This window comes from Rhipicephalus sanguineus, chromosome 11 (genome assembly GCF_013339695.2).
Source record: "Rhipicephalus sanguineus isolate Rsan-2018 chromosome 11, BIME_Rsan_1.4, whole genome shotgun sequence".
In the NCBI taxonomy this organism is placed as follows: Eukaryota; Metazoa; Arthropoda; class Arachnida; order Ixodida; family Ixodidae; genus Rhipicephalus; species Rhipicephalus sanguineus.
In genome coordinates this window covers 49,829,441-49,973,619 of record NC_051186.1, presented here as the reverse complement: position 1 = coordinate 49,973,619, position 144,179 = coordinate 49,829,441, and the positions used below count along the sequence as shown (strand labels likewise).

The 144,179-nt window shown below is 46.7% G+C and overlaps 2 protein-coding genes and 1 long non-coding RNA gene across 3 annotated transcripts in view; all 3 read right to left on the bottom strand.

Annotated features, from left to right (window-relative positions):
• LOC119375558 (uncharacterized) overlaps positions 1–28,791 on the bottom strand; it is a 166,941-nt gene extending 138,150 nt beyond the window's left edge. Inside the window, exon 1 of the long non-coding RNA XR_005180385.2 lies at positions 28,654–28,791. This is a non-coding gene — a long non-coding RNA (uncharacterized LOC119375558). The remainder of the gene's footprint in view (positions 1–28,653) is intronic.
• Positions 28,792–32,082: 3,291 nt separating this feature from the next.
• On the bottom strand, positions 32,083–77,976 carry LOC119373985 (uncharacterized). Its single transcript, XM_049411126.1, has 11 exons — positions 77,969–77,976; positions 76,458–76,603; positions 73,237–73,339; positions 51,899–52,014; positions 51,327–51,482; positions 48,910–49,151; positions 42,475–42,578; positions 41,007–41,085; positions 39,550–39,717; positions 38,199–38,318; positions 32,083–32,305 (listed from the first exon to the last, which is right to left on the bottom strand). The coding sequence occupies exons 1-11, from the start codon at positions 77,974–77,976 to the stop codon at positions 32,174–32,176; spliced, it is 1,374 nt and encodes a 457-aa protein (XP_049267083.1). The 3' UTR covers positions 32,083–32,173.
• Positions 77,977–88,892: 10,916 nt separating this feature from the next.
• LOC119375018 (methionine synthase-like) lies at positions 88,893–140,280 on the bottom strand. Its single transcript, XM_037645218.2, has 32 exons — positions 140,058–140,280; positions 139,396–139,485; positions 137,761–137,830; positions 136,163–136,255; positions 134,871–134,977; positions 133,386–133,445; positions 127,556–127,650; positions 120,819–120,919; positions 120,629–120,690; positions 118,495–118,642; positions 116,249–116,361; positions 114,136–114,276; positions 112,827–113,012; positions 111,917–112,096; positions 107,288–107,404; positions 105,117–105,257; positions 103,907–103,996; positions 103,262–103,360; positions 101,923–102,087; positions 100,560–100,660; positions 100,424–100,491; positions 99,113–99,233; positions 98,945–99,026; positions 98,418–98,516; positions 97,640–97,715; positions 96,558–96,713; positions 95,740–95,933; positions 95,078–95,208; positions 94,085–94,151; positions 92,343–92,444; positions 91,332–91,535; positions 88,893–89,319 (listed from the first exon to the last, which is right to left on the bottom strand). The coding sequence occupies exons 1-32, from the start codon at positions 140,244–140,246 to the stop codon at positions 89,239–89,241; spliced, it is 3,729 nt and encodes a 1,242-aa protein (XP_037501146.2). The 5' UTR covers positions 140,247–140,280; the 3' UTR covers positions 88,893–89,238.
• Between the last annotated feature and the right edge of the window lie 3,899 nt (positions 140,281–144,179).

Sequence of the window (144,179 nt, the reverse complement as noted above, 5' to 3'; positions counted from 1 at the left end):
TGTATACAACACGAGCAAATCTGGAAGAAACAACAACATCAACATCAACGACAAAATAACAACAACAAACAACGACTACAAATCGTATCTGCGGCCGTAAACACCCCCCGCGAAAGGGCTACGGCAAACGATGTGGAACGAAGCGGGTGAGGTTGAAATCTAAAACCCCTGAATTTTATTTTTGAAGCTTTTTTGTACTTTTGATTTTTAGCCTTTGGCTTACGCCTCAGGCCAGTGTGCGTACCCCACTTTGTGGGAGGCAAGCAGATGTTTCTTGTTTACATGTTTATCGAAGCAGACGAAAAAAAAAAAAGCAGCAGACGTACAAAAATAATGAACCAGAGTACACGTGCATATATGTATAACGCTGCAGCAAAGTTGAAGGTGGCCGGGGGCTACACGCAGGAACGTCAACAATATGGCCGCAAGGCTAGAGTTAAGTAGAAGGGTAAAATATCTCTGACTGCGTGAAGCATGAGCGGAAAGAAATATTGAAAAAGTGAAAAAAAAAGTAAGACGAACCCATTGAACTAGCCCAGGCCTACAGCGAGCTGAGCCAGAGCCGCTTGTTTCCTTGTAACACTTCCGTGCAGCGTAGCGATGGTGTCACGTTTTATTTACTGCTCATTCATACTAATTCATACTCACCGTCATATTCATAATAATATTCATATTCCCACCCTAATTAAAGTTAAATTTAACTCATTGCTGTAAAAGCGGCGTTGTCTGAGATCACCGCTGCAACCACGACAGAGCGCTTCAATCAATACAAACCTTAGTTCAATAAGTCTTTGTGAACGAATTTCGTATTGCAATTTCAGTGGACGTACGTGTGCGGGTGTTTGTGCACGTGTGCTTCTCGCTCAGCCTAACCCCTCTAGATGTCAACAACATTTATCTATCGCTCATTTACTCACAACAAATTAAAGCTTTGCACTTAATACGCATCGTAGGCGCGATGGCCCGCGAGATTATCGCAAAGACAAATCACGGAGCTTTTGACTGAAGTAGACATCTGAATGTATAATTATCTCATGAGCAAGTTTACATACGTCCGTCGGCAATGAAATAACGCGTTTTTAGGAACAACTAGAAAAATACAGAGGTAGGAGAATTAATACGTACAAGTTACCCCACAAAACTACAACCAATACTAAATATAGCATGGAATATCAAATAATGTGGAAAAAAACATATCATTTGTATTAGGCCTACCGTATCTATATTCGCATAACGCAATCACAAGCAAATGTTGGCCATCTGTTGGATAAAGTTGGCCACCATTGGACAATATTATGTATTGCGTGATACCTTTCTTCATTTGTTTGTTTGCACTGTTATTGCATGTTATAACACTCATATGTACCTACTAATGGCAGGAGGTTCCGGTGACATTTTCTAGCTTTTGTGCCTCCCGATTCTGTATATAATATGTAAACCCATTTCCTAGACCACGCAATCAATAAAATCGAAGTTCAGCTGTTGGATAACGGTGGCTATGCTATGGCTTAATCTTGGCTATAGTATACGCCGTTACTACAACGTAATGATGTAATTAATCTATACTTCTGCACATCTGCCTCCCTGCACTACGTATTTCTCGGGAATACTGCTACTGGTTCCTTTAAAGAAAACTTACGGCATTTTTTTTTCTTGTTCAGTTTTGTTGCCGTAGCGCACGCGGAACAACACCCCTATATACGTCGATACGAAACTGTCAATACGAGGGACTACATTTTCTCTCGCAAGAATAAGCACGCATAAACGTGTCTTCTTGCGGATGCACTCGCGTAATGCTGCGCGGTACTGCAGAAACACGCGCTCGCAGCTATAAGAAAGAAAAAGAAAGAACAGAAAAAGAGGGTGTGCAGCAAGGAAAGACACCGTGCTGCAGATAGGAGCAACGTTACTAGAACAAACTCAGTTTAAAAGCTCCGCCGGAGAGGCGGTCCACGTGGCGGTCGTGAGAACTAGTGGCGCTGCAGTCACGTCTAGCTCCCGCGGCTGGCGCTTGTTGTGATCGGCGCCGCCGATGTACGAGCGCACGTGGGTTACAGCGTCGTCTGCGCTTTGTTAGCTCGTCATTTTTGCGACTGTTCTTGACCAGGCTTAGCGTCTTGTACGAAGACACATGCATGATGTACGAAGCGTAACGAGGGCGACCAGATTCACAGTGCGGTATGCCGACTTGCTTTGCGCCGGGCTGCAAGAGCGGCTACCGCAACGACGACTCCGCTTCACGACACTTCTTCGGACCTCCAAAAGACCCTACGCCATTCAAGCTTTGGATCGCAAAGATAGAAAGTTTACTGCGAAATGCAAGGTCTGTGACGTTCATTTTGAGAGTGACGACATTAATTGTAAAGCACTATCGTCGTGTCGTTGCGGGACAAGAAGTTTTGATCCCACGTGGAAAGTCGGAACGCGCGCCCGTTGTCGTGCCGCGCTTAATCCCAGCACTTCCACCCCACATTTCAAAGCCAAAATGTTCGGGGTTTAGGCCAAATCCCCCCCCCCCCCCCCCAAAACGCATGGCGTCCCGCGAAAGCCCAGTGCCCAGTTTTGAGGAGCCGCCAGAAATAGAACAGCAAAACGAAAGGCAGGCGATTACCTATATACGCTACCGAGACTGAGAGTTGCATCACAGTGACATTCGATCAGTTGTCAGCTGTCGCTATGCCTTCAAAGCAGTGGATTTTCGAGAGATTTTACGACGAGGTATCGAACAAGATGTGCGGAATATTTTACACTCGCAGGCTCCGGAACGGCTGCTCAGCGCAAACATTTTGGCACGGTACACATAGAAAAGACGACGAGCGCTGGTCCTCGTCTTTTCTATGTGTACCGTGTAAAATTTATTGCGCTGCAGCAGTTTAATAATTTAATACCAACTAGCCCAATCCCACACTTTGCTTCGGGAACGGAGACTTACTTGTGCAAAAGATAATTGTACTTGGCGAGCAGTTTAACTGCGTAGTGAACGGCTACAGCACGAAACGCAAACAGCTGTCGTACAGTGTAAGAAGTGCTGCGGGAATGGAATATCTGCTCGGTGAAGTTGGAAAACTGAAGTTGAATACTGACGACTCTTCTAGCGACAGAGTACGCACGAATAACTGCTCGGTGCTCACATCACGGCCGATCTGTTCGAATTGTTTAAGGCACCGTAGAAGGATGCGACGTAGAAAGATGAGACACCGAAAATACAACTATCCGCTGAAAAAATTGCTCAGAGGCGACATCTATTCGACGTAATCGCACACCGAGATTTCATTTACCGAGTTCTCGTAAAATTTTCCGATTTTGGGTCATTATCTCTTTAACCGTCGCGAAAACGTGTCTTGTAAACATTGCAAAGCATTGGTGATGTTTTTCGAGAAAGTTTTTTTCAACAAATTGTAGACAACGTGAGTACTGTTTTTCTAGAACGTTTTTGTATCTCGAGTAAGTACGCTTCTTTGTACACTATAAAGGCTTTTACAAACGTGTTGGGTTGTTCTCGGTCTAGATAAGACGGCAGCGGCTAAAATTGTGGTGGTAGTTATAAAAATTACGCTGAAAACCCTCATTGGCTTAGAAACTCCTATGCTTGGAAGTTAAGCGCAATGTAGACAGCTCAAATATTGTCACTGGGTCATGACGTCGACGAAGGCAGCAGTCAGCAGGTCCGAGATGAAACTCTTCATTTGGCCGAACTTGTGACCGGGAAACTGAAAGTCAAACTACAGCAATACACTGATAGCGGTGAACAGAGCGTCTACCGTCGATCAGCTGACAAGCGGTCAAGCGCGTCGGCTTTTATACAGGCGCTATCGAACTTTCCAGCGATATCGCTGTTGGCGGCGTTATCTCTCGACAAAGCTGGAATATTCACGTGCGGCGCGCAATCTTACCAAAACGATCTACTACAATCGCGAAGCTTCTCGAACACTGCTTCGCGGGCAGCGTCGAGCGTTGATAATCGTCCTTGCTGGTCAAACCCGAATACATCAAAATAAAACAAGAAGTCGGCGTGGCAATATAGACCGAACATCGATTCTTAGCCAATAAATGAACAACGCACGCGGGCCAATGCATACAGACGACCTTATGCATATCCACCTAACTAGCACAATAAGAAAGTTGCCGCGCAGTTGCTCGCGGCAACTGCGCGGCGGACCGCAGCGTTATGCTGTGGCAGCAGACGACGCGCCGATAGTGGCGCAAGACGGAACTGCAGCGCCGCTAGTTCTCGCGACCGCCGTTCGGACCACCCTCCTCCGCTGGCGGAGATACGGAGCTTTGAAACTGAGTTTGTTCTAGTAACGTTGGATAGGAGCTCGTGTCAAGTCGAAGCCTTCTACAGCGTAAGCATACACGGCGCGTATCTCTCTGCGTGCTGGAAGGAGTATATGGAAGCGTAAACAACACTCCGTACACCCATAAAGGAGTTCGGTACACACACGCGCTGATGCGTTCGAGCAACATTTGGTTCTGACTTGTTTACCGACTCTCACAAAAAAGAAAGAAAAAACGTACGCGGTTACATAACACTATTCGCAAACAGCCCGATATGCCGCGGCTTGGAATACCGCGAGTCATTGTGAATTACCGCTTCCTTCTTTTTTTAGTTTTTTTTTTTTCATTTATTTTTCATCCTATTCGGCTAGTGGCTTGATAAGCCATTGTATCTTTATCCTGCTTCTTTTAGTGGTCTTCTTTTTCTTCTCTTAACTTATTCACCTGCAAAGTTAGCTGAAAAACGCAAAATAACAAAAAGGTGGAGACGTGTGTGCGGTATTCTTTAGTAAGGCACTACAACTTATATTGGGAAGCAGCTTATAGTAAACACAGGCGTTGCTGTCAGATAAACACACCGGGAAGAATCGTTTCTGGATGTATGCTTACATTGCTAGACACGCGGGCGCTACCCCGAACCATCCGGGTTTCAAACCGGGTTCCGAAATGCATTTCGTGGCCAAACAACTCGGCATCTGGGGTCCCCCACACGCTGTCACACAGCATATGTCGAGAAGCTCTGCTTTACGCTGTGACATCACCGCCGGCCGTACCAGGTAGCGGAAGGCGTTTTGCATATCGATACCACGATTTTTTCCTTTTTTTCTTTTTTTTTCTTCGTCGTACGCGATAGCCCGTTAGTCACGGTGAAGCCGATCGCGTTCCCAGCCACAAAGAACACGTCATGTGATCGGTAAATAGCGATAATAAAGGTGCCTTAGTTGGTACTGATCAACCTTCTTTTGAATGATTCAATGACGGACGAATTGATTGATTGATTCGTTGGTTCATTCACTGATTGATTGATTGATTCGTTGGTTCATTGATTGATTGATTGATTGATTGATTCATTCATTCATTCATTCATTCAGACTAAATGAATGATTTACTGGATGATTTATTATGCGTGGTTAATTTATTATGCATGGTTAATTGATTTCATGACTAATTTACTGATTGATTGATTGATTGATTGATTGATTGATTGATTGATTGATTGATTGATTGATTGATTGATTGATTGATTGATTGATTGATTGATTGATTGATTGATTGATTGATTCGCTCATCCATTCATTAGTTCAGTGAATATGACGCCACAGTATTGTTAAGGAGACAACTGCTACCCAATTTGCCGGGTTTTTCTTCGGTCACACCTACAACGCCAACGACACATGTGAGGGAACACAAGCTTCGCTTCAATAATTATCGCCATAATAATTGTGTTAACTATAATTATAATAATCTCATTTTCCATAATTAAGTAAACGAGACGAGCTGCTTGCCATTTCATGCCCCGTCGAAAAGCGACCGCCGTAACAATGAATCGAACGCACGACCTCCAGTTAAGAGACGGGAACACTTCCTAGCCACAAGCCCATATTGTGGTACGTAGTACGTGCATTGAAAAGAAGTAGTCCCTTCAAAGTGCTTCGCTCGGCATAGACGTGCGGAACTCCCATTAGCAGCGCGGTCGGCGGCGGTCTTTGACGACGCGAAGCCCGAAGTCTGTTATTGCGGAACGCGCGCCGCCCTTAGGGTGTTTCTCAGTGAGCAAAGATCGAACACGGAAAGTCAATTAGAACAGGCAGTGCACGGAGTGTCACGTGACGCGGGAGTCCGAAACTGGGGTTACCAATCCGAGGCTTGCCGGTATGGTCAGTCTGGTGCCGCCTGTGCTACAAGACGCATACTATATCTATATGCCACTCGAGATTTTGGGAAAAAAAAGGAAAAAAAATTGTTAAGGGGTAGATGAGGAGTGAAGCTGCGTAGCACACGGTATAGATGTGGCACAGAATTTTGATGAAAGGTAAAGAAAAGTACACAGGGTCTCTTATGAATATAGGGTAAGCTCCTTTAAAGTTATTTGTTATTGTTCGGATTTTACGTCCCAAAACCATGACATGATTAAAACAGAGACGTCGTAGCGGAGGACCCCGAAACTTTCAACCACCTGGGGTTCTTTAACGTGCACCTACATCTATATAACCACACGGACCTCTAGCATTTAGCCTCCATCGAAATTCGGCCGCCACGGCCGGTATTCGATCCCGCGACCTTCGCGCCAGCAGTCGAGCGCCATAACCACTATACCACCGCGGCCAAAGTGCTCCGTTAAAGTTTTCAGCTTGAACGGTATACGCGTCTTTTTACAGCATCTTCCATTCCTCGACATTCGAGGTGACCGGTGGTGAGTGGTAGAGTTTCCACAATTTGAGTGCCACGTACGTTCGCGTTTGGCGCCAGTGTTTATCTATCTATCTATCTATCTATCTATCTATCTATCTATCTATCTATCTATCTATCTATCTATCTATCTATCTATCTATCTATCTATCTATCTATCTATCTATCTATCTATCTATCTATCTATCTATCTATCTATCTATCTATCTATCTATCTATCTATCTATCTATCTATCTATCTATCTATCTATCTATCTATCTCCCTGTTTCCTGGCTTCGGCATTGAGGTCACGCGCAGCGACACGTCTATATCGTCGTACATAGAGAATTGCAAAAAGGGGTTCGCAGCAAATGCAATTGACATGTCATCCGCTAGGTGGTGAGACGTATCCTCCCACCTCCCACTTTGCACCCCACGCTTGTCCTCCAAGCTCATGCAGGCTCTATATACATATTTTTGTCGACGCGAGCAGACGAGTAGTAGAACAAGTAGCAGACGACGAGGCGTTCCAGCCGTGAAATTCAATATCGTCTGCATGACCGAGGTGACACGTGCGCTATTGGGACTAGCTCGGGCGTTCGCGAAAAAGTTTCCCTCACTTGTTTGTTTCTTTTGCTGATATCAGCGCGAATATTTTTCGGCATATTGTACGCGTTCTCTATTAGTTCTTTTGTCTTCTATACGCTGCTGACGCAAGCAAGCACGCGCACGCATTTCGCTGTGAATCGACAAAAAGGATTGCGGAGCCCCGATAACAAGTGCATTGAACCGTAGAAATATCGCATCCCGAAAAAGCAGACTTAAATTTGATTTTTCTTTCATGACACTATACAATATCGAGAGATTCCCGCAGCACAGTAGAGTGGGCGAAAATGTTCATTTTTACATTTCAAGAGAGTATAATGCATTGAGCTGCGCTAGTTGGCACTGACTGAATGCTTCCATGATACTAGCCAACACGCACAAAACTACACCTGTGTCTTTCCGTGTCCCGCCTCTTTCTGCGTAGTCTTCCTGCGTGTTCGATAGCATTACGGAAGCATTTAAAGAGGTCCTGAACCATTTTTTCAAGTGGTCATCCAATGATCTCAGTATAGCGCGAATCTATTGCAGCAAAAATTTCTCGAATCCGTCAAGAACCAGCGGAGTTACAGGGGTTTAATTGTCGCACGCTTTCAGCGCTTTCTCCCTTTTCTCGCCCCGACGAGCGCGCTGGAATCCACGCAGGTAGTGATGGCACGGGGGAAAAAAGTTATGACAACGCGCGTGATGAAACGCGATCCCTGTTTCCCGCTGCTATTCCTGTGCGCGCAACTGTGGCCAGTGTGTATAATGCTAGCAGACTATGGAGCACGGCACCGGCATGTGGCGGTACCCCGCGGCAAGAAGCGGCACTCCCGTGGCAAGACACCCCGTGGCAAGAAGACTTCTGAAATGTCTTTCTCTGCCATATTTTATACTGCATATTTTTATTTTTTTTTCTTGAATCCGTTTGCATAGTTGCAGCGCTGGAAATGCCTCGTTCGATTTGTGCTCACAGCCATCTTCGGGAGACAAGAACATTCGTCGTGACGCCATCTTTCTAAGAATTCTGCTGCATTTATAATAGCAAGCTAGAGCTAAACATACGTCATTCTTGAACTGCGAGACACCGAACTCAACGTGGAGCCTGGTTAGCTGATACGTATAATAAACAAGCTTGCTTAAAACGAATATCTGCCCCCCCCCCCTTTTTTTTTCTTTTGTGATGTGATGTTGATGAGACGTTCGCTCCTTTATTGATGGCGCCAATTAGTCTTCTTTAGAGGAGGTGAAAAATAATGAAGGCCGAATTCATGAAAACAAAATCACAGGAAACTGCACTCAAACTCGAAGTCTCCGAGTACAAATCACTCAACCACTCAGTTTTAAAGTCCTTCGAAACCTTCATCCGCGCGCATATATATATATATATTTTTAATGGCGCAACTGCACTCGTTAAATCACAGGAATCATAAATCAAACGAGATAGTCCTCACGCCAAAAACGATTGTAAATGCAAGAAATACGGGCACGCAAATTGCAAGTGAAGGCAGTTCCAAAAAACATCAAATGCTAACATACACTGAAATAAAAAAATGTGAAACAGAACGACATACAAACACGCATGGGCGAATTAAACGAACTCTCAATCGATTACTGCAATTGCACTCATGCGAGCAGAAGGCATATTCGTGAAATAATAGCAGACGACAGAATGACGTCAGATATTTCCGTCTGTTGTTCTTTTTTCCTCCACCAATCCAACTTAGACGTGTACAAAGTGGGCAAATGGTTTCGGCAACAGCAAAAAAAACAAAAACATAGGAATAGCTAAAACAATTTAAATTATGACTGCAGCTAGATCAAAAGTGAAACGTACGGTAGCTCCGTCTGTATTCTCTTTTTCTTTTTTTTTCTCCAGTCCAACTTCTTAGGTGCATACAAAGTAGGCAAATGATGTCGACTGCAACAAAACGAAACATAAAAAAAGCTGAAGCGAATTTAAATCATAAATGCAGCTACTTCAAAACAACGGTAGCTACTGCCATAACCCCCTACTCAGTACCCCGGTGTTCTTTAATCGCATTACCGTCGAGAACAATTCAAACACGTTAACACAGTCCCGCGTTTTGTTCTTTTTTGTTTTTTCAATCTTCTAATCTGTTCCGCACTAATCTCGATACACTTTTTACGCTCTTTCAGTTGACAAATGTACGCGCCTTCAATTCGTGTAGATAAAAATCTCCGGCACCGATTATCTGGTCGTTAGATTACTTTGTAATCTTTGTTTCTTTTTCCAAATCTGAGCGCCAGTCAAGACCTCAGTCTAACACTAAAAAGAAGATGAACACACAAAAGGATTAGGAAGGAGAGATCAGGGGGGCACCGACTGCGGGTTTTGAATTATAACGAGCCAATTAAAGAACAAATATATTCACCCTCCTTACCCGGTCTGCACAAGCCTTGCAAGGAAACAATGTCAAAAGGACAGGCTTAAAGTAAGATCAAACGAATGACGTGTCCCCAAGGCGGCAGTGAAGCCACTTACGGAACAATTTAGAACAGAGCTAGACACTAGTACGAAAAAAATGGCCACCAGAGGGGGCGGATTTCCCTATTGTTTTAAAGCTAAGCCTTTTCTGTCGTCTGTTTTCTTCGCTATACATTTTTTTTTCTAGTCTGCTACGGAGTCTGAGCTTTTTTTAAAACACACTGGACCGTCTATGTTCTTCTAGTTCCCTTGCACGCTAAAAAAGTTAACAGAAATGAAAGAACTGGAGAGAACAAAATGGTCACTAAAATGGCGGGCAGTCGAAAGATTACAGTTTTAAAAAATTAAAACGAAAAAAAAATTGGAGAAAGAATAACAGCTCGGAGAAATTTGTACAAGGCCCCGTAATCGCATTAAAAACTTCAGCCTGCGCCGTCGAGACAGTGCTATCGAAAGGTTTTTCATTATGGCGACGCAATGAATTGTTCCCCATTCGCTATTTAGAGAGCATGTCAGGCACTTGCTTGATAGCCTCGTAGCTTTTCGCTTACAACTTCCGAGTCCGACATGTCCAATTTCCATTTGTTTCAAACTGTCTCTGCAGCGTTTGAATTAAAAAAAGAAAAGAAAGAAAGAAAACACGACCGAAGCTGTGCCGGCGATTATTCACCGTAAGCGCGCCGCTTCGTCATTTTTTTATAGCCTCGTCTGAGCGTTAAGTACCTCGAAGTGAAACAAGAAAAAAAAAACTAAAAAAGAACAGGAAGTAATATGGAATAACGGATGGTGCAGTACATACAACAGTATACGTTTGATTCGTGGTGCTCATACCGTACCAATATGCGCACATTTAGTACGCGCGCGCGCGCGCAAGCATACGCATGCACAGACAAAAATAATAAATAAATAAAAGGCAGACGCAACCGCGCACATCCACAAGCTTTGCGAAAAATTTTGCATTATTCAAAGCACGCTGTGCTAAAGGACTCATTTCGAAATGTCAGCTCTAATAACTCATATTGGAAGCATATTGGAAGTTTTCACAGTAAGATTAGATAAAGGCATAAGCGTGCGGGTGGGGGGGGGGTAAAGGGGGGGGGCTGCTCTGCCTACAAATATCTAAAGAGGGCGCCAAGTCTGCACCATACCTTTGCTCAGTCGTACCTGTATCATCATGGTTTAAAGTGCGGGGTTGTGCATGTTTTTTGACTACACTGGAGGCCGAAGACCCCTATATGTTGCATTCCATGAACTGTTTGCTTTGTATCTTTACCCCTCTAAAACGAAGGACCAAAGGCAGACCGTTTTGAGCAGCGCGTGATCGCTTCAATTTCATGTTTGAATCCATCGAGAAGCTTCTTTTCTTTTGCATTCGACCAATCGGGGGAGGGGAGGGAGGACACCCCCCTCCCCCCGCACACACTTACACATTATTCAACACCGACCTCTGGTAAACAGGGAAGACGTCGAACTCTTCGTGTTATACGAAATATGGAGCCTCTAGAGGATGACGTAGATATGGCTTTCTTCCGAATGAGGCCCAATTAATCGGGATACCTTTAGCATGCTGTCGGTGCATTCTTATATTAACGTGGCTATCTACTGTCTGCTTAGCAGTCTATTTAGCCGTCTACGGCCAGTATGAAAGCATAGCCTACGGGGCCAGAGGCGAAGTCCGAGGTGATACAGTTGCCGGCAGCTCAAGTCAAAACCAACGAAGTCGAAGGCAAGGGGTCGTAGACTAATATCACTGCTACTCGGCCACCGCTCGATGCCAATCCAACATTCCCCGTCAAAGCCAAGCCTGGCCAAGTCAAGCCAATACGCTACCCGTTGCCGATCAATAGCTCGAGACACTTTTTTTTAATGAAAGACACCAAGAAGCGAATGTGAACGTCGAACGGCTAGGGCGAGCTATGACGGAATGGCTGTCTACAAAAAATATAATAAAAGAGTTAGCGGCCAAAATCTAAAGACACAAGAAGGAAAGAACTAGAGGCTCCTTTATGCTTTAAAAAAACAAAACTCGTGAGGATAGCTCGGCGTTAGCGCCGGGGCTCCAACAGCGGTGGCGTTGTGTCGGATACCTCGTGACATCAGCCCTCGTTTCGAACGACAGAAAGGGTTTTCCTTTTTTTCCTGTCTTTCCCTCTCTAACTTGCTACCCACTCGCAACGAACAGCCACCACGGAGCAGTGGATGCATTTCTCTACAGCACATATCGTAGCGTCCCTTCTTTCCCGATCAGTTCTTCCCTCCTTTACTTCCCCACCCACCTTTATCAATCCAGTCGGGAAGCAGAAGAATTTGGGGACCTTCCCGACTCGCACTGCTCCCCCCTTTCTTTCCTTCGATGCGCGAAATAAGTATGTATATAAATTTTAAAAAGACAAGATGGAGATGCCAGGCAGAGAAAAGAAAAAAGTCCGGCCGGGCCGGCGGGTCCCCGAACATGCAAATTCCATCAACGATGCGTCCGTTCATGTCTCCATTTTCGTTGTTACCCTTCCCTTTTTCTTGTCGTCTGCTTTCGTGACCCTTTCTTTTTCGTCTGCTTCCCCATATTTTTTCCATGGCCATAGCGTGTTGGAGCAAGAAGACGCCGCGTTACATCCAGAAAGGGAAGCGTTGGGGACGGTAAGTTGGAATGGAGCTGTAGGGAAGGAAACGAAACGGTGAGGAATAAAGGGGAAGAACGCTCTCTTTTATTTTCGTTTTGTCGTCTGCTCTCGCGGCGTCGTCGTCTGCTGTTGTCGCTAGCGAACGCAGCGCCACCAGCCTGCGTGTAGACGAACTACGCTAGCATTTTTTTTTTCTTTTACCCCGTTCACTTCAACGCGCCGCTGCTCCCTTCGCGTCCCGGCTTGGCCGTTATAAAGGAGTTGGCGCACGAAAGGAAGAAAAAGAAAAAAAAAAGGGTTGAGCAGCGGAAGAAGGCGAGCCGACGCATAACCTCGTATAACGAAGCTCGCCTGGCCCACGCTCGCTGTCGTCTTGTGGTGCCCCCTTTTATATTTCCTATATACCATCGCCACGCTCCTCATACCCTCCGAACCTATCTCTTTCCCTCTTTCTTCACCGCATTTAGAGATGCGAGCTAGCCCCCCCCCCCTTCTTATAGACGTTTTCCCTATATTGCGTCCCCTTTTGAGAAGAGGTCTTCAGGAGACCGTGTAGCAGATGCTACCCACGACACTGGGCGCAGGACGGCTTCGAGTTGCCCCCCCCCCCCTCCCTTTAGTTCTCCGTTTCCGCATGTTTCCACGCATCCGGTCCTTTTTTTTCTTTCTTTTAGTTGTTCTTCTGGATTGGCTCGAAAAGAAAGGGTTCAATCCGAACAGCCTTACACTCAACCGCTGCTGGGGCCGCAGCCGTACCCTTCGGGAGTGTGAAACAAGACATATGGAAGAGCCAGCCTCGAAACGATGCGAAGGTGCACCGGACGTTATGCCAGCTCGCCAGCTCTCTCAACATTTTTCTCATATCTTTCGCAAGCCACGTCAGAACGCCGAGTGTCTCTACTACGACACTGCTGGCTTCTTCAACTTTCGGCCGGGCTTGGCTGCAGTCGGCTTCCCCTTCCACCTGCCGTGCCTTTTTTTTTGTTTTGGTAACATCACCAGAGCCGCTGTCGTCTGCTGGTTTCAGTCGCGCGTCGTCTGCTCGAAGGCGATATTGGACTCAGCACACTTTCCTTTTCTCGTTAGGCTTAGCAGCGAACACGAGCAGACGCGTACCACGCATGGACGGGAGGCGTTCGAAGCGACCGGGAAAGAAAGGCGACGGTGGGCCGTTTTTAGGGACACCGCGGCAACTGCTACTGCGAATGCTATATGTATACATAAAGGGGTAGAGTGAAGAAGGGGGTTGAGGCAACCGCGAGGCTTAGCAGAAAGTGTGGGCACGCGTCACACCACTGTCGCAGCCGATTGGTCCTTTCCTTTCGGCGATGTCTCTTGTTTTCGTTATTGCCGGTGTTGTATTTTCGTCTAGCATCCGGATTCCTTTCCTTAGGAAGCGAGATGGAGCTTTGTATTTGCTACCATAAAAACCACCAACGATAAAAGGTAAAAAGAAAATGTCGCTAGGAAGGACGAAAATCAGGCCCCCCTAGACCAACCACCCAACACCACGCCTACCGAGTCGCACGTTTTGGGGGAGCTAGCGCATACGGGAATACGGGAGAGGCGAACCCTTCTATCCCCTAGCTGCGCCGCATCGTAAGTTGTGGACCGTGCCGTGCCTTCCTAAACAGGTCTACGGCGCTTGTTTATTTTGACTCCCGAGGCAGGCCGAAAGGAGTTACCCTACTTCTCTTGCAATTCTTCCGTTTCTTCCTGTTTTTTTTTTTTTCTTCTTCAATGCCTTCACAACGGCTCCGTTACCCCTATACCACGGCAGTCGCCGATTTCATTCCTTGGGACTTCCCTGTTTGTTTGTGTTTCTTTTCTCGCGCATGCGCAAAACTGTCTTTGGCGGGACGGGCTCATTCCTCCATCCCCTCTATAGCGAAAAAGATGCGTGCGTGGCGAGACACTGATAGCATGGTTCGGAAAAACGACGTATGAGCAATGCGTGCGGCGCCGGCGGCTGTGTCGTTGATGTGCGGCGAGTCACCCCTTTTGTGACCGCGTCCTTTTTTATTTATTTGCTGTACCGCTCCCTCTATTCCGTCGCCAATACTTTGTGCTTCGCATTAGGAGGGAACCGAAGCGCTCGCTTCGAGAAATACAGAACACATAATGAAACAAAACAAAAAACGAAACGCTAAAAGCGGTTTGGGGTGGTATAGGGTTGCCGTACCTAGCTGTGCCGGCCCGCGTATGCTCCCTGTTTTGCAAGTCATGGGGTTTGATTCGTATTCGTGGGAGATCTGAGATCACGAGCAGGTTTATGTTGCGGCTGCGCCTGCAAGTCTCCAGGACAGACAGCAAAAAAAAAAAAAATAGTGCAAGAGGAACCAAATTCAATTCGGGGTATCCTCGTAGCACAAATAAAAGACAGGACATGTGTGGGCACACATGGATGCACATAGCGCCATGTACGTGTGTCCGTGTGTGCTTACATTTGTCCTGTCTTATTTGCGCTACAAGGTAACCTATTGGAGATGTGTTACCAGCAAGCCCGCGTCGCATCCCTCTGGGCTTTTTTACGTGCCCAAACCATGACACGAATATGAAGAGCGTCGTATAGTGAACTAATTCTGACCTCCTCGCATTATCTTAAAGGGGCCCCGGAACACTTTGCTAATGTTGCCACAAAACACTGCCGATTGACAGTCGAGGATCCTTTGAACACGCGCATCAATTATTATAGCACTGCACGCGGCATGCAATTTACAATTAGATATTTACGATTTCCGATCACAAAAAACAAGGGACAAACAGCGACTCAATGACTTGTCCCTGAGTTTCTCTTCTTTGTCCCCGTGTTTTTGGGCCCAAGAAAAGTAAAGATGAACTTAGTCCAACTAGACAGACTCGTAGTAATGTTTCAGTTTACAATTGCATTTCAAGGTCGCGTAGGAATCAATCGCTCTTCTCTCGGCGAATTACTACTTAATCGGCGGGCTCAACTATGTCAACCGAGGGCAGGGGGATACGGGCTTATGCGATGATAGCGAGAACGCTTTCAAGGTCCTGACGCTCGTTACGGCAGCACGCCATATAGCGAGCAGCGTAATGACCTCAGCTACGGCAGCGTCAAGACCTTGAACGCGCCGCTTCTCACCCCTTTTGTCAACACCCCCTGTGTAGCCTCTACTTCCAGTGCTCTCGTGCGAACTAAAGAGAGCTTAAAGCGTGCGAACGAATCACGTTAACTCCGCTCGCACGCCACGGAATAACCCTGTAGTGTCCTAACAGAGTTCTTCGTCAAGAACATTTGAAATGTTCCCCTTGTCCTCTCCCGGAGAACCCTCCATGCGCCTTAGTTCGCGCGACGGAGACGACCGACGCGTTTCCTCTCCGCCTGAGCCACGAGTGAAAGCGTCCGGCAGTTCTCGGACGCTTCCACTCGCACCTACCACAGGCGAGGTCATGCTATAAATTCGGACTTTATACAGAAGATCACTTCAGTGCCGATAAAAACGCCCTCGAAGTGCCCGCATAATTGCTATCGCAAAAGTCACACGATCCCTTATTTAGGCATTAGCCTAAGACAACCCCAAGTACTAAGTCACCTTCTGTTTCTTCGGAGTCGATTGTAGTCATCCCCCTCTCCTCCCCTTCCTCCTGAAAGCTTTCAGCACCCAACGTGGTTTTGAACTGCCTCTGGTATCGGAAGCATTGGAAGCTTCCTCCACCTCGCGTCGTTTTGTAGTGCCTCCGGGATCCTCCCCCCTTTTACCAACGACGACATGTCGTGTAATTACGTCATCATGTGACGTCATAATGCCATCATGATGATGTCACACATTTTGGTGACCTGCGACGTCTTGAAAACGTCGTAGGTTGACGTCATCGCGTGAGGTTTTAGAGCGAAGCTCTTAGGCGCCCGTTCCTGCGTCAAGCGGCGTCGCTGTTGTCGGCATATTCGATAGAGTGAACGAGGACGAAAGAGAGAGAAAGAGAGACTTCCCCAAAGAGTTTTCCACCACGAGATACAGCGAGTCGCTGTGTTAGCGTCTGCAATGCCTCGTGCGTGCTCGCGCTTCTTGTTACAGCGCAACGCATGCCTCTCGCGCAGGGGCGCGAGAAAGTGGGCTGACCTGCGAGGCTTGGGAAAAGAAGACGTTCGTTGGTCGAAGGAACACTTTGTGTGGGGAACGCTCTGGCTGACTCTTAAGGGTCCTTTATAGCAAGGATGACAACTGGGTTAGTTGGTAAGGTTCCATTATGGTTAAAGCAGCGCTAACAACACGGACTAAGCGCTCATTGTGTATCCTTAGTCCGCGTTGTTAGCGCTCTTTTAACCACAATGGCCCTTTGTAGTCCGTCGCAGCATTCGCGTCAGCCATCGGCGGCGGAAGTTGGCGACGCCAGGTTCACCACGTTGCGTTGACGCGAAAACCGAGCATTCTATACTCCCTCTCGCGACGCGCCGCGTGGCGTCGCTTTCGCGCATGCGCATTTGCTCAATTTATCGCCAAATCAAAACACCTAAGCAGCTGCGCTCAGAATTTGCATTAGGAAGTATCGTAATTGTCGGTGAATTTTCGCATCACTCGTGTTGACGCCGACGGTCTCATTTCGCGTTTGATGAGGCATCTAAAACCTTAATAAATCTTTGTTGCTATGAATTTCCAAGGAAGACGGCTCCGTGTCCACCACTATAGCGCGTTGCCGCTTCGTTGTAAAGGAGTTCGCAGCGTAGCACAGAAATCGCCGAAAAGCCCACCGAATTTCTTTTTTTTTTTTTTTGCGGACGCTCATCAATCACTGCACGCAACCTATATGAGGATAAGCTGCCCTTGTAAGGCAAACAAATGTCCCCTGGCGGTACAAGTTTTCTCTTTTCTCCAGAACGTCAACGTCGTCCCTGCTTTTCCTTATACAAGGCAGCTTCTGGCTACACACCGTCGTCGCTATACAGGCCACGCCGAAACACTTCCTGTTATGCCCCTTGGATCTCACCGTCAACGCGTCATTTTTCTTTTATCACCTCCTCTCTCTCTCTACTTCTCCTCCTCGCCCTCCGAGTTTGCAACTGCAAGCTGCTGTCTCCAAAGCCGAAGTCAAAAATAGAGAAATAAAGGCTGACTTGACCGAACCAACAATGGCTTCTGAGCGGAGATCGCGCACAAGAATCAAGATATGTATATACATAAAAAAATACGTGTCGTACCCTGTACATAGAGATATCGGTCGCTCTACGCAGGAAGGAACGCGTGCGTTATACGCAAAATAGGGGGGGGGGGGGGACAGACACGAGCTATTTTGCATGGCCCGGAATGGCGCGCCAAGGAAAGAAAGGAACAAAGGGAAGAAGAAGAATTGGGGAGAGCCGCTGGCCGTTCCGAACAGTTGCGTGCAGTGGATTCTGACTAGATTTATGCGTGAATAATGTCGTCATTCCTGTATTGAACGGTGAGCTGAGGGAATGGAAGCCGGCACTAGAAATAGCACGTAACTCATTCGCTTGATGACGATAGTTATTTAATAAGGATGATGACGACGATGGTGGTGGCGACTTGGTGCTCTTGGCACAAGAGCCACATGTCAGCAGAAAACGAAAGAATGGGAATTTAAGGGCTCGTTTTTCTTTGTCAGACACAACCTTATCGAGAACCGACAGACAATCAAGCCAGGGAAAGTATAGGGAACGCTATGTGTAGTAATTATATCATATAAATGTGAAGAAATTAAAGTGGACTAAAAGAGAACTTGTCACCGGCAGGGACCGAACCTACAACCTACGAAATAGGCGTCCTATGCTCTACCACTTGAGCTACGGTGGCTTTCGTCCTCCCGTCCACTTTATCGGGTCAATGTGTGTGTTTGAAACTGGGAGGGCTAGTCAGCGTCACTCGTAGCCATGACGGCGTGCGAAACACTTTTTTTTTTGCCTGCTGAGCCTCACGTAACACGTGATCGTTTTGCGAGTTGGCAGCTGACAAATAATCCCTCGTATCCTACCTGTGGACATCGATGTGACAGCGGTGGTGAGTTTTCAATGAAGCTGTCCTTCGTTTAGCACGACTTTTGACGTTTGTATGCGTCGCTTCTATATGTTTGGTATCAGTGGACAGGCGTTTGGAGCAATTAATGATGCGTATTAAAATAAAATCTCTGACGTCATGATGACTCATCGCGTGATGTTTCTTTTTTTTTTTATCGCTCGTGTTGACACCGATGGTCAATTTTTCTCGTTTGACGAGCCTCACCCAAGGCTTTCGCCTTATAGAGATTATGCCGCTGCCAACTCTTTACACTGGTAGCTAAGTGTATTAAGTGTGTTTTAGCAGCGAAGGTCATTTTCGATTACTGCCATATGCGATTTATATTATTCACCTCTGGACCGCCAGATGTCACTAATGTCGTTCAATGCTATGGAACACACACGGAATGAAAAGACTTCAACGTAACAGCGAAAATTAGGAGGATCGGGAACAAGCCCGACCTCGCTCATCGTCTTGCTACTAATGCGGCCCTTCTCATGTTTCAGCTCTTTCACTGCACCGAATTAAACGCGGTGAAACCCGGGCTACATAGCGCGGTCACACAGTCAAGCAGCGACCGTGAGTCCGCGTGCGCCGTCAGCGCACTCTACCGGAGGCTGTTTTACTTTTCGGACAGCGAGGGAAGTGGGGAGGGTGGGGGGAGTAGGGGGAAGGACGCTATCATTATTTATCCAATGACATGCCTCCCTTGGAATCGACGACGCTGAGCTATGTGCGTACGCGCAGAAGCATACAGAAGAGGGTCGCTCGCTCGCTTGTATACTCGCGAGTGCACGAGCTTGCATAATCTCGAAGGGGCATCAACGAGTATAAGGAACGGGGAGCCTGCCTCCCGACGTAGGCATAGGAAAAGAAAATGGGGGTAAAAAAATGAAAAGACGCGATCTAACTTTCTGGCCGCTGAAGCGGTCACCACCGCCGTTGTATATGCATGCATGAATGAGGATATTGTAGAAAAATACGCGTTGGCAAAGAAGCACGGGAAGAGGACAGGAGGAGCTCGTTTCGGAGGAGCAGCTCCTGAAAATGGTATAGAATGGGGAAGGAGGGAAAATTGGGTTTACAACTTGCGATAAGAACGAGAAGCGATTTAGCAGTGGACTTAGGTGTTTTGGCGAGCAGGGAATGGTGACCTGCCTCTCGTCGTGGGCATAGGGGAAAAAAAAGGGAAAATCGGGGAGAATGTTTAAAAAAAGAGGACAAGACGCGATCAAGCTTGCCGGCCGCTTGAGCGGTCACCGCCGGTGTCGTGTATGCACGCATGGCTGAAAACGTTGAAGAAAAAAATGCGGGGTGGGAGAGAGAAAATGGGAAGAGGAGGTGTTCTATTAGCTCGTTTCGGAGAAGCTCCTCAAAAAGGAATGGTCTATAAGTGGGAGAGGACGGAAAACACTGGGAGATAAGATGAGCGAGTAGCGATTGAGCGGTGGACGTCGATGTATAGACGATGGGGCGTATAGCTTGTTGTGGGTCGGTCTGCGGAACTACTATATATAACTTAGCGTTACTTGTAGCTGGGCTTGTCGGCGCGTATTCACAGAAGATAAAGCAACGCGAATTGAAAATTGAACGCAGAAATGGGACCGGGCGAGCTCAGCTGAGTCGAGCTCTTACTATCCTCTTTCTAAGTCTGTGTCTCCCAGTTTGGTCTTCTTTATATATTTGCTGTATATTAGAGACTATCTCACAGGAGCTTTGCAGCGGATTCGGTTGTCATGGGCTTGAAGGCAACGTTGGCATTATCTTAGAGTATAGCAAGCAATTCACGGTACGATAAGTGCTCTATTTTTCTAGTCAAAATGCGACAGTATAGCTGCGTTCGATGGCTAACTTTTCTATACTGTACAATAAGCTGAAAAAGAAAAAAATTCGGGAGCCTTTGCATCCAGCTTTGCGTGTGCGTGCTTGACGTACCATTTCTTTTTTTTTTTTTCTCTTTCTTTCTCTCTCTCTTTTTCTCCTTTCTTTCTTTCTTTCTTTCTTTCTTTTTTCAATCGCATTCGCCATACTCCCTCCAAACTGTTTGATTTCTGCCAAGGACACACGAGAAGAAGCGAAGTTTCGCACGCCGGCACGAGCGCTCCCGCTAGTTATGGTGGCGCCATCGATCGGCTACCCCTGGCAACTAGCGCATGGGAAAGGCAATGCCGCGTCCGCAAAGTTCGCCCGTGTGGCAAGCACGCCTTGTAACTGTACATTAAGGGAGACGCACAAAATAAATCCGGCGGTGCAGCGGTCAACATGTGAATGTCTATTCAGGCGACTTTCATTCAAACAGCAAATCATATGTCTGGAACAAATTGCAGCCTGACAATATATGACACACGTAGGCGCATAGGCGTCACTTCTTTCTTTCTCGTGTAATTTTTTCGTTCTTTTAAAACCATTTTTTTTTTTTCAAGCGATTGTGTTCAGAAAAAAAAATCTGGAGCGCTTCCGCTACCGGGAAAATGGGAGCAAGAGAAGCTTGGCGTGTGCGTGCCGGACGTACTTCTATCTATCTATCTATCTATCTATCTATCTATCTATCTATCTATCTATCTATCTATCTATCTATCTATCTATCTATCTATCTATCTATCTATCTATCTATCTATCTATCTATCTATCTATCTATCTATCTATCTATCTATCTATCTATCTATCTATCTATCACATTGCGCAATGTTCCCTCCTAACTGAAGCATTCGATTTTATTGAATACGTAGCGGCCATCTCAGTAACGCTGTTCTCGGGCTGAATCGGCATGGCGTCTTTCATGTTCTTTTCAGCGTTCGTCAGCCTGTAGAACGACCCAACGACTGGACCATCGCGCGATCACGGAAACGCGGATTGGGAATTCAATTTTCTCAAATTCGGAATTTTAAAGGAATGTGCAATTCCTGATATCGACCTTAAGCGTTGTCCAGCAGATGCACCTGTATGATTCGGTTTTAGTTCAAATTGGGCAAGCATGGGCACGTGGCCTGTTGTTTAAGGAGCTCGCTTTCGAACAGTGGGAGGCAAAACTCGCCAGCTCGGACACGAAAGTGCTAATTGCAGTTCTGAGTCACATTAGGCGAACGGCGGAAGCCACTGGGGCCCTGCGCTTGGGGCCCCATCCAACATGCTCACGAATGCCCTATTTTCTACCCCTTCCCTTAAGATAAAGTTTTGTTCTTCTTCAGACGAGGGGGACCCGTGTACAAACCCCAGCTCTGGAAAGAAAATTTATTTAATTTTAGATGCGAAGTATCTTAAGGCGGAGCTCAATCCGGTGGTGGTGGTGGTGGTGGTGTGCGGCGTGACCACCCTTAGTGCGCATGAGCATACCCTCTCCACACAACTCCTCTCCACTCCCCCTCACCATTCCCCATGTCCTCTACCCCTCTCCCCTCTCCACTTTCCCTCTCCCTTTCCTCTCTCCCCTCTCCACTTTCCCTCTCCCTTTCCCCTCTCCCCTCTCCCCTTTCCCTCTCCCCTTCCCCTCTCCACTTTCCCTCTCCCCTCCCCCTTTCCACTCTTCCTCTGAAACGCGGGCTAGACGTGCCGAAATTCTCTCCTGCGCAACGCCGCGATGCGCTCGAGCGCATGCGCGTCCCCTCCCCTTCTCTCTCCTCTCCTACGCTGCCCCCCTCTCGCCCGCCTGTCGACCGCGTTCCCCGCTCGCCTTGTGAGAATTAACGGCCAGGCTAGATGGAAGATACGACGCGCGTAGCGTCCCACTTCGCGTTCCACGACGCGAGGGCGGTAGCTTGCCCAACGAACGCCAACGGAACGCGATCGTGCAAGTTCTCTGGCTTCGCATCGCCTCATGGTCCCCTTTAGCGGGAGATGGTGTAATTTATTATTTCTTTGGTGTGCTACAGCATTGGGTGAGGAGGGACTTTTGTGCGTGAGGAGGGTTTTTTGGAACACCATCACCAGAGACACAGGTCAGTCAATACAAGCTCCGCGTGACAAAAAAAAAAATGTGGTAGCTACGCACCAGTGGTGCGAAGACTGAGGAAACGGTCGAGCTGGTGACGTTGCCCTCCTCCTTTCCCGTCTCCTCACTCTCACTTACCCTTGACACACCTCGCTATAATATAGATGCCTATGCTTGCTCTCGCTTTTTTCGATCTTTTTTTTTGTGTCTGTTTCTTTTAACCCTTTCTCTCTGTGTATATTTCTTTCTCCGTCTTTCTATCTTTTTCTCTCTCTTTCCTTTCTATTTCTCTCTCTCTCTTCCTGTACTCGTTCTCTCGCCTATCAGAATTAATGAACCCGACGCCGGACAAATCGGCGCACGTGTTCTGGGAGAGAAGGAAGACGAAAAAAGAGGACGAAGAGAGGGCGTGTCAAATCACGGTGGCGATAGTCTTCTGGTGTCGCGCGCATGGCGTAACGAAGAGCTTAACACCTGCGCTGAAAATTTCAGGATAAAAGTTTCAATCACAACAAAGGCGATGAGTAGCGCAGCGAGTCCCACATTTCTCGCCACGCGTGCGGTACAAGTTGCTGACGTCAGCGACGACGCTGTCTTTTCGTCCCGCAGCGCCATTCTCGCCCCACGCACGCACCATACAGAAACGTTAGACGGCGCGCGCCGATTTGTATACACAAAACCGTACTCTACCTTCGCCTCTTCCTGTAACCTTTCTCAAACATACCCTGCAACTCACGAAGAGCGCGCGATAGAAGAAGGTTGGACGATATGCACGACGAACACGAAAATCCTTTCAACCAGAACATCATCGTCCGACTTCATACGCGCTTCGTCATTCCGAACGCGTCTGCGGGTTATGTTCTTGTTGTTCCAGCCTTTTCTCTCTCCATGCTTCCCCTTCTCCACCTCCTTTTTTAAGGCGAAATCCTTAGGTGTCCCGATTATACGTCGTTTTTAGTGGCGCAGAGTCCAGGTGCGGTCAAAGAGCTCCGTGACGAATGGTGCGGTAAAGACGAAGAACGAAAACAGCGCTAAACACGGGACGAGAAGATGACACAAACACGGCGCTGAACTGACAACCCAGCGCCGTGTTTGTGTCCTGTTCTCGTCCCGTGTTTAGCGCTGTTTTCGTTCTTCGTCTGCCATGCATCACCCACCAGCCCAATCAAGCACTTTGTTAATGGTGCGGTGATTGCGGTGACCGATGATTTACAATGATAGAATGTAATAAAGCTGTAAAGTGGCCCAAAAACACGCGCTGTAAAGAAGCGTAAAAGACATATATACTGTAGAATAAAGGCGGTGGCTTAAAACGTACTTGTGGGCTAGTTGGTTGGTCATATTCACGATAAACGGCAGCGCACACCGGGTTAAGACAGAAACACAAAACACGAGAAAAAGGACGACACAAGCGCTGAACTTCAACTGGAACTGCATCTGGAATGGACAATGGGTGAGAAAGGAGAAGTAAATGTGATACCAAAATGCCACAAAGTAAAAAGAGCACATATGCCTCCTCCAGGCCATTGAGCCCAAAAGCCGGGAGGCAAGCGCTTTCAACTGGAACTGCCGCCGTGGCAGCCTCTGTTGAAAGGTGGTGCTATGGATTGCCTGGAAATATAACATGGAAACTATGTCCAGCCTCCAGCATTTTTAACTATATCGCGCGAGCGTCGATCGCACCCACTATCAGCGCCTTACAACGGTGATAATCTGCGAGACCGGCAGTATATAGTACGCGCACAAAGCAGCACTATAGCGCAAGCGTCGTCTGCCACGCTGTTCTTTTCAGGACGATGCCCGCCCTACCATAATGACTGTGTTAGTCTCCTCAGGTAAAAAAAAAGAAAGGGAGAGAAGGAAAACGAAACCATGCGCGCGACTTACAACCGCGATCTACCGATGCATGTTCTCTTGATCTTTCCTGTTACTGCAGCCAAAGAAACTGCTCAAAGTTGATGCGCAGGAAAATTTGAATAAAAAAGGTAATACCCAAGAACGATGAGTTTATTCCACCTAAAGCAGGTGCTAGCATTCGCAGCAGCGCATGCTGTTGAACGCATGCGTGGAAATAAAAAAAGAAGCAAAATGCTCGTGACGTTTCTATCTGCGATTGTGCGCATTGCGGGCACCTTTAAAAAAGAAAGGGAGTGTTTCCTCCTGAAAGGAACAGCGTGGCAGAAGATGCTTGCGCTAGTGCTGCTTTGTGCGCCTGCGCGTACTACTGCCGGTCTCGCAGATTACCGCCGTTGTAAGGCGCTGATACTGCGTGCGGTCGAAGCTCGCGCGATATATATAGTTAAAATGCTTGAGGCTGTGCATCCTTTAGCCTTAGATGCCTCTTCAAGCGGGAAAGTTGACTGTTGGTGTCTTCGAGATTTGACGAGACCTGGCGATACTTCGCGAGACAGGCACTGGTGTCAACAGGAGTGATGCAAGAAAATCATGACGCGATCACGTGACAACATGACGTCATCATGACGTCACAGATTGGCCAAATTTGTGACGTCGTATAATGCGACGTCGCATGATGACGTCATCACATGGCATCGTCGCTTGCTCATTATGTAGGCCGAACCCAGAGGCACGTGTGGTGCATAAAGCTTGCAACACCTCCGATCCCGGAGGCAGTGCAAAACCACGCTAGGTGCAGAGAGCTTTCGGGAGTGGAGGGTTCAATGCAATTGACTAAGAAGAAAAAGATGGCTTTCAACTTCGAGTTATCTTAGGAGAGTGTAAAGGATGATTCTTTTGGAACTGACCTATTTCATTTGGCTGTAGTTTTGTTACAAAGTATTTGATTTTAGTGCGGTTGGCGCAAAACGTTCTGGAAGAACGAAAAATTGACCACGGTTTTGTCCACATGCATGGATCTGGCGCTCAGCAGCGTCGTTTTAACTTCATGCATTGTGCGCACACTGTCTCAAAACTGAAACATGGCGAAAGCTATTGAAGATGAAGAGCTTTCCGCCACGGTCCGCATGCTGACATAAAACTCGCTTGCTACATTGCTATAGATGGACGATCAAGGCCTGTAGCTACAGCGTGCTCGCGCTCTATGCAGCGGAATCTCTGAATGCACGAGTAATCCTTTTGACGCGACCTTAATTAACTCTGAGTTATACATTTAATGATCCTAAATGATTTATTAATTCGTCTTAATGTGGCATGATCAGTCGTATCAAGAAGTCTTTATATTGAGTAGTCTCGATTAGGGCTCGCAACACTTATTTATAGCTAATTGCGTTCATTTAAATAGTAATACACTTTATTACGCTTTAATAAAGGTGTCGGCTGATGTCCGCGTTTTTGTCTTGTTAATGACTAATTTTTTTAAGTAGTCTTGGGACTATTGAATTACTGAGTTACTTGGTGCTTAATTAACTTCTACAGGCTTTATCGAACTGTAGGTGTGGTATGCCGCTTTCAGATTTTTGCCACTGCATGTTAATTCGGAGACGGGAGAACAGACGGTGACACTCCGCGGCTAATGCACCAGTTAATCATTTCACTTTCAAAGGCGCTGACTTCGATTAATGCGCATGCACGGGCGCGCATGCTCCAGCGCGTGCACACAGCGTATTAGAGAATGCATCCGCACATCCCCCCTGTGAAACGCTAAAAGGCACCCAACTTTATTCTTTTAAAGCAAGGCAACGCCTATCTAGATCCACTGGGGAGCGAGGCGGGCTTGCTAGGGATATCGAGCATGCGCAGACCCTGGCAGTACTATTTCACCGGCGCGCTTCGCCGACGAGCGATGACCGCTCCGGTGCTCCGAATTATTTTGTGGGCACCGGTACGTTAATGTCGTCAGTAGATAGAATGAAGATTCTTTCCTTACGCATGTACGGAGGCCAGTAACGTTGTGACCGCGTTGTCATCACATTGAAGCGGTGAACCTCCACGTGGTCATGCCGCCTTGACGTCATCATCGTCGCCAATATTGCAGCACCACGACGTTACGAACCCGCGTCTACGACGTCACGCTCAAGCTATCAATACTACGCATTGATGTGGTTCAGACGCGTTCATAATCTGTAAACGAGTGTAGCCCAGTGGTTAAGGAAAGCTGAAGGGGTTTTAGAATTCGGAAAAACTTTGTTGTTAACAAGGACCAATATTATTGTCGACGATGGCGTAATTTTTTCCGCTGTTTTGGCAGCAGGACCTTTAAAATACGCGAAATAAAAGTTCGTCTTGCTCCGCCCATGCGAACGCGCCGAAAGACTGGGCATGGAAACGATCTAACCGGAACTAATTCACGGTCGGGGAGCCGCGCAGCACTGTCGTATCTCCAACCGTGGCATCCGTGACTAGTTCCGGCTGTGCCCGTTGGGGAAACTGATCGTGAAGGCCGTGCTTTGATGTTGCTGATGACGACGCGTACATCGAAAATGACGTCATCGTGTTCGCTCAGCATTACAAGAAGCCCTGCGACTGCAGCCGCTGTGTTTTGCCAAGAAATGCTATTTGCGTTCACTTCTGTGAACTCTTACGTTGGTTTTCCAATTCAGCAGGGATCAAACTATGATTACACACTCCAAAGTCTTTTTTTTTTAAGTGCTTCAGTGTTGCGATCTTGTAAGCATTCCAAATGAGCACGGAGGCGTGGCGTTACATGCAGCCGCACGCGGATGGCCAATGTGAACCGCGAAAGACGTCACGGCCCTGCATTGACCAATCGCGTGCGGCTGGATGTAAAGCCACGCATCCGTGCTTATTTTGGAACGCGTACAAGATCGCACCAAAGCTACCGTTTAAAACACTCGCCTTCGGAGCATGGCTCGATCAGTAGCTTGGCTTCGCACGCACTTCGAAACAAAGCAGTTTGGCTACTCATCGTACACCAACACGTCCAATTAGTACACTCTTTTGACTAACCAAGACGGCTGTGACTGACGTCACAGAAGCCACCATGTTGTTGTGCAGTCTGAACAACACTTGTCTAGAACGGTCGGGTGCATGGCTGTGGACGCTGGCGCCGTCCGCATCTGCCACCCCACGTCAGCTACAAGTTTCTGTTCGTGCTTGAATTATATCACAAGGACCTCGTATGCGACATGACTGTGCTTGGTATCATTACGGCGACGGTTTCTGCATATCATCTCAAAGAAAAAATAACGCAGGTTGAAGCGGCCGACTGGCCTCTCTAGACGAGCGTGATTCACACTTACCAGCTTAGTGGGAAGTTGCTGAATTCGTTACGACACGCAAATGTTCTCACTACGTCGTACGCGGGTTCTGTGGTTATTTAGGCACATAGTAGGTCAAAAGCAATTTTCGCTCTTAAAGGGGTCATGAACTACTTTTCCAAGTAATGATCTAATGACCTCCGTATCGGAGTTTACTGCCTCCCGAATCGATTGCCGCAAAAATTTCTCGAATCCGTCAAGAATGAGCGGAGTTACGGGGTTTTGGCGCACGCTCTCAGCGCTTTCTCTCTTTTCTCGTGCCGACGAGCGCACTGGAAGCTACATAGGGAGGGATGGCACGGGGGGGGAAGAAGTTACGTCAGCGCGCATTATGAAACGCGATCCCTCTCTCGTTGTGATTCGCGTGCGGGAGTGCGGCTACCGTGTACTGAGGAGTGCGGCACCGGCAAGTGGCGGCACCCCATGGCAAGAAGCGCATCTGATCCGAACGCCGCTCTCCATTTATGTCGGCTATCGGCCATTGAGGATGCTATGTCTTTTGCGACGTGAACAGGCAGATCGCGACGTCAACGGGCAGACGCCCCGCCCACTGACGAGAGTGAGAACCGGCCTCTGTTTGAAGAGAGGGCGCCTGAGAAAACAGCAACTTCGCGTTCCGCTTGTAGCCTTTACGCGGCGCGCACGACAGCAATATTTGGCAGAGCAGTTCATAGCCGTGTCAGCTTTCCGCAGGATGTGTTTTTTCACCAAGCCCAAGGGGTGCTTCATGACCCCTTTAAGCAAAACTCACAAGTGTCGCTTATGCATGCGCCTAAGACGATTCGAAGGCGAAATCCATCTTTTCTTCACAGTCGATGCATTGGCCGTCGCCGCGGGAAGCTGGCGCCATCGTTATTCAATTTTCGCGTTTATTAGGCATCTAAGGCTTTCGCTTAAACGTCCTGGCCATGTTTTTACCGCACTGACGTATAGTGAGTGCCGTAGCAGTTAATACGCCACGCTAACGTCGTCATAGCTGGCACGCTGTAGTGCCCGTACGTTATGTAGCCGAGCCCGTGACGTCACTACGAAGTGACGTCGTTGCGTCATCGGCGTCGTTGCGTCACCTTGAAACGGTTTCAACTGCGCTAGGAACGCGGACAACAGAAGACGAGAAGCCAACACGTGCGTAGTATTCTAGTCTTCTGTTGTCCGTGTTTCTAGCGCAGTTAAGACGACTTTTAAGACAAACTTACAACTTAATGTTCTTACTACCGTTGCATCACTCACCGTGGGTATTTCCATATTGTTCGTGTCCTGGCCCGGTGTCGAGGCGTGGGCTTCCTGTTGCGGTATGTTGCCTTCCGCGTTCCACAATCACTGCCAGTCAAATGCGTAACTGTCGGTGTTTTAGGAAACGAGCGGTACCACGGTGTAAGACATACACTTTTTTTCGGTAGCGAAATGTGACGCCTTGCTTGCAAGGCGCTATCACCGAGATATACTAGCAACGGCGTGCGCCAAATCGATCCTGTGGCGACAGCGGATATCTATAGCGGCGGAACTTCCGAGATAGAAAAAGTTCTTATCTTGCGTATCTTAACAAACGCAAAGCAACAATCACAGAAGGAATACGCACGTAAACAGCACGGCTGTAGAGATGAACTGTCTAGTGCCCGTGCTGTTTACGTGTCTACGCATATCCGATACGACGCAGTACCATATGCTGCGCATATGCGTTGCCCGTCGTGCCTCTTCCTTCCGTGATTGTTGTTTTGCGCTTTTTAAGATTCACAAGTTCATTTACCACCAGCCAGCCTAGTTTCCTGCGTTGAAACGGTTCTTATCCCCGTTGCTATAGCAACCGGCGCTTCGCGAGGAAAGACGCAATGATTGTGCCACGCGGAGAAAGTAGGTCAGTGGTGGACACATGAAGGCGCACGGTCACTCGCGTCGACAGCTCTGGTCCGACCCGCCGAAATTTGACACGAGACCGCCTGTCAGTGAATGCGGTTTTGCCGCGAAGCGCTGGTTGCCATACAAACGCGACGTGCATTCTTCACGGTCTCGATGTCCGAGGCCGCTGAAGAGGCGCTAACGTCACCGCCATGGAGTTTCCCACAATATCTCTAAGAGGGCACCATAGCGCTGCGATCATTCAGCCCCCGTGGAAATAATGGCTTCTACATCGATTTGCCTAGTCTTCGTGCTTGCGGCTTCGAACGGGCTTTGTTCAATGTTGCGTTTTGGCTTTTGTTTCGAATAAAAGAAGGGCTCGTTGTGAATCCTGTGAGCCGGTTTGAATTCGCCAAACTTATAGGGTCAAGGTGGTGGAGTGGCACTGTTGAACTTCTGCTGAACTTCGTCTGGCGAAACAGCGGCTGCAGGCCACACGGAACCGAAAGAACGACGTTTATGCCAATCCATGTCCTACCCATGATTAGCATGCTGGCTCATCGCCATGTGTTGCAGCGTCCACAGACACTAGCGCCAGATTTCCCTCTAGTGTAGTATTATGAAACCCTATCGTAAAGGGGACTGATGTGCATATCAGGGTTTCGGGACGTTAAACCCCAACAATTACTATTACAAGTTTGTGCGACTATACTGTACGTACATATTCCTCCCATTTCCTCATGTATAAGTTGGGCGCCTCTTAACCACTGCATGCAGGTCTATGAGTACGAAAGTACGTAAATATGCTTCAGGTCGCTGTCAGACGAGCATACAATAGTCCCAAATCTGACATTTACCAGCTGTGGTAACTTAGAACGTCAAGGTGCCCGCGCTGCTTTGCTCGAGGGCGCAGGTTCGGCTCCTGGCCACTGCGGCCGCATTCCGGTGGGCGCGAAATGCAAATAACACCCTCGTGCTTAGATTTAGGTGCACGTTAAAAAAAAACCCTGGTGGTTCAAATTAATCCCGTGTCCTCCCCTATGGCGTCCCTCATAATCATATCGTGGTTTTGGCACGTAAAACCTCGGGAATTATTCGATAAATCTGCGCAATCTGCCCTTGCAGTCGGAAAAAGACCTTTTTCGTAATCCGCAAGTGCGATTCCTTGCGCTGCACATTCGCCCGAGTAATGGCGGCACTTGTCGAGCTTCAAGTGAAGAGTCGGTCCTAGTTGCACGCGCTGGGGCTGGTCTATTACGCGTGCTTATACCAAGAGAGCCGAGTCTACATTTTCCGCGTCATAACGCAAGCAAACTGCGCTTGAACACGCTGTTTGCAGAAGTAGTAGTAATAATAATAATAATAATATCTGGGGTCTTACGTCCCAAAACCAGGATATGATTATGAGGGACGGCGTAGTGGAGGGCTCCGGAAATTCCGACCATCTGGTCTTCTTTAACGTGCGTTGACATCGCACAGCACAAGGGCCTCTAGCATGTTGCCTTAATCCAAATGCGACCGCTGCGGCTGGTTTGCAGAAGAGACTAGCCGCCATTAGCTGGACAAACTGCACCGCAGGAAAGCTAGCTTTACAAGTATGAAGATGGTCTGCACCAGGCTGCGGGATGTCAAATTTAGGAGCCCCCCATTACGGCCCGCCTCGTAAACGCACCATGTACCTTGGCGCGTGAATCGTCACAGTCAGTTTTGTTTGAGTTTATGCTATACTATGACTGGTGTCTTGGCCACTGTAACCATGTTTATTCCCACGAAATAGGCCGCGCTGCAAGATAGCCCCGAGTCGACTTTGAAGATCGACTCCGGCTTTTCCAGAATTCGTTTCTTGTCTGGATTCCTCCCCAATAATTTTTTTTTCACTGGAACGAACAACGAGTGACACTTGTTTCTCTTCGAAGGACTTCCGGTCGAGCTCCTACTTCCGGTTTGCCGAAGATTCAGGGAAAAGTCTTCCAAAAACTAAAACTAGTACAAAATCGATGTTCCTCGTTCATGTTACGAGATATATTGGATGTGTATTATATAGGGGCATAAGTTCACTTAGGATAAGGGTCAATTAGCTCTCACTGTAATTAATGAAACCTAATTCAGTTAGTAACTTGAATTAACAGACGGTTTTCATTTGAGCAGCTGGGATGGTTTGGGCACCCGCCGAATCGGATATAAACCACGCTTCTTTCCACGTGGCCTCAGGGATCTGCTGTGGCAGTCTGACTCTAAGTTGACTCAAGAAAGACACCAACTACGGCACACGAATGCCGAAGTGCTTGAGCCACTACCAGATACCTAAGAGACGATTAGGGTCGCCTCTTTGTTCTAGAACGTAGCCCTTTAGGGGCCCGGCTTGTCGTCCACCCACCGTCTCATGTCGCGTGGTCACGCAGTGGTCAATACCGGCCTAAAACAAGCCTAACAATGTTCGAAATCAGTGCAAATTAAACTAACATGGTCTAAAATAATATAAACTACAGAAATAACCAATAATTATTCGCATTAATGTACCTGAAACGTGAAAAACGCTTCTGAAACATCTCGTTGATACCCGCGCCGTGCAAGAGAGGGCGCTACCGCCTGGGCAAGCGCGAGATTGCCGAGGTAATCGCTGGGTTGCCCGTGCTACGCACTTCCTCAAGTTCCAGCTGCATTAAGCGCACAATTTAGAACTACACTGAATACCTACACCAGAACAACATTAGCCCAGGATTTAGCCCAGGATTTAACACGAGAACTACGCTAGCGCTACATTAACCGTTGAATTAGCGCCGAGTTATTTTTTCTGTCTTTTGTTTTATTTTAGCCCGCAGCCACGGCTGCTCTCCTCAGTGAGGTACTTGAGGAAACAACTCCGAGCTTTGTCGCGTTCAGCGTGAAAGCCGCGACGGAGTTTCACGAAGTTTCACGACGCATCGACGATGTTGTAGAGCGCGTTGAAGAGCCGGTGACGCTCGCCGCAGACGCCCAGGTAGTCGTCGAAGTTGAGGTCGACAACGGCCAGGCCGTTCTGGAAGTGTCGATTCACCACGTTGCCCTGCGTCATAAGGCGCGAAAGCCGTAACGCTCAAGTCAGTTCCCTCTGTAGACTGTTTTACGGATGGGTATCTGTGCCGCCATACTGGGCTGTTACCCTTGTCGTTTTGTATCTATAACAACTAAACAAACATTTCTGCTCAGGACGTATACGCATGAAAATGGCTCGCTGGTGCAGTTCGATGTTTGATGACTTCGTTAATTTCACGTCACGACATACAAAAAACAAGAAAACAATATAATGGACCTAAGATATTGGCGCCCATGTGTTCTCATATCGTGCAGGGGGCCGCATAAAACTGCCCCTCGGGCCGCAGGTTGCCGACCCCTGGTCTATAGGTTCTCTCTTCATGAAGGTGAAGCGCTAAAAGGAACGGGGACTCTGAAGAGCACAGAAGAAGGCGCTGCTAGAAACTGAAAGCTTTATTTTGAAACAACGCCCCCATATGCACTAAAATGTACGTCATCGTTAAAAACGAGAATTACACGCGTGATCACAAAAGAAACAAAAAAGCACAAGAGATAAAAACCGTGCATGCATTCACACCAAGGGAATAAACACACTTCTTTTTAACTTCTCTCTAAAAAAGCAACTTCACATTCAGAGAGCAAATCGGACGGTTGGCCAACGCAACCACTGCCACTTTTCCAGATACGGTAGCCGTCAACGATTTCTCTGACCGAACAATCGGTGTGCTTGTCAAGCTACAGACTCAGGTTGGCACGTGCACTATTTACAGTGTATTGCAAGATGCGAATGCGGTGCCCCTTTTAAAGAGCTTTCGTGTTCGCGAAGGCGTACATTTAGGCATCGGCCCGTTTGACCGATGTAATGTTTTCCACGTGCAACCATCACCCCATGTTCACCATCATGAGCGTATACGAACACGCCCAACTGGCAGATATTCTAAACGTTCTCTCTTGGTATACGGTGATTCAATTAACAAAGTCATCGCCATTAACAGCATACCTTAATACATGCCCCAGGACGAAGGCCTTTGCAAACGATACGGTTTCATCTGGCGCAGTCTTACGCAAGCTGATTCCATTTTAAGGCTACAAATTTCCTCATTTCAATTTCGGCCAGATGCGGAAAAACGCAAACGGCTATCCCATAAGTCCTGCTTGGACTTCAATACGATTATTATCCGGGGTTTTACGTGCCAAAACAACGATATGATTACGAGGCACGTCGTACGGGTGGGCTGCTGAAATTTCGGCCATCTGGTGTTCCTCAATGTGCACTGACATCGCACAGTAAACGGCCGGGCCCTTAGCGCTTCGCCTCCATCAAAATGCAACCGCCGCAGCCGCGATCGAACACGCGACATTCGTGTCCACTAGCAGGGAACTTTTCTTGGCAATGAAGGGAAAAGCTACGGGGGCGGAAGCGTCTGCACATGTACTGCTACGCGTAGTAGTACGGTTTGGCGCGGGTCTCGTAACGCCGTGGAAAGTGATGGCTAGCGTTGCATTTTAGGGGCGAAGCTCCTTAAGGCGGCACCCGTTCGTCCCTCGTAGTCGTAGTAGTCGTAGTGCGTAACCAGTCGTAACGCTAGTACCAGATATTGACCTCCAAGGTGGTGCCGGTGGGAGATTTTTCCTGTGCGTTGTTCAACAATAAAAAAATCACAGCATATCCACGGGGTGAATGATGATGAGTGGGGCGAAGCTACGGAGGGAATCATCTGTAAACCGTGAAACTCTTCCGTGAAATGCGCCCAGTACATAATATAAAGAGTGTGAAACATCGTGTATATATTAAACATCAAACTTTTATTGTACTGTTGGTTTACGTGGTCCCTTCATTATCACTTGTGATAGGTGAAATGCAAGGAAGAAGTCCGCTCCCGAGCGAAAGAGCGCCAAGAGCGACCGCATTCCCCGCTCGCCCTGTACGAATTAAAGGCAAGGCTAGAGGGAAGACAGGACGCGCGTTCCACGACGCGAGGTCGGTAGCATGCCCAACGAAAGCCAACGGAACGCGATCGTGCAAGTGCTCCGGCTTCGCATCGCCTCATGGTTCCATTTAGCGTCCCAAAACCAAATATATTGCTCAAGGTGTGCCTTGCGTTTTTCGTAGAAATAATTTCTTTATCATGTACATTAAGACGGAAAGTTGAAAGCTCACTAGAGTGTATCGCCCGCAAAGTATGTCTTTTAGTGTGACTTAACTCTCGTACGGCAGGGTCCTCGCGCCGTTGCCGGTCCACCTCGCCCGTTGACGATCGGGAGAGGTGGCTACATACAACTACTACTACTACACTTTAAGAAAAACATCTGGCGTTCTTTCGTTCTGCTTTTACAAAACATCTGGCGTCTTTCGTTGGTTTATTTCATCAATCAACGGCGTTTTGAACAAAATTTTTATTGTTTAATCACGCACAGGAGAAATCTCACCAGGCACTACCTTGGAGGTAAACAATGGCTGCTAATGGGAATGAGAGACAGAAGAAGTCGGCTTTTAGCTAACACTTACACTTCTACTTCTACTAACGTTTCCTACTGGAACATGCCAATGGCTGCTAATGGGGAATGAGAGACAGAAGAATTCGGCTTTTAGTTAACGCGCACGCTGCGAATTTTTTATGGTTCAACAACGCACAGGAGAAATCTCCCACCGGCACCACCTTGGAGGTCAAAGCGTAAGACTTGTTACGGACTACTACGATGACGACGATTACGAGGGACGAACGGGTGCCGCCTTAAGGAGCTTCGCCCCTAAAAATTCGCAGCGTGCGCGTTAACTAAAAGCCGACTTCTTCTGTCTCTCATTCCCATTAGCAGCCATTGTTTACCTCCAAGGTAGTGCCTGGTGAGATTTCTCCTGTGCGTGATTAAACAATAAAAATTTTGTTCAAAACGCCGTTGATTGATGAAATAAACCAACGAAAGACGCCAGATGTTTTCTAAAAGCAAAACGAAAGAACGCCAGATGTTTCTAAAGCAAAACGAAAAGACGCCAGCTGCTTAACGAAAGACGCCAGAAGTTTTCTTAAGCAATGGTTTTCTAAACAATGAAAATTCACAGCGTACATGTAAAATTAAAGTGAGCTGCAAGTCTTCATAACTCTCATCGAACCTTTAGTATAAACGCGCCCGATCTCACGTCGGTGATGATGTACTGGGCAGAATTCACGGAAGATTCACGGTTTACCGATGAACCTCCGCAGCTTCGCCCACTCATCATCATTCACTCCGTGGATATGCTGTGATTTTTTGACGAAAACGCTGCTTAGCGTCTAAGGTACGGGTAAAAGGCGCGACTTTTAGGGGCGAAGCTCCTTAAAGGGGTCCTGCATCCTCAATTACGCACGTTGTTTTTATCGGCCGTTTGCTTTCTATGGGTCTTGATGACTGCTCTGGCACCAAGGAAAGCGGCGAGAACGAAGCGTTTGATATTATAATTTGCTTCCGAAATGGGTTTCCGCGCCGAGTGCAGCGTCGTACAACGACAATTTCTGTTACAGGAAGTGAGATAGCGTGCGTGACTTATGCTGTTCGTCTTGATTGGTGGGAAATAAATAATATATAGTACACGCTTGCGACACACTCAGTATGTGGAATTTACTCATTTTAATGTGTTTAATGCTCGTTACAGCTGCGAAAAGGACACCAATTTGTGCATCGATTTTAACTTATCAGAAACTGCGACACAGATGGCGCTGCCGAACGGCCTACTCAAGGCGCAGCCGGCGCAGCCTTCATCAATACACTGTGCTTTGCATTTCTGCCTTACACACATTTTCCATGTGCTCAAGGTGTCTAGGTGTGTTTGCGTACCTACCATCAACTGCTGGTGTCGTCTTTGGTATTTATCACCTGCCAACATTGTGTTGAGTAAACAGCATACATAGATACAGTCATCTGCTAACTTGTGCGGCAGCCGTCAAAAGGAGCGGCGCCCGCTTGCGACCAGAAGACCACCATGTGCTGCGGGGTTCCGGTATGGCAAAATGTAAGTCGCGTTTTGATTGGAAGCAGACAAAACTCCAGTGACACGTCACTAGTTGAGTGAAATACGAAAGGGTACGCCAATTTCTGTCGTCTGCTTTTATTTTGAATTTGTAAGTTCAATAACTTCCGTTTCCGTGCGTCTATCTCCAAAATTCTTTTGGCATTCATCCCAGGACGATACAAGGAACGCGTTCCGATGTAAAAATTGGAGGGTAAAATCTGGGTGCAGGGCCCCTTTAAAGCGGCACCCGTTCGTCCTTCGTAGTGCGTAACCAGTCGTAACGCTAGTACCAGATCTTGACCTCCAAGGTGGTGCCGGTGGGAGATTTCTCCTGTGCGTTGTTGAACAATAAAAAATTCGCAGCGTGCGCGTTAACTAAAAGCCGTCTTCTGTCTCTCACTCCCCATTAGCAGCCATTGGCATGTTCCAGTAGGAAACGTTAGTAGAAGTAGAAGTGTAAGTGTTGGCTAAAAGCCGACTTCTTCTGTCTCTCATTCCCATTAGCAGCCATTGTTTACCTCCAAGGTAGTGCCTGGTGAGATTTCTCCTGTGCGTGATTAAACAATAAAAATTTTGTTCAAAACGCCGTTGATTGATGAAATAAACCAACGAAAGACGCCAGATGTTTTCTAAAAGCAAAACGAAAAGACGCCAGATGTTTCTAAGACAAAACGAAAAGACGCCAGCTGCTTAACGAAAGACGCCAGATGTTTTCTAAAGCAATGGTTTTCTAAACAATGAAAATTCACAGCGTACATGTAAAATTAAAGTGAGCTGCAAGTCGTCATAACTCTCATCGAACCTTTAGTATAAACGCGCCCGATCTCACGTCGGTGATGATGTACTGGGCAGAATTCACGGAAGATTCACGGTTTACCGATGAACCTCCGCAGCGTCGACCACTCATCATCATTCACTCCGTGGATATGCTGTGATTTTTTCACGCACGCAAAAACGCAAAGTGACAACGTGTAAAGTAAAAGAAATACAAGTACTTCGCTTGTGTGCGCCGCGTTCCGTCTCAAAAAGCTACATGTTGAAAACAAAGGAGTATTTTATATATCTCACGCAAAAAATACGGACGCAGTTGTGGGACACAATGCACGTATCCTACCACTAGTGGTAGGATACGTGCATTGTGTCTCTGTAGCCTTCGCTTCTTTGCCAAGAAAAGTTGTCCGCGAGTATAGCACCGGATCCACTTCGGCTTTCAAACAGTAGCGCATCAAAACTTTTAACTTTGTTTACGAACGCAATTTCCACTAGGTAGATCGGGTAGATCGCGTGTGCACACAAATAGGCCCTCGAAGGTGCGCCGGCAACATTCGCATTTGTATAGCACTATGTTTTAAAATAAATGATGTTCTCTCGATCGTGGTCTTGTCGGCGATCAGGTGCTTTTGATATGGAAGTCTGATCTTTTATCGAGTTTACGGAGGTCCCTCGTCATTCCACGTTGCCACATTTCATTCTTGCCTGGATATGAACGCATGACCATCGTTGTGGCCTGTAGCAACTGAAGGGTTGCGCTACTAAGCACGTGGATGACGGTCCGATCCCCCGCATGGAGAAAGTAAACAGTTGGGAGGGAGCATTGTGCAATAAGAAAGAAAGAAAGAAAGAAAGAAAGAAAGAAAGAAAGAAAGAAAGAAAGAAAGAAAGAAAGAAAGAAAGAAAGAAAGAAAGAAAGAAAGAAAGAAAGAAAGAAAGAAAGAAAGAAAGAAAGAAAGAAAGAAAGAAAAGCAATACCCCCACCCCCCGTCAGGAACGCGCACGAGAAACTTCGCTTGTCCCCATTTTCCCGATAATGCGAAGGCTCCTGCCTTTTTTTCGCTTTTTTTTTTTCTTTTTAAGCAACAAGCTTTTTTATGGCGTGCATTTAGCGACACTGATGTTCTCGGTGACAGATTCCGGATCTACGTTCTGCGCTACTCACAATGACTGTAAGCGCCTTGGAGGAAAACGTGACGTAGCAGTCGCGCTGGTCGTGGTACACGTGACAGGAACTTGTCGGTAGCGGTTCCTCGGCCGTCATGTCCGGAATCCTGAGGCACACCTGCACCCGTGGTGCGGAAGGTTCATTCCCAGAGACTTGTTTAGAGCAGGTGTGGCACGAAGGGGGCCGGGGGGGGGGGCGGTTGCACGCAGAGCAGCTGCCCCCCCCTCCCCCCAGAAAAAGATTCGCCTGCACCACTTGCCCTCCATAAGACAAAACATATATCGTGGTTGTAGAAGACGAATGAAGACGTTAATTTCTGCAACCCACTAGGGAGCACAGCGAGGCGTTTAAACATAGTCAAAACACGACGCATGAGTCCCACCGCTGTTCTGCCCACTCGATGGATCTCACTTGACGGCTTGGATGCTACGCCCCAGCTCCCCCGCAGTAAAAGATTATTTCTCCAATCAAGTTAAAAAAACTCTGGAAGGGACCGTAATACTTGACTTAGGTATCTGTTATTCGCACTCGCACGTCGGCGTTCGTGTGCCCTTGTGTATTCCTTTGGTTAACTTTGTGTTTCGTGCGCTGTCGATCTCAGAGGCCACGTAGAGAGAAGCGCGTGGTTGAGATCTGTTCCGCCAGGTGCCGCAACGATCCCAGCTGCTCACAATCTCTCAGTGAACTTGATCAATTTATTTGACTATCATCTGCCCATTCTCTAAAGTGAAGTTATGCAATTGATATCATATGTATCCAATATTAATCTTAAACCAGAGCCACCGATTACGTTAAAGGGACACTTAAGAAAGAACCGTAGTTCTCGTATTAGTAAATTACTCTTTCACGATATCAGAAACACCACCTTTGCTGCGAGAAGACGCTTGGAAAGTGGAAAAAACACGCAAAAAGTAAATACGGGTCGCGACGCTACAGCGAAGTTCCCCCACCAGTCTTCGTGACGTCATCGATCTTGAGAGCGTCTACTAGAATCCATATATAGTTCCTAGTGGGCGAAAATAGAGTAACTTGTCTTCTGAGGTAGCCAGAGACTTAACATATCAAGTTTCGGGAAATTTCGTTGAGCCAATGTTGCCAAAATACGAAAGAGCACTTTCAAGTCAGTGACGTCACCACGGGAGATTTCGGCGGGAAATTTAAAAGTGAAAATTTTGACATCGATGTTGTTCTTTATTTTTAACCGACGAAATTAACGACACTAGAGTTTTCAGAGTATGCTTTATCAGTCTAAACTAATTTATTGTCTCACTTTAGTGTCCCTTTAAGCTATTGCCTTAGCAATTCAGTTGTCTACCATAACTTTTTTTTTTCTCATACGGTTGCCCACCTGTGCGAATGGAACCTTCTGTGGCTTCACCGCAGACTGCTTGCGGAAGCAACTGCGGCCTTCCTGGCCGGGCGGCATGGAGTAGCGAAGCGGCGCCAGGCTCAGAGACAGCAGGCTCTTGGTGGCCACCGATAGAGGCTTGCGCTTCAGCCACTCGTACCACGGTTCCTGAGCCGAGGCAAGCACAGAGAGAACCCACGGTTACAGTCACGTGCGCAGCTTCCCTCCTATGGACTCTTGGCAATGCATCTCGGCAGTGCCATCAATCACTGCATGTGCTCAGGTGGTGCTTATTAGCCTGAGCACACGAAACCCTGGTAACATCGATTCCAAAAGCATTTTAACCTAACCTAACCTAACGTAACCTAATCTTCCTGTTATGATATGCTATTTTCTCTGGATCACGTAGCCTGTCACCGTGACATCTTCGCCTTATTGTGTCGTGTCGTCCTCAGTGACGTCATGCAAAATGACAAGTACGAACTAACCAGCCCACTAGTTCGCATTGCCTGTAGCGGGATGGACATTTCATCAGGCTTCACTTCTCTTTACAGGAGTACGCTTACCAGTCGTCCTGCCCCGGTCAGTGCGCCCAAACGACGAGAACTGTCAAAGAGATGAAGTGTCTTAACAATATGTCTAGAAATATTTTAAAAAGCCAGGAGCCCTTGCCATATCGGGAAAACGGGGGCAAGTGAAGCATGGCGTGTGCGTGCCTGACGCGCTACTCTTTCTTTCTTCAACCTCTGTCAACCCATCAACCTCTGTCCCATCGGCCCCTTCCCTTTAAACACGGACAAATAAAGTTCTTCATTCATTCATTCATTCATTCATTCATTCATTCATTCATTCATTCATTCATTCATTCACGCACGTGCTTAACAGCGCAACACTTTAGTTGCTACAGGCAGCAACGACAGTCACGCGTTCAACTCTTAACTTGAACTACAACCATCGATTTCGTACCACTTTTATTTTTACAAGACTCCTGAATAATCAGAGAACCGGAAGTAAGTGCTTGACCGGAAGTGCTTAGAAGAGAAACAATGGTGTAGCTCGTTGATCGTGCCACTCAAAAAAGTTCACCGTTGATTACGATACTGCCTAATGTGAATTCTGAGCGCAGCTTCGCGTTGCGGCGACGCCAATTGTGCTTGATGTTTTGGCTAACCGCAGTCGCAGCATGAGGGCAACACATTCGTTACATATTCGTTACGCCAGCCAATAACGGCGACGCCGCTCAATGCAGGAACGGGCGCCTTAAAAGAGCGCAGCTCTTAAAAGAGCTGCGCTCCCGGCAGGCCATAAGCCGTGAGTGCAAAAGCCCCCATATGGTGTTACGTGCTCATCAGCCACGTATTCTGTGCGCTCATGAATACATTATGCGCGATTAACCTTTGCACTGTAACCTTCTCGCTTTATTTAGAGTAGGTATGTGCATGACACGAAATACTCACAAAGGAACCGCTGTCGAAGCCGCAGGTGGCATGGCTCATGTTTGGAATATGCGCCCACACCACGACATTCTTAAGGAACCTGGTTGAAAGAGAAATGAAGGCGTTGTTGAGTAGGTACTAAAGAAAAAGAAATAGTTAGCTCCGCCTGAAGCGCACGTCACAACAATCAACAAGGTACAGAAATATAATTAAGAAAAAGGAAAAAAGGAAGATGAAGGACACACAAAAACGTTTACACTAACCATTTTTTCCCTACTTTAGTCCTCCAGGTGTAGCTGGATGTTTAAAAACGTACTACCTATTAACGCAAACTACATCAGCTAGCGTTTTTCCTGTCAGATTCATAAAATGTCTATCAAAGCTTTACTTATATCAGCTTGATCATTGCTATACATGCTAGTTGAACCAGCGTAGAATGTTGTCAGAGTCCTGGAGTGTACTTAACGTTAATCGCAGAGGCGACAGCATACGCCGCTGTCAGCAAACACAGCGGCTGCTTGTATTTGGCCGGAATACAGACACCTGCTGACATAGCAGGCGTTCGTATTCAGACCGAATTTGAACGCGGCTGTGTAGGATGTGAGCCCCTCTATAGTATAGTAGTGCGTAAAGCTAATCTTACCCATAGTCACACATTACAAGCACAAGTGTGATCTCTCACCATACACGTGCGCACAGAAGAGGGGAGAGGCGTCCCTCTTAATCATGTAAGTGCGGCGCCAAGTCAGCCCCATATCCTTATATTTCAGCCCCATTTTTTCACGCATTGCAAATCTCGTGTTCCTTAGGAGTCGCCTAAAGGGCGACGGTTGTATGGGGGGGAGGGGGGGGGCGAACACCCCCCCCCCCCTTCCCAGAGGAGAACCTTGATCCGAGGTACAAGGCGCGATGACGACGACAGACTAGGAGTGAGAGAGTCGTCTTATCCTTGTCTCTCTCGTTGTCCTTCGTCGTCTCCGCGCCTTCTACCTCGGGACATACAAAATCAACACGCCCAGCTGTCCACCCTATATAGCAAGGAGAGCCCCGCGCACGCCTATGTCTGTCACGATCATCGATGGTTATGAGAGGTAATTAAAGGTAACACTAACGCATTTATCTCCAACTTACCGCCAAAGCACCACTGTTCTTCGCATCAGCGCATCAACCTTGTTCTTGGCATCAGCGAACATTGGAGCATGACATAGCGCTTCCTTCAGATAGTTCATTCGGGCACCGCGTTTCTTTCTTTAATTCAACGAAGAATACATGTTGTGGGCATTTATCAGGAAGTTCATCATGTGTACGTGATCGTTATCACATGGGGCTCTTCGTCATCATAGCTTGTGGGGACTCATCTTGAGATTGTCCTGTGCCTTGAATGTGATTGGTTCGCCCCGTCTCAAAGGCGCATTAGCTACTATACGTCACAGTATTTATGATTACGAAAGCTCGCTCATTAACCTCGCGGAGATGAACTCTTGCTTACCTGTAGTACGCTTCGTACTTGAAGAAGGCCCTGTCGTCGATGGCGTCTTCTGGAATGACTACGCTGACCTCAATGTCAAATGCGCCGAGGCATTCATTAAGGTTCTGAATGAAGAAAGAAAGAAAGCAAACATCTCGATAACTGTTCAACACGACGTGTAAACGCGTCGAGTCAAAGCTTGTCTTTAAGTTTAGGACGTGTCGATGCATCACTTGATGAAGTGAACGCAAAAACAGATGTTACAGCAAGGTAAACGCTCAAACGGCAAGATTGGTCAAATCAGGCACCACTAGCGAACGATGTTGAATCAGCGTTATCAGAAAGTTCTCCAGATGTAGATGTGATCAGCGTGGGTGTTAGATACATTGCGAAGCAGCACCACAGCTGACCGTAAAATGCTGACTCTTTGTTGGGGGATGGACCCTGTCAGCACCTTGCTCATTGCCCTCATCTGGAGAGCGTCCATCTTCCTGAGCGCATTGAACAAACGAAACTTCATAATACACGCAATGCGCTTCATTCTACACCGCCGTCACATAGCAATACGAACTACAGTGAAACCTCGGTGATACGGATCTCACAGGACAACCAAAAATATTCGTATCATCCGAAATTCGTATCACCAGAAAGCATGGGAAATTAGCATGCGAAAACAGAAAGCTGGGTGTACATTTTCATTTACTGCTTTTCAGGGCCGCAGCAACGTCAGGAAGAACCCTGAATGGTTGTCAGTTAAGTTTTTAGATGTGGGCAATCATGCCAGCACTCGTAAATATACGGCCTGTACGCACGAATTTAATTAATGAACCAGGTGCGTTGTGACCCGCGAGAGCAGTAGCCCCTTACAAATTTTAGTATGCGTTTTCGCATGACACCGGAGTACTGCAGCAAAAGTAACGAAAGAAGTGCTTTGACGCGATGGATCAAGGCCACAAAATTACAAAACCACGGTCCTGTGTTATGATTTTGTTATCGCGGAGGTGTTGGAGATGTTTTTAGGAAATTTACGGCCGTGCCCGCACAATGTTGACGTTCTGAGGCCTGACTCCTTCGCCAAGACCGTCCTCGCCTTCTTTCGGTCCTCGTCCATAGGATGTCTGATGCGCAAGGCAGCTGGCACGTGTAAACACATTACAACGACAGCAGCCCGCGTCGACTCGTTAAAATAAAGCATGGCGCTAATGTCCACTGTAATCTAAACGCGAAGGCACACGGAGGCACATGAAAGCCTCAAAGTGTCGCGCACACAACCTCGGAGGCCGTGACGCGTCTCTGAAGGTTTATTCTGACCGTAAGAAAAGTGTTTTTCTTACACCGTGATTCTGACGATTTGGCGGGGCGGCGCGCATTTCCACGCTTGCGTTCCCGCGCTCACGCGTGCTTGGCACGTCTTCCACGACAGCGCGGACAGCACTTCTTCGTACCTGGGTGGTAGCGTACGTTCGTATCAAACGTCGCGGGTGAAAATCGGTTCGCAACAACCGTACTCCATTACATTGCAGGCCAATGGGCCTTGGCCGGGACCAACGAAAAATTCGTTTCACCCCGAAATTCGTATGAACTGCGATCGTATCACCGAGGTTTCACTGTACTTCCACCGATGTTGCACTCATACGTATTGTCCGATACCAAAAGGTTCACAAATGGTTCATTCGGCTTGGCACTATACTGTAAGAGCACACACCATATTCAAAGGTCGCGTGAGGTCTTCAAAGCTTATTGGGGGCAACAAGAAAACTCCTCGTCCTGTTTTTTTTTCTTTCTTGAAACCCGTCTTCTGTAGCGCCTAATAAGTTCCGGACAAGAATGCATACAAACTAGCCAGTTACTCTATCCGCTGTAGACGGCATCTTCCTGCTAGGAAAAAAAGTTACGCGACCACTTATGCATTTGCCGAAGGCGACTGGAAGGCGAAAGTGATCATCTTTTTTCTACTCAGTCGGTCGTATTGGGCCCCCGCCCCCTCACCCGAAGGCGTTCCGCACACAACGTAGTGTTGCACAGCCTACAGGATCGGAGGCATTGGAAGCTTTCTGAACCTCACATGGTTTTGCAGTGCCTCCGGGATCGGCCCACCTTTGACCAAGCAACGTCAGGTGATGACGTCACCAAGTTACGTCAGGTTATGCGATGTCATAGTGACGTCTTGATGACGTGGCAGGGGCGTCATAGGGATGGTCAATTAAAATTTTTAATCGATCAATCGTTAATCGTTAATCGATTTAGCCTTTAATCGATTAACTGCTTTCGGTGGAATGTTTTAATCGATTAATCGATTAATCGACATTTCTTGTGGGTGCTTTATAACCTATATCACTTTGTTTGAGAGTCATCGTTCATGTTTGATATGGACCTAAATCCTTTTATCAGACGCGCTGACGATCGAAAATTCCCACCTTCGAAAGTGTCGACGACGGGCCCCTTGTGTCCAGTGTGCGAAAATTCCCACTTTCGCACACTGGACACAAGGGGCTCGTCGTCGTTGGTTGATGTCGTGGTTTCAAGCATCTGTGGCCATCATACCTGGACTATTCGGCAGCTGGTCGTATTTTCTCGAAGCCTGCCTACTCGAGCTCATCGAAATCGGAGGCGCGTTCGGGGACAACACTGGTTTTTCGTTATGTAGACGATTACTTGATTTTTTGTAGTGGTGAGGGCTTTGAAAACGGGGTAACCTCAGTGAGCGAAAATTTTGAATTAAATAGAAGAGGGCTGAGCTTTACTAAAGAGTTGCCTCAGAATAATGGAGTACAATTTCTACACATTTCCTTAACGTTTCAGAAGAACCACGTGTGCTGGCAGTATGCTCCTAGATCTTCAAAACCGCTGTTAAATTTTTCGTCGAAACACTCGAAGGTTGTAAAAAACGGTATTGCCATGTCTTGCCTTAAGTCTGACCTCACCAAGTCGTGTGAGCACAAAATGAGTGATAGCTTTAACGCACAGCTTACGCGTCTTTTAGATGTAGGTTATCCCCGTAATGCAGTGGCCACTGACGCTGAGCGTTTAAAGAAGTCAATTATGTTAAGTCCGAGCACGGTTGCAGAAAGCAATAGGAAGAGACCGTCGTAGCTATACCGTACATTCATTGCGTATCTCACAGGCTAAAGAAAGTAGGAAATAGATACGGCGTTGATGTTGTTTTCACGGCTGCCAATAAGCTAGGTAAGATAAGTGCCGCTGTGCAGAGGAAGAATGAGCGAGTAATAGACAAGAAGCGAACCGATATTTGCTTCGTAAAACACACAAACAAATTCACTGATTGCCGTACAAGTGTGGTGTATAAGGTCCCTTTCAGCTGCGGCCGCTTCTACGTAGGACAGACGGGCCGCTGCATTAACCATAGATTATTAGAACATAAAATATCACTAACCGGAGGCTCACCTTCTAATATATCGTTAATTTGTCGATGGTGTATAAATGCACGCCAAAATACGATTAATGCGCAGTGTTGTGCCGGCATAGAAATGAAGAAACGCGCCTGAGGATTGAGGCATGGCATACCGAGAATAGTGGTAGCGCATGCGTAAGCCAACCGTCGATTAACTTGCATAAAGATGAAATTAAATGCCTTAACAGTTATATTTCGCGTAGGCTCCCAAGCGTACCGGATTCATAGGTTCGCCTATTACATGGGCATGCGCGGATAAGTTTTCGTGCCTTCTTTCTTTTCCGCCGTTGTGCATCTATTCAGTTGTTAGTCGGCGTTTGTGGTGTCCTGACTTCTTTCTTGTGTCCGTGTTTGCACGCCCTGTCTTTTTAGAATGAATACTTACCAACTAGCTCAGGGCTCTCTGTTATTCTTTCTCGGTTTGTCTGTTAGATATTGTGGAAGCCCTACATAATACTAAAATTGCGGACTGACGCGACGTTTTCCTTGAGGTCGCCCATGCAGAGATTACACGGAAACATACTGGCCTCAAACAGACCATCGGTACAGGCAACTGCGGGAAATAGAGTGACAGGAGTTTCTGCCTCCCGGCTAGAACAAACAGCAGCAGCGCCAGTATACTCCGCAGGTTTCATCTGATCGTTGCCTTAACATGGCGCCACTCGCACCTTTTCACTCGTGCGTACAGCCTGAACTGTGAGCGCTATCTAGTGTATCAGGCATTACAGCATAAATTTCGCGACTGTCCTCCTTTCCTGTCACAGCAGAATACGGGGGCCTCTACCTGAAAGCTGTATTTCTCCCTAAGTATGCGACCATACAATATTACTAAATGCTACAAGGTCACTTCTTCAATAGTAATGCACTGGATGCCAGACGTTCGGTAAACCGACGCGTAAAGTTGAGGATTACACAAAGGGTCTATAAGACCCTTTTCACAGTTCGCGAGTGCGTATTCCTGCGCTACATTTTCTCCCAACTAATGGCAGCAACTTTCGTGCTTCAAGTGGAGACGAGGTTGCACGTGCTGTCTATTATGCGCGTTCGTGTCAAGAGAGCCGAGCAAGCCGAGTCTATATTTTCCGCGCCCCAGCGCAAGCAAACCGTGCTTGAACACTCTGTTTGAAAAAGTGTCTAGCTGTCATTAATTGGCCTAACTGCATCGCAGGAAAGCTAGCTGAATAATTATGAAAATGGTATATACCTAATAAGACGCGCAGTTGGGCTAGTTGGTATACAGCATAATAAAAGATGGTTGCTAGCGTCCTTGCCCTCTTTACGCTAGCAAACGTGTCTTATTATGTATATACGGATTACCTAATCCTCTCCCCATCATCGTACTTCATCACTCTTTTTTCCCCCGTTGCGTTTTCCCCGGTGCAGAGCAGCAGGCAGGAGCATAGCTCAGGTCACCCTCTCTGCCTTACAATATATTTTCTCTCTCTCTTTCATTGGTAAAGGCTATTTTATTTGCTAAAAAGTAAAACAGAACGGCACTAAGAACCAGTCAGGAAATAAGCAGCGCATATTACAATGCCGCACTTACACAAGAATCGAGTAAAATCTGAGGGTTTAATAAAATACGAGGAAAGTTGCGATTGACACTACAGGCGACGAAAACTACTCGTTTATCAAATGTAAGGAGAGATGCGTTTATGCGGCAACACGATGAAACAGCGCGGCAAAAAACGAACACGAGCAAAATAAGCAACAAGACGATGCGCTGGCACGTATGAGGCAGTAGCAGCAGTAGACTGCGAGCCGGAGAGAAGCGGGAAAGTTCATTTCTGCCTCAATGGGGTAGAGCCGCCTCCTGCCCGGGCTTGAAGCATTGGGGAGTGCTTAGAGTTCAAGGCGAGTTCATATCTTTCTCTATGGGGTATGGCATGGGGTATGGCCGCCGTGAGCTCCTGGCTCGTTCTGCTAGCGCAGAAATATGCGCTGTAGTGAAAGCAGTCAAACAGAGGCGATGTGCATGGCATCTGCGCATCAGGATAACGCGCCTCGCAGTCATGCGCTCCGGCCAAGGGGGGAGGTTTGGGGCGGGAGTGGGGGGAGCCGTAATCGATTAATCGAATAGTTTTAATCAATTAATTCGATTAATCGAAAGCCGGAAATAGATGACGAATAATCGATTAATTGTGGACATTTAATCGATTAATCGATTAATCGTTCGTCGATTTTACCATCCCTAGGGCGTCACAAATTTTGATAACGATAACGCCATGATGACGTCGCAATGACGTCACGAATTTCGGTATCTGTGACACCATAATGACGTCACATGGTGAGGTCATCACTCGATGATTCTTTGAATCGCTCGTGTTGACGCCAGCGGCGCCGACGTTGACGGTCACCTCTAAGGCGAAAGCCTTAGGTGCCTCATCAACGCGAAAATTGAGCGTCGGCGGCGTCGGCTTCAGAATGAGCGATGCAAAAAGTCGTCATGTGAAAACGTCACTATATGAGCTCACCACTTGTGACGTCAGCATATGACGTTAGAGGTAGCCAAGATTCGTAACGTCATCGCGTGGTCAAAGGTGGGCCGATCACGGAGGCATTGCAAAAACTTGGAGGACGCTTGAGCTTGAGCTCAGGCGTCCTCTAAGTTTCTTTAATATTTATTTTACTCTCATCTTTCTCGATTTCTCGGACACCGACAACGCTGATTTTTCGCTCACAACCAACGACGCCGACCCCGGAACTTCTGTGAAGCGAGCTCTTTAACGCTATTGCGTTAAAACCAGGTAAGTTGCAGAAAGCTTGCAATGCATCCGATCCCGGAGGCAGTGCAAGACCACTTTAGGTGCAAAAAGCTTTAGGAGGGGGGCAGGGGAGAATCAACAAATCGGCTGGGAAGAAAAAGAAGATAACTTTCTCCTTCGATACGTCTTAGGCGAATGCATAGGGATCCCTGTGAGTTTTTCGCCTTTGATGAGGCATCTAAGGCTTTCGCCTTAATAGTTTTTGAACTCTAATGCGTCGAACTAACAAGGTAGCCCACTTGGCCGTAGATGACATTTACTGCTCGCGAAATTCCTCACCACGATGAACTGGTGGTAGGCGCCGTCGGTCCCAGCCGGCGGGTGGAAGAGGACGCCTTCACCGCCCAGGCGCTCAGAGAACTTGTGCAGGCTGCGGCAGAGGCGCACCACGGTCCTGTTGGTGACGTCGGCCGAGGCGAGGGCGCGGAAGCCGTCCTCCATGGCCCGAGGACCACCGACGCCCACGAACAACCGAACCCAGGGGTAGGCCTTGCGACGCTCCGCGATGGCGCTGTACCGTTCTGAACGTCGGAAGACGTACGGGCGCTTAGTGAGTGAGTGAGTGAGTGAGTGAGTGAGTGAGTGAGTGAGGGAGTGAGTGAGTGAGTGAGTGAGTGAGTGAGTGAGTGAGTGAGTGAGTGAGTGAGTGAGTGAGTGAGTGAATGAGTGAGTGAGTGAGGTGGTGAGTGAGTGAGTGAGTGAGTGAGTGGTGAGTGAGTGAGTGAGTGAGTGAGTGAGTGAGTGAGTGAGTGAGTGAGTGAGTGAGTGAGTGAGTGAGTGAGTGAGTGAGTGAGTGAGTGAGTGAGTGAGTGAGTGAGTGAGTGAGTGAGTGAGTGAGTGAGTGAGTGAGTGAGCGAGCGAGCGAGCTAATGGATTCTTCGGTGAATGACTCTGTCGATGAGAGTGATGGAAAATTGATCACTGATGAGAAATTGTCGAACAGGCAATGTCTCTGGAGCCAAGGTTCTGTCGAAACGCTGGCTTAGTAGAAAGCCTTTTTAGGTAACGGGAGCTCGACTTTAAGTGGTCCTGACTTCAGTGTCGGTGCATACTGCTTCACGAACTGATCGCTGCAAAAGTTTTTCGAATTCGTCATGTACGAGCGGTGGTACAGGCAATTATCGCGCGCTTTAAGCGCTTTCTCTCTTTCGTCCCGACGAGCGAGCTGGAAGCCACACGGGGAGGGGTGAGAAGAGAAAAAGAAGCTACGTCACCCGCGTCACGACCTACAACGCGCGTCATAAAATGCGAACGCTATCTCCCGATGGTATTCCGGCGAGCGCTAGTGTTGCAACTGTGTAACTTTATCACGCTATAGAGCGCGGCACAATGCGGCACTCCACGGCAAGAAGCGCGTCTGATAAAAACGCCGCTCTTGGCCAGCAGCAGCAATCTGTTGTATGAAGAGAACTATGCCGCGTGATGGTCCTCCAAAGCGAAAGTACGGGTTTCCGCATAAAGTTAGAACGCTTGAGAAAGCGGCAACTTCGCGTTCCGCTTGTGCACTCTCCTTACCGCGCATGATGCAAGATTCGGCTGAGCTGTTCAGAGCAGCATCTGCTTTCAGATGCATGTGTTTTTTTTTTTTTTCACAAAGCATGAAAGGTGGTTCAGGACCCGGCCCTTTAAAGATATACCAGATGTCACAACTAATTTTACGGCCCACGCTGAAAGCGACAGTAAATCCAAAGAATAAATCGCTTTAGATTGACAAATTGTACTCTGATAACTATTATGCCCTTAAGGGGACACTAAAGGCAAATAACTGTTTACGTCAGAGTAAAGGATCAATGTTTGAGAACGTCTAAAACGTCAATATTATAAACACCAGTGTTCTACTAATCGAGAAATTAAGCATTTTGTCGCTTGCCCAGCGTCTTATCGCGCCAAGAGTTGCGATTTCGGACTTGTATAAAGGTAATTTACTAATATGACAAAAATCGTTTTTCTATTTCGTATCCCTTTAAATACAGTAGAACCCACATTCTACGCATTCCTGCATTGTATACGTCGTGGCTCAAGTTCAAGAGCTTTGCGCGTCGAGGCCTTTATAGCGATCACGTACGCGCGAGCTATGAATGAATGAATGAATGAATAAACTTTATTAAAAGACCGGGCGAGGCGGGGGGAACAGGAGATTAACCCCTGTCCCGTCCCACTCTCTGTCGATGATGATGGCGTCAGGTGACGGCTTGAAGCCCTTGGACCCGGGCGGCATCCTCGGCTTGCCGGATGGCCCAAAGTTGGTCGGTCAGCTTGTCGCTTATGGGTGCCGCATCCCAGCGGCAGCGACGCCGACGCAGCTGATCTGCAGCAGTGACCACAACCGCGGCGGCGGTCGGCCCCTCCCCTCGCGCGGTGGTAGCAGTTCGTCTCTGCCCAGCATGCGTCGCGAAGTGAGCGGCGGCAGCAACATTAGCTCTCCCGGCACATTCCCAAAGCATGCGGCGCAGTGTGGCTCTTTCCCCGCACGCTTTACACGCGTCAGTCGGGTATATGCTCGGATAACAGATGCGTAGGATCGCCGGGCTGGGGTAAGTGTCTGTTTGTAGTAATCTCCAAGTTACAGCCTGTCTTTTGTTTAATTTGTCGCGTGGTGAAATGATTTCTTTTATATTCCTTACTTTTATGAGATGCTATCAAACAAGAGAGAAGTACAGAAACAAAGCGAAATTTTTTAAACAAGAAAAACTGACCTTCATCAGCCGCCAAGACTACGACGCTGTCGCCTCCTTGCGAGAGGTCGAGGCAGCAGAAGACGATGGCCGAGCAGAGTTCCAGTGGCAGGCTGCTTACCGTGTACGTGAAGTCCTTGGAGTCGAAGAAGCACCATATCGGTTTCCTTGGTACGTCTGCGCCGCACAGACATTTGCACGAACACCTCTTACGACGAATAGGAAAGTCAATCCGCCGCTCGACAGGCATCGCACATTCTTAGCTACACCAATGCAAATACAATTAAAGCTAGATATAACCAGGTCGACAAAATCGCCAATTTACTTCGTTATATTGAAACTTCGATAAATTCAAATTCGACCTTTTAACAGCCGAGCTGCTTGACCTCGAGGTTAGGCTGTGCAGAGCGAACAAAAAACTTGATGTGACCCTTGATGTGATGCGCTCTAAGAACTGTTTCCTTCTTAGCTTTACCCACAAAAGCCGCGGACCAAAGGCAGGCCGACTTTCGCGCTGTGCAGTTTTAGCTGTGTATAGGGGCCGCGTTGATATTATCTGAAAAAGGAGGGCCGCGTATTTAAGATGTCCTCACGTGCGGCCCAGGACAGCTTGGTGACCTCCGATGTGGTTGTGCCGTTGTCCGGTGGCTCGGTGGTGATTTGAACCATCGGACGTGGAGCGTCGAACGTCCCGGGACGGGCCACATACCTGTCGTGTAAGAAAAAAAAATTGCAGTGGCTTAGCTCGGCTATGCCAGGATATACGTAGCGTTAGCTAAGTTTCAGCTGATTATTTCCTACGCTCAACCGCTCTTGCCCGGCGACTACTTCGGGATCCGATGAGTTAAAGGCATCGACAACCGGCCAGAACGTGGGATTAGATCTTGGTATAAATGAAAAGACCGTAAAATATAGCGACAGATTCCAGCATCCTTTTCACGTTGTGAGTAGGATTTATATTTTTAAATCGTGTGTAATAGTAACAAAAACCGGTATGTCGCGCAGCGTAGCGGAAGAGCCTTGAAGCTGGATTATGAAGTCGATCGCTTTGCTGTGCGTAGTCTGATGCTGTCATGCGTTCCATAATTATTCCTTAAAGTTAGAGTATGTATATCATTATCTAGCCCCACTGAATTCTGTGATGCTTACGAGGTAAAAAGAACTGCACGGTGAGAAGCAGCGCTGCCTTCGCGGCCGCCAGTGGACCGTGTCCAGCCGCAGCGCATACGCAGTAACTCACCGCGCTCGAACACGGACCGCTAGCGTGCTCACTGTTTACAGCATATGTTGTCTCGTGTGTATATGACTGCATATTCGCAGCAGATGGAAAAATTTTTATTACAAATGTTTCGCGGCGTTTTCCACGTTACCATTGCGTGATTAGATACTCTGACCGGTGAGCTTTCCGTTGCGCTGAAGAAAACAGGTACCATGAAAATTGGTTGTCGGTCCCTTTAAGCTTCTCCGTTTTTGCGTACCGCTGAGCAGCATTTGCGCTTTCCTTCTCCATGGCTGTAGGCACCATCCACTGACCAGAAGGAGCTGCGTTGCTCGCACTGGCGCGTCCCAAGTTTGCTGACATTGGCCATTAGTGGCGCGCAGAAAACAGACGCGCGCACGCGTGCACCGTGTTGCCCGGCCACAATCCGCCCACTCATGCAGAGAGGGAAACGCACGCATCACGTCCCATTTTGACCGACCCCAACTCCGGTGCGCCAGCTGTGCGCCGTGTGACGTCACTGCTCCTCGCGCATGCGCAGCACGGCTCTCCTACTGCCACGCGAAACTGCTCCGCCTCGGCCAGTGTAGCTAACGCTATAAAAGAAAGAACAAGAATCTGACTTGGCAGAAAGGGAACTGTAGACTACAGATGCCAGTTCATGACGTATAGTGTAATTGTCACATCAGAATGTACTTGTTGAAACAACTTCATGGGCTAATCCAATCAAGTGGGCCAGACACTGACGAAGTGTTCCAGACGCTGACGAAGGCTAGAAAGAAGATGAAAGACGCACATGTCGATGCCGCCCCGAAAGCAACGGATAGTTGCAACCTACAATAAAACCCCACGCTTACGCATCGCTAAGGCGACTCATAAAGGAGATTCTACTCGGGTCCAGTGGATTAGGCGCCGACGACGTGCCACAAAATCTCACAGCACTACAAAAGCTCACACGGCGCCTTATGCATTTGCCTAAGACGACTCGAGGCCGAAAGCCATATTCTTCTTATTATGCTTCTCAGTCGATTTATTAAGCCTCGCCCGCCCCTATCCCAAAGCTTCCTGCACCTAACTTTGTCTTGAACGGCCTCCAGGATCGGAGGCATTGCAAGTTTTCCGCACCTCACTAGATTTTGCATTGCCACCGTGATCGACCCACCTTTGGCCAAGCGACGATGTCGTGTGATTTCGTCCTCATGTGACGTCAGGTGATCTGACGTCATGACGACGTCACAAACTTTTGCTATCTGTGACGTCATGACGCCGTAGTGTGTGTCATCACGTGATGATGACTTTTTGCATCACTCGTGCTGACGCCGTCGGCGCCGACGGTCAATTTTCGAGCTTGATGAGGCATCTAAGGCTTTCGCCTTAAAAGACACATTTATGCGCCCCCGCACGCAAGCCTCACGAGAGGACGAACTTCAATCCGGTGTAAATCCAAGCTGACTCATTCCTCTGCCCACATAGGCCGGCCATGATTACGAAAGCCAAATGGAGCCATTTATGTCAAAACTGCACAAATCAAACATTGGCTAGCGAAAATCGCACCCTCTGAGGGGGGGGGGGGAGGGAAGGAGGGGTTAGGGAGTGGTGTACACACTTCTAGGTCGCTCCTACCAGCTCCCTCACAACGGACCTGCGAAAGGCTGCTCAGAGCACCGAATCAGAGAATAAAGCGAGCCCTCGTAACCTGGGCCGAATGGGTCGCTCTTCGTGCGGGGTCATTCTAGTGCTCGGGCCTGCCAGGCATTACCAGAGCAGAATTTGAATATAGTTGCTCCCACCACGAACACCTGCATGAATTATGTTTTTTTTATATTTAATACGAAAGCCTTAGCTGTCTCATCAAACGCAAAAATTGACCGTTGGCGGCGTCAACACGAGTGACGCAAGAAATCACCATGATGTGATGACGTCACAGCTCGGCAAAATTTGTGACTTCATCATGACGCCACTATGGCGCCACATGACGACGGCATCACATGACATCGTCGCTTAGTGAAAAGTGGGCCGATCACGGAGGCTGTGCAAAACAAGGTGAGATGCAGAAAGCTCGCAATGTCTCCGATAACGGAGGCAGTGCAAAAGCCCGTTAGGTGCAGCAGGCATTAGGAGGGGGGCACCAGTACATCGACTGAGAAGCAAAAAGAAGAAGATTGGAGTCGACTTAGACGATTGCATAAGGGACCCTCTCAGTATTTTGTTCTTTCTCTTCGCAGTCTATTGAACTTACGCAACCTCCCCCACCCCCTAGTTTTCTGCACCTAACGCAGCTTTGCACGTCCTCTAAGATCGGAAGCATTCCAAGCCCTCTGTACCTCACGCGGTCTTGCAGTGCCTCCGGGATTGGCACACTTTGTCATGTCATGTATGACATCAGCTAGTGTCACGTCATTATGATATCACAAATTTTGGCGATCTGTGTCGCCACGATAACGTCTTCACATGAATATTTCTTGCATCATTCGCGTTGACGCCGACGGTCAATTTTCGCATTAGAAAAGGCATCTAAGGCTTTCGCCTTTAAACACCCGCCCTGACAAGAAATGAAGAATTCGTAAACAGGGGGTGTTGTTGAAGCAGACGTTTCGACAAGCGGAATTGTCGTCTTCAAGGTTGCAATCTTGAAGAAGACAAGTCCGCTTGTCGAAACGTCGGTTACAGCCACACTTGGTGTTCAGGAATTCATCATCTCTTCAAACTTCAATCTTCCCCTGAACTTCTGCAATTTTCCAAATTTCCGCACTGACAAGGTTACTAGCGTAGATGCTGACGGCCAGTTTTACAGAATTGAGAACTGGTAATGTATACCAGGGTTGCCGTTGGGTAGATATCAAAAGGAGCCAAAACTAAAGCTAAAAGTAGCCAAAGTAGCCATGTCATTTAATTTTAGCGCCATATTTGTAGCCGAAATCTTAAAAAAACTATATTATGAATGCAATTATTAATATTCACCTAGAAATAAGTTTATTTTGAATAGGCGAAACGGAGAATAACGAGCACAAGATTTTTTCTTGCTTGGTCTGCAAGCCGCAAGTAAGTGGCAAATACATTAATACATAATTATAATTCAGCGCACCTGTATGCAGTTTGTCTAGAATAGGTGTAATTCTTAATGAAATAATCTCAGTCAACGACTCCGCCAGAACAGTAAACGCTGACTCTGTTTTCCATTGAAACCGTAGAACGAAAGTGGTGCAGGGTTACGATAATAACAGTTGAGCTTCAAGCAGCGAAATCCGACCGAAGATGAACTCCTCTTGTTCCCGATATATCTTTCACGCGCTGTGTATTAGAACCTAGGGTCAGCAGTCTGCCATGGCCACGCATTTCTTTACAGACGCTCAGGTTTCGAGATGAGCACCAGCCCGCTGCGGCGGGGAAGACATCACGACATCCCACAAAGGAAAGTTTATTGAACCGGTACACGGAAGCGCTAGAGACGCTTATAAACTAAGTACTTATAAATTGCGTCAGTGGAAATTGCACACGCGCTAGACGCAATCTTATGCAGACTGCAGTAATACACTTTACGCTACCGAGCAACTATAGAACAGCAAACATGTTAACTAAAGCATCTTACTTCTCAAGGAGATGTGGAAAAATAAAGAGGAAAAAAAAAAGGGGGGGGGGAAGGAAAAAGAAAGGGGGAGGGGGAAGTGTAGCACGGGGAGTCGGGTAACTTGTTTCTTTTTGCGAACTCAGTATGACGCTGCTGGAAATTCCAGTTTCTCCACACGTAATGCGAAAAAACGAGTGTACCAGCGCCTTAAAAAGGTACTGACACGAAAATTTCCAGTTGCCGTTTGTTTGCGTTAAATGAAAGGTCAAGCCCTCAAGAGCCTAGGAAAGGTAGTGCTAAGCGCGAGTGCACCCGGAAAAAGTAATCACAGTATGTTTTCAAAAGCTAGTGTCGGTTCCTACTGTACCCTGACGTCACAACACGATACGAGCTTCTCGCTCGCACAATATATAGTGAAGTTTCCACGGCCGTTCCGGACGCACCGTGGCTACGTTGGTGACGCACAAGCGGCCATCTTGGAAGTTCTGGTACCTAACGTCATCACAACTAGCCAGACTGCTGCATGAAGTCGCCAGAATTGGTACTGTAGCCTGACGTCAAGCTAGTGTCGATGTCGGTAGATACGCCACGGAAAAATCGACTTTACTATCAAAATAAGATATCTTCTGAGCATTTTCTGAGCTTCACACTTGCTCATAGCGGTGTCTGCATACAGGAGATTTATATGGCGGAGTAAACTTGCCTTCGAAAAAAAGTGCCAGTACTCCTTTAAGAAGGCATCAACACCACTCGCTTCCAGCTCATCAACTAGGTATCCGAAAACAATTTGATAAATACGGTGCATGGCTGGGAACGCTGCACGCTGTGGTTGTCGACGAGCTACTGCCTGGCACCGACGTCTCCATATCACGTACATTGTCACCAAGAGTATCAATTGTGTCGTTATTCCTTTGCGACGGCGGTGTACAGCTCTAACTCCAAAGGTGCGCCAAACAAGGTGCCATACACCTTTAGTAGCAACACATTCGAATAACGCATTCTTAGTGGTCTCGGACTGCCCACAATTCGCGCATCGATCGGCAAAATCTGTGTCTCTCTCTGGATTGGTGTGACGTGCAATCTGGCGCCGCGTTGACGCGTCGGCAGCACGCCTCATCTTCTCAGCCAGTCAAATTCGCGAACAACTTCAGGAACTTTACTTTTCTTCCACGTCTTCCGTCGGCTTGGGTTCGTTTTTCTTTTACCTTCGTCTTCTAGTGTCTCTTCCATCAGCAAGTAGCTTAAATCTATTCGCGCTAGTTCTTCAAACCCCTTCCCCTCCGTTTTTTGATCTACTGTGCGCCTAAAGTCGCACACACTTTTGTAAAACTCGAGTGGCTTCTCAGTTTGCGGTCCACTGTATCTCTCCGTTGTAAACGTAGTCTTTAGAGTACTTGTCCAGTACATTAGAAGGCTCTTTCCTAGGTATTCCGGATCAGCAAACAACCTAGAGATCGTTTTAGGAGCTTGCTCCTTTTGCTGGGGGGTTGTCTCTCGTCCCTCCTGCCGTGTACGCTGCGCGTGCTTCGCCGAGAGCCGAGCACGCGATCAAGTGCACGATTCAAGGGCGCGTGCTCCGCTCTCGGCGGAGCACACCGAGAAGAAGAAGAAGCCAAGGCAGCAGCGCGGAGGGCTCACAATGCAGCAGCTCTCGCCGCCAAGACCTAGCGGTGAGAGCTCGCGAGGCCGAAGAGAGACGCCAGCGCCGACAGCAAGCACAAGCCACAACCAGCACCAAGGCGGCGGCAGCAGCGAGGGCTCGCGATGCCGAAGCTAAACGGGCTCGTCGACAAGCGGTACTCGGAGGCGGCACGGGTCCGCGAGGCCGCAGCGAAGCGGGCGCAAAGACAAGCGGACCCTGAGCTGAGAGCCCGAGAAGCACAAGTCATTATACTAAAAGGAAAATGTTCCCCCGAGCTCACCTGATCCGTAAATAAGCTTTTGAACAAAATGTATATACTGCATCCATATGCAAATTTATCTATATAGTGCATCGGCATGTAAATTGTGTATATACAATCACACCACAACAACTCTCGTGTCACTTCTTCATATGGTGATGATTGATGCACAGAGGATTCACGGTTGATTGGATTTAACCTCTGGAGCAAGCTCCTTCTTTGTCATTCACTCGGTGGATATGCTGCGACTTTCTGCTGCCAATGCTCAAGTGAAGATATTAATACCCGATAAACCAAGAACGCCGCGCTCTGCTGGCACCTTGAGGCAGTTATACCTTACCAAAGGACCAGCTCGTATATCGATGCACGTTTGCTTTGAACGCACATATATTGTATACCTTCAATTTCTATAAGAGTTGTTAGTAGCACCTGTGCTTCTCCGTATCCGCTGGGTTTTTTTTTTTCGCAATACATGATGCCTATTAGAAACCAGGGATTCAACAACACCAAGCAATGGTAATTCCCTCACCTCATTCGCAGTGCAATCTCCATAGAATAAGGGGAAAGGCCGCCATACCTGCTTGGCCTGGATCGCAAGGTTTTCAAACGTTTTAAAAAAGGCAATCTAAGATGACGACATCTAAAATAATCTTGAAATTACGCCTTCTGATGTCTTCAAATCTTTTAAGATAACATTTTTGACCCACGCTGATGCATCGCAAAACGTGGCCCCGCTGACGCTCTCTGTCACGTTCTCCGTCGGCAGCAACGCTAGAGTACTAGCAGGCCCCGGAAAGTCTCAAGTTCTAGCGATCGCCGCAGAGGGCGAAAAAATCGACCGCGGCGAGTTCCATCGATATGCGCGCAGAGTGGAGCTACTAACTCCTCTTTTGGCGGTCGGCTATCTTAGTTTGCGTTTTCCCTGGTAGGGGCGCTGAACCATCCAAATTTTCCACGATGGTTGAGCAGAAGCTTCCAGGTCTATTTTATGCTGATGATATTGTCTTATTTGCAGACAGTCAAGATGATATACAGCGACTGGCAGATATATGCGGAAGGGAATGTGAGGCTCTAGGACTAGGATTTAGTGCAACAAAATGTGGATTGATGGTATTCAATGATCACGAAGACCATGCGGTCATAATACACGGCCAAAAAATACCGAGGGTAAGCGAGTACAAGTACCTCGGAGTATGGGTAAATGAGGGGGACAGATATATGGAGGTACAAGAGAAAGCATCGGTAGCAAAGGGAAAGAGGAATGCTGCAATTATGAAGCACAGAGCTTTATGGGGATACAATAGGTACGAGGTGCTTCGAGGGCTGTGGAAGGGTGTGATGGTCCCGGGGCTTACATTTGGGAACTCAGTGGTGTGCATGAAGGCAGAGGTACAATCAGGAATGGATGTAAATCAAAGGATGGTGGGCCGCCTCGCGTTGGGCGCTCACGGGAAGACGACAAATGAGGCTGTAAAGGGTGATATGGGATGGACAAGCTTTGAAGTGAGGGAAGCTCAGAGCAAAATGAGATTCGAAGAGAGGCTGAGGAAAATGAAGAAGAGTAGATGGGCAGAGAAGGTTTTCAGGTATTTGTATAGAAAAAGCGTTGACACGCAGTGGAGAAAGAGAACTAGGAGGCTCACCAGTAAATATACGGCTAGCAGTGCGAGCGATATGGCAATAAGGAGCATTAAGCGGAAGGTCAGAGAGGCGGAGAAGACTTATTGGATGGCAGCGATGGAAAAGAAGCCGGCTCTGAGTAACTACCGAAAGGGAAAAAACGAAATAAGGAGGGAAAGGTTTTATGATAATTCAAGGGGAAGCGCTTTGCTGTTTGAAGCAAGGTCAGGCTGCCTTAGAACGCCTAGTTATAAAACGAGATTCAGTAACGAAGAAGAACAATGTACATGCTGCGGGGGAACTAAGGAAACGATGGAACATGTACTGATTGAATGTGGCGATATTCACCCAGGTATACGTGTGGGCACGAGTCTACAGGAAGCCTTGGATTTTAGGGACAACAATGGAAAGCTGAACACGTCCGCGATAGAAATAAGTAAGAGACGGTTAGAGTATTGGTGGCAGAAAAGTAGAGATAAAGTACAAAAATAAATAATGGGGAAAAATAAGGTCATTTTGCCTTAAGAGGCAGAGAGATGGGCCGTGAATTTATATTTTTTTTTGTATAATAACATAGATGTAATCAGTGTAGGTAAAGTATTAAGCCAACCTGAAACAAGGAAGTTTTTTTTTTCTTCGAGCCTGGTGGCAGACATGTCACCGCTCCGTTATATAGGGGACGCTCATAGCATCCATCCATCCATTTCCACCTTAAGAAATTGTTTTGCGCAAACTAATGAATTATTCAAACATGTTATTTTGCTTTGGACAACTAGAGATTTAATTACATTTAGACCTAATTTGTATAGCTGCTTTTTAATTGAAGTGTCAACGTTTTAATACTTCACTGATGACTAACTGGACCAAAATCCAATTTGTATCGATCTTTTCCGTGGCCGTTGGCGTTCAAATTGTTCGGCGGCAACGTAAATGCGGAAGCACTTTTCGCTTCATTTCGCAGACGCCCTTTTATCTTTACAGCAATAGTATCTGACTCAGTTTACCGGCGAATTTAGGAATACCGTAGCGATCGAGATCGAGGGGTACGTTCGACGCTTTCATGGAGTCGTTCTGTTGATTCCGCACCGTAAACAGGTAAACCGGCGCATCGGTTCGAATAATCGAGCGCAAGTTTTAAAATAGATTTTATATCCGCGAGGGTCGTGAACAGCGGTGATTATTGGACGTAATGGTAATCGCATTAGGTGAAAGAGAACTCTTGTAAAATGGTCCGTCGTCGTTTCTTTGACATAGCTTTTAGATCAACTAATATATTGCTATAATGAAGAATACATAAACCACATGTTGTTCTGTGTCAGCTTTGCATTGCCGTGTAACTTGCACACGCGACACGCCTGGTTTGTGATTTCGGTGTACTGTACTTAAAGGGAATGCGCGTGATTTGCAATAGGACGCCTAGGCAGTTTGAAGTGGCTATGCGTGCAGCGTTTCTTCGAATAATCGAGCGCAAGTTTTTTAAAATAGATTTTATATCCGCGAGGGTCGTGAACAGCGGTGATTATTGAACGTAATGGTAATCGCATTAGGTGAAAGAGAACTTTTAAGTGCTTTGGGGTTTAAACATTTAGATTATTATCAGCAGTGCTTAAAGTCAAGGGGGCTTAAAGTTAATGCGGTATCTGGTGGTCTCATACCCCTCCACCGATACTGAGATCTGAGACCCATCTCACCAGAATCTAGGGGTGTGTGTGTGTTGGCACCGTCGAGATTGTTCAGAAACTCTTATCATTTTCCTTTGTTTCACGATTACTATAAAATCTAAATTTTGTAACGAATTTTGCCTGATGAGTATTTTGTACCTTCAGCCCTGTAACGGCAGTGGTTTCGCGAATAATATTTATGTTACAAGTGTCGAAGCATCGTTTCGCTGCTTCCATAGATGGTAAGTTTCATTGTTTACTTGATTGAAAGTGTGTATTTCATCTGATGTGTTTTTTCTAAAGCGGATATAGAATTAATGTAATGATGTGTACTTTCAGAATACCAAGATTTCCCCGACTTCTCTCCAGAGCTGTCAGCATCAAGGCGTGAGACCAGTAAGTGGGAGCTTTCCAAAAATAAAGCACAATGCCATTGCTCCTGCTTAAATTTTTATAGTGATATACAGCATTCTTTTCCAGTGCCCCTCAATATCTCTCCACCAACACAAGAGCAAGCATCCCAGGGGGCACAGGAGCCATTGCCAACAACACCAACTACACAGAGTAGGTATTCTTCCTCTTATTAAAGCAAGATTAATGCAAGATTACATAGTAATTCCAGTAAGTGTGTCTTCATTCTACAAACCAAAAAGGAAATATTCCCACATGCGTCCCCAGTATATAAATATTGGCACGACAACTGGTTAATGATACAGCTCATTACATTAAATAGATGCTTTCATTAAATAAATACACTTTTGTTTTAACGTTTTACTATCTGCCACTTGGTGTGTGCCTACTTTTGGCGAGTCATATATGTGGCTGTGTGACAAAAAAATACATTTTGCCTGTGTTTCTTTTGTTGTCATAACATGCAAAAATACCAAATTAGCCTTTTACACTAGCCTGACCTGGCATTTCAGTTTGGGCATAGTTTGCAAATTTTGTAAAGGATGCACACAAAATTCCAGGTAATAATACGTTGCATTAAAATACAAATGTGCGTGTTTCTAGTGTACCAAACTCAGCAAACGATTTAACCAAAGTGTAAGACTTAACACTAGTGATGTGGCTTTTTGATTTTCCAGGAACCCCAAGAGCCAAGACCATGACATAGAAGGTGCTCACTCCACGTTATATGGAGAGGCTTCAGTGCTGCTGCGACGAGAATTCCCACCTCCATCAAATTGTTGCAAGACTTAAAAAGCCCAAGAGACCAATTGCCTCTCATGCACAGCTTCTTCTTGAAGCAGGCAGGTACCTAAAGAAGGACTTTTTGGAAATTCTAAGAGTGCAAATGCATCTGCAACCACTGAAAAAACATGGGAGACGGTGGCCGATGCAACTTAGACAGTTTGCCCTCAGTCTTTACTTTACAAGCCCTGAGGCATATAAATATCTATCAAAGGTACCAAGTAGGGGTGTGCGAATAGTGAAATTTCATCTCGAATTGAGTAGTGCCGAATAGTGGCCGAAAATATCGAATATCGAATAGTATCTAAGCGTGCATCCCCAGCTACGGCAAGACAAAAAAAAAATCAAGGAAGCTACGGCGTGGTGACAGCTTACGCACTTGTTCGGGAGTCTTTTTTTTTTCAGCTTTTATGGGCGTGCAACCATGTTGATAGAAGAGCCGCCATTCTAGTCAGCAGCGCCACTTTTAACTTCCTAAAGGGTAAGAGAGGGTGGTACAGTAGATAGCTTTTTTTTTTCCTATGGCCGCACAATGCGGCTCATCTGACAATGGTCACATTATTGTGCTGCATCGCCATGGGTGCTCTGGGCCCGAAAATCTTTGGGCGCCCGTTTACAGCAGTGTTTTGATTGTACGCCGAAACGATGGGAGTGTCTGATAGAACGGAGTTTCTGAACGAGTGGTCAGTGTGGCAGTGGCGACTGCAGCGTGAACAAATTTTCGCATCTGAAACCAATCATCAAGGGTTTTGCAGGCCAAAGTCGGGATGTTTTACGGCCCTTGTGGCATATGCGACAGAACTATGCAAGAAGTCCGGATGCAAAGAAGGGCTTCCCACTTTTCTTGCCTTTCTTTTTTTTTTACGTGCTGAAATAACATAATCTCCTCTAAAGTAAACATGCGCTCATTTTCGAACCAGGAAATCGGTGAAAGTTTTAACGAAAGGCCTATTGTAACAACGTTAGCGTTAGTTTTAGCCACCCCGCCTTCACCAGGTTGCACCATTGACCTTTGTCGCATTTTAGATATTCGTACTCTTGAATTATTCGATTAGGTAGTATTCGATTCGAATTCGAAACTCGAATATTCGCACACCCCTAGTACTAAGCCTTCCCACAGTAAAGTGCTGAAGGACGTGGTTGTCGGCCGTAAATATAAAGACAGGAGTTCTGCCTCAGATTCTCGAGTCGTTCAAAGAAAAGGCAAAAAAAGGGAAACTCAAGACAGAGCTTGCTGCCTGATTTTTGACAAGATTTCTTTAAAAAGAAATCTGCAGTTGACCCTAAGGAAGACATCATACATAGATATGCTGATAATGCCAGAGAAAGAACAAATGGCACAGCGAACACTGCAGCACTTGTGTTGGTCTCTGTGATAGTGAAGAAATGGATACAGCCAGTAGTCTTTTTGACAGGAGAGGGGACAGTTCGCACAGGGCCCCTTTTAATGTCACTGAAAAAGCTAATCATTGAGCTGAAGGCATGTAGCCCCTTCGTAAAAGCATTGGTTTGTGACCAGGGTAGCATCAATTGTGTTATTGCAAGGACACTGGGTGTGAGCATTGACAGGCCTTTCTTTATTACTGATAAAGAGAATATTTCCTTCATTTTTGACGTCCCCCACCTGTTGAAATGTATGAGGAATATCTGAGGAAGCATGATATTTCTATTGGTGATAAGGTTGCTTCCTGGGGGCATATTAAGACTTTGTATGAATCAGCACATCACCCGAAACTAAAATACCTACACAAACTCACTGAGGGCACATCTATGATAGTGCATTTGGTAATATGAAAGTAAAGTGGGCCTTTCAGGCGCTTAGCAACAGTGTCTATCTAGGAATAGAAGCATTCATAGCATTTAATGTTCTACCACCAGAAGTCACAAGCACGGCTGAGTTTGTTGAGAAAATAGATCAGTTGTTTGATTCATTGAACAGTTCTTGTGTAAAGATAACTGAGAAAAAATGAGGTACGCAATTAATACTTCTACAAGGGCACATTGAATTCTTGAATTCTTGCATTGCATGGATTAAAACTTGGAAATTCAAAGCACCTGGGCAACCAAGAACCATTCAGGGCTGGCAGGTGACGATTAAAGCGGTTTGTATGCTGTGAGCAGATCTGCAGGAATCCTATAACTTCAAATTTTTGCTCGCTCGTCGTCTGAATCAGGATCCCTTGGAGAACTTGTTTGGGATCGTTCGGCAACAGCACGGCTGTAACGAGACTCCAAACACATTTCAGTTCACTGCCGGTCACAGGCATATCATTGTCGGGAAGCTCTTCAAGCTTTCAGATGGCAGCAACTGCGAAGCAGATAAGGCTGTTCTAACTGAGCTAAAGAAATTAAGACTCGATCAAGAAAGTCCTACTGTGGCTGACACCTTCAGCTCAAACCTTTCAGACACCAAAGAACCACCAGATGTACTTGAATCAAACATAGTTTGTTACGTGTCAGGATAGCTAGTACAAGCATTTCTGAAAAAAAAGCACCGTGCTCACAGTGCAAGGATCTCTTGAAAGACAAAAGCCAAAAATTGTCTTCACCAGACCAAATCTCCATGATGTTCCAAGCAGTGGAGGTGCAGGACAAGACTCTAGGTAATTTAATAGTGCCCACAGAAGCAGCTTTCAATTTTGTCAGAAAATTGGAAAAAGCATTATCTATTCAAATATGTGCTGTAGCACACTCGAGAGGGGTGTCAGAAACTGCTTCGTATTATGATGGAGGTGACTAATCGCCCATTTTGCAGTGCTCACTGTTGCAAATTGTTTCTGCAAATGTTGTACATATTACGATTTTCTGTTATTTGGAATTCAAAAACAGAGAATAGGCCAGGCAAAGACTTGGAAGTCTGTTGCAAAAATTGACTTCGCAGTTCAAGGCTATTGTTTGTGGGCTCATCTACTGCTGTGTTATAATTGTTCTAAGCAAAAAGGACAAGCAATCCAAGGAGCTCGTGACTTATTTGTACAATTTTACTTGTTGTCCATGTGTTTATAAGCAATGTACTGATATTTCCTACAGTATTGTTGTCACCATGAAGTGTTTGTTATGTATCTGTGTTGTGAATTAAGCATGTGGTTACTTACGATGTGGGAACGCACAGAATGATTAGACCATACCTATTAATTTCTGGGCACTTGCCGTGCTGTCAAGTGGGCTCTTTACCAAGAAAGGTTGGAATTTTCCCAGCCCACTAGTCCGCGGTCAGCTGCAGGCTGAAACAAATTTCGTGCTACTCCGAGCCATTACTTGCTTCTTTGGACACAACTTAGCCGATTGCCTCTGCAGAGAGAAACTAGACGTTAGGATAATTTTTCATCCAGGGCGAATTTATTATAGGTTCGCTCCACAGTCGTCACGGCGGACGCATGTTTTGTCGCCCAGTTTTCCTAGGCGATAAAACAAAACAAATGTGGCCGTCGTGAAGGGAATTCACACCCACGTCCTCGCATTTACCAAAGCGGCACCTTACCTGCTCTACCTGCTATGGTAAACTTGTCAAGCAACACAAAAGGTCGAGAGAAGGCAGCCAGTGAGTTGCGCTGCAAGCTATCGTATTCTCTCCGCAAAGCTACCGGCTAGGTGATGTCCCAAAGAGGCTGCATAAAATTGTACGAGGAAATAGGGAAATTATTATAGTGTACACGAGCGTATACATGTTTCGTAGCTCAGGTCTTCTTGCTCGTGCGTTCGCGCTTTATGAGCCACTACGTCACGATGTAACCGCGTTGTTTGCTTGTGTGAACGCTCAGTGGTGTATTTTGCCTTGTAATGATTTATGAATATGTAATAAAACATTATCAAGCTTACACGTCGCCGGTGTTGTGTGCGTTAATGCCAGTTGAGGCATTGGCGTCTCCTGGCACCTTCGTAGCATTTCACACACTTGGGGCACGGAATACACACGAAAGACAGTTCAGAAGATTCAATACGACACTCGCAGGGCTCGGTAAGTGAACAAAACGTGGCGTATGCATTTATTTCTTTTGTACGAACACGGGCAACCGGAGCGCAGTGCACAGCAACCAAAAACGAGAAACGGCAGCCATATTGCACAAAACTTATTTCCGTTTCCTGTTGTACAACGGCATCTCTTGGTCGGCTACTTTAGTTCATAACGCCACCGCTACCATTATTTCCGTTGCACTGTCAAAGGTACAGTTTCCCTTCTCTAAGTGTATGGGTGTTCTCTGGTACTAGCAACACGGGCCGCATGGCTCATGGCGCAATTCTCGAGCAGTCTGTTGGAACATGTTTTTCGTTTCAGTTTTGGTTTCGTTTTCGGTTCCGTTTCAGTACCAGAACAAAAAAAAAAAGTTTAAGACAGCTTAGGTGGATAGCAAGAACCTGGCTCTCGCAAGGTATTGTGGGCTACGGTGGCCGTCTGCATCGACTTCCGCTTCGAGAGTCCGCGCCGCCGTACGGGCACTGTTACATATGCCGTCGCTTTCTCCATGTGCCACCTAGCAGACGCGGTGATATTTTTCTCGAAAATGACTGCGTAACATCTTGGAAAGCCACGCTGCTTAGTTTAATGAAAAATGCAATCACTACTGGGCAATTATAAAAGGTGGGTATGGTCCTACCTTCATTAAGTGGCATGGAACTCACATAGATGCTTGTTGTTCGGCAGCGGAGAGTGTTTTTGCGCATGTTTTGGGCTGTATAAAGTTTCGTTGCACTTCCTGATGTCATCAAATATCAGTCCAATGTAAGACTTGAACTTCTTTTTTCATGTATCGAACTGGTAAAGTGATTTATTTACTTTAGTTGTGTCACAAAGATACCATCTCGGGTTCGGTATGGTGAATGAAGATAATAAAATACGTTTTACTCAAAAAGTGATTAACTCTAGCAGCTTTCTCGTTTTTATTTTAAGATTTAATCTTTCTTTGCCTGAGAGTTCGTTCTGTTGCGGCCTCGAACTACGTGTTTGAAGGCATGTGAAATTCTGCGCACTCCACATACATTTTGCTTTCAAGTTCAGCTCTAAGGTTTCGGCACTTCACGTTTCTAAGTCTCTGAAATACTACGGACGCTATATTTATTACGTCACTCGTCGTTTCAAAAGCGACGTCGATCGTTTTACGTCCTGATCGATGCCACTAACTGAGGGGCCGTTTTGTCCCATTGGCCGGCCTTTGCCGCGCTCAGTATTTACCAAATATATGACAAAGTAGGCAATGACAAGGCAGTACATGCAATTCAAGTACAATAAATAGGCGCATTTGATGGTAGAGTACCTGTACTGTTGTCAGAACCTCTTGAACGATTTAGCACCGTCTGTTGTTTTGGCCCCATGCGTGCTTATATGTGTGTGGTTCTGAGGTAGCCGTCGTTTGTGCTCGAAAATACATAATCAAGCTTATTCGGTAAAATCTTACTGCGTGTTTTAAAGCATAACCGTATACGTATGCTGGCTGCTGCACTCGAGACCGCCTCTCACCGCTCCCCGTGTTTCATTCGCAACGACCGCCTATTTCTACTTCACGCTTCGTTCAGTGAAACGCGAAATATTTCCTATCGATTCACAAATGAACGCAAGAACACGATCACCGCGCAACCGGTAACAAGCGCGTCGCAGAAGTACACGCGTTTCCTCCCCGATTACACTGAACAACAGGCACGTTGAAGCAGTAGGCCTCGAACCGGAAGTACCGTTCAAAGACGACCCGCCGTTTCGCTATCCACCTATAGTGGTGCCAAACCTGAAGCAAGCGCGGAGCTTGGCTGCCTGCCTTGTTTTTGTAGCGTTAGCTACACTGGCCTAGCCGAGCCAGTTTCGCGTGGATCCTCAAGAGCCGTGCTGCGCATGCGCTAGGATCAGTGATGTCACGCACCGGAGCCGGCACCTACCGCGCACTCCGCCGCCACCGCACGCGACTCGCCGCTGCCGGTCTGCGCTTTCCAGAGGAGTGACATCGTAGCCTCGGCAGACGTATTGGCGCCGGCGCGCGCGCAGCTGTTCGCCTTCTCGCTGTGCAGTCGCCGTCGGGGGGGGGGGGGGGGGGGGGGGAGTGATTCTTAATAATAAAAAAACAGGAAGATAAGGAAACTTGAGAGCCCCGCAATTCTCTATCTCTGGGATGACACTTCAACAGTAGCGCTCAGAGGGAAGGGATAAGGAGGGTTTAAAAGAATAATAGGAAAGAGTAGGGGGGATCCGGTCAGCAGAGTTCAGGGACGGGGCAACGATCGGATAGAGGCATGAGGACATCACGTAAAGGCGAACCTTAGTCGGTGAGAGGTGCTCGGCTTGGCGGACGAAGCAATCGTCACGGCACGGCGATCGGCGAGGCGGAGGACATCACGGAGAGCCGAAACTCGATCGGTGAGCGGTGCTTGGCATCGCGGACGACGCAACCGTTGCTCATGAAATCCACGGAGCGAATCTCGCCGGCAGCGCTGGAGCCGCTTGATAGCGCCTCTGACTGGCGTTTGCTAGTGTGGTTTAGCTATGGAGAAGGAGAGCGCAAATGCTGCTCAACGGCGCGGAAGAGCGGAGAAGCCTAACTCATCGGATCTCGAAGTAATTGCCTGGCAAAATGAATATACATGTGCCACATAATACGTATACCGCGTGTGTGTCATTGGAGCAGCAGTAAGCATGATAATCAAGCTAATCCTAGACAATCAGGAAACCTAAGAATAATTAGCTGAACCTTTGCTAACGCAACGTTATCCTGGCATAGCCGAGCTAAGCTACTGCAACATTTTTTCTTTATTGTTATATTTCTGTATCCCTCTCTTTTTTTTCTCTCTTTTTATCTTTCTCTGTTACTCTATCTACTTTTTTTGTCTCTTCTTGTTTCTATTTCTGGCTTTGACTATCTATTCTTTCCCTTTCTTCCTGTTCTTTCTCTCTCTCTCTATTTAATTCACACAGTTTACTTGATTCTCTCTCTTTTTCTCGTTTTGTCTTGCTCTCTCTTTTTCAATCCGTTTCTTTCCATATTTCCCTCTCTATTTCTTTCTCTGCCTTTCCTTCGTTTTGTTCGCTCTATTTCTTTCTTTCTCTTTCTATCACTATCTTTTTCTCTCTCTCTCCCTCTCTCTCTCTCTCTACTCGTTCTATCGCCCATCACAGTTATTCCACCCCACTCCGGACAAATCGGCGCACATCTCCCGAGAGCGAAGCCGAAGAGGAGGACATCTCCCGAGAGGAGGACGAAGAGGAAGCGCGGGACGAAGGAAGCGCGTGCCGCTTCATGATGATGATAGTGTTTTGTTCGCTCTGCACGGAATAACGGTCGGTTTCAACAGTACCGCTCTTAAAAAGATGTTCCGTAACGGTTCGTGACGGTTTTTATTTGTACGCGAAAAGTTCAAATTAAAGTAACGGTAAAAAACATAGTAGTTAATTTTCTCGAAAGTGAAATATGAATTCCCCGAGAAAGCTGAATGATTTGCGTCAAGCGAATGAGCCTGATCTCAGAAGCAGCGCGTCATCCAGAGTAACCTCTGAAAGCCGAGACCGCTGTTCCGGTGAAACAAACTTCGGCCGCTTCAACGCCGGCCTCTCCACGCTGGTTTGTGTGACTGGCACACCAAGAACCACTTGCGTTAATATAAACCCATCCGGTTGCCGCACTTCCCGGTTTTCGCAAAATTTCTACACAACATTACTTTGGAATGCCTGTCCGAGATACGCGCTAATACGTTCCCCTGAGCTGCCTTTCGCCGCAAACCAATATAAGCTATTTTGGTTTCACTCCAGCACTAACCAATAGATAACGTTTTAGTCACGTTTTCGTTCCGGTCAAAAATGTCGCTGTTTTCTTATTTAGTTCCTGATTTTCGTTCCGTTGCGACACACTGGTCGAGAGTGTGGGCCCATTGCTTCTCCCTTTCATGCAACCTCCTTTGAAGTTGTACATGACTACAACCACAGCCATAACCTAAACATACATATAATTTTGGGGTTTCACGTCCTAAAACTACAATAGGTATATGAGCGAAACCGTAGTGGAGGGCTCCGGAACTTTCGACCACCTGGGGTTATTTAACGTGCCCCTAAATCCGGCCTCAAGCATTTTCGCCTCTATCGAAAATGCGACTGCCACGGCCGGAATTCGATCCCGCGACCTACGGGTCAGTAGTCGAGCACAATAACCACTAGACCACCTAGGTGTGTGCCCTCAGTTATTAATCATTACCCTGTACTGCTTCCGATTACTATAATTTACGTTCAATTATTTTTTAATTATGTCAGTTATTACTCTCAATTACCGTCAATTACTTTTTGATTACTCTAAATTACTTAATTACTTCTTACTTCACTGTGCTGGGCTTTAGTGGACGTTAGACGTCCTGTATCACCCATGGGGCCGCGAGCCGCGGCTGTTGCTTTTCTTTCTTTGATGTCTTTTTTATTCATTCGTGTTGACAACGTTGACGTTGCACTTTTCGTCTTTGATCTGGCATCTCAGGATTTCGCTTCAGATAAATATAGCGATTGGCAATGACAACGAGAAGTCGTGGTGGCAGCCAATTGCGGCCGGCAATGCAGGACGCAGTTAGTATTCAAGGACTCGCGACACTCGTTCACAATAAACGGAAGGAATGTTTGTGCTGAGGGGCTCGTTTTATTGTTAGATAGAACCAAATGAACCGAACCGACAATTAGGTTAATAAAAGCATAGGAGACATTGATTGCTGACTTCAGCTGTAGTGAAACAATTGTGGCGTAACTTGAAGTCAGTTAAGTTCGGCGAAAGATCGCCCTTTCCGTCAATTGGATCCGAACCCCCCCCCCCCCCCGCCAACCTTCTGATCACGCGTCCAATGTTCTCCCAATTGAGCTGCGAGAGAAGGTGCTTCCCCTTCACTTCATTGTGTACTTATTTTTGCGATATATGTCCCCACGACAGCGTCGTCATCACACGGTGATTATTTCTTGTATCACTTGAGTTGACGCCGAACGGTCATTTTTCGCGTCGGAAGAGGAATCGAAGGCTTTCGCTATTCTAGTACTCTTTACTTTCACCTTAAAACACCAGCACTGACAAGGTAACAGGATTGACATAGGTAATACACGGGCTCTCGTACGGCAGGTGACTTCATGCCTTCGGTCAATGGATATTACATTTAACCACGTCTATGGAGCCACACAAGTACCGGCTCTACAATATGCTATCGTGCAAAGCCGCCGTGATTGTTCTGATTGGGTCGCAAGATTTTCTAACATTTCTAATACACAATCTCGGATAACGACAAATAAAATATCCAGTGAAATTACACTTCGATATTCCATCATATATTTTAATATAACATCTTCGAGCCAAGCAGACGGGTGCACCGATCATGATCTCTGCCATGTTCTCCACACTACGCCCGGAGGCTGCCATAGGCTGCCATCATGATCTCTGCCATGTTCTCCACACTACGCCCGGAGGCTGCCATAGGCTGCCATCTTGCCTCTAGTGGACAACACTCTCCAGAGCTGGTCGAGGGAAGCGCGGCTTGCGCAACTGGAAATGGGAAGCTAACTGGCGACCCTTGACCAGGCCCGGCGAGCCGCCGTAGCCAGTGGGGCCCTGGAAGAGGGGCCCCACCCACCATAACCACAAACAACCTAAATATTAATAAACGTTTCTTTCTCTCTCTATCCTCATCGGCAGGATTAAATGTCGTCCGGCTCTTGACGTCAGTCTAAAGTGAGCGCCCATTGGTTTGAGCTTCTGTGCACTCGCCTTTGCAGGGAAAATGCCGTTGCGTTCCAAAGCTGTACCCGACAATAACCACAGCCAGAATAGGTCTTCGCAGAACTGCGCAATTATAATGAAAGAGAGACACTTTTGCTGCGGTCAACTTTGATCACGACTGAGATATGAGACTGAGATATGAGACATTAATTCTGACGAGACGTTTAAAAAGATATAAAGAACGCACTGGAGGAGCAGAACCTACGAGAAAGTCACAGAGTATACCTTATCGCATGCTAAGATAACTAAAGTCAGTTACAACCTACGAATAAATGTAAGCTCTGGCCACAGCCGTCGCTTTCCCACCCAGAGGAAATTTGGATAGGTACTTATCCAATTGCATTTGCTTGCAATTGTACCCCCTGGAAGCTTTCTGCATCTAACGTGATTTTGCATTCCCACCAAGATCGGAGGCGTTGAAAGCTCTCTGCACCTCAAGTAGCTTTGCTGTCCCTCCGGGGTCGGCCCACCTTTGACCAAGCGACGATGTGTCATGTAATGAAGTCATCATACAACGTGACCTTGTGTGACGCCATAGTGGCGTCACACAGTTTGGCGATATGTGATGCAATAATTACGTCATCGCATGATGATTTTGTGCATTACTTCGTGTTGAAGCTGCCGAAAGCCACTTCTCGCGTTTGATGAGGCATATATGGCTTTCGCCTTAATTTCTCTGTTTAGTTTTGTTTTTGCTACATATCTGCGTTTTTGTTCTCTTACTATGCCACCATCTGTCTTTAAGAACCAATGGCGGCACAATAACCTTGTCGAAATAATACTGCCGTAAGTTCTGTGTAACTCATGCGCTGTGTGCGAAACAGGTAACGACTTTGTGTGCTTCGTTCACTGCCAATGAACTGCCACTAAATCGTGTAAAAGGATGTTATGGTACGTTGCAGGTACAGGGGCCCCCTTTCAGGCGTTGCACGCTGTTCGCTCCTGTAGCTCTCTCGAAGTCGTATTCAAGATTTAATAAACATTCATTCATTCATTCATTCATTCATTCATTCATTCATTCATTCATTCATTCATTCATTAAAACACGCGTGTACCTGTAACGCGGGATTGGTCTGCCCGGGCTGACAGCAAACGGCGCAGCACTCGTAGACGCCGCCAGGGGTGTCGACCTCCGTGTTCCATTTGGCGTTCGCGAATCTGCCAGAAAGGATCAGAAGCAGTTCACTCGGAATTTAATAACTAAATGGTTTATCTTAGGTCAAGCTTATACTCTTCACTTTATCAGCGTGCACGGACTTTAAACTAAAGGTATATGGTCGCTTCTCTTTTATCAACGTTTTCAATTGCAAGTAATAAGTAGGCAATCTTGCCTCTTTCGTTAGACTCGATACGTTATCATAGTCAGGAACTGGGAGCGAAGCGCTAAAGCGTACCGTGAGACAGATAGAGACATTCCTCCCTTTCGTACCCCACGCTGACTTTGAGGGGCGAAACACCTTCGGGTCTCGGCGTGTCGGCGTGCATCGTCGTCTGCTGTCGTGAGGGTCCATTTGCTTGAGCGCGAGAGGGCGCCATCGCCTCCGCGCTCGCCGTGTGGTGAGAGAGAGCGTACGGCGCGCGTTGACTATGGAAACGCTCTTTCTGCGATGAACACTGAACTACCAGCTCGCAAGGTACGAGAAACCGCCCTCGCCCGCGAGGGACAACGGCGACGCAGGCAGCGTCTGCTAGCTAGTTTCTTGATTGAAAAAACCGACTGCTCGTGCTGCACAACCGTTCACCGGCCACCCCGTATATATAGGCACTGGACCTTGACCTGCAGTGCGGTGGGGGATTTCTCTTGTGCGTAGTTGAACAATAAAGATTCGCAGCGTGCACGCTGACTAAAAGTGGACTGCTGGTCTCTGTGTCTAATCTTTCTTCTGTCTCTCATTGCCCACTAGCAGTGATTTTGCTGTGGGAAACACCGGCGCACACTGCATGCTTCGCCCCTCCACAGGTTTCACGGTAGTGGAGCTGAAACACCCTTCCCTACATGCCTTTCCCTCCCCCATTTTTCAGTACACCTTTAACATATTCAGCTCATGAAGAAGACAATAGCGATCACACTAGCACAGCCGCTATTTGTACATAGACCTTTTCACGGGAGAAAAGAAACACCGCCTTTCTGGGCTGTAGCACGGGAGTAAAAAGGCTGACGTCATAGCCTTGGCAGTGCATTCTTGGGGGGTCACGCCTATTTAGCACAGCCCAAAAGGGATCATGGCAGCGCCCAGGAAGCCTGTCAAAAGGTCTACATTCATATTTAAGGGGGCCCTGCAACACTTTTTCAGCATGGTCAGAAAACGCTGCCGATCGGTATTCGAGGCTCCTGAGAACACGTGAGCCAAACACTACAGCGTAACACGTGGCCTGGAATTTACAAATAATTCTCAAAGTCAGCTAGAAATCGTTCCCGCTTCTCTCGGCATATGATGTCGTAGACCCAAATGGCCACGTCCTAAACCCAAAGAGTACGGCCATTGGCTGATTTGAGCATCGTGAGCTGCATAGTTACCGCAGCCGCCGCTGGATGCCGCCACGTGCCCGCATGCTCGCTCGCGATCACTGTGAAAGTAAGGCGCGCGTTCGAAGAAAAGAATAGGCTCAAGGTTGTGAAGCGCGCTGACGAAGGAAAGCATCTTCTTGCCCCATTGTCATCCCACCTCCTGCGTAGCTTTCAGCGCGCTCGCTGGTACGAAAGGAGAGAGAAAGCGCTTGAAGCGCGCGAGAAATCCCTGTAATTCCGCTCGTACTTCACGGATTCTCAAATTTTTTTGCGGCAGTCGATCCGTGAGGCACTAAACTCCTTTAATGAAGCTATTCGATAATTAATTGAAAAAGTGTTGCAGGGCCCCTTTGATTTTAAAAATTAACTCTGATGAGCGTCTCTGACAACTCGTCTCTAAGACTACAAATCGTTTCACGAAAGTTTGCACTATTGACAACGCCGCGTATTGCGCCGAAGTTGGACTGCACAGTAAAAAAAATCTGGCTAAAAATGAAGTTTGTATACGCGGAGGTATTTACAGCGCAGAAAAACGCGGACAGAGGAGAAGACAGGACAGATGACGCGCCAACTCGATCATCAGTTTGTTCCGCCGTTGAGTGAGACTTGCTCTAGCATGCGGTTTTCGCTAAATGAGGCTCACTTTATTAATTGTAGGTATCGGGTCCAAATTTTTAGCATGTACCCTAAGAGAAATGGATACAAAAAAGCCGTGGAGTTTTATATCACTGACAATTTATTTCGGAAGCAAATTATGGCAACATCCGCCTCTACAAAAAAACCGTGCAAAGGTACAGCGGTGCGTTAACACATTAAACCCGTTTGCACTAAGATCACCTAGTGGTATATATGCAGAAATAGCATCCACTCTCGTAACTCGACGCGTGAGGTCTCTTCAGCAAATTGAGCCAAGGCACTCATCACTATAAAAATCACAGCATATCCACGGAGTGAATGATGATGAGTGGGCGAAGCTGCGGAGGTTCATCGGTAAACCGTGAATCTTCCGTGAATTCTGCCCAGTACATCATCACCGACGTGAGATCGGGCGCGTTTATACTAAAGGTTCGATGAGTTATGACGACTTGCAGCTCACTTTAATTTTACATGTACGCTGTGAATTTTCATTGTTTAGAGAACCATTGCTTTAGAAAACACCTTGCGTCTTTCGTTAAGCAGCTGGCGTCTTTTTCGTTTTGCTTTAGAAACATCTGGCGTTCTTTCGTTTTGTTTTTACAAAACATCTGGCGTCTTTCGTTGGTTTATTTCATCAATCAACGGCGTTTTGAACAAAATTTTTATTGTTTAATCACGCACAGGAGAAATCTCACCAGGCACTACCTTGGAGGTAAACAATGGCTGCTAATGGGAATGAGAGACAGAAGAAGTCGGCTTTTAGCTAACACTTACACTTCTACAGAGACAGAAGAATTCGGCTTTTAGTTAACGCGCACGCTGCGAATTTTTTATTGTTCAACAACGCACAGGAGAAATCTCCCACCGGCACCACCTTGGAGGTCAAAGGGTAAGACTTGTTACTCACTACTACGAGCACGACGAGGGACGAACGGGTGCCGCCTTGAGGAGCTTCGCCCCTAAAACCCTTCTTCTGCTTTCTCTCATTGCTAATATGTTAATAGTCAATGCCATAAAGAAGTATCATGCACGACAAAGAGCACAATTAGGCACATCAACGTTGGGATCACCTTTTCTTTTCAGTGTTTGATGGAACAAACAAACCAGCGCCCTTGCAGGGTGACCACTGACCTGGTATGGCTGTCAAGTAGGCGACTCCGATGATGCCGAGGAAGCCGAGGGGAATGAGGCACAGCGACAGCCGGTACTTGCCGAACAACCGGGGACGCCTGGTGATGCCTTCCTCGTGCCTCTGCCTCAGGTGTGGTGGCACGACACTGAAAGGGCGCAGAAAAGGTGCCGTGTTGACGCGCCCACGGCAACCACGGGGGTGGTGCTATAAGGGGGCGGGGAGTAGCCCCCCAACATTCTCGCCTGCCCCTGCTTTGCCCCCCCCCCCAAAGAAAAAAAGCAAACGTCGTCAAAATACAAATAATTAATTCCCCGCTTCCAATGAACATGCTACTCCAGAGTTGGCAGCCCATCAACTTACACGAGGCGACCGACGCTTCTGAGGTCTGCAAGCAAGTGAGACGTAAACTGTACAGATAACGAAACGCCGTCAAGAGGCAGGTACTTCACACTTTAATGTTCACCAAAACTGCAGTAAACGCCCAACGCACTGACTCGTAAGCTTTCGATTGTTTTGAAGCTTCCCACCCAACAGCATGTTCTTCAGACCCGTGAAAGAAATACGTACCTCCGTCATGCGCTGGTGCGCATTCTGCTGCCCTTCCTTCTGCAAATAAACGGAGGAGCAGCCTATATTTAGACAACAGAAGGTGTTACGGGGTCAGCAGTATACAGGTTAGTTCGTAGCCACACTTTTAGTGCTACAGAACCGAAGCGCATGCCTGCTACCGCGCCAAAAGATAGTACTTAAGCTTACTGACGATTTTCTCATTTGCCTTGCAGAAATGCTGATTTTTTTAATAATGCGAATCAAACAGTTGCGGAAGTATTGTTCACTTCGCAAGAATGCCTTCCTTTTCTTTCCGTTTCTTAGACAGCACCACCTTTTCAGCACGCCCGTTTTCCAAAGTAAACATGGCGCCCATGACGTAGGGGGTCTGCGTGCGGCCGCAAGCGCCGTTTAGTTATTATCAAAGAAAAATAAGCTCGCAATATGACACTAAAATGTACACTGAACAACGGAAATGTTTCTCCCATCCACATTTCTTGTGTACATAATTTTCTAAACACGTTAACGATGCGAGCGAGCAAGACCGAAATCAGCCGCAAGCTGCCGCACTGTGTATACTTGCGGAGCAACACGAATGTGCGGAAGCCCCCACTCCGTAGCTTTCGCTCCGTGCACTGTCAATATAAGTTGTCGCCGAGTATAGTGTTAGAGCTCTTACTTGCAACCACACCCTACACTGTAACAGATCCTCAGAACCCCTATATACCCCTTCCAAGTAAAGCACAACCTCACCCTTTGTTAGGCACAATATTAATTAGAACTAACAGGCAATAATGCCAAGGCAAGTTTAGCGTATGTCATTTGTAGCCATGGGATTACAAATGGGAAGAAAGTAAAGTGGACGAAAAGATAACTTGCCGCCGGCAGGTTATCTTTTCGTCCACTTTACTTTCTTCACATTGATAATCCAATTGCTACAAATGACATCCCATATACTTGCCTTGGCATTATTGCCTGTTAGTTCTAATTAATATTGTGTCTAACAAAGAAAAAACAGCCCTTAAAAGTCATCTTCTAACCTCACGCTTAGTTATTTATGAAATGCTTTCATATACGCGGCGCAATCCTAGACCCGCTCCCACCATTTCGCACCCACCTTAACCGAAATCCTGGATAGGTGCCTGACTCGCCACCCAAATGCAAACACGCATTGTCGTTACACAAGCACTGGGATAAAGTAGCACTGATGAAGTGTACATTCGGTAAACATAGCTGACCGCAGCCACACCACATTGTAGTGTTGAGGGCGGAATATACGTGCGTTACCCAAGGAAATTTTGTTTTAAAATCGCTTTACTAATACCCTACGCGAGCATAGTTTCTAAGGCCAGATAAAAATCTAGCTTTTAATAAGTCTGGGAAAATTTCCAGACACACTCTAAGAAAAAAAGTCATTTGGCTCTCTTTTATGCGTCCTGACTTGTCACGTATATTAGTCATTTTAAAGAGGCACGTGAACTCTCTTTGGATATCATTATAACTCTCTTCGTAGAGTAGTGGGACCCGAAAGAGAGTTAAAGTGACTCTTTAAAGGGAGTCATATACGTTTCACCCAAACTCACCCAAAAGAGTAACACATATACTGTTCTTTTTTTTTTCTTCTAGTGCACTTGATGTTATAAGCGAAATGCACGCAGTAGTTATACAGTATTGATAAGGAAACACAGTATCGATAGAGAGACAGCGGTTGTCCGAAGTCGACACCACTCTGACGTTAGACTGCCGAGTCAAAGGTACGGCCACTGGGTTACCACGCTATACAGTCAGCCGTTCTGCCAGCGACTGCAAAAAGAGAATAGTTCAGTTTTAGCATTATTTTAGTAAAACTCGTCAAAACAACACATATTTTCCAGCAAAGTTATATAGAAAGCGCGAAAAGATGGTATTTGATTTCCAATTAAGAAGCTTGGGTACTCCTCATTTACATGCTTCTCTGAGTATAGCCAACTAAAATGTGTGACTGATGTGCATGGTGTCATATAGTGCAAAATAAACTGCAGAAATGGGCATCATGTTTCAATCTTTATTCCTTATGATTAAGAATAAATCAAAAAGTGGTGACGGCTGGAGGTCTCAGACTTGTGGCTTGCTAGGTTGTCGCTCCTGTCCAGCGTGCGCACCATGAAAAACGGTATCTGAAAAGCAGAACGTGATATTATGATGAGAAAATGAAATTGCTGTAATGGTTTGCAAAACCTACAAAATAAGTGGTTCACATAGACACAATGAAGGAACGAAAACAAATTTTCACGTAAAAGGCAGCGGGAACCTCGTCTCGCAATAGGCACTGGCTATACACGAATGAAAACACTTCTTTTCTGAGAAATCGCTTCAAAATTTGCTTTCAGAATAAACACGGTTTTGCGCCGGCTTACTCCGACACCCAAACACATCCTCCGGCAGTCAGGGGCACGCCGTGAGCGGTTACTGACCGCATGTTTTACAAACGTAACCCATACTCAGATAAACATATGCAAGTACGAGGGCCCGAACGACACCCAGCGCGTGCGGACGCCGTCTACGTCGAGATCAGACATGTCATATGCTAAAATTAGCACACATACCTCCCACAATCACGTACACTCACTTGATTCCGTTATAGCGTCATCGCAGATGTTGGCAAACCATGAAAACAGCAAACAGAAACGAAGGAAAAAAGTGCACGGCGACGGCCGCAACAACGGGCGCCGTTGAAAGTCTAGCATTTTCGCCTTACCGGCGCACACTCAAGGTCGATGGAAATGTTATTATGATGTAGACTAAAGTGCATCTCAAAACGACATCTTGCACCTTCAGTAGTACAGACACAACGTGCGATCAGCAAGAAATGACCCTTGATAATTGTTCGCATCGCTCACTTTATGGGAGCTTGTACAGCAACGCGCATAACGGTGGCAACTCGTTAACTGACAGCTTTAGTTGGGCATCCGCAACAGCCCCGCGGACACGGGCTGCTGTTGGAAATGGCTGGCAGATAACTTCCGCAGAGCTGCTGCAGGCGCCCAGCTAAAGCTGTATAATTAGTGCCTACGAAAGCAGTACACTCACCGTTAACTGGCGCCCGTGTCCGTATCCGCAGCTCCATGAATATTCCGCCCTGCAAGCGTCACTTCGTGCACGGTGCCGGCGTCAACACCACCGAAAACTCGCATGAACATGAAACTGATGAAACTTCAAAACACGCAACCCGCGCAACCGACGCGACGCATTCCAATAGCATAGACGAGTAGACTGAGACGACTGAGAAAGAAGGCAGAAGCGGCGCGTCACCCCGGCGACCCCGGCGCCAACTACAGTCACAACTGCCCCAAACTCATAATAATTGTTGGTGTTCTACGTTCCAAAACCACGGTATGATAATGAGGGACGCTGTAGTGGAAAGCTCCAGAAATTTCGGCCACCTGGGTTCCTTTAACGTGCCCCTAAATCAAAGTACGCAGCCCTCTAACATTTCGCCTCTATCGAAATGTGGCCGGGATTCGATGCCACGATATTTGGCTCAGTAGTCGAGCACAAAAGTTATACAAACATCGGATCTTACGGCATCAAGGCAGGGGTACTAGCCTGACATTGAGAGCCGAGTCTCAGACTGTCAGTTCACGTCGCTAACGTTCACTCATAAAGCTATTGAAATAAAGACGATTACCAGCGTCTTCCGTAGATGCTTCAGCGGCAAAGTGTATCTTCCTTTCGCGCTTGCCGACGGCTTTCTCAAGCTGCTGTTCTTCTTCGGCCATTTTCTTCTTCTGCCTCCTCGTCCACTCCCCGGGGATTTGTTGTTGTTGTTGTTCCTCAGACATTTGGCGCAACCCACTTAGGGGGATAGGCCATGAGTCGGACGGTGCCTTTCTCAAAGAATGAATTCACTTTTTGAAGGAAACGGTTTTGTTGAAGTTGATGTTGAAATCCTACGTGATTGGCTCACACCCACTTTGGGATACTGGCCAAGAAACGGACATCCTAGCACAAATGGACATAGATAATTAGTATGCCTTTTAAAAGGTTTTAGAATAATCGACATAAATTAATAATTGTAACTTCAGAATTTAGATTAAAACCGGTCGTCTTGACCAAATTATTTTTTTTTTCAACGGCGGAGCAAACATCCCTGTGACGATGTCTTAATGAGGAAGCTCCCAAAGACACATTTGAAATAGCTAGACCCAATTAAATTCGATTAAATGCAACTTGAGAACATTTTCCCTGAGTAAACGGAAGCGACTGCATGATGTATGTTTGTTTTCCTTTATGAATGGCTCACACCCGCTCACACCAGTCAAGAATCGGTTAAGTTATCAAGGTAGTTAGTCGCGCATAAAAAAGAACCACTCTAAATTAGATTTTGTATAAGTCGAGGTGTAATAATAATTATTGGGGTTTAACGTCAGAAAACCCACGATATGATTATGAGAGACGCCGTAGTGGAGGGCTCCGGAATTTTCGACCACCTGGGGTTCTTTAACGTGCACCTTAATCTAAGGACACGGGCATCAAGCATTTTCGTCTCTACCGGAAATGGTTTAGGTCGAAAGAAACAACAATTTAAGAAGAAAGCTACAGATTTCAGCAAAAAACGCTGTCCTCATTAATTAGGAACGTCTACGTTGCTGCGCAGACATCTCTATGGCGATCTCCTGGCGATGACGCTTTTAAAAATATAATATCCCGAACGACAAGTTCGATTCTATTCGGTGAAATCATCCGACTAAGTTATTTTTGTTTTTGAAGAGAAACCCTGCATAATAACAAGTTGTTTTCTGCTAAATCGTCACCACCAGAGAAAGGCGGGAGGCTCCACTCTCTTGGCCACTTTTTCTCTAATAAAGAGCACGTTTATTTGTTTTTTCAGAGATTGACACTATATCATTAGCCGATGGCCTTTTACGACGCAAGGACACCTAGAGGTAAGAGCACGCCAGATATGCTTTCAAACACAAGAATTGTTTGCTATTGTGTACTATGACCAACGAATAAAGTACCGCTTCGCACAGGAACGATGCGTTGTTTATTAATGCAAACCACTGGGTAAAGCAAGCTAAGAAAGCAGGCGGACTGCGGGGCATTTGACTATCAGGTCCATAAGTGTGAGTAGGGGTTTGTCCGTGGTACTACTCCACCCCGACGCTCGAACACAACATTCCAGTGCACACGGCGTCCGGCAGACGCCGTCTAGTCGCTAATTAGGGACTCGTAAATTGTTAGTGGGAGGCGCGACCCTCCAAACTGGAATTGGGAAGCCAACTGGCCACCCTTGACCAGGCCCGGCGAGCCGCAATAGCCAGTGATGCCGTGGACGTGGGGCTCCACCCACAGTAAACAGGGAGAGGCTTATGTTTATTAACGTTGTTTCTACCAGGTCCATAAAAGAAGCAACATGGCGTGTAGCGGCAATCACTCGTGCGATCTGAAAGGTCAAACCTTGACCCCCGCGAGGTACATGTCTTGCGCACACACACTTTCCGTCTCTGGCCCGTCGTAAGTCCCACCAGCTTGTAAAGCACTAGCCGCCCATGCTCCATGATGCGCATGGTAACACGCGGCCTCATTGCCACTGCGTGTGTTGCAGCGTCGTGTGGCGGATACCACGTGTGACAATTGCGGTACTCAATGGTATCGTAGAGCACAATATAGCACCAGATGGTAGCACTTGATGGCATCATAGCGCCCTACAGTGGCACTCGATGGTATCGTAGCATTTGTAGGACTCGATAGTATCACAGCACCCGTTCGTAGGGTCCGATGGTAGCATTCGATAGTATCATAACACCCAAAATATTACAGCATATCCACGGGTGAATGATGAAGAGCTTGGGCGAAGCTCCTGAAGCAATCATGGTTACACCGTGAAATGTTCAGTGGATTCGCCCAGCAGTAATCATAGGGATACGCCGCTTTGATTATTTTTCATTTTTCTTTTTGTCTTCTTTTTTATATTCTTCATTTTTTATTTTTTTATTTTTATTTTATTTTATTTATTTTTTCATATTTTTATCTCTATGGGACAGCGCCATCTAGTATATCGTCACCCAACTGCAGTTTGCATGCTGGATGCTATGAGCGTCCCCTTTAAAACGGGGCGGTGACATGTCTGCCACCAGGCTCGAAGAAAAAAAAAAAAAAAAAAAAAGCTTCCTTGTTTCATGTTGGCCAAATACCTTATCTACATTGATTAAATCTATGTTATTATACCAAAAAATATAAATTCACGGTCCATCTCTCTGCCTCTTAAGGCAGAATGGCCTTATTTTTCCCCCATTATTTATTTTTGTTCTTTATCTCTACTTTTCTGCCACCAATACTCTAACCGTCTCTTACTTATTTCTATCGCGGACGTGTTCAGCTTTCCATTGTTGTCCCTAAAACCCAAGGCTTCATGTAGACTCGTGCCCACACGTATACCTGGGTGAATATCGCCACATTCAATCAGTACATGTTCCATCGTTTCCTTAGTTCCCCCGCAGCATGTACATTGTTCTTCTTCGTTACTAAATCTCGCTTTATAACTACGCGTTCTAAGGCAGCCCGACCTTGCTTCAAACAGTAAAGCGCTTCCCCTTGAATTATCATAAAACCTTTCCCTCCTTATTTCGTTTTTTTCCTTTTCGGTAGTTACTCAGAGCCGGCTTCTTTTCCATCGCTGTCATCCAATAAGTCCTCTCCGCCTCTCTGACCTTCCGCTTAATGCTCCTTGTTGCCATATCGCCCGCACTGACAGCCGTATATTTACTGGTGAGCCTCCTAGTTCTTTTTCTCCACTGCGTGTCAACGCTTTTTCTATACAAATACCTGAAAACCTTCTCTGCCCATCTACTCTCCTTCATTTTCCTCAGCCTCTCTTCGAATCTCATTTTGCTCTGCGCTTCCCTCACTTCAAAGCCTGTCCATCCCATATCACCCTTTACCGCCTCATTTGTCGTCTTCCCGTGAGCGCCCAACGCGAGGCGGCCCACCGTCCTTTGATTTACATTCATTCCTGATTGCACCTCTGACTTCATGCACACCACTGAGTTCCCAAATGTAAGCCCCGGAACCATCACCCCCTTCCACAGCCCTCGAAGCACCTCGTACCTATTGTATCCCCATAAGGCTCTGTGCTTCATAATTGCAGCATTCCTCTTTCCCTTTGCTACCGATGCTTTCTCTTGTACCTCCATATATCTATCCCCCTCATTTACCCATACTCCGAGGTACTTGTACTCGCTTACCCTCGGTATTTTTTGGCCCTGTATTAATACCGTATGGTCTCCGTGATCATTGAATACCATCAATCCACATTTTGTTGCACTAAATCCTAGTCCTAGAGCCTCACACTCCCTTCCGCATATATCTGCCAGTCGCTGTATATCATCTTGACTGTCCGCAAATAAGACAATATCATCAGCATAAAATAGACCTGGAAGCTTCTGCTCAATCATCGCTCCGACCTGTTTGTGTGACAAATTAAATCCAATGTTGCTACCTTCTAGCGCTTTTTCCATTCTCGCCATGTACAGCATGAATAACAGCGGGGACAAAGGGCATCCCTGTCTCAGCCCCTTGCTAATTTCAACGCTGTCCTTGCTACTTATTCCTTCCCATTCTATACAAACTGTATTTCCTCGGTATATTTCCCTCAAAAGCTGTACACAGTCGTCACCTATGCCCACTTCCTTCAATATATCCCACAAAATTTCCTGATTAACGTTGTCATACGCCCCGGTGATATCTAGATAAGCTACGTATAAGGGCCTGTTTTCTATTTTAGATATTTCTATACACTGGGTAAGAACAAACAGATTATCGTCTAACCGCCTGTCGATTCGAAATCCATTCTGAAGTTCTCCCAAAATATCATTTTGTTCTACCCACGCTTCTATTTTTAATTTTACTGCCTGCATCGCCAACCTGTATAGCACCGATGTAATTGTTAGCGGTCTATACGAGCGAATGTTATCCTTTTCTCCCTTGCCTTTATAGATTAAGTTCATTCTACTTTTTCTCCAACTGTCTGGTATTTCCCTCTCCTGTAAGCACTTTTCTACGGCTTTCAGCAGTGCTTCTTTAGTGTTATGTCCGAGTTCGTTAATGAGGCTGACGGGAACCCCATCTAAGCCCGGAGTAGTGCGCTTAGGAATTTTTCCTTCGGCCTTCTTCCAATTGAAATTCTCTAGTACTACATCTTCTTCGGTTGCACTCCTTTGCGTACTTTTACTCACCGGGGGAATCCCCTGGGGGACCTGTTTAAACGAATCGGCTGTTATCTTTCGGATGTAACCTAGCGCTTCATATCCTTCCAATTTATTTCCTCCTTCATCTACCATATGTTGTTGCATTGTGACAGACTTCCTACCCAGCGCTTTTAGGTGGCTCCAAAAAATCCTAGGCGCGGCCTTCTTCTTTTCGCGAATCTCTGCCATCCAGCGTTCACTTTCACCTTTAATTTTTGCCTCGACTAATTTCTGCACACTGGATTTTTGCTCTAAATATATTTCCCATATTTGGTTGACTTCGTCCTGTGGCCGCTTCTCCTTTTTTGCCTGCCTGTGCTCCCGTGATGCCTGACGTCGCCTCTCGATCGCTTCCCGGATTTCTTTGTTCCACCAACTTTTTGGCTTTTTCTTTCCTTTCCAGCAAATGGTTTTCTTCTCTATTTCCATTTCTTTCGTGATTACATGTAGCAGCTCACTATACTTCCAGTCTTTGCCTGGTAGTTCGTCTACTTTTTCCTCGACTCTTGCGGCTATATTTGTTATTTGTTTGTCATTTAGATACGAGCTGCCAAACTTTGATTCTATGTTCTTATTTTCAGTTTTATATCCCATTTGTAATATTATGCGTTTATGATCACTACCCAAGCTGTTAATGCCTTCTTCGTCTATTCTCATCTCTCTAAGTTTGTCATATATTCCTTCTGTCATGAGACAGTAATCAATGCTCGATTGCCTGTTTCTGACTTCCCACGTGATCTGCCCCTCACACTTAGGCCCCACGTTAACTATCTCAAGACTATGTTGCTCGCAGAGATCTAGCAATAACTTGCCATTGGTGTCTGAATATCCGTCAAGGTCATGAATGTGAGCGTTCATGTCCCCTAGAAGGATTATCTCGGCACCATGACCAAATTCTTTAATATCTGTGCTTATGCATTTCACTATCTCCAGATTCTTTTCTCTGCAGTTATTGCCTGTCCACAAGTAAGCTACACCTAGCCACGTTTTCTTTCCACCTACTGTGCCCGAAACCCACATGTGCTCTGAACACGTTTGTTTCACTCTCTCCCATTTTGTTCTGCTATGAATTAGCATTCCAACCCCCCCACCTCTCCTTTCTGATGTGATCCTGTTACATCCTTCCCAAACATAATTTTCAATATGTGGTGGCTCTTCCAAGTCTCTAAGGTGTGTTTCTGTAACCGCATAAACACCTATCTGTTCCTTGTTTACCTGTCCCTCAATCTCTAACCATTTTGCCTTTTTTCTGCCACCCTGCATGTTAATGTAACTAATTGCAACACGCGCCTTCTCCCTTCTTTTACCTTTTCTCTGTTTTTTCGCTATACTACCTGTCAAAGAGTCCCCCTGGTTGTTTTCCTCATTACAAGCTACCATGGGCACCGAAGGGCCCGCGTGCCCCCCAAAAAAGCTACTGCGCGTCCTGCAAGACGCCAACCCACCTCATGGCCAAGCCTCCTATCGAAGTGTATTCCGTCTCTTCGAAAACCACCCCACCTGTGCACCTCTCTGTTTATTTCCACTACCTCAATGCCTTTCTCTCTACTCATCTGCCATATCTCTCTGTTTGCGTCGACAACCGCTCTTTGCAGGTTGCCGTCACGCACCGGTACCTCCGGTATTGTGCATACCACTATCTGCACCTGAGGGGAAATGGCGCGCATGTCATCGACCCCTTTCGCCAATGTGGTCCCTAGTTCGGCTGATTCGTTACTCAAGACGTCGTTTAGACCTCCCGCGATTATCACGAGGTTACGTCCATTAGACTTAGCTGCGAGTTTTGCGTTAGCTTGTCTCATCACTGATCCCAGCCTATGGCCCGGGAACTTTCCTATTAAAACTCGTTTGTCGCCTCTCACCCTTTCCTTGACTGCTTCTGCGCATGTAGCTAAATTCGAGTCCCCGGCGATTATCACGTGATCCGACTTTTCTGGTGGACTCTCCCGCACCTGGCCACTGCACCTGTTACTAGCGCGTGCTACTGCTGTTGTTTTGTCCCCTCCCGTTCCCAAGACTACTTCGCGGAAGGTGGGTCCTGTGTCCCTTGCACCTGTCTTTTCCAAACCTGTTTCCCCCTTCGTGCCTACCACTGTGGGGGTCGATGCCCCATTTTTCCCGCTGTCGCCTGCTTCCCTGTTCCCCGTGGCTACATTTGCTGGCATGGCTACCTTTGCTGGCATGGCTACCTTTGCCAATCCCTCCTCGGCTGACTTAAGCCTTTCCGCCATAGCCATCGTTTTTTTCCCGCTCTGTCGCTACCGCTTTCTCCAGCTCGGAGATTCTCGCCTTGAGCTCATTCTGGGCGGCCATCATTATTTCCATCTTCGCCTCTAACTCGCACTGCTTACACTTGGCGTCAGCTCTCTCTGTCGTCTCATCCTCACAAACCTCTATTTTCCGCCCCATTCCGCATCCTGAACACTTTACGGTCTTTTTGACCATGGCTATAGAGCATTCACGCGGCAGATTAGATACACTTAAAGCCAAATGATATCACAAAACTCCGCAAGTATGTTACACTTCAAAGCACCTGTGCACCTTTCAGCCACGTGGTGGCCAAAAAAACAAATATTTAAAAAAAAAACACCCGAAGCGACTGTCACACCACTTTGTACCAACAGCACAAAGTTGTATGCTCTATTAAGCTGCAATCTAGTGGCTTAACTAAAGAAACAAGCTCGAATCATGCAAAAAAAAAAAAAAGCACTTATCTGACGCTGTCATTCCGGAGCCCACGAAAAACACGTCCGTCCTCTAGCAGCACCAATTTCCACCTGCATGCATCTCTATGGGACAGCGCCATCTATTGAATGATACGGGAGACGCGACGGCTGGGGCACGCCGGATGGAGCGACGACCGACCAGGTGATGTTATCAGGAGCTTCGCCCCTAATAGTCGCACTCGATAGTATCGTGGCATCCGGTCGCAGCGCTCGATTCGTAGCACTCGGCAGTGGCGCTCGATATCTAGGAAATTACCACGAGAGGGCGATCAAGGCTTGACGGGACGACAGATCGTTGAACAATTAAGGAATGTCGCTGGAGCCTACGTTTCGACAAGAGGACTTCTCTTCTTCGGGCCCTTTAAATCCCTGGCGGGGTGACGCTTTAAGCCGCGTGACCGAAAAACTTACCGATTCAACCTGATCGAGTGAGTGAGCCCGGCCTCCACACAGCGAGTGAATGAATGAGGAGGTGAAAGTGAGTGGTGAGTGATGAAGTGAATGGGCGAGTGAGAGAATAGTCAAAGAATGGAAGGAAATCAGCGTGAAAATGGATGACTGGCTCAATGATCTTACGGGTCGATGAGTAATAATAGAACTATCAACTGAGCAAATGTTCACATCGGCATTCAGATACTGCAACTGCTTTTAGGGGCTCAAAAACACACAAAGACCACAAGAGAAGGACGAGGAACAAAGCGGTAGGCGCTCTGTGACGTTGTCCTTGTCTTGAAATCTGTGTGCTTCTTATCGCCTACAAGAAGTTACACAATGAATAGATACCAACTTGCCTTACAAGAAGTTCTCTTAATTCAGATGCTAGCTTGCCCTTGCGTGCAATACACGGCCTCAACGTACTCTTTGTGACAGGCATTGGTCTGCGGTTAGGGAAGACACTAGTTTCGGCAACCAATAAGGGAGCACGGCACAGCGTAGCGAATCGGAGGAGTGGTGAAGATAGAGAATGGAAAGGAGAGACCACTTTATCAAGTTTAGTAGGCACCACCGAGCGCCCTATCAAGGTGCATGTCTCCCCATTACAAAAATGTGCCCGACGGCGCCGGGAATCCAACCCACTACCTTCCGCATTGGATGTGGACGCTCTACCACTTTACCACCGTTGCGGCAATCTCTCAGTCTTTCGTTGTAGCAAGAATACCAAAGTGTACATCAGGTTGTTGGAAGTTTGTCGCCCATGTTGACTTTCAGTCGGCAGCCAAGTCACACGACTGCGTAAGAAAAGGGCAATCCTCAAGTCCACCAGTCAAGTCCAGACTTCAATCTGTGTCCAGTATAGGGCCCAACCACTTTCGTGTTTCTTCGAAAGTGGTGCCTTTTCTTCTGGCGTAGTCATCGACCTAAAAAACAAGAAAAGAAACGAAATATTGAGGCCTCTGACTTGACTCGCGCATGTGAAATTCACGGCTTAACACTTATGCCAGAACAAGTTGAAGTTCCAGTTTATTCTTGAACTATGTCGCTTTTACATAATAGTGTATACAAAATTGATACTACACAGGGGCCCCAAAGATAAAAACTGTAAAGAAGGCTCCCATACATGATCTGAAAAGTACCGTAGATTTATATTTGTGGGTTTATTTATACGATCGACTGCGAAGAAAAAGATGGTTTTCGCGTTCGAGTCGTCTTAAGCAACTGCATGAGGGATCATGTAACTTTTTTAAGGTGGAACTGCTTTAGCTGGAGGTAAGGCCCAGGGTTGCCGTTTGGGTAGATTTCAAAAAAGAGCCAGAACTCAAGCTAAAAGTAGCCAAATTAGCCATTTCATTGAATTTAGCGCCAAATTTGTAGCCAAAATAAAAAACGATATTATTACAAAAATTATTATTCGGTTAACAATAAATAAGATGATTTTGATTAAGCGAAAACGGAGAATAACAAGCACAACATTTTTCATTCTTGCTTGGTCTCCAAGCCACAGGTAAGTAGCAAATAAATTAATAAATTATTATAATTTCAGTGCGCCTGCATGCAGTTTGTCTAGAATTCTTACCAAAGTAATATTTGGCCAACAACGCCGTAAGAATATTAAGCGTTGAATTTGGTTTCCTTTCAATATAATATCTGAGGCTTAACGCCCAGGGACGCCCTAGGGACGCCGTAGCGGAGGGCTCCGGAAATTTCGACCACCTGTGGTTCTTTAGCATGCACCTAAATCTAAGTGCACGGACCTCAAACATTTCCGCCGCCACCGAAAATGCAGCCGCCGCGGCCGGGATTCGATCCCGCGACCTTCGGGTCAGCAGTCGAGCGCCATAACCACTAGACCACCGTGGCGGGGTGTTTCCGTTGAAGCCGTAGAGCTAAAGTGGCACAGATTTATGGTTATGATAACAAAAGTCCAGCTTCAAGTAGCGAAATCTGATCGAAGATGAACACTCGAGCTTCATTTCGTTGTTGATATCTCTTTCACGCGCTGTGCTTCAGCATTAGAACCCGTCGTCAGCAGTATGCTGTAGCCACGCATTTCTCTACATGCGCTCGTCACTCCGTCCTTACAGTCGCGCAGTGCGTTGGGTACATCGATGCGCGCTAGCGCACTGGCGAGGTGAACACAACACGACAGGCCGAAACGACAGAAAAGCTTGCAAGCAATTCTAATTCCTAAGGCTTGCTACAATTTTATATCTATATAATAAGAAAAAATGGCTAGGTAACGCGCCAGCATAAAAGCTCAGAGTAGCCAGAAAGTAGCCATGGCGCCAACCTGAAATTGTTGTCGCCAGACAGCGTCGTAAAGCAGCCAATTTGGCGGAAAGTAGTGTCCCTGTATATGCTATCGCAGGTAGGGAGCATATACAGTAACTCTAGCGCAAAGTAGCCACCAACGCCAACCCTGGTAAGGAAAGGAGGAAAGGAGCAGGGAGAAAAGGAGCAGGGGAGAGGGTAAACCATAGCATAACCCCTTGTGCAGTATAGAATAGCAAAGGGTAGGAAAGAGAGGTGAGGAGGACTGATGTGAGGGTCACGAGGAGGGAAAGGAGGAGGGAAGGCAATATAGAAAGTGATATAGAAAGAAAGATGAAAGAAGAAAGAAAGAAGATAGAATGAGAAGATGCAGAAAAAGATCCAGAAAGAAACATGAAAGAAAGAAGAAGAATAAGCTGATGAAGAAAGAAGTCCATCTGCGTTGGTCAGTTGGTGGCGCTTGCTTGCCAGCTCCGCTGTTTGCTCAGATTGCGCATGCGTGCAACTGGCTTTAATTTTTTTGTTCGTGGAATCAATTAAGGTTAAGGACAAGACGTTCGATTGGCTGATATCATTAACGTCATGGTCGCCCTCGTGTCGTCGTAACAAGTCGCATCGAGTTGTCGTAACAAGCGAACGAGTGCATCAGCTGCTCACCAACCTGCTCGCGCTTGACGCGGCCCACGGCGAAGTAAACGGCCTGCGGATGTGCCAGGTAGAGACCGCAGACGGATGCGGCCGGGCGCATGGCCAGCGTGTCGGTCAGCTCGATACCCACGGCCTCCCGGACGTTCATCAGGCGCCACAGCGTCAACTTTTCCGAGTGGTCCGGCTGGCATGGATAGCCGGGTGCGGGCCTGATGCCCTGCGATTCGCGATTGGACCATTCGTGGGGGCCGGAAGAAAGCGGCTCGTCCCAACTAACACGTCTCTATAGCAACAACCATGGAAGAGAGGAAAGTTTCTAGTGAATCCATTCGCAACAAATGTGAAACAGCCCGTTTTTTTATTATTATTATTTAAATGTAAGAACATGACTTTTGTTGTTATGTTGGGTCAAGAGAAAACGTCACCCTGAAAAACAACGAACGGCGGCAAAGGAATGACCGTATTAATTTTTTCCCTTAACTGTATTTCCGCTAGTGCATCTTCACTAAATGCCGACAAAAAATATAAATAAAACCAGACTGGTCAAAAACAACATGGCCCCCATCTTTCGTAGAGAGAGTGCGAGAGGAAAACGCTTATTAGGTGGTCAGTAAGTGAATGTGGGAGGGTCCCTTAATCCAGGAACCCTCTGGCCTGGACCGCCTGCCGGGCCCGCGCGACGAGTTGGCAAAAAAAAAAAATAATTAGAAGGATACAAATAACGTGCCGATTTCGGATTAGGGAAAACCTGATTGTATTACTGCAAGGCCATTATTACTCTTCTAGTCTTACATCAAAACGTTAACAGCACCTAAAAAATTAATTCTCCCATTCGACACCAGCTTTGAACAATAAATGATGACGCTTGCAATAAACTCAAATATGACCATCCGAAGCGGCAGACAGGACTTATGTAGCTTTCAAATAGTAAGCACCTCCTACTCCGATGCTTTGACGTTCTCCGTGCGTGTGCACGCCAAAAGAGGAGTACTCACGTGATGATGACGCAGCGAGCAACACTTGCCTTGTATTTGATGGAATGCAGTTCCGCTCCCTCCAGGGATTCGTGCGGCGAGTAGCCCCAGTAGGCTTTCCTCACTTTGGCGTGTAGTATTTCAGCAAACGCCTGAATAAAAGGAATGCAGGCGAGACAGACGTTCAGGGGAATAGGGAGGATTGCCGTGGACTTGTCTGAACGTTGGCTACAACGAAATTTTCTGTTCAACAACTTCTAATCACTGAAAATGGAATCCAAACAAGGCAAATGTCCAGAATACGGAGGCTTGAAGAGAGGAAAATCGTGGGCAGCTCCACTCCAAGTGAATGCCGGGGAAGCGCAATGCATTTTTTTCGCGCCTGCACCTCGGGATCGGCTCGATACCGGCGTTTCGCTCGTGTTTAGCTGGTTGTCACCTTGGGATATTCCTTACGTTGTTGCCGTTTGGCTGTTGTGTCCTGTTTTCCTAAAGTAGGGTTGTGCAATCGGCGTAGTCGTTCTTCCTCTGCTCGCTTAGCCCTGACGGCGGGATCCGCTCTTCGTCGGCACTGCCGTTCTCGGCGAGCCTCTTCAGCGGCGTCCATGGTGGGAAAGACCCTCCGCCAGTCGGTGCCTTTTCTATTGGCTGCTAGAGTTACTGTATATGCTACCTTTAGGTAGCAGAGTTGCGCATCTGTCTTCCAAACGCCGCTAGCAACCATGCATTGCGGAGAAGCTGACGCTCGGGCCAATTTTTGTGTTTCTCGACGCCGCCGCTGTAGCGAACTGAATTAACAACAGTCATCGATAGTCAATGTTTATCGCCGGTATTCGACACACCAGACATGTTAATCGGCGATACAGTAGGCATGTCGCCTGCAAAGAAGAAGTGCGACTTCACCGCATGACTGTGGTTGCTAGCCAGACCTATACGCAACTCTGCTACCAAAGGTAGCATATGCAGTAACTCTACTGGCTGCTGCTTGGGAGCACCCCAAGCGGCGAAATCCCCAGAAACTTTCCGATGATTTGATGGTGGCGCCAGCTAGCTCTCTCGGCCTAGCGGCGAAGCTAGGCGGCTGCTTCGCTTGGAACTGCGTGACCATGCCGCCGTTCGCCTTCGGTTTATAAGTACATTGCACTTAAATATCCTTGAATAAGGGGTGTCGCGGGAGCCAACGTTTCAACAAATTGTCTTGTCTTCTTCGAGACAGCACCTTTCTACCTTAGCGCCTGTATGTGTATGCCTCGCACACTCTCCCAAACCAAGAAAGAAAATGGGAGAGGGCAATTGTGCCCTTTTTCGCACTTGCCCTCTCCTTTCTTCTTTTTTGGTTGAGGAAAGGTGCACGAAGCACACACATGCACGCGCTAAGGTAGCCAGTTACTGCCTCGAAGAAGACAAGACCACATGTCACGAAACTTAACGGCCAATACTCGTGCAAGATAGATCCCTCATAACAAACTGTATGCTACAAAAAGCGCGGTCGCTCATCTAATCACAACCCCATCATGCACTCCAACGAGAGGAGAGGAGCTCTGCCGCTACTAAGCAACATGACGAACTTTGTTGTAGGCGATTACGTTATAGGGGAGTTTGGGTATCGAGATCAACAGTTTAGTGATTTAAATAGGTTTAACTGTCGACAGGGCACATACCGGAGGGCGTAATCGTATTCAGTAAAACCTGCTTCGACTGTGCACGGCGCAGTAGTATTTCGTTGTGTTTAAGTTAGCCTTTGCCAGAAAAAAAAGTATAAGCGGGTACACGGTATCAAGTAAAAAATTACCTCTGCCAGTCTGTCAGCGAGGGCTTCTGTCATGATCACCTTGAAGTCGTCATTTTTCTTTCTATAACTGAAACCGAGAAGACACAGAAACATGACGCTGGTGAATTTTTTTGTTTGCTATTGTTTTTTTTTTGTTTTCTTGGTATCTCTGAAATTGCAACACCGGTAGAAACAACTAAAGTACCAGAAAAACGTACGTCGCAGAGCACTCAAAAGGGCCTCACAGAAGCACTCACGAAAAGGATCTAGCTCGTCGCGTAATTTACTTGGACGATTGTTTTAATGCTGACGCTTCTAAAATGTCAGCATTCGCAGAAAGTTAAGTTAACCCAAAGTATTCGCAACAAAGGAAGTTCTGAAGTTAAAGCTCTTCCTTATAGCAAATGCAACCGAAGTCAATGACTTATTAGCAAGCGCGCGGCCGACCAATGGCAAACAGCATTTGCGAACAACAACAACAAACAAACACACACACACACACACACACACACACACACACACACACACACACACACGCGCGCGCACGCGCGCGCACGCGCACGCACACGCACACGCACACGCGCACACACAAACACACACACACACACACACACACACACACACACACAAAACTCTGAAGCAATATTTTTGTAATTTTTTGAGCCGTAAGCAGGGTGTGTATTGCGGTCCTGTACGAAGGGTTGGCAGCCAAACACCGCATTTTTTTAACTTTTGGTCTGTGGTGGTGGTGTTCTCTTTATTACGCCCAAAGAGCTGAGCACCCGGATGCCTCGTTTCGTTCTCGCAACGATGCCCGGATGATCTTGTTGAGAACCCGGATGTCTCGTGCCCGGATGATCTTGTTGAGAACCCGGATGTCTCGTTTGAGTGCACGGATAGCAACGCTCGCTATTGACTCAAGGTCACATGAAGGTCGCCGACAAAGAGATCAAAAAAGTATTTCGTGCTTAAAAACGATTGCAGTACTAGCTCAGATTCGCAGCTGACCCATACCCAGCGCAGGCTTCCTCACATCCAAATCCAGCGGACACCGCGAACAGGCCAACGTAGTCTTGGATGCCACTCTCCAGAGGTGCCACAAAGTCCGACAGGCAGTAGAAGGGCGACGGTTTGCTCTTCGCGGCCTGGTTGCATGAAAAGCCACACGAGAATGTTGACAAGGGCAAGAGAAAGCATAATAAATGCTGGGATTTATTCCGCCCCCCCCCCCCCCCAAAAAAAAATATCAAGCTTAAATTTGTTTGTGAGAGAAAGCCTTCGCAAACTACTAATACCTAATGTTAATTGAATTGTGGTTTAACGTCCCAAAACCACGATATGATTATGAGGAATGCCGTAGTGGAGGGCTCCGGAAATTTCGACCACCTGGGTTTCACTAATGTGCACATAAATCCAGACCCGTAGCCAGAAATTTTTTTCGGGGGGCGTCCACTTGCTGAAGGCCTTGACTATTTGAGAAAAATACCTATTGTTATTATTTACTTTCGGTAAAACACCCCCTCCATCAAAATTTCGGGAGGAGAGGAGGGGGGAGATATGCAGCTTCTAGACCACTTCTCCATTGTCGTTTACATGTTACATTTTAAAATGTTAAAATTTGCAGCCTTAGCTCACTTAGTGAAAAAAAACGCAAAAAAAGCGCGCAAAGAGAGCACCTGCTGCCGAAGCCCATACAAGGTGCCAACTGCCTGTCTCCTGGGGAAGCTGTCATCAACGTAGAGATGTATGTCGTCACCGACACTGTTGGCCGCATAAAAACCGACAACACCACGTGCTCGAAGCACTCTGCGATCGATGATTTCGGTAAGCATCTGATTGGCTTCGTCAAACAACATTCTCGCTTCTTCGCCTGAAAAGCAAAAAAGAAACAAAGAAGAAACGAAGACGTAAGGAAATTTATCTTTCCTTCGGCGCTTAAATTTGTCAACGTTAATTACATTATCGTCGGAATAGTGACAGTGAGTGCGCGCCGATTTCTCGCTTAGGATTCCACGACATAGATCGCCATTCTGCTGGTTAAGCAAGGTAAATGTGCAAAGAAACGCAGTTGGAAACTTCGGCGCATCCACTGTGCGAAGGACAACCTTGAATATCCTTGCTATCACCTCGGAATTGCGCTCCTGACATACTGTCCCGTTCAAACAAGTTGGGTAAAGAATTATATTTCGTCGATATCTATCGTATCCGAAAAACGTTGTCATTGGCCGTACATGAACTGCGATTACCAGGCTACACTAATTGCAGCCTTGTTAGGCAGAGTTCTCTCAGTAGTCCTTTTACACAATGCAGCGGCTTTACAAACAACAGCATTTTATAAAAAGGCCCTTTTTTTAAAATAAACGATGCCCACTTCGAGAAGACTTCATAGCTTTTAATTTTTTTTTTTTTCTGAAACGTCAACATTTTAACCGAACGTAGTCACAGGAGCGTTTTCTTTATCATGGACCTGCTTTTTTTTATTTGATGTACGTACCCACATCGTCATCTTCAAATATTTTCGGGTATCGCTGGTTGGGATATTTTCCTTTCAGCTGCCACACGTCGAAAAATGGCTTCCAGTCGATGTAAGGCACCAGCTCTTCGATGTCGATGTCGTGAAAAATCTTTGTACCCAAGAACTGTGGCTTTACTGCTCATACAGAAACACAGGGATAAGATAGAAACTTTCAAGACAAAAGCAGTCAACAGTCACACAAACACACGCTGTGACGCTAAAACAAAACAAAGCTTAAATGCGTTCGTAAAGGCCAAGAATGCCACTATCTTCCAGAAAATTTTTGAATGCTTTTAAAGTTAAAGCGCGCTTCGGCAAATCTCTTCTTCGCCACGGGCCCAAAAGTTTCCTTAAACTGAGTGGTCTGAGGCCTAATGCCCTTAACGCCGATTTAAGTCAACGTCTTGGTGTGTGGTGGTGTAGGCATTTTAACGTGACCGTGTATGTATACTTATATGTGATTGTTGACTATGTTGTCTTGAGTTATGCTATGTCTTTACGTGATAATTCATCTACGTGGTGTATGACCTCAGAACTTCATATAATGGGACATTATTCTTTGTAATTTTGAGAGGTCATTGTGTAATGGTGTCCTTCAACTTGTATATTGCATGTGCTGCGGATTTGTTATGTCCGGAAATTTTGGACCCTGTATGATCTATGTTCGACACCTTTAAAAGCTTAGCAGTTGCCGGCGCGTTATTTGTGCGCCGACATATCTTTATCATCACGTCAATAAAAAAATGAAGAAGTTCACGCGCAGCTTCAATATCGCATTTTAGAAATATTTGTCGACACACGAAAAAGCGTGCCAGCTTGAGTATATCAAGAGTACAAGGAAACATTGAGAAAACAATAATACATTTCTGTTGAGTGAAAGTCAATCATATTGCATAATATTACATATTTTTCATACTTTAGATTGTAGATAAATAACCTACGCAATTGAAGGGAAAGAAATAACACGCTAAAGTGCAAGGTGGATGTTAGAGGAAAGTGTTATGTCACCACCTTTAGAGTGCCGTCACAGGAGTTTGAAAATGATGTGATCAGGCTCATACTTGGGCTGAAATCAGCGTTCCAGTTGAGTCGAAGTCTGTTCTGCCTGGAATATTCCAGAGAGACGTATTTCCTTTCCTAAGATAAAGGAGGAGAAGCAAGAAGATAGATTATTGAAAAAATATTTATAATTAATTTATAATTTGGCGAACTATAGCATGGGGTAAAATTTGTACAGCGCACTTCGATCCTCATTTATCGCCAAGTACTTAAACGTGCACAAGGCAGGTACACAAAAGAGTAAGTTGCCATTTGCAAGCTCAAAAGTGTGAGATGGCGTTTGAAAGTTCACAAGTATAAGTTACCGTTTGCGAGTGTAAGCTAGCCTTCACGAGTTCACAAGTGCAAGTTAAGCTTTGCGAGTTCCCAAGTGTAAGTCACCCTCTGCGAGTCGACAAGTGTAAGCTATCCTTTGCGAGAACGCACATGCAAGTTAGTCTTAGTGAGTTTACATGTGTAAGCTTGCGTTTGCGAGTTCACAAATGTAAGCTACTATTTGCGAGTTCACAAGCGCGAGGTTTCCTCTGCGAGTTAACAAGTGTATATTACCTCTTACGAGTTCACAAGTGCAAGTTCCCTTCTGCAAGCCCGCAAGTGCAGATTACCCTTTGCAAGTTTCACAAGTGTAAGTTACCGTTTACGAGTTTGCAAGTGTTACTTTGCCAATGCACAAGAGTTAGTTAGGCATTGCAAGACCACAAGTCTAAGTTACTGTATGCGCTGTGTTACCATTTGCCAGTTCACGAGGGTTAGAAATTGCGAGTTCACAAGATGCGTTACCCTTTGCGAGTCCATGTAGTCCTCTCTGAGTTCCTCGTACTCCTCGTCAATGTCTTCGACGAGCGCCTTTCTTTTCATAGCGTCCAGCAGAGAAGTGCACTGGACAGCAAATCATAGCGATAAGTCAAACTACAAACTGTACTGGTTACCGACATCACTGGAATACAAATCACAGTCATCCGTGTTATTTCGCAACGCTTTTCAGAAACATATCAGGCTGCAGCAGCTCGACAAATTATACCTCTTAATGAATTGAGGAGTCGGTTATTACAATGCGCACATCTGCTATACTGGTTGTAAGATGAAGCCATGATGTCCACCACTTCATCCTAAAACCAAGAACACAAGGGCGTGCGGTAACCTGCATCTCTATACTAAATGTCCCTGACCAGTGGCGCCACGGTGACAGCCGTGCGAACTAGTCCTATCCCGTTGTTTTCGGCGCACGTAGCTGGCCGCGCGCTCTCGTACAACGTACCTGCAACGCTTAAAACATATCTTTCACATTCAAGAAACCGATATCTTACCACGACGACACTTTTCGAAGCGTCGGGAACGTAAATCACCGGTTGGCGGTAACATGGTGCTATCTTCACTGCTGTGTGGCGCCTGCAGTAGTGACACAATGGAGTCACCTCAAACAGGTCACCTCACCGTTACCATAAACTCGACAGCGAATCGCCTCCGACACTTACTTCGATGTCGTGGCGCCTCCTATGAGCAGCGGCACGGAGAACTTCTGTCGTTCCATCTCCGTCGCAACGTGGATCATTTCGTTCAGTGATGGCGTGATGAGACCGGATAGGCCTAGGATGTCTTCGCGGACAGCAGTCCCACAAAAACATAAAAAACAAGGAAAAAAGAAAAGACAGAAATATATCAAAGTCCGCAACGATATCTGAGGTTAGTCACTGCTGTGGGAGCTGGCATTTCGCCTCTCCTGTTGATGGAGACACGTAGACTATGCAGACGTGCAAACTAGGAAACCGTTCGCAAAGAGCTGGAGAAGTTAAAGAAGGCACATTTGGAGAATGATAAATTCTACCAAATTAGAAAATAAACGGTAATTAAATTGTTAATAAGCAGTAATAAATAAGCACATTAGTACGAAATTGTGCTAATGCGCGCTTTACTAGTACATCACACTTTTGAGATTTCGAAGCTGTTCTCACATTGAGAGAAGGCGTTTCGAGGACAGAAAGTAAGCGAAATAAAAAGCGGGTGGCGACCCCATCGCCAATTTTAGGCACTAGCACACTGTCACGTCATGAATTTCGGCAGCGTCTGTACCGAACCACTTAACTGTTTATTGACAAACGAAGCCTACACTGCATTATTTAAACGAACTAAAAGCTGAAAGTAATAAGTTTTAATCGTCATTTCTGCAATATATAAAAATCAAGACTGGTTGTACTGACTAAAGTTTTTCGAAATTAGTCCGTTGCGTCACGCCACACGCCTGTGGCGCAGTGTTCGGAACAAAGACATACACGAATATTGACACCGCGCTCTGTGTTCAGTTGAATTAACGTCAGTTCCCTTTATTTACCAGAATGGAAAATATTCTGGGCAGGCTCCTAAGCCAAAACCGCAGAAGGCAGCTTGGCGGGACCCAGGAGGCCATTTAGATGGCAACATGTGACAGCATACAAAAAGAGTGATACATAACCATATATAATTATGCAAAATCATACATAATCATACTTTTGTAAATATATACACGTCATTACACCGGCAGCAGAAAACAGGTTTTTAACATAAATAGAATCTACAACTATATCAGCAGACAGGTAAAAGTATCAACGCATAGTGCTTATATCTGTTAACAAAAACAAAGAAACGGCAATACTACTGGTACAGCAATTATCAACAACAGAAAGAAATCCACCAATACTTCTGGCTGCAACGGATGAGCATGACATTAATACATAAGTCAATGGAAAACTATACTAAAACATTATGTTCAACACAGTGCATTCACAGTGGGACACAGTGATTCAAATTACCAGCATTCTCTTCTCGAACGACGTCCAGTATCTTCTCGCACGGGACCATGACGCCGAGGTCAATAACCCTGCGAAGTATGATAAGCTTCTGTCCACGTTAATTGTTAAGAAAAGGAGTGATGAGTCGCTAGCTTACTTGAAGTTATTGCATCCCAAGACGACCGCCACGATGTTCTTCCCAATGTCGTGAACGTCACCACGGACCGTAGCCAAAACGACGACACCGGAGTGACTAACCTGTATACGAATCAAAATGAATAAGAACATTTCAGGGCTGATCAACATCAGGGACAAGACATATTGTTTAAATGAAATTGGGCAGTACGAAACGCGCATATATAAAACTGGATAATTTAGTAAAATACTTTGTTGGGCGCGTTGGTTCATTCTGGAATAGATTTGATCGGAAACGGACGAGACACAAGAAGAGAAGGAGCGCTTGTGTAGTCGTCTTCTCTTCTTGTGTCTCGTCCGTTTGCGCTCAGATCTATTCCAGATAAAACTGAACAAGCGAACTGTTAGAGGGTCGGACAACCACTCAGAGCACGAATTGAGATAACCCCATGAATGGAAACATTGTTTATTGCGTTGGTTAAGAGAACACCTGTTTTTTTTTTTCATTAAACGCGGATTTACATCTTTATTTATTCACCAAAGTCGCGAAAAATGACTGTTGGCCCCCACGCGGCAATAAAGTGAAGATGCATATGATCCCGATCACGCGACCTTTTACTAGTGTACGCTGTTAATGGTGTCTATATTAGTGTTAAAATGCCGCACACTTTTTTATCATAATCTTTTTTTAAGTTAAGATGTGTAGATATATACGCCTTCGTTTGTACCGAGCCGAACAGTGGCACCGCCTTGACTTGACGCATGATCCTATGCTCATGAGCGGTAGCATGAAAGTTGTTAGCTGTGGGACTAGCGGCACCTGCTGACGAATTGGAGAAGTGCCAGGAGCGCCTGGCTCGCGAGGCGGTAAAGGGATTTCACTGGACGACGAGCGTTCGGAAAACTTATTCTACCAGTTTTTACATTAAAGAACGTTTGAACATGTCAAAAATGAAGGTGGTTAACCAGAGTCGCACTCACTCCTGTGAAAGCAAAACGTTGAGCTTAATGAATAGTTTTGCCAGATGGGCTATCGGCATCGCTATCGCTTCTCAGCGTTGCTGGAGGAGGGGCTCTAATTTTTTTTAGTGGCTTCTCGGGTCGAAAAATTCTGCTGACAAAATATCCACCCGCTTTTGGCATCAGCCACTACAGGTTTAATCACTACCGAAGGGGAGCTTTCGTTGCGCCGCAAAAAAACTGGGTCGAGAAAAATCGCTTGTCAGTCATTTTAAAATCCTTCACTTTACTCCTGCAAACGTTTTGTTTTACTTTGTTGGTTTTGTCGCGCTAGAAACTCTGCCTCGGCAAAAGCGAAGGACCAACTAGCTCATCTTTCTTCGTTATCGAGTTTGTAACAAATAGGACTAGTCGGCATTCCTCACCTTGTTTGTCGCCGAGCTCCCCAGAAGCTTCCTCGCCTCCTCCTTCTCCCGTTCCATGAATGGGACCAGGTAGGCGACCGCCTTTTTCATCACCCGCGCTGACTTGATCACTTGGGGCAGGAACATCTTTCCTTCGCCGAACAGGTCCCCAACGATGCTCATGCCCTGAGCATAAAATGCACTGAAGCATTGCGGGTCATCTATAAACATTAATGAGAGTTTCCACAAGTAAAGCGCTAGTTGACACGTGGTCAGTAAGAACAGCATTGTCTCTTTAAAAATGTTAGCGATAATAATTACAATTATCAACTACCTGAATCCTAAAAACCAAAAACAAGCATAAAATTTCCAATCACTTCCACGTGAACAGCCGTTTAAAGCATCCCTAAACCACCCAAAGGTCGAAATTTAGTTGTGGCGTTGCATTTGCGCGCGATTCTTCAACAAATACGCAGCCTCGAGAATATCTCGAAACAGCGCCGTAATATCGGAGCTACACGCGTTTGATGATCCAAAAGTGGCCCTCGCTCGCTTCGCTCTTTCCTTCGGTAAGCTCCGTTCATCGGCCTGCCTCTCCTCCTGGCCGAGTGCTCCTCCTCGCCGTGTGAGGAGGAAGAGCGGCGAGCGAGCGTACCTACGAGCTGACAATGTCATCCAATGTCATCCACAAACAGGTTCTTTTTGTGGATGACATGACCAGACGCTAATGGTGACGTCACGGACAACGCTGGCGATACCGACAGGCCCGGAGACGAGAAGAAATTGTTTCTTAGAATTTGTGGCACGGCCGCGGCTGGTGGGGCTGCCGCGTTTAGCATTGTTGATCTTAACGGCATTCTTAACTCTATTCGTGGGTTGGGTCACTCGAAATGTTAAAAAACTCGCACCATCTCCCGCTAAAGGGGACCATGAGGCGATGCGAAGCAGCGTTTCGGCATGTCGAGCCTGCGTTTCAGAAGGGGGAGTGGAGAGGGAAAGTGGAGAGGGGAAAGGGAGAGGAGGAGTGGAGAGGGTGAAAGTGTAATGAAGAAGGGAAGGAGAGGGGAAAGTGGGAGAGTAGGTGATGGGAGAGGGCTTGCGCATGCGCAGTAGGGGTGGTCACGCCACACACCACCACCACCACCGGATAGAACTCCGCCATAAGATGCTTCACATCTAAAACTATCGGGGGTGGTTTAGAGGCCCTTGAGAACGGAGTTATGCTACAGTGCTTTCACCTGCGTTTAGCCTCGCTCACACGATAAGTCTTCACACGAGAATTGCGCGCGACAGCTAGGGCAAATCAGGTATGGCCAAAAGTGGGACAAAGCACACGTGGCCCCCTCTTGCGGCAACTAACCGTCATCAATGGTCCCTCGATGATATTTAGGGTGAGCGGATAAGTGTCCTTCTTTTTGCGGGCTTCCTCGACGTCCTCTTCAATGTGAGAGTCCAACCCCTGAATGAATGAATGAATGAATGAATGAATGAATGAATGAATGAATGAATGAATGAATGAATGAATGAATGAACTTTACTTAAAACTGGTCCGGCAGTTTACCATCGGGCGAGGCGGGGGAAGAGGGGACCAACCCCTGTCCCGTCCCACCCTACGTAGATGATGATGAAAAAAAAAACAATATTCATCTTACAATATCGCTCATAAAATAATCATTAAAGGGGCAGTATACATATGTCTCTACGCCTTTGGTAATAACAGAGCATTTCAGCTTAGTGTTACCTTTTGTACCTAAACTGCTACCCCCAAACTGTTACCACGCGGGAAATCCCCAAGCATTCGCAAACGGCGGGAAGCACTATCGATAACGGAATAACGATGCCGTTATCCATTATCCATAACGATCCAACGATTAATCGTGTGGGCGCGCAGCACGTATCGCAGATAAGTCTTCCGACAAAGGCCACCACATTCACATGGTTTTCTGTATCTCTGAAGCCATCTATCAACGATTATTTATGAGCAACGAACGTTCTAAGGGCTCACCTTGATTAATGCAGTCTTCAATCTCTCCTCAACAGAAGCGCTTCGCCAGCCGTCATCGGCCTCTTTGCGATTGCCTTCTTTGCTCAAGCCCTACGTGGCAAAAATGATCAGTAATATTTGTGTATTTCACGATCTAAACACGATCAGAAACTTAGTGCAAAATGAACCAATTCAGGTCCGTAATAACGGATTTCACACCATGACTATTTTTTCCTACTGTCTTATATTTATCTATCATTCGCCTACCTTATAACACCTTCCATCAAACCGCTTATTCCTTCTTTTTGATATTCCTACAATGTAACCATTACCACCATCATTAACAAATCGTACAAGCTCGCGCAGATTTCAGTGTCTCCGTGAAAATGCGCCTGAAGATAACATTCCGGAGACGCCACTGAGGGATACTCGAGACTTCTAATGTTGTACGCTTACACAGCACTTCCTTACGGCCACAGATATTTAGAGGCTAGCATGTTGCTTTATGCTGTTGGTGATAACATCTTAGCGATAACATCTATTAGTGATAACATTTGATAACACGTAACATCTTCACACGCTTAGGGGCATACAAACCATTTCTTGCGTTGATTCGTCTCCGAACACCCCTATGCCTAAGGTGCAAAACGTAATCTTCGATAAGTGCTAGCGAAGTTTCATTTTGTGGCAACTATCTTGCGGGAAGGTAAGCACGATAATACGAGTTACAGAAAACACGAGAACTGCTCGAAATAAAGCTTTAATAAACATCTCTGTCAGCAGGAGCGTAGTCAGAAGTTTTCTTCGGGGGGTTACTACGCAATAAAACTTCTCAGGTACATATCTAAGATTATGTTTTACAACTTAGGAATGGAGATGTTAGAAAACCATACATTATGTATGTTCGTGCGTGCGTTTGTATGTGTGCCTGTAATACATATGCATGCAAAACTGAAAATCTTCGGGGGAAAGGATGTTTCAACCCCCCCCCCCCCCCGCATGGATAAGGCATTGTCTGTCAGACTACCATGTCGGCTATGTCGGTAAGCCCCAGACGGCCATAATTAACTAACTACCATTTCTCTCATCGCATCAGCAGTTTAAAAGTGTTGTCGTGTGCAATTAGCTGTTTTTATAGCCTTAGAAGTAAAGTTGTTCTCAGTGGTAAAAAACTGCTCCATTAATGGCGTATAAAGCTTATGTGTAACATGGTATAAGGGTCAGCACTAACCTTGGAGTATTCCAGAAGCTTCTCCGTGGCCTCTGGATCCGTGTTCATGACGACTGCTTCGCAGAGGGCGAGCAGTTCAGGGTCTATGCTGTCGTAGACGGGAAGGCATCCGGCATTCACGATACCCATATCCATGCCGGCCTACGTTTAAAGATTTTAATAAAGAGAAAGAATAATCTCCTGGGGTTTTATGTGCCAAACCCATCATACGATTATGAGGCGCGCCGTAGTGGAGGGCTGCGAAAATTTCGACCATTTAGGGTTCTTTAACGTGCACTGACATCGCACAGTACACGGGCGTTTAGCATATCGCCTCCATCAAAACACAATCGCCGCGGCAGGGGCCGAACCCACGACCTTCGGCTGAGCAGCCGAGCACCGTAACCACGACTGTACCACTGAGGTAGACAAGAAAGAAAGAAAGAAAGAAAGAAAGAAAGAAAGAAAGAAAGAAAGAAAGAAAGAAAGAAAGAAAGAAAGAAAGAAAGAAAGAAAGAAAGAAAGAAAGAAAGAAAGAAAGAAAGAAAGAAACTGCAAACTGTATAGGTTCGTACTGTTCGGGTAATTAGCTCTTTCTAAAAAGCAACATACTGATACTACCTTCTCAGTGCTCACATATGCCCACTCTCTGCTACAACGCCTCGATAGGAAGGTGAAAACGAACGTTAATAAAAATTACACCATTTCCCGCTAAAGGGGACCATGAGGCAATGCGAAGCCGGAGCACTTGCACGATCGCGTTCCGTTGGCGTTCTTTGGGCATGCTACCGACCTCGCGTCGTGGAACGCGAAGAGGAACGCTACGCGCGTCTTGTCTTCCCTCTAGCCTGGCCGTTAATTCTCACAGGGCGAGCGGGGAACGCGGTCGGCAGGCGTGCGAGAGGGGGGCAGCGTAGGAGAGGAGAGAGGGGGAGGGGACGCGCATGCGCTGGTGCTCATCGCGGCGTTGCGCAGGAGAAAATTTCGGCATATCCCGCATTTCAGAGAAAGAGTGGAAAGGGGGAGGGAGAGGGAAAGAGGAGAGGGGGGAGAGGGGAAGTGGAGAGGGTATGCACATGCGCAGTAAGGGTGGTCATTTTTTTGTAAAAACAATCATGAGCTACATGTCGTGATAACGACATAAAATTAACCAAGCAGTTGCCGTCCTGTAGCTTCTATTATGTCTTGATATGTATCTTTTCATTAAAACAAACCTATTATAGCCAGCGGTAACAGTTACTACACTGAAAAGCGCCGCAAACATTTGTAGCTGTTTCAGTTTTAGTAAACAGTAGATATCTTGGCAATAAAAGAAGACGCACATGCGCGCTTTTATTCCCTTCGCATAACTGCGCGAATTAAAAAATGCAGCTTGCTATAGTTGTCCTGTTCTTGAGTGAATTCCGCGGCAAGATTTATTGGACAATTTCTACGTAGTAAGATGTCTAGCAACTGCGGTTTGTCGTGGAAGCGGTGCTTAAGATCCCCATAGATGCGCTTCATATTCAACCCTCTTTTTTTAATTTTGTTCAAGCTAAACGACGGCAAAAAACTCTCCTGGCATAACAAATAGAGCAATCATGTATCGCGTACCTGTTATTTGTGTGTATATGTGATCCCTGTATATATCACAGTCAACACACGACACCTGGAGTAGTAAGATAGGCGATTAACCAGGCTAACACCTCCGGGGTAATCGCTAAAAAATTGTTATCTATCTATCTAGCCCTAGGCTTAGGCTAGCGATTCAAGTGCATTTCTGCAACTACCACATGTTTTGTATATTGTTTTATGTAAATAATTTCAAGTTCAAATTCAACATTATCATGTACGCAGGCAAAGTTTCAGCTAAAGGAAGTTGCAAGTAGATCTGGCTTGTAAACCCGGATGTATTTATGTCCTCAATCAATCTTTATGACTCGTGAACAAACACAAGCGTGGGAAGCTTATTCAGAAGGAATTCGACCACTTACGACAATGTCTAGTGCTAGAAAACATTGACTGATTGATTGATTAATTGATTGATTGTTTGATTGATTAATTAATTAATTAATTAATTAATTAATTAATTAATTAATTGATTGATTGATTGATTGATTGATTGATTGATTGATTGATTGATTGATTGATTGATTGATTGATTGATTGATTGATTGATTGATTGATTGATTGATTGAAAAGAGCCAGCTCACGTCAATTGCGTGTAGAAGAAAGACGCTGTGCATTGCTTCCCGAATGCGGTCGTGACCACGAAACGCGAAGGACAGGTTGGACACTCCGCCGCTGACTCGGGCCCCCGGCAGAGTCGCCTGTGGGGACAGAACAGTGCATCCTAGGCCTCAGGTATGTTTACGAAGGTACAAGTATACAATCAAGACGTCACAAGCAAACGACAACGGTGTTCAATAACTTTAGTTCAGGTGTTACTGGGTTACAGCCTAGGAAAGAATGTCGGTTCCTCTCACAACCATAGCTGTCCCTCCCACAGATAATTTGCATAAATGCTCCATCCAATATTACTTAGGCATTTTCGTGATGTCAAGCACATCTAGAGCGTATAATATAGCTGACTATCCCATGCAGACCCACGTTATATTTTTTAATTGATATGATAAATAGGAGTGGTTCGTGCTATCATGGCGGCACCGGCTACTCCATGGATGAAAAAAAAAAAGATGGCTGATCCCTCCGTCGCAGGAATCAGTATAACACGCAAGTGAAACGTGTCGTCACAGAAGTAGTTGACTGTTTATAGTGTATTGGTATATGAGAGCTTCTCTACTGTTGTTTGGCAGATATAGCACCGCTTGATCTGGACGCACTTACGTTGAAGCCTAGTGGCACATCTCCGTATCGACGACTAACGCCCATGATCATGATTTAACCCTTGCGGTAGCTGAAGTTTTTAACATATACGTGGACACCGCATATGGTGAATCCCGCGCAAAGATGGCATCAACAAGCACATAATAAACACTGATACTCGGTATGCACTCCTCTAAAGCGTCGTGACACGCGAAGAGAAACGTTACGCGCGTTGTGTGTTCCCTCTAGCCTGGCCGTTCATACTCACTGGGCAAGCGGGGAATGCGGTGCGACAGCCAGGCGAGCGTCGAAGAGATATTTTTTTGATATGGATGGATGCTATGAGCGAGACTTGGGCTAAAGCCACCACCTCGCGGTGTGTTAAAGCGTTGAAGAAATTACACTTCTATTGGAAACACGTGGAATGAACGGTCGTAGGAACCGCGCACTTTTTTTTCTAGCCTGGTGGCACACATGTCACCGCCCCGTTATAAAGGGGACGCTCATAGTATACATCCATCCATGCAAGAGCACTGTGAGAGGAGAGTGTGAAAGATAAACGGTGCGTTCATGTAACCTCCTTTATGTGTCTGGCGGTAGCTTAGTGGGCTAAACGGCCGCCAGCCATCATCGCGGACCGAGAGGTCCTGAAAGTCTTGGTGGACCCCGGCATAAAATACTTTCGTGTTAAAACTGCCTTGATCCTTTTCTCACGCACACGCGTCATCGGGAATTACAGTGTACTGTTATTGCTGATTTTACTCAATAAATGCCCTTTTTCTCATTTCTTTCTTCGTTTTACAGAGTGCGTGCCCACGCAAGCATCTCGACTCAGCGCGAGCAGACGACAGCGGAGGTGCTGCTTGGGGGGTAACTAGTAGCGCCAAAGCCGCGGCGAAAAGGCCCCTAGCTGCAGAAAGAAGCGCCAACATGCGCGTGCTGGCGTTCTGCTCGCTGGGCAGGTCAGGAGTACAGTAGGTCGTGACGGTCAATTTGCTCGAGCGCAAGAGAGGGCGCCACCGCCTCAGCGCTCGCCGTGTGGCGCGAGAAAGCGAACGGCGCGCGTTGACAGTGGAAACGCTCTTCTGCGATGAACGCAGAACTACCAGCTCACAAGGAACGAGAATGCACCCTCGCCTGCGAGAGACAACTCCGACGCAGGCAGCGTCTGCTACCGAGTTTTAACCGTTCACCGGCCATCGCGTATATATCGGCACTGGATCTTGACCTGCAATATAGTGGCGGTGGGAGATTTCTCTTGTGCATAGTTGAACAATAATTAACTAAAAGTGGACTGCGGGTCTCTGTGTCTAATCTCGCTTCTGAATTTCACTGCCCATTAGCAATGATTTTGCTGTGGGAAACACCGGCACACACTGCATGCTTCGTTCGCCCCTCCCCAGGTTTCACGTTAGTGGAGCTGAAACACCCTTCCCTATGCATGCTTCACCCCTCCCCAAATTTTTTTCACATCTTCTCCCTTTCACAGTAACCTTGTTGGCGTCGGGCGGTGTCGCCGACTTTTTCTCTCTGTTTATCTTTCTTTCTTTCTGTATTTCTCTTTCTCTCGCCCTTAGCAATGCAATCATATGGATCCCATAAACGCTTGTTCTGCTATAGCATGCCTGGATAGCCGAGTGGTTACGACGCTCGCCTTTGGACCGTGGGTAACCCGGGTTCAAATCCCGCCTCGGCAAGAAATTTTATTTTGTTCTATTTATTTCTTCTCCTACTCCTCTACACTCCTCCTCTTTTCCTTCTTCCAACGCGTTGCTAGGCGACGCATGGTGACGTCATCGTTCGGCGAGGTTTTTCTACGCACACCGAACGATCTAACCTCCGGCTTAAAAACAGCTTCGCTGTTTAGAGAAGTGGCGGGACCCGATTATCGCGAACCGAAGGCCACGTGTAGCTAGGCGCACATGACACGTTCGACCCGCAAGTTCACGCATGCGCACTCAGAGTCATGCAGCCCGGTCGCTGCACTATTTATAACCTCCGTATGCCCGTAAGAAGTACCATCAGCGTGGCCGACTAAAAGAACAGTTCGACTGGTGATCGTGATGGGAGGGGATCGGTACATGTTTAGTACGCGCATCACCGGTGGGCGGATGTGGCCCGAGTTGGATCTGTTACCGCGACGTACAGGCCAAGGCTAGCGGTGCGTTTGGTCGGACAGAGTGACTTGCATTATAGCTCGAACAAGCGAAGCTAACGGTGTATTGTATACTTAAGCAGTTTATCTGCCTCGCTGGTTTTAAGAACTGAATGACGGTGAATTGTCACGCGACCTGACACACCCGACTACGACATCCTGCATAACGCTCAATTACGCTCTGGCAGTTGGACCTCATAGTGAATTCTGGCGTGCGCTACAGTTGCATACCAAGAGTCAGCTCAAATCAGGTCTTACGCAACCTTCTTCGGGGGAAGCATGCTAGCGGAACAGTCGTGTTATCCCGGTTGTTAAGACGACCGCGACACATGCCCACTCTTTGTATTATAGAGTCCAACGGTACCACCTTCTCCAGCACCAGCGAAAAAAGATAAACTAAGCGCTTCTTTAAAGGCACTAAGAAAAGCAGATCCGCTACTAATTTCATCTGTATTTTTATCTGGCTGGAAACAATATATCTCAAATGTTTGTTGCAAAATATGAGCACTCCTCGTCTGGGAAGTCGCGTTACCTATAATTAGGGCTCCGTATTTTGGATAAATCCGAAAAAGTCCGATAAACACTCGTCGGTAAAATTTGTGACAATTCAGATTTATCCAATAAGCTCAGACTTTAACGGCCAAAATGACCCTGTTCCGTTCTTTATTGAATGGGTATGTTATAAGCGTTCATTGATTCACCGGCTTGTACTAATACAAGTACACTTGCAAGGTACCAACTACGCCAAAAATCATATTTTCTTTGAAGTTGGGAAGCACCCACTATGCCATTATTCGTCATTCGTAAGGCATTATGTGCACTTTATTGATGCGCTCGCTGATGACGATAAAGAATTATAGCTGAGCCCTTTGTAATGGGTTGGAAGCTTTAAACGATCAACCGGTCACGTAATTGGCATTGTGTAACGCCCGGTCGTTATTTTCATGGGATGTAACTGAGTGTACATGAATCAATAACTCCATTGGCGCTTAGATGAACGTCGTGAAAAACAGAAGCGATCATTATAACAATGAATTTTGGCTGGAGCATCCATTTCGACCAAAGGACATCGCTGTTTTAGCGATAAGGACGAGCCCCTTACCGGGAATATTGGCTCTAGCCCAAGATATCTATTCAATAACATAATTTGATTATGTTATAATTACACTTTTTTTTAATGAAGCAATACTAGAGAAAAGGTAAATCATGATAGTCACTTAAACTCACTGGCGGTCGCAGAGGAGAGAAGGGGGGTCCAAAGGTCCTGACACCCCCCCTTACTTTTTGAATGTATATCCCCAAGAAGAGGGCTATCATGTCCACCCATAAACCGAGCCCCCCCCCCCCCCCCCCCCCCCCCCCCAAGGAAAAAATCTTGGTTCCGCCACTGCTTATACTGGCAAGTTCGCGGAGTCCTATGTAAAATTTTAAACTGTTCCTGTGTTTTCACGCGCCGAACCCATTATATGAAAGAACATACTTCCATACTTCGCTGTCTGTGATACGGGATTAATTCTGCACACCTGCAGCTACGGTGCGTCTAAATCTAACTACACGGGTGTTCTCGCAATTCGCCTGCGTCACGAAGCGACCACCGTGGCCAGGAGTCGAACTCGCACCTTCGTGCTTGTCTGCGCAACGTCATGACTGCTAATTCACCACGGCGGATAACATTTCTTTTTGCAGATGTTTTTTGCAATGTTACACCACCCAATCATTCAAAAGGTTTAACGCTTTTCCTTTTTACGAAGAGGTCGTCTTTTTTAGTAAAACTTGGCGCGACATTCGTAGTAAAACGAACCCATATTTGTAAACATTGCGCGAAATGCTGGATCAGTCGGCGAGCATGTTAAATGCTTACTTTAATTCGACGAGTGGCATTGATGAAGTCAACCGCGTAATTGGCGTGCTCCGACATTCCCGTTGCGACAGTCAGGATGTTAGGATCAAAGATGATGTCACTGGGGTCGAATCCTGCGTCCTGAACAAGGACCTCGTACGACCTCGTGCATATCTCCACTTTGCGGTTTTCATCGGTGGCCTGAAACCAAAATTTCAATCAAATTGGATTACAGACACATGTGCGCGCATACACATACACATGCATGTGCAGAGATGGGGATAAGTCTGTGGTTTTTGTTGATGACAGCGAATCACATAAGTCTGTGATACGCGGTCAACCACAAAATTATAACGCAATTTTATGTACATAACAACATTAACATAACATAACACATAACATCATTAACATTTCTGTTTTCGATGCCTCAGGCTGTCTGGTTGGAATTTTCGTACTATGCCCAGTGGTTGACGGTAGATGTGTGCCTACATGTTTGTGGTGTCTTGTAACATAATTCTGTTGTCCCCATTTATGTGATGTACAACCGGAAATAAAGAAAAAAAAGAATTTTCGTACTATTAGGGAGTGATGAACGAACACGTACGCGCGCGCGCAAGCACACACACGCACACACACGCACAAACACGTACACACACACGCACGCAACCATGCTCACACGCACGCACGCACACGCTCCCAAGCGCATCTGCACAATTTGGCATTCACATTCACAGGTACAACCGCTAATGATCTCGCATAAAAGTGCCACGCATGCTATGTCTCTAAAACTTACTTCGGATACAATTAGGCCACCCAATTTCTCAGTTACCATTGTAATATAATGATGCCAAGCAACATATAGGCTTCATTATCTTTATCATTTGGATTCATTATTTGTTGTTTTACTCAACTACAATGTTACGGAACTGACCTGGCCAACTTCGTCGAAAGCCATGACCACAACCGCTGCGCCAAACTTTCTTATCGTCAGTGCCTGTTTGAGAAATTCCTCCTTGCCTTCTTTCAGGCTGATAGAGTTGACAATACCTTTTCCCTGGATGCACTTGAGCCCGGCCAGAATCACGTCAAAGTTTGACGAGTCGATGCAGATGGGAACCTGAAACAAAATGACGTGATACTCAACAACGATTTCTTTCTTTGTCACTACTTGCCTTGTTTCATCACGCGTACCTGGTGTTTCAAAAATGAGTCCAAAATACTCAAAAATCGTGGAAATACGATATTTGTTCGATGTCTTCAGAGTTACTTCTTCTGTAGCCGCAGGCATCTTAAGTTGGCTAAAGGCATCATTTGGGACAGTAATTAAGAAAGTTAAATTATTTACTTCTTAATTAGTGGAGTTAGGCTGTTATGTCAAATGGGAGAATTGAATTCCTTCATGCGAAGAACCCCTTTGCAGCTTTGAGATTTCGAAAAAGCCGGCTCTAGTAATAATTGCGAAGTAATGAAATTTACCCAAATTCGGCGGCGAAACCGAAACTGAAACGCGCAAGAGCGCAACTGCCATATTCTTCTGAGACGTCCAGAATGAGTGAGAGTCTTTATATCACCCATCTACCGACTTCGTTGGATTGGCATGCGTAGGTGGAGGACACGGCCTTCTTCATTGTTTGTACACCGGTGCTCCCCGCCACAATTGCGAACTTTATTGCCATCACGTGTTAAGCTTACTGAATGACAAAAGCCTCGCACGCCAATTTGCTGATTCCATCAGTCAATTTTCTATGCATCGTTAGATTTTGTTTTCACTGGTACTCGTTCTCGAGCTCAGTATATACCTCGAGCCTAACGCGTAACTTTACCCTTCCATTAACGTTATCGTCAAAGCGTTCTCTTATGCACCATTGCAGCCCGAAGGCATCTCCCAAACGATTAGAATTACGAGTACTTGTGTCCTCCCATCAATCAAACATCCAAGTTCCACACTCATCGCACCGTAATGTCCTCTACCATCCTATAGACTGCGATCGCTTCACCTCAGCCCCGTTTTGTCCTTGTTCTGGTCCAGCAGTTATCAGCTGCTTATATAAAAAAGGTATTTTTCATCTTAGTCTCTACTACAATTAGGTTAACCAAGAGCTAGAACAGTTAATGCAGGCTAACTCCGACTGTTCACCGGTTATGTAGCGCCTGCGTCGTCATATTCAATTCTGCCAAGTCACCGTGAATACGCTGTCGTACCAATTACGTTGACCGCCGTTACCCATCATGCCACTCACCTTGGATACTTCAGGCTCGCTGGCGATCAAGTTGAGAAACTTCGTCATCGCTTTCACTCCGTCAATCATTCCGTCGTCGACGTTGATGTCCAATATCTGCGCCCCCATCTCCACCTGCTCCTTGGCCACTTGCAGCGCATCCTAGCGGCAGGAAGAAATCGTTCCGGAACTTCGCTTTGTGTAGATCAGAGGGAACAACCACAAAAGGAAGATCACCAGACGTGTTGACTGCTATGTTGCCCGAATGTGCTGAATTGATTCTCTGCTGACCAGAGGCATTATCAGACATTACTAATTGCCTTTCGGACCTTCTTTTTACGTTACGGTGTTGTTGTTTAATATTTGTGTATGTGTGTTTGTTTTGCTATATGTGTGCTTGTGTGCTTATTTTATATTTACTGCTGTTTTTATGTTATTTCTATGTTGTATGCTCAATCTCCCCTCAAGGGCTAAGGAGTAGCCGGCGCCTTATTTGTGTGCCAGCATCTCCTTTTACATTTTGTTAGTTTAAAAAAGAACAAGACGACACACGTGCACTTTTGAGCGTCGCCTTGTTCTTTCTTTGTCATTGTTCCCACTGCGCGATACAACCTGAAAACCGTGAAACAGCAATCCCAAATTTCCCTTGTCTTGATGTACGGGGACATTCTCCATGAAGCCAGACCTCAGTTGCGTTGGCAAAAGAAAGTTGCGAATCGTCGTTGAGACTAAGCAGCATAACTATCAAACTCAGCAGTGGACAATTACTCTACCCTTATCGTTTCATTCGTCGTAGTGTGTGTGACAGTCGACGATTCGATCGATGTCCCCTCTCGCACAAATGCCAAAAGAATACGCGACGCTTGTTCACACACTCTGTAACTACGGTCCTTCAGCGGGATGGCTAACTATTCTGAACTCGTAGAAACTGCGTCGTCGTTACCGTCGCCAGCGTCATTAATGAACTTAATATTTCGGGACCCTCGTCTGTATACAAAACTTATGTTTTGTGTGTGAATAAACTCACATTTAAAACTTCGAACTTCGATACACCAGTGTCGAAGCTGAAAAACACTTTAGGCACGAAGCCTCAAGTGTTTGCGAATCCTATCGTACCGACTGCTATACAGCAGGTTCACATATCAGGGCAACAACAGAAAGTTCCGGAAACGCCACTTCATCTTCAGCTAAAGCTCTAGCGCATCCTGCCACGTAAAAACGGCCACGCTCCAGTAGACAAAATATCGGTACACTATTGTAAGTGTTTACCTTTCCCCTAAAGGAGAAGAAATAGTGTCTTAATTATGCTTAGGCGCGCGGACTTCTCGCAGATCATCTTGCTTGCGCCACGAGATAGTCCGTAGTACAGTGTACGCAGTCGCATATGCAAAAAGCGCGTATAGAGAAAAAAAATGCTATCTTAGGACAGAGTTGATACAACAACGCCTAACTTATACCACAAGTCAATTAAAATCAATACTAATCAAACCTATGGTTAACAGTGCTAAGAAACAGTAAGACAACACCGTGTTTATGAGTGAAAATTGAGCTAGTTGGTAGGAATTTATCATGGGAAAAGTGAGCAGACGCGGACACATGCGAAGGGAAACTGATACAGCACCGCATTTGTCTTGTCCTTTTCCCGAAGTAATTTTTCGGAAAACTGGGGGGGGGGGGGGGTAACCTCCCCACCTCTGCCAAGCTAGTGCATATAGAATACGTAACATGCTACAAACTCCGCACACTTTGCACTGAAAGTATTAATATACAAGTACTAAAATAGTATACTAAGGCAGCACTATATAAGGCAGTAAAGGGTTCACAGTGTTTCATTCCGCCGCGTTCCCTGCGCAAGTCCTGCGTTTCATTAGTTTTGATTACTGTTCCTGCCGCATATGCTTTCCGCCACTTGTAAATTGTTTAGAGTGGTATACGCAACCTAATCCTCCTCTAACCACACGCTATTTCTTGTTGCATCATTGTGTTATTCGCTCGGCATTATTTTGAAGACAGTCTATGCAACTTATTATCCTCGTACCTATCATGTTTATAAAGTGAGCGCGCTTCCTGATAAAATCCCGCTGTCTGAAATAAATAAACGTAAGCGCGTAAAGTAAGCACACCGTCGCCATACCTGGTATTTCCCCTGACGAAGCATCTCGGCGAACCTTCGACACCCGGCAATGTTGCAACGCTCGCCGACATTCACAAACAACGTTTCCGACGTGATTATCACGGCTTCCAGCCCTGTTAAGCGACAAGAACGTGTCCACATGTAAATCGCGCTGACGGAGCACAGGGTACTTCAGCTACAAGAACAAGCATTACAACTACAAGCTACTACATGTACAAGCTACTACAAGTATTACAAGAACAAACACATGCGCTAAGCATGTCGAATTGACCCAGTATTGTTATGAGCCATATCCCTTTCCGACCCTGCGGCCAGTGTACTGGACATAACAGAAAAAGCGGAGCAGTAAAGCAAGCAAAGCCACAATCGAAGCCGAAACTACTTTGACAGCTTCTGTAAGGGGCGAGAAATGTCTTTTTGAACGTAGTTCTTCCTTCAGCCCCATTTTCTTATGGGGGCGCATCAGAGTAATGGCGGGATTCAAGAGGAAACGCGCGCGCATGGTGTGCTCAAGCATACAAAATTATTTGAGGAGTTATCTTCGCGCAATTCAAATAACTTAAATCGTGCGAGCTGATTTATGCCCTCTTGAAACAGTGTTGCGAAAAGGTAGCTTTTGTGATCAGAAGTTTGCTCGCAATGCGAGATTGTATTCATGTCCAGTGCACTGGACATCGGGATGAAATTGGCTCGCATTGCGCTAAACATGGAGGAGAGAAAAAAAAACTAGGAAGGACGTCACGTGACAATCTTGAAACCTAGCCATACAAATTGAACCAGGAGCAAGCTTGGAATTCTACCAAGAGTTTGGAGCACGAGGAGGGAGCGGCGTCGGAGGAGTTTGGCTTGTGGACGCTAAGCGCGTTCCCTTCTAGCTTTTTACCCCTTCGTGGTGCTGAACGCTATGCGCGACAGTTAATATAATTTTTTGTTCTTTTTCTCAGGTCAAAACAAGCCATTTTTGTGTTTTAAAAGACAATTAACTTTCTGACAGGAACAACAGCAACATTTTTTCAAGGAAGAAAGCAGAATGTGTGTACCCATAAGTGGAACAAATGAATCCTAGTGTCCAGCATACTGGACATGATTTTCCCGTGAAATCCATTGTACCTACGGTCTCCTTTATTTTTTTGTATGATTTTCAATAGCCTCTTAGCTAGAAAAGTACGTTAAAAAATTTTGTTCTACCCTACGAAAAATTCGGGACGGAAAGGGATATACGCAGCACGTCAGGATATTTTTTTTCCAATTCGCTGAGCTGAGTAATTAACGAAGATTTCTTAATGAATTGCATAATTAGTAACTCCAGCGAAAAATCTTCACCGCAAAAGTTGTAGCCTTTGTTCTGAAAGGTCGAAATATTTCAATAATGCTAAGATAACTGCCAATCGGGTAAGCTAGGCAATTAACAAAAATTGCTCAAATAAGCTTCATATTAGTAACTCTAACCAAAAATATTCGATATAAAAGTTGTAACGTTTGTTCAGTAACGTCGGATTAGTTCATCTATGCAAGCGCAAGAAGACCATACAAATATAGGCTAGAGAGTGAAAGGAAGCGGGGAGGAGGGGGACTTGTGTCTTGTACCCTCATCAACCTGTCCCCCTGAAATCACGTGAATAATCCACGCCTTACTTGCTACCCTGACTATTGGAAGGCGCGGACAATTTTCGATTGTTGGGTGACGCCGTGCTCCTGCATGCAGTGGACATTAATGATGACGATTATGATATTTACGATTACGATGTTGATGACAACGAGGTAAAAGGGAAAAGGAGGATGAGGAGGTAGAACGGAAGTAGGATGGCAGACTGCAGGCGAGTTGGTTGAAATACATGGTGTTTGAACAACAGCGCAGAAGACAGGATCAAGGAAGGAAAGACACACACGCACAAAGCTGTACTTGCAACAAATAAACTCATTTGAGGAGTAGGAGAGATTGAGGAGAAAAAAAGTAGCATATTTTCCTCTCCTCAACCTTTCCTCCTCCTCAGCTGAGTTTACTGGAAGAAAGAGTTCACTTTTTAAGGTCATACAACAAGCATATGCGTATGCTCATTGTCAAAAAAAAAAAAGAACTGGTAAGAACGTAAAAAGCATAAAAGCCTGGTCTCATACACTCGCAGCGTTTTAACAGTGTTTTATGTGTCTTCTTTTTCTTGGTCCCGTCTTTTGCGCTGTCGTTCAAGTACCATGCTGAAGGGAAGAATGGAAACGTCGCAGACTTATCTGAGAGGAGGACTTACCGGAAAGGCTGAGGCAACCTCTTCTTGCAGCAACCGGTGGGGTCCTAGGTTTCAGACCTCTCACGGCGTCCGCGATGGCGCGGACATGTTTCGGCGTCGTCCCGCAGCAGCCGCCAACTACGTTCACCAAACCGCTCTCGACAAACTCCTGGAAAGAAACAAGGCCGGTGTACTGGCAATGCATTTGGCTGGGCGAAATGGTACCGATTTAATTAATCCATAAAACGAGCGAACAGTGTAACGGGAACAAACAGCGCTAGACAAGGGACGGTGATAGAACGACAGACAGAGTGCTCATGATATCTGTCATTCTGTAACCATCCCGTGTCTAGCGCTGTTTTTTCCGGTTGTAATGATGTGCCCACCAGCCAACTTAGGTGCACTCAGACGAGTAGCGAACACACGCTACCGACCACACCGAACGACGCAGGACAACCACTAGCGGTTGCCCTGTATGTCGAAATGATTTGCCTTTCTTTTTCTAAATTTGGTTCTTTTTTCCATCTTCCCTAGTCCTGCCTAATGTTGGCTAACTACAAAATGGTGGTTAGCCGGCCTTGTTGCTAAGCGGATGTACTACTTTTAAAAGCGCGAAAATCGGACGCAGAAAAGTCGCACGGTCAGTTACGCATTCGCCCAAGACGAATGCGTAACTGGATGGTGACAACCATCTTTTGCTTATTCTTCCAATACTTATTTTTCTCCTCAGTGGATTGTATTGATCTCCCCATGATGACGTCCCAAATGACGTAATCGTGACGCTATTTGTGATTGCACGATACTTGTTGGACCGTTTGTGTTGACGCCGACGACAATATCCCTTTTCGCGTTTCATGAGGCCACAGGGCTTTCGCCTTAATAAAGGAACACGCGACACTAAAGGCTCGTTCACACTGAGCGTTCCGGCGGCCGGAGAGCCGCAGAATCCGGTTCGGCGGCGGCGAGATTCGCCGAATCGGCCCTCTCCGCGCCGATCGCTCCCGTACTGATTTTTGCGGCAACTGCCGCCGGATCCGCTCGCCGCGGAACTTGAAAAAATGGCGGCCAAGTCCGACACGCTCGTCACGTCACAGTCGAAAAACATCCACATAGCGGAATTGCTAATCGAAATGGTGCGTAACTACCTCGTCCTTTACGACAAACGCCACCCGAAGCGCAAGGACAGTTTACTGAAGGACGATTCGTGGAATAAAATTGGCAACGAGCTTGGACTGAGTGGTATGTACGAGTGCTGCTGTCTATGTTGCTTTGTTTCTGATGTAGCGAGCACCAGTTTGAGCATTGCGATGTAGCTCCCTTGCACGCCCTAGTCGCAAAGAGCGTAACGAGCATGGTCTGAATGGGCCGCGACAACATCCGGGCAACTGCGAATCCATCCCGCGCTCACCCGTGGTTGATGGTTTACTCGACAGATGACGCAATAAGGCTATCCGCTTAATCCGCTTTAATCCGGCGGCGCGGTGCGCGTGCAGTACGAACGACACTGTGTTTCGGCGACAGGAGCATTCCGGTCGCTGTGTACGGCGGATTTCCCAGTGTGAACGAGCCCTAACTGTTAGCTTCCGCTCCCTAACATTTGCTAGCACATCCTTTTCGCTGTTACAACCATAGGTCGGCAGACTCACTCATGAGCCGAGTCACTCACACTGACTCAGACTCAGATCGGGCAGTGAGTCTGAGTGAGTCCGGGCGCGTTATATTTTGGCGAGTTTGATTCCGAGTGAGTCCAGTTGAGAAAAAAAAATTAGTGAGTCTTAGTCCGAGTGAGTCCGGTTGAGGAACATTTTGATGAGACTGAGTCTGAGTGAGTCCAGTAGGGGAAAATTTTGCCGAGTCTGAGTCCGAGTGAGCTGTAAGCGGAAAATATGTTTCTTGAGTGAGTCTGAGTGCGCTCCACTTTTTTTGCCTACCTATGGTTACAACAGTGTGCATAATAAAATAATATCCTTGTACTGCTATGCCTCGGCCTCACTCCAACAAGTGTTCCACACAGTCCGACAGTCAACCTCAGCGAAATTCACGCACATTTATTTTTCTTCCTATCGAGTATCCATGGAGGAAAAGTTTTTTCTGTTTTTCTTTTTCCTCCATGGTAGTATGATTAACTCAAACTTCAGATCGATTCGCTACCCACCTTGATACTGTCTGCCATGTCTTCGGGAGTCTCGTCGTACTCGCCAAACTCGTTAGGCAAGCCTGCACGGAAAGGCATCGATCAAATAAGTTTATGCGTGAGAATATTAATCATTGCGCCCTATAGCGCATTTAAAGGAATAGTGCAGCGGCTGATTACTGCGGTGCACAAAACTCCCAGCGAGCCTTACCAGCGTTGGGGTAGCAGATAACGTAAGCGTCCGTGAAAACTGACATGTTCTTCAGGTACGGACGCATTTCATTGGCTCCGAGGGCACAGTTGAGACCAATGCTGCGGTGGAAAACATTTGAAACATTCGAATATGAGCGTTTCAATCGGTTTTTTGTTACCCAGTGCAGTTTGTATGCTTGCACTCCCATGAACTGCTGTTACTTGTACGCAATAAACTTCCCTTTGTGTGAAGTGAACTTCGTTGTCCGTTATATAACAGGGACATTTGCATGCAGCTCTTGCATTGTATAGCATGTAAAATCCATTGTATATTCCATTGTACACTACGCTTAAAGGAGTGCTGACACGAATTTTATATATTTTCGGATTGTTGCTCTAAATAAAAACACTGATGTCTAGAACCCTAAATAGAGTATTGGGGTGCCTGGAATTGCATCAAACATATTTTTAATGCCGTTACATTTAAAAAATTTTTGCTGTGGCTTAGCCCGGCTATGCCAGGATATACGTAGCGTTTGCTAAGGTTCAGCCAGCGCCTCCTGTATTTTTCAGTGCCTGGGCGAACGCTCTCCTCAGGCCGTCGAGCGCGCGCTCCGCCGCTGCCGCGTGGCGGCGCTGTGCAAGTAGACTACAGGAAGCTGGCGCTGAACGGCCGCGTGTATTACGAAGCTCCCGAATGCTTGTTTACATTCGAGTTTAATTGAATTTGCACGTCTCACAGGCTTTCCCTGGTACGTATGCCGCATGCAGTCTGTGTGGCCGTGATGCCGGTGCAAAAATTGTATTAGAATTTGATTGTATTCGTGTTTTATTTTATACTTCAGGATTTTGCAACCACGTGCTCCGCATGTCTCGGTATGTCGTGTTGTTGCGTATCACTGGGAAATACGAGCGGAAAGAAAAACACTGGTGGGCTTTCGTTCCATGAAATACCAGCTGCCGCTGGTGTACGGGAGCGCTGGCTTGCAGCGATTAGGCGGGTTAATTGGTCGCCTAATACAACTTCGAACTACACAAGAGTATGAGCCGCCATTTTCAACCAGATGACTTCATGGAAGGAAAAAGACGTTGACTCAAGAAGGATGCAGTACCATATGTCTTTGCAGACTACCCCTCACATTTGCAGCCCGAGGTAACGACTGCACGAAGCATGGCAAGTATCACTAAACGCGGCCGCGCTGTGACCGAACAGTCAACATGCACCAGTAGCAACCCTGCCTCGCGGCCGCCGCCATGTGCAACGCTGACATTAGGTCCCGAAGCTAAGGCATCGGAGCCAATGGACACTACAGGTGCTGCTGGTGAAACAATGGACAATTGCTCTGCACATTGCCACAGCTCAAGTTAAAAGTCAACACTACGACTTTAGACTTGAACACCGTCTGTTCACAAACATCGGGCAGTGTTGCAAGAAGCGCGTGGATGAAGGAGCTGTTTTTTTTTTTGTTGTTTTTCGTACTATCACGATAGATTTGCTTTAAGATCTGAAATGATGGAATCACTCGACATACTTCCTCATTTTTTGGCATCAGCTGTTGCTTCCTCTCAGTGGCAACAAATGTACCTGTCAAAAGATTTACGAAGGAAACGTGAGATTACAGACCTCCTTGGAAGCAGTCTAGCGACATTTCGTGCTAGTTAGCGCATGCACTCGAGGCTTGCGTGTAGTCTGCTACACCAGTAGACGTTAGCATGCATCGGGGCTCTTGAGGCGCCGAAGCTCTCAGTATTAGCTACTGGTAAACACTGCTTTCAAAACTCGACTCTCAGACACTGAAAAACCGACTTGCAGACAAGCGAACATAATGGTGAAAGAAAAATTTTCCGCGCATCAATTGCCCGCGCTCATGTCGGCTCAGCAGACGACGCGCGAGCGGCTCGATCAGCAACAGCCGCAAAAGACACATGCCTTCAAAAAAATTCTTGTTGCCAAGAGCGACAAGTTCTTCACCATTTCTGTTTACAAACGTTTTGATTACCCTTCAAAGAGCGCGAATACAGTCGAAAACTCAACAATGTAACAGCTGCGAACCTGCGTTTCCGTGAGCGACGGTGCGACCGCAGCTCTACTTCGGTGGTGGCGCGTGGCGGCTAAAAGCCGCACTAACACCGACGGCCGCTTCCCATTGCTCTCCGCTCCTTCGCCCAGGCACAGAAAAATAGAGGAGGCACTGGTTCAGCTGATTATTCTTAGCTTTCCTGGTTGTCAAGCTTCTCCGCTTTTCTGCGCCGCTTAGCAGCATTTGCGCTCTCCTTCTCCATGGATATACCACACTGGCAAACGCCAGCCAGCCGGTCTGACAAATGGCTGACCTCCCTGTCCTTCCGTTTTTCTTTTCCTCCTCCTCCTACCCGCTATATGTATACCCCCACTGATACGTCTGCGTATGCGCGCAAAATGAGAGGCGCTATCAAGCGGCTCCGGCGCAGCGTCAGACGCCGCCGCCCTCCGCTCCACCGCGCGCGGCGGCGGCGGCTACGGTGCGCCAGCTGTGCGCCGTGTGACGTCACTGCTCCTCGCATATGCGCAGCACGGCTCTCAAACTGCCACGCGAAACTGCTTTGCCCCGGCCAGTGTAGCTCACGCTACAAAAGACGGCTGATCCCTCCGTCATAGAAATCGGTATAATATGAAAGTGAAATCTGTCGTCACAGATAGTTCATTGTTTATAGTGCATTGGTATATGAGAGCTTGTAAAATGTCTATTGTTTGGCAGATATAGCTCCGCTTGATGTGGACGCACCCATGTTGACGCCTAGTGGCACATCTCCGTAACGACGACTAACGCCCATGATCATGATTTTACCCTTGCGGTAGCTAAAGTTGTCAAGATGTACCTGAAGTTGTCACGATATACATATGGTGCATCCCGCGCAAAAATGGCATCAACAAGCACATAGTAAACACAATTATTGGTTGATGAGACTCGATATGCACTCCTTCAATGCGTCGTGAAACGCGAAGAGAAACGCGACGAGCGTCGTGTCTTCCCTCTAGGCTGGCCATTATTCTCACAGGGCGAGCGGGTAACGCGGTGCGACAGCCAGGCGAGCGTCGGAGAGCTATTTTTCGAAATGGATGGATGCCATGATGGATGCTATGAGCGAGGCTTGGGCTAAAGCCACTACCTCGCGGTGCGTTAAATCGTTGACGAAATTACACTTCTCCTATTGGAAACGCGCCGAATGGGACGGTCGTATCAACGGCACGTTGCCGGAGCTAACTGCGGAGGCAACGAAGTTTTGGGGGGGTTTTTTTCGAGCCTGGTGGCACACATGTCGCCGCCCCGTTATAAATGGGACGCTCATAGCATTCATCCATCCAAGAGCACTGTGAGATGACAGTGTGAAAGATAAACGGCGCGTTCATGTAGACTCCGTCATGTGTTTGGCGTTAGCTCTACACGGGCACACTACCTGTGAAAACATGGCTCGAACAACGAGCCATGTTTGTGCCGTGGGGCGTGAATTGTCTTTTGTGTAACAAACCAGAAATTGTAGAACATGTTTTTTATTGACTGTTGGGGCGCTGTGTTTCATCGGGATGTTCTGCAGAGAACATTAAAGAAGGAACTACCAGTTGATGCCTACGGTATTCGTTTTCTGCCTGTTCGAGGAAATAGTGTCCCGCATGACCTCTTCACGCTTCTAGGTCTTTATAGCATACGGAGGTCACGTATGTATATACGAAATGCTGAGCCCAAAGCGCAAACGGTTAACGCCTATTTTGTTGAACAGATCACGAAGCTCAGAGAAGTGCTGGAGCACCGAGGGGCAAGTGATGAAATGATTGGTATATTAGATATTTTGAAACAGTTAAAAGTGCATAAGTAGATGTACCCAGCCTTACGCATGCTGGTGGGTGATGTGTGGCGCATTTTCATTTCATTTATTTTACCCTCAATCGCCAAAGCATTACAGAGGGGAGTGGGTTACATGAAATAACATGTGTATATGGTTACATGTGTATATGTATAGAATGTATTAATATTGCAATGAAGGAGACAAAAAAAGTTTGGCGTTAGCTCAGTGGGCTGATCGCCCGCCAGCCATCGCCACGGACCGAGAGGTAGTCGGTTCGACTCCTGACAACGGAACTTTTTCTTTGTCATCTGATGGCGTTTTTGCTGACGTAATTCCGTGACGGAAATACGTCATGAAAGTCTTGGTGGACCCCTCCATAAAACACTTTCGTGTTAAAAATGTCCAGCCAGCTCCACCTTGCGAACATCGTCGAAACAGCGAAGCTTATGCCCGTCCTTCATTAGGCCATATTGTACTTCTATGTTTTTCAAGTCTTCCTTTCGTTGGTGCTTAGCTTCGGCCTCACTTGCGCGAACATCGCGGTTGACTCGGCGCCGACACGCCCGTTCTCGCGTCAGCTCTCGCTGACGCTCACGTCGGACGGCTTCTTCATCGGTAGAATGAGAAATGTTCGCCATCTTGAAAGCGCAAACCCCTGGACACTGACGCTGACACGCTATCTTACACTCCGCTGCACATCGCCGTCACCCCATCTTGGCGCGTTTCTCGAAGCTTCACCCATAGTACACTTGCTGTGCGCGCTCCATAGAAATATTTCGTGTTGGCGTACTAAAAGAGATCTGCTGGACAACGCATAAGGTCGATATCAGTAATGGCACATTTCAGGAAAATTATCACTTCGAGAAAATTAAATTCCTAACTCTCCGTTTCCCTGATTGCGAGATGGTCCTTTCGTTGAGCTGTTCTACAGGCTGACCAACGCTGGAAAGAACATGAAAAACGCCACGCCGATTCCGCCCGAAAACAGCGTTCCGGGGACGGTCGCTACCTATAAAAAGAAAGAAAGAAAGAAAGAAAGAAAGAAAGAAAGAAAGAAAGAAAGAAAGAAAGAAAGAAAGAAAGAAAGAAAGAAAGAAAGAAAGAAAGAAAGAAAGAAAGAAAGGAAGAAAGAAAGAAAGAAAGAAAGCAGTAGGTCAGGCACGCCCACGCCAACCATTTCCCCGAAAGGGGAAGGGCTCCTGCATTTTTTTAAGCGCGATGGCTTCATTGGACTATTACCATCGAACGAAGCAAGTATATGACCACACTGGTTCCGTTCGCTATGGCATTCTTACTTTGCGGATTGGTCTATTGAAACCCAACTGTCCTGGCACATATGTCATCGTAGCTGTACTGACTATCATCATAGCTATATGCGTTCCGTCAAAATACTTGCTCGAAAATTTCATCATGGAAGTGCAGTCTACTGCCCAGTTAACCTCCCAGGCTTTCCTCTATTCTCTGTCTCTCCGCCTGCTGGCAGTCAAGAGATAGCTTGCGGTGCGCCCGCTGTAGTGTGCGTACTACTCTCAGTCTTCTCTTTTTTTTTTCATGTGTAAACATTCTTAGCCTATAGTAAAGTATTACGTTGGGAGAGTTGGTGCATAGCTTAACGAAAAATTTGTGGAGCAAAGTGAAAAACAAGGAAAGGTTCTAGCCAGTTCCAGGCACGTCGTAAAAACCGTGAACGGCGAAGCCGTCGCCTCCTTTCGTCAGACATTACATTTTCCTCCTAAGTTTAGGCAAAATTTTCACCAAGAATTTCTTTCTTGTTTCTTTGTTATTTAGGTTAAACCATGTGGGTCCCGCGCGACGATATGCTAATTCACAGCCGCGCTCGAACGCTACGGTAACGTTCCAGTGCAGCCTTGGCCCATTCCACCAGTCCAAAACGCGTGCTATCTATCACGGCTGCGCTGGAACGCAAGCATCGTCGCAAGCTGTGCTGGTGTGCATGACATGTATGGCCGCGCTGATAGCGTTCCACCGCAGCCACAACTCTCGTACCCTATCGGTCGCGCCTCCTCTCCACGGTAAATCACGTGATTTCCTTTCCTCCCCCTCGCTCCTCCAAGTGCGGTTCTGCTCTTTCTCGCTCTCAGCTGAGCCGCACCCTCACCCCTCTCCTTACGCGGCCTGCGTGACGACGACGACGATGGCTACCACCACTATATACTGCTATTACTATCACTACCACTACTACTACTACCACCACTGCCACTGCCACTAGTACTACTACTACTACTACTACTACTACTAGCTACTACTGCTACTACTAATACTACTACTACCAGACTACTTCTGCTTGTCTGTCTCTTCTACCCTGTCTTCTATTTGTGTTAGTGTTTCACTGTAAAGCAAGTAGAAGACAGGGTATGACGCCAGATCCTGTATTGTCTTATTGTATTTTCCTTGTTATTTTCCTTTGCGCCACACAATAATTTTCTTATTCTCCGACTACTTCCCCAGGAATTCTCTTCGTCGATCGGTCGGCCTGCAACGTAACGTCTTTCCAATAGAAATGCATGCAGCTCCATGTAGGAAATGCATGGAAACATATAGTAGTAAATAGTGAAGAATGACTGAACACGACGGTTTGTGAAATGTGTCGAGGCTCGAACCTAAGACCTTGTGCGCTTATGCGATATACAACCCCTTAGCTTCTCAAGCATGGAGGAACTAAAACCTCGAGCCTTCTATAAGTGCGTAGGGTATCGGAACCCTCGACCTAACACCGAACCTTCGAATTGCGTAGATCTATCTATCTATCTATCTATCTATCTATCTATCTATCTATCTATCTATCTATCTATCTATCTATCTATCTATCTATCTATCTATCTATCTATCTATCTATCTATCTATCTATCTATCTATCTATCTATCTATCTATGCCTAATATTCGAGTACACAAAAGAACACTGGACATACCAGAGGGGCTTCACGTGACTGACGCTCAGAACGAATGCCTCGCAAGTTTGGCCTGACAAATTTCGTCCACTTTTGTCGACGATAGTCCCTGAAATCTGCAGCAAAATGGAACATTATGCCAGAAAAAGACCAGGAAGAAATGTGCGTTTTGCAACGTATGACACCCCAAGCAAGGTAATATGCATGCAGAAGGGTCGTCGTTTGATCAATTAAGTGATTTCAATTACTCAAAGCAATGCCATCGTCCACAGACGAAAATAGAAAGAAACGTAGACGAGGCGTCCAGATTGACTTTCGTCGCCTGGGTTCACCAGCATGCATCTAGTCAGTGCCGTATACGGACGGACGGACGGAAGAAACTTTATTAAGAAAAAAAAAACACCTGCAAGGTTGCCGGCCCGGGCTCAGGCCACCCGGGCATTATGTGCGGGGAGGCATAGCCTTTCCACCGCTGCCCGGGCCCGCTGGATTGCCCACAGTTGTTCTTGTAGTTCTGAGCTAGTCAGAGCGCTTAGCCATCGCTCCTCGAGAAGGTCCGGTCCTATGTTGTCGTCTTTGTATATTGTGCTGATCCGTGTGCATTTCCATAAGATATGTGCCATATCTGCGTGTTCGTGCTTGCAGAGCATACAGCTCGCTTCTGGGTATTGTCTGGAATTTACTCTGTTTAGGTGTACTGGATTTGGGAAAGTTCTGGTTTGCAATCTTCTCCAATCTGTTTCTTGAGATCTGTCTAGTTGTTTGTGTGGTGGTGGGTATTCTTCTCGTTGCTGCTTATAGTGTGCCAGTATGTCGTGGTACGTGATGAGTCTGTCTCTGTCGTCTTGAATCGCTACTTCGTCATTGTCGCCTCCTCCGTCTTTCCCATCGCCTCCACCGCAGTCATACCTCCTTCCGGGGTGGATGAGAGGTGTGGGGCCGTCACTGATCGAGCCGCGGTGGGTTAGGTCTCGCGCGGTTCGGTGGGCCTTCTCGTTGAGGTTGGGAGGGATACTCGGATCTTCTGTGTTAACTTCCCCCATGTGTGCCGGGATCCATTTGAGGTGTTTGGGTGTAATTTGGCCGTTCCGGAAGTTTTCTGCTCTGCGGTTCAGGATTTTGGCTGCTTCGCTGGAGACCCATCCCTTTGTGAAATTTCTAATGGCCGTCTTGGAGTCACTGATTATTGTTCTGTCTTGTTTTCGACCATTGATTACGGCCAATGCAATTGCCGTTTCTTCCGCTGCCTCTGATGATCTGGTCCTTACGGAGCCCGTTGTCACAGTCTTCCCCTTCGTGTCTACGACTGCCATTGCGAAGAGAGAGCTGCTGACAACATCAGTATTGATGTCCAGGTTGCGGGGATAACGGGCGGCGTCTACAAAAAGCACCCCCTCCCGCGCGCCCTGGTTTTTGAGGATCGTTTTCGTGCGGCATTTTCTTCTCTCGACGTTGTGTACGGGGTGCATATTCTTCGGGGTGTTTTCCGTGATTATAGGCCTCCCAAGCTCGGCCAGGGGGCGCTGCGGCGCACGCGTTTCGCCGCCTTTCTAGCGAAAACCGGTCGCTCCCCTCTCCGCGCCTGCCTTTTGACTGCGGTGTCTCCGCACGTTCAGGCACCCTGCACGCGCTGTTCTCTGCTCGCCGTGCACGTGCAGCTTCACGTGTCGCTTGCTCTGAAGGTTTAGAAAGATCCCAGAGATGGAAAAAAACGTTTTAACGGTGGGAATCTTACCAGAGGAGGACGGTTGATCGACCACCTTTTCGGGACCGAGCAGGTCGTCAAGGGCGATGCTGTTTGTGCGAGCGCTACGTGCGTGCAGATGCTGAACGGGCACATTTCTTTGACATGAGTAGGGAGGTGACTGCGCGAGTTCTGTAATTATGTTACCGGTAAAACGCACATTCGTTGCGGCAGTCGTGTATACTCGGAGCTGTCAGCAACCAACCAGCACGCTTTCGAGTGCGTTTTCTATTGATAACTTTTCAATTGCTTAGATGCCAAGTTTGTCGTGCGGCTTTAAATTTATTATGAGCTCAGTGTGAAGAGCATAAATTTACATCTGCCCTGTTGAGTCACTGGCTGCATCGCAATGCGCAGTGTTCAGTTTCGTGGGAGTTTCACTTTTGCCGAGGTTTGCATCGAATGATAACAACGTCGGATCGCAAGTTTAATGTCGCCTTGGATTTTTTTAGAGCTCCCTTTGACAGCATAATGATATACGCAAACAAAAAATAAATAAATATTTCATGCCCACTTCGACGATGCATGTTTCTTGCAGAGGCGTGTTTCATTTCGAATAATATCGACGCCTGATCACGCACCGTGTTCGCTTATTCGAATGTCGCTTTGGTTGTTTCGACAGCTCGCTTGGTCAGCATCATACTATACAGGGGCATAGCCAGGGGGGGGGGGGATCAAACCCTCCCCGAAAATTTTCAATTTTGCTTGCGTATATGTACACGCACACATACAAACGCACGCACAAACATACATAAAGTATGGTTGGACCCCCCCCCCCCCCCCCCCGAAAAAATTTCTGGCAACGCCCCTGATACTATACAATACCCACTGGGATCGCGCATGTGTATGATTATGCCGAGATTTGTGCCCAATAATAAGCGCATCTGAATTCGCGAAGCCATCGAAAATTTAATTGCCACCTTGGTTCTTTTTTCAGCTCGTTTCCAAGGCGGCATGCAAGGCTTTTTATTACGTGCCGAACGCATGACATTAATACGAGGCACGCCGTGGTGGATTAATTCGGATTAATTTCGGCCACCTGGGTTTCTTTAACGTGTACGTAAATCTAAGTACGCCGGTGTTAGTGCATTTCGCTCCCATCGAAATGCAGCTGCTGTATGCGTGAATCGAACCCATGACCACGATTTTAGCAGCGCAACACTTCAGCCTTCTAAGCAATCACGGCGTGTCGCATGCAAGGCCAATATAAATGCTCAGTGCAAACATACAGCTCATTTCTGTTTACAGGGAGCCGCGACGGGAAATGTACCGCAATCAGCTGAATTAAACACTCACGGTACGTTATTTAAACTGTGGTGTAATAAGCCCAAATGCTCCGCTGCTGTAACATTACAAATGGTTGACTCGGAAAGCCAGCGCGCAATCTCGAAACGTACAGCGGCTGTCTATTTGTTGTAACTTCGGTTCACAAACGCACTTCCCTTTCAAATGAGCACGATCATCGCGTTTCTCCCCGTTAATAGTTCGTAATAGTGTGTACGACAAAAACTGCTTCAAGGTGACAAGACCGCGAAAGCATCGCGGCGAACTGCCATAATCCACTCTTGACGCCTCTGCTCCTCGGACTGCTTGCATTGGAAACGGTAGAACATGACAGGAAGTTTTCGGCTCTTCGACATTTTTAAACTTTTGTGACAGTTCACAATGCAGCAGGACTGCGTGCCTGCTTTCGAGTACGACGAAGGAACGGCACCCATAGCGTGAAAAATGCGAGATAAAAGCCCCGGGGAGCACGTTCTCCGCGCGCGCGATGGGAAAACCAAGCAAGAGCGACCCGTCCCAGCTACCGGAGTTTTCCCCTCTCTCCGCTGGGGCGGCGGACGGCGCTGCGCAAACTTGAGCGTTGGAGGCCTATTGCTGATCGGACGTCCGGGTGAATTTGCATCTTCGGGCCCCTCATTCCGTGGTAGTTTATGGAGATCTTTTCCATAATTTCTCTGCCAGCCTTGGTTCCGGACAATCTTTCGAGTTGCGCTATCCTCTGTGCTTCAGCGATCTCGTCCAGCGTGTTATGTACTCCGAGTTGTAGCAGGCTTTCGTTTCTTGTGTATTGCGGTAGACCCAGTGCTGCTCTGTACGCTTTTCTAATGAGCGCGTCGATCTTGGCCTTCTCGGCCTTGTTCCAGTGGACGAATGCCGCTACGTACGCGACGTGGCTCATCGCAAAGGCCTGGACGAGCCGTACAACGTTTCTTTCTTTAATGCCCCTTCTTTTGTTGGAGACTCTCTGTATTAGCCTAACGGCCGCCATGACTTTTTTTTCCAGGCGCGTTACGATTTCGGCGTTTGCTCCCCTTGCTTCGACCCATAGACCCAAGACTCTGATCTTCTGAACCATGGGTATCTCCGTGCCATTTCTAGTGGTTAATCTGATTCCCCGTTTGTGTAGTTCTGCCACGTCTCTGGATGGTGTGCCCAGTCTCTTGGGGCGGTATAGTAGCAGTTCCGACTTCCCCGGCGAGCATTCCAGTCCTGTGCCCTCCAGATGATTCTCGACTGCCTTCACCGCCTCTTGAAGTCTGTTCTCCATCTCGCCCTCGCTTGCGTCTTTCGTGGTCCAAATCGTAATGTCGCCTGCATAAACTGTATGATTAATACCATCAATTCGCTCTAATTTTTCTGATAATCCGATCATGATGAGGTTGAAGAGCATCGGTGACACGACGGACCCTTGCGGTGTCCCCGCACTGCCCATATCCACCTGGATGCTCTCCTCCTCGTCCAGTCTGATCCTGCCTTATCTTCCCGTAAGAAAATTTCTAATGTAATTGTACGTTCGTTCGCCCAGGCCGAATTGCGCAGTTCTATCGAGGATGGCCGCGTGCTCGACCATATCAAAAGCCTTCTTTAGATCTAGTCCGAGTATCGCCCTCAGGCCTCGTCCAGTGGTGTCTATGACTTGCTCCTTGAGTTGTATCATGGCATCCTGTGTAGAGAGCCCTCTTCTGAAGCCGATCGTGTTGCTGCGGTATATGTTGTTAGACTCCAGGTAGCCGTTAACTCTATTCAGGCAAGCATGTTCCATCACTTTACCGACGCAGGAAGTGAGGGAGATTGGCCGCATGTTCTGTATTTCTAGGGGTTTACCCGGTTTAGGGATGAGGATCACGTCGGACCTTTTCCATTCGTCGGGTATCCTCCCATTCCGCCAGCACTCGTTGATATAGTCTGTCAAACGGCTCGTTGCCTGGTCGTCCAGGTTCCGGAGCATCTTGTTGGTCACTTTGTCGGGACCTGGAGCTGACTTAGTCTTGATGGTCTGCAGGACTGCCCTGATTTCTTGCTGGGAGAAGTCTCTGTCAAGATGCTCGTTGGGAGAGCCCGAGTAGTCCCGGTGTTCGACTGCTGGGGATCTGTCGAGGTACAGCTTGACAATTTGATCACCCATCTCACGGATGTTTCCTTTGTACTTGTGTCTGATTTTGGTCATTTCCGCTTTCGCTGCCGTCTTGGTGGCCGTCGGGTCGAGCAGGTGCTTGAGGATCTTCCACGTCTTGCCCGTGTTGATGTTACCGTCCATAGCGTCGCACACCTCGTCCCATTCCTGATTGCATAGCTGGGTGCAGTGTGTTTCGATGTGCTTGTTTAGTTCCGCGATTTTTCGCCGTAGATTTCTGTTGTGTTTTTGCCTGTACAGGCGTTTCTGAATGGATTTTTTGGCTTCTACAAGGTGTGCGAGTCTGCTGTCCATCCGTGCCGTATACAATTTTTTTCGGGGGGGGGGGGGGGGGGTTGTGTAGAACAGCTAACTTTAGCAACTGGTGGTCGCTGTGAAGGAAGGCGTGTAAATATTTTATTATCGCCCGAAAAGTTGAAGCATAAAAAATTTCGGGGGGGGGGGGCAAAACTTCATCACCCCCCCCCCCCTCTAGTTACGGCCTTGGAATATGTACGCAAATATTCTTGCGCGTCTTCCGAATGTTTATGTACTTATTCACTTGCTTTCTTTTTGTCTCCCTCCCCGGGCCTGGAAAATATGGCTTGACACCATTATCGCGCGCTGCTTTTTGCTGCCGTACGTAGCTAAGGCATGCACTGTGTCCAAGCAAAAGAAAAAGAAAAAAGATCTCTTTTCAGGGCACTTACAAAGACAGGGAGACTCTTTCCAGATGTTTCGAAGTATTCTTGTATAGCGAACAAGGCCGCCTTAAGTGGGAGATAAAAACACAAAAAGACCAATATTAAACAAACAGAAACAGATTTTTATCGGAAATTTTTCAAATATGATCTAGGTATTCCCACACAATCAAACGTTAAAGCGTTGTTCTGCTATGAGCAACTCGCGAGAGATCACGAACTACATCCAAGTTGTGCATCGCCCAGCCTTACTTAAAGCTTAGTATGGTGTAATTAAATGTTGTCATTCGGAATATATTCGTGAGTCAGTTATCTCAAGATTTTTTTTTCTTTTCTGTTTGCACACCGGCGCGTCCATAGCTAACAAAGGCGGTATACCGCTTGCACCAGAGACTCAGAACCATGGCGGTCAATGAACTAAAGAAGGAGAATATAAGGGCTCATTTCGCTTTGTTACACCCAGCTTAACGAGAACCAACAGACAATCAAGAATGGAAGAACGTTATTTGTAGTAATTACGGCATAAATGTGAAGAAAAACGTGCACGAAGAAACAACCTGCCGCCGGCAGGGACCGAACCCGCCACCTTCGAATAAAGGCCGAGACAGACGGTACGATTTTCCTTCCGATGCGACGTCCGACGCGGTGGTGCGGCAGCCAGAATGGTGGCTGTCCGATGCTATGAAAGGTCACCACTCCGGCTGCCGCACCGCCGCGTCGGACGTCACATCGCATGGAAAATCGCACTTTCTGTCTCGGTCTTAACGCGTTCGATGCTCTACCGATTGAGAGCTACGGTGATGGTCGTCCTCCCGCTCACTTCACAAGGCGTGCTACCTTCACAGGGTGTAGGCATACTACCTGAAGGCAACACATCTGTCAGAACGAGACCCTCGCTATGCACGAACAAAAAAAGAAGAATTTACGGGCTCGTTTTTCTTTGTTACACACAACCGTAATGATAACCAACAGACAGTCAAGCCAAGGAATGTATAGGGGGCGTTATTTGTAGTAATTATGACATAAAAGTGAAGATATCACGCGTTATACGAAAGTTGCACGTTCAGTCACTGCCAGTGGCAAGTTGTCTTTTCGTCCACTTTAATTTCTTGGCAATCATATCACAACTGCTACATATAACGTCCCCTACACTTTCCTTGGCTTGATTGTCTGTTGGTTCTCGTTAAGGTATACTCTTACAAGAAACTCATTCAATTAAATTTTATAAATTACCCTTACTGTTAATCGGCCCTTATCTTAGGTAAACTTATGCTCCGATATCATGTGTATCTAATACAACTCTTAACTTGAAGCGTTACTTTCTTTTTTTATGTTATTCAAGGTTTTCAGACAGAGCCAGACATCTCAACTTCCCGTTGACCGTCGCCGAGAGAGGAACATAATGTCGCTAGAAGCTAGCGCCATAAAAGAAGAACACAACATCAGAAAGAAATGAAGAAAACGAGCATGTGACGTTATCGGCAAGCCTGTTACCTTGCAGTTGGCCGTGTCGAAAACAGTTTCGACGAGGAGCACGTCCACTCCTCCATCAATGAGACCACGCACTTGTTCGCCGTAGGCGGCGCTCAGTTCGTCGAAAGCTGCGTCACGGAAAATGACCGTCACGTGTCAAGCGTCGTCCTTTCCTACGCAGCGTCTTCCTTAAAGCCCCATATAGGGGCCTTAGTCTTCCTACCACCACAGCGCCCCCTACAAGATTCAAGAGCGTGTGCGCACGTGCGCTCCGCAAATTGTCGTCCCACACTAATGATAAAAGGTATATGGCGACACGTTCAAGACAAGGACTATCAGTTCGATTATGCGCGATTTAGGCTTAACCTGACTAGAGTAAAGTGTCCACACACCGCCTGTTTCTGTTGCAAGGGTATCGAAGGGATAACGCAGGTTTTGTTTGCCTCCTAAAGTTTCCCCATTATAGATGCAGCATCGGTATGTCGGTGACACGAGTGCCTTCGTGACGTTTCACTTTCACACTATCTGTCATGTATCAAGAGCTATGGTGTTCCAGGTCGATATATATGACTGCCATAATTACAAGTGGCCGGTGGTATTATCTCTAATTCGTATGGCCAAGTTAAACCCATCCCTTTTCCACCCTTATGAGCATTGATCTCACGCCAGTGCCTGGATCTTCTGCGAAGTATTACACTGGATTGATTGATTGATTGATTGATTGATTGATTGATTGATTGATTGATTGATTGATTGATTGATTGATTGATTGATTGATTGATTGATTGATTGATTGATTGATTGATTGATTGATTGATTGATTGATTGATAAACATCGATCGTTTCAAATCACATCTCACCTAGCTCTACCCACGGTACAATCTCGCAAACGTTGAGTGACATATGGGGGAATGGGGGACGAAAAAAGGGGAATTTAAGGGCTCGTTTTCTTTGTTTTTCTTTTTTGTTGCTGTTCTTAGACACAACCACAACAAAAACCAACAGACAATGACGCCAATGAAGGTATAGGGTACGTTATTTGTAGTCTTTTAACTGTATTATAGTAATTATGACATAAATGAAGAAATTAAAGTGGACGAAAAGACTGCTTGCAGCCGGCAGGGACAACCTGCAACCTTCGGACCACGCGTCCGATGCTCTACCATTTGAGTCCTCCCATCTACTTCAAACCTGAGAGTGTTAGTCAGCAGCTGCGTCACACGGTATATTATAACTCAAAGACCACTTTAGAATTATCAGGCCCCGCTGACACTCGTGGCATATGTCTGGCCACCGAGGACCCTGATACGTACATACATTGCGTTCGTGCGGTCTGTCAACATACGGCGATATCGACAGTGTCCGGTTGGTCGGTCCCAGCGCGCCGCACACGAACCTCGGAAGGCCTGAAAGTGGGCGTTAATAGGGAGTTGCAAGGATTTCGTCTGCGAATTGATGCCGTTTACGAAGACACACACAGCATGCGGCACACTAAACCGGCTACAACCCAAGCAAAAATGTGAGATCCGCTCCATCCACAGCCATTGCTGTCCCTCCCATATAGAATTTGCATAAATGCTCCATCCAATAGCGCTTACTCATTTTCGTGACATCGAACACTTCTCATGCGCAGTGATGCCAACCTAATTCAACGTTTTATCCCTGGATTGACTCCCGAAAATTCCCTAGATTACAAAAAAAAATATTTAGATTGACTTTTTAATGTCGTTATTCAGGAAAATTGGCGGCCAACACAGAGCTAGGTTCCCCACTTCTCCCATATCACGAGGTCACACAGCATTAGATACGCCAACGACAGCGATACCAACCCTTACCAGCGTCCTTCACACGAGAGGAGGCTGTCGCACTTCGCCGGCTGCAGAACCGAAGTTTTTCAAATCTGCACTTCCTGCATAAATTACATCCGACTCGCTATACCGACGCCTGTCCAGGATGTGGCGCCATACCACAACCTGTCACGTCAATTTGATGTCAATTTTCTGAAGCGTCATGTACTTGCAGCCTGCGAAGTGGCAGTTGATTTAGAATTTTCCACTTTCTGCAGTCAGCGTTGCATGATTTGTTGTCGATGTACAGGGCCCTGTTTTTGCTGGCTGACAGCCATCCTGGGTACCTTGGATCAGCTTCCCATTTGGCTAAATATTTCCGTCACTATATTCGCTCTTATGAAAACGGCGCCACGGAAAGACTGGAAGCACACTGACTTTTCGTCTTTCCTTCACGTCGTTTTCATAATAATGAATCCCTACCAACTCGCCCAATTCTCATTTCTACTTTGGTCCTCTTTCTCTCAAGGTATCCTGGTCCAAAAGTTATTTGCCATGGAGACTTTACCCGGTGAAGGCAAGCGGCGAGCGTGAACTCGACACATTTTCATGCGCGTTACAAGAAAATGGCTCATCCTTTTACGGAGGAGCAATCACTCAGGGCGCTCATGATGATACGCGTGTGCATGCTAAACATACGAAGAAAGTTCCTGTGGGCACCGCTTCCATTTTTTCTTGGGCTGTAACCGACTTACAGTAAAAGCAAAAGTGTTACACTGAAAGTGTTCACACATGCTATTCGATGACAATTGGACACGCGGTGTTCGTGCGGTAGGCGTAGCAGCATGTGTACGCTTTGTTCGCTGCCGAATCTAACCAGAACTATGAGAATGAAATGCTTGACCATTATGAAAGCCGCCATGTTGGGTTTAGCAGGGATGGGCCAATTGGTGCACACATCCATCCGACGTACTGGCACAACCCTATGCTCTATATATTAGGCACAAGCGGAAAGACTGGATATCTGATGAGGTTAAGCACTATTGATTGTGAAACAACACTGTCAGCTGCAGTGAAGAAGAGAGAAACTATAGCGGTAAGATAGAGCGAAGTTTTGCACTAACCTGATTGTGCTTCTATTTGCTGGCAGGCTTGGCGAGCTAGCCTGGCACCTTCCAGGTTAAGACGGTAGGCCTAAGAATACATCAAAAAAGGGCGTTTTCACCACCGGCATACAGACCACTGATTCCTTTGGAAACCCAGAAATTCTTTGACCAGTCCTTGTGTATTAGCTCGCCAAGTTACACTATGAGAACATATGTTACTTTTAAATGTTTCACATTGAGCAGAACCGGCTATGGCTGTAGCAACACCGAACTGCATATTCTCAAGAAAATTATTCCACACAGTCAGTGGCTAATAATAATAATTGCTGGGGTTTGAAGTCCCAAAACGACGATATGATTATAAGGGACGCCGTAGTGGAGGGCTCCGGAAATTTCGACCACGTGGGGTTCTTTAACGTGCACCTAAATCTAAGCACACGGGCCTTATTATTTTCGCCTACATCGAAAATGCGGCCGCCGCGGCCGGGATTCGATCCCGCGATCTTCGGGTCAGCAGTCGGGTACCATAACCACTACAGACCACCGTGGCAGGTCACAGAGTCGGTGGCGTAGCCAGGGGGTGGTACACCGGGCACGTGCCCCTCCGGAAATTTCCTTCTGCCATGAGATACACAGCACAAAATGACACTCGAGCACACTTGGGTGCGCGGCTCCCACCTCGGATTAAGGGCGTGCCCCCACCGAAATAAATTTCTGCCTACGCCACTGCACACGCTCAATAAGAGCTTTTAGACTCAGTTTATTTCGTTAAGTACATGGAGTCTGTCAATGACAGCTCGTGCAACTTACTTTGCTACAATTTTCGTAGACTGTGGTGTATGTAAAGACAGTTTATAAACTACCACTATGGTGGATGGGTCACGACAGACAACACAAACACTTTCTGACCTCTCTTTCAGCAGACGATATTTTAAGTTTACATAGGCAAGTAGCAACGCCTTCCGAGTGCCAGTTTTCTTTTTTTCTGCGCTTATTCGTAATGTACAGAGGCCGACATGAAGTATGCAGAAAACGAATATTGAATAAACTATGTGACTACTTTTAAAGGGATACAGGCATGTGCAGCATGTGGGCACAGTAATTACATGCGGTTTCCTAAATATATTTCCTTCGCCCAACTACGTTTTGCGCAACTGTGCAGTGGTGGACTTGTGTTCCAGCTGAATGAAGCGAGGAGAAATTACTAAGCGAACGTCCTGTAGTCGGATACAACTTAAAAAATACGGACAGGCCTCGGCCAGATAACCGAAGCGCGGCAGCAGCCGATCGCCTGCGCAACGGAAGAAATAGTCTCGCTCATGCACCGTCGGCAATGTTCTCCGAACGCGGGGTCACCGGCCGTCCAGCTCATGACGTTAGCCTGGAGTGCACGCCTATACTGGCGCAGGCTTGTGTGCATCCGCCTTTGAGGAGGAAATGCCGCGGACCTCTGAAGTTGTATCCGACTGTAGCACCTTGCATAATGCAATCTCAGGAAGGCTTTTCGTGATCTTATGGGCGTCTGCATCGTAGAATAAGTGCGTGCCCGCAGTAATTGGAAATTGTCCGCCACTACACAGTGGCAAACGGAATTGTAAATAATGTATTTGAGCGTGGCTCGGACGAAAACAATGTGCAAGTACACAGACTTACCAGGTGACTCAGTCCGTAATCCGCTTGAGCTACAGACGTCGAACTGAAAGTGTTTGTCTCTACGAAGTCGGCTCCAGCTTCCAGGTAGCGCTACCACAAAAATAAATAAATAAATAAATAAATAAATAAATAAATAAATAAATAAATAAATAAATAAATAAAGCAAACATACAGCAATTAAGTACGGCAGGCGAATCAGTTCTACGTACAAATATAGGTTTGCCGGGATGGATGAATAAAATTCAGCTGAAATTACCGTAATGTCTGTGACAATTCCTAGGCTATATAGGTAAATGACATGTGATTAATTTGTAAAGTGGCATCGAAAAATGGCAAACGATATTTCAACTGCGAAAGAAAACTGAGAACACTCACAACTTTCTGCGCCTATATGTTTCGAAGCGTAATTTTTTTCCGCTGTTCTCGAGCCATAGCGCACGGCCAAATATGTTCATTAATTTTTTTTAGGTTAATAATAATTGCTGGGATTTTCTCAAACGCTATCCTGGGGTTTTCTGTCATTCTATCATTCTGCATAGTGTGAGCGCCGGGTTCAGTTGCAGGAGCCAGAAACACATCATGGCCGCCATGTTTTAGACACCGCTTACACTATGAGGATACAGCAGACCCACGATAATCTGAGTAAAATTTGGGCATGCAACCTTGTGTATCTCCATAACGATGTCGGGTCTGGTCAAGTTCAGCAGATCATTGTCGCCCTGAAGAGGCCTATCGTGGTGGGCGAACTCCGATCCCCGGTACGACGCCTCGTCGAGGCTGAACTGCTGAATCATTGTGCCCATGGCGCCGTCCATGATCATGACTCGCTCTTTCAGGACATCCGTGATCATGTTCGTTCTGTCTGCTCTCGCTGCGTCATTGTTGGCGACGTCTGCAAGAAAATATGGTGCATCTACCTTGCTTTTTATTTATTTATTTATTTATTTATTTGTTTATTTATTTATTTATTTGGTCTCTGTGTCCGTGGCGGGAACTCGGTGCTGGATGGTAGATTAATAAAAGAAGTGGGAGAGCTGAGGAAATAAAAAAACTTCAGTGCAGGGGCGGTGACAGGGGGGCGGCCACCCCCCTCTGAATCTTTGCCGGCCCCCCCGCCCTCCTTTGCCTCCTCCCAGGAGCGAATATAGTCAACAAGAAGCATGAGGTCCCCGCCTCGCTGCCCCTCCCCCCCCCCCTCAAGGCAACTCACTTGTCGTGGGTCCCGCCCCTTAAAATATTCCTGCCCCCCCTCCTCCCCCTCCTCCTTCAGTGACTGCTAAGATTTCCTGGGCAGCATATGCTTCCAACGCAAAGTATGAACAGGCTTTCAGCAATTCTTTTTAAATATAACACTGTACTTGAAACGAAGTAAAGACTAAGCATGTCACTTTTAAACAGCGCTACAAGGAATATACAAGAGATGACACAATGACGATCGCTGTTTTGCCAACAAAAGGTTTATTGTGCTTATCAGGGCCGTACCCAGGAATTTTTTTCGGGGGGTGTTTGTGTGTACAACGGCTAACTTTGGCAACTAATGGTCGCTGTGAAGGCGTGAGAATATTTTAGTGCCACTCGAAAAGTTAAAGCATGAAAGAATTTCGAGGAGTGTCAGAACCCCCTCAACCCCCCTTACCTACGGTCCTGGTGCTTATGAGTGGAAAAACTGCGCTAGGAAGACGGGACAAGAAAGGACACGAGACCCCGGCGCTGACTAACAACAAAATGCTTTCTTTCCTCCAGTCAGTCAGCATATATATACGTCACCACTATCGCAATGAAACAACAGAGAAAATGAAGACTCAGCTTGCGCAATAAAGCAGTTTATTGTGCTTTACATGTCCTGCAGTTTATAGTGTTGTTTACATATACACCTTAGAAAAGTAAGAGAGAGGAAAGAACAGGAGTATATTTGAAGTTTGCGTCGGATGGCATCAAAGAACCTGGGAGATGATGATGAAAAATATATATATTCTCGAATAATTCTGAGCTCCCGTAAATAAGGACAAAGGGTGTGGAGCTGACAGATAAATGACCTTTTTTGATCAACGTATAAGCGTAAAATACTTAGGAGGGTGGCGGCTTGGGCTGGTTGGTATGTCATGATGATTGCTATAGCGCGAAGTCGGGACTATAGGACACACGAAGACGAGCGCTCGTCTTCGTGTGTCTCTGTCCTAGTCCTTAGTTCGCGCCATAGCAACCATCAATCATCCTCAAATACTTCCCTACAGTCGCTTACAACATAAGAAAAAAATTTCAGCTCCGCCCACAGCCACCGCTGTCCCTCCCACAGAGAATTTGCATAAGTGCTCCATATGGGGCTCACTCATTTTTCGAGACGTCAACCACTTCATTTCAGATTGTTCCTTTTCCCATAACGGACACAAGTTCGTGTCGCTGGTTTTGAGTCGGAAGCTCGAACGTCCGAGTAAATTTCGTCAGAGATACTGACATCGCCATTCAGCCAAACATAATGTTTTCGGTAGTAACGAAGAACCTTTGAACATTAATATGAGTAGTACTTACATTAGCCGAGAAAAAGTAGTACTTACGGCTCGAGCGGAAACCAGCGAACACGACTGTCTTTCGCGGAGCCTATATCTTTTCTTAGGTGTAGGCGCATAAAAGTGCTTTCTCTCTCTCTCTCTTATATATATATATATATATATATATATAATTGTAATGGCATATAACGTTGCTTCCATCGAAATAACTGTTGCGTGTAACATCTCATCAGCAAGTGTGACAAAATTGTGACAACCAAGAATACGAATTACTTACTGCTCGCATACACACCTGAGTGTGACACTCGGCCGTCGTCCATCCTAGTGACGCTATCCGTGCTAGCGTTGACAAGCCTGGATGACCACATCGTGAGGAGCGGAAAGCAGCATGCCCCCGCCGCAACAACAGCCGCGGTGAAATAAGCGCGTTCAAGGCACAGGCGCTTCGCTTCACGCGCCCCTTATCTCCTTTTCTCTCGAGCGAAAGGGACAGCTCAGGATAGCGATAAGAGGAAGACGCTCTATCGACTGAACACACACACAAAATTACGGAGGATCTTGACGACGCTCTATATCTACTCGCTGTGTCACGATTGCATAACTGCAAAGAAAAAAAAGAAAAAGATAACATATGGAACGGACAGTATTGTAGTGAGCTGTGGATTATGGTGCTAGGCGCACCGGCTCGATTACCTACAACCTATCAGTCAAATGCTAAGCTGCAGAGCGCAAAGTCGGTACGAGACAAGCGCTAATTTGCGCTCTGCAGTTTAGCATTATGAACCAACTAGCCAGCAACAAATTCTCTCATTATTCATATGTTAGTTGCCTCCTCACATCTAACAGTAACCATGACCGAAGGCCTAATACATATGCAGCCTCAGCTTGGGCCACAACATAGTAGCGTACGTAAACAAACGCACTACTTTAGCATAGGCGACGAACTCACTGAGTTTGTCTTCACTGTAATGAGGTCACAAAAAAAAAACAGTATTAAATGGTAGGGCGCTTTTTTTTGTATTTCGAGAACTTATAGCCACCTTAAAGGGGTCATGAACCACTTTTCCAAGTAATGATCTAATGACCTCCGTATCGGAGTTTACTGCCTCCCGAATCGATTGCCGCAAAAATTTCTCGAATCCGTCAAGAACGAGCGGAGTTACGAGGGTTTGGCGCACGCTCTCAGCGCTTTCTCTCTTTTCTCGTGCCGATGAGCGCACTGGAAGCTACACAGGGAGGGATGGCACGGGGGAACGAAGTTACGTCAGCGCGCGTCATAAAACGTGATCGCTCTCCCGCTGTGATTCACGTGCGCGAGTGTGGCGCCGGCAAGTGGCGGCACCCCATGGCAAGAAGCGCATCTGATCCGAACGCCGCTCTCGATTTATGTCGGCTATCGGCCAATGAGGGTCTTTTGCGACGTGAACGGCAGATCGCGACGTCAACGGGCAGACGCCCCGCCCACCGACGAGAGTGAGAACTGGCCTCTGTTTGCCAAAAGGGCGCCTGAGAAAACAGCAACTTCGCGTTCCGCTTGTAGCCTTTACGCGGCGCGCATGACTGCAATATTTGGCTGAGCAGTTCACAGCCGTGTCAGCTTTCCGCAGGATGTGTTTTTTCAACAAGCCCAAGGGGTGCTTCATGACCCCTTTAAAGGACCCCTGACACCAAATTGAAACATCAGGATGCTTATGTTGTTTGATTGCCCTGTATACGTGGGCACTTCTGACCGATTATTAGTGGCGGACGTTGGCTTTATGATATTTTAATTTGGTTTCAAATTAAGCACGAGTGCTCATCTGAGTTGGCAGCACCTCGCGACATCGCCACTGGTATGGCGTAGATCGAGGCCCCTTGTGACGTTCCACGAGTAAAGCGAGTATTGTCGACCTCACAGAAGACTTGCGGGGCGCGCACAATATCACCACTGGCCCCCGGCGAGGGCTATTGTTCCTCACCCCTCTCGCTGTGTTGTCGAGCACTTCTGGAGGTAATTCTGGCTGCTTAGGCCAGAAATGCTTTTCTCTTTTTCCTGAGCGGACACGCGCCTAACAGGCTTAACATACCGAAGCACTCACATCGCTCCATTCCTTATCGCGCGTGGGGTCCCGATTTTAAATCTGCGCTTTTTCAACGACACCAAAGCTTGATTCGACGTAATCTTAGGCGCTTCCCCGCTGTGGGACGCTAGTTTCTTATAGGTTTAGGCGGGCATTTCGAAGTGACGCAAAATTGGTCGCAATTAACGACGCTGGCATAGGCGTGCGCAGGGTTCCC

What these genes read in the sequence shown, in the direction of transcription:
- LOC119373985 (XM_049411126.1), bottom strand. An exon ending in AAGTACGAAGCGTACTACAG is followed by an intron (nt 41,086 to 42,474) that starts GTAAGCAAGAGT and finishes TCTTTCAACCAG; the next exon opens with GTTCCTTAAGAATGTCGTGG. An exon ending in AGAAGGTTCCATTCGCACAG is followed by an intron (nt 38,319 to 39,549) that starts GTGGGCAACCGT and finishes CCACGGGTGCAG; the next exon opens with GTGTGCCTCAGGATTCCGGA.
- LOC119375018 (XM_037645218.2), bottom strand. Translation starts at nt 140,246, where the DNA reads ATGATCACGGATGTCCTGAAAGAGCGAGTCATGATCATGGACGGCGCC. An exon ending in GCAAATAGAAGCACAATCAG is followed by an intron (nt 136,256 to 137,760) that starts GTTAGTGCAAAA and finishes GCCCACTTTCAG; the next exon opens with GCCTTCCGAGGTTCGTGTGC. An exon ending in TTGGGATGCAATAACTTCAA is followed by an intron (nt 100,492 to 100,559) that starts GTAAGCTAGCGA and finishes CATACTTCGCAG; the next exon opens with GGTTATTGACCTCGGCGTCA.